Below are 123930 nucleotides of genomic sequence, written 5' to 3' on the forward strand. Positions count from 1 at the left end.
GTATGAAAGTAACTGAAATGTGATCCATGAAATAGTTACAATCACCAAAATAAGGAAGGCTTATTTTTCTATTTTACTTTAAAAGGAACAAATAAATTGGTCATCAGTCTTTGATAAGTTCTGGATTCGCCACCACCTCCAGAAACTGTACAAATGGATAGTTCTTTTGTTTTACTTATTTATAACATATATCACATAAGGCAAATTCACTTCATGCTTTACTTCAGTAAAACGGGAAAAAAAGCTTTCACTGAAATTGGCACTAAAGTTTTAAGTTCTTAATAGCAAGGAGAGATACATCCAACTATAAGCAGAATGAACATAGTCATAATACATATCAAATCAAAATTATTTCCTTTATATAATCAGCAATGAGTGAGTAACTCCAGAGGTAGTATGGCAGAAATGAGCATGGATCCTATCAGGTCACAACCAATGAAGAAATTAAATTTATTTTTTCCTATGGTTTTGACCATAAATTGCTTTACATATTTAGGACCTGAATAAAAACCACTCTCAGCAGAAATCTTGGCCCATTAATTCAACTGACATATCAATTTACAACTTTCAGGACTGCAGATATAAAAAATGTAAAGTATAAAATTATGTTAAGTTTGCAATGGTTTTAATTATATTCGTTAAAAATATTTACATTTCCCAGGACTTACTTGACAAAACCCCCTTGCAATATAATTCTACTCTAAATTTTTATTTATAAAATGAGGCTCATTTATGAGATTTCAATGACTAGTATACTGCAAATTGCTTACATTCTGTAAAATATTTTAAGAACTTTTCATATCAAAGGTAGTTTATATTGGATTATCTGAAACCCAATAGTGCCCACAGATGAGCTGCTTATATTCTTTCCATTAATGCTTAGAAAGCACTGTGAAAATGAAAAGTGCTGTTAAGTGCTATCATCTCCCTTAAATTTCCACTTATACTGTGTGCACATTGTGAAATAAACACATATGCAGCATGTCCATGTTTTGATATGTATTTTTTATTTCCCTGCAGTTTTCACTTATCAAGAACAAGTAACAGGGAAAGTTGTCTGAACTAGTGCATAAACAAACATTCTGAAACACCACTACACGTATCTAATTTACAAGAACCGTATAAAAAAAGTCACTAAAACACTACACTATGAAGGTGTCCAACGCTTACAGTCAGACTTTTTCCAACCCGTTACTTGCCTTGTTGCCACAGGAAAACTCTCCAAAATTGAAAAGACAATCTTGCCACAACCCTCCCCCCACCCCGCCCCAACACCTGGGATGGCTCGATATCTAAACTTCCAATAATTATTGCAATGATATAATGCAATACATACCTGGTAAAATATCTTTTATGTGGTGAGTTACAGTTTTAAAGCCAGTTAAAATATGCAGTCTTCAGATAAAATGTAATCCTTGAAAAATTTTCATATCTGCACAGTTTAAATGTGCTAGATGCATAATTTTTCCTAGTCCATTTTTTCTGTGTAATTATTTTTTATAAACTGGTATTATAAATAGAAATATACATTCAAAATACATGGAAAAGTGAAGTTACTACATTAAATTTGCATGTATCGATCCATCCCTTTCCCCTGCACGGTAATAGAAAATACTATTTTGCCTTGAACTTCATATTTGACAGTGAAATGCCACTAAAGTATTTACCAAAAAGTCCATCTAGTCAAATTGTGAAACAAAATGAACCAAGTGAAAACTTTACAGTTCCTTTAGAAAAAAATTACAAGAATTTCATTTCCTAGCTATGAATCTTTAACTTTTTAGACACAAAGTTGGATTTATTTTTACAAGATACAAAATGTAAACATGGCAAAATAAATAGTTAAAACAAGTGATGCAGGATCCCATTTCATGCTCATGATCCCATTAAAGAATTATTTTTAAAATCCATTCAGTTGCAAATTCAAGTGCAAAAGCATGATGATGAATATCTACTATTCAAGTAACAGAAATAATATTGATGATACAAATAAACTATTTTACAAGGTAGTGATTTTCCCAATTTTACAAAATATACATCATATATCGATTTAACATCCGATATACTATAGTCCATTTAGGTCCACTGTCACACTCTGTGATCCACAGAGTGTCACCTTTTGCATTCAGCTGGAATATGAATGACTGCATGTCATCAGCACAGGTCAAAGCCACATGTTTCAGGTTATGTCACTTCCATAGCTACTGTTGTCTCTGCTATTCCATTTAAACCCAATCTTTCTGGTTCATGGTTCTCTCTAAAATAAGGCAAAGAGTAAAAATAAACATTAATATTCTCTAGAATATGATACTATCGCTTAGGATTTACAAATATATTTTTATATAACTACAACTAAACATGACTTCACAAGAACATTTTCCATTTTTACCATTTCTAGACAGAAATGAGAAAAAGTTTTCTTCAGTTCAGAAATGCCATCAATTCCTAATTACTTGATTACAGCTATTACTTATGAAAGATAATAATTTAACATAGTATTTCAGTAGAAGCCAACATAAATTACTTATGAAATATATAACACAAGACAATCCAAGTTTTTTTATAATAGATAAAGGACATGCTCAAAAATAATCATCAGAAGCACAATATTACTTACTTTCCACTAGAATTTAATTTTACAGGCTTAAGGTCATATACTTATTATCCCATGCAAATCAATTTTTTCCTGATTCACTGTTCTTTTATAGTATCATAGACAGAAATATAAAATCATACTCTGCAATACATTATTATAGATTTCATTAATCCTAGAATATTCTCAATTTTAATGTATACATAGAATAATTTACTTTCCTTTTGTGTATAATACTGAAGAAAACACAAATTTTGATTTGAGACCTAAACTCTGGTATGGAATTAATAACAATAGCACTAATTTTCCACACTACCTAAACTACAAAAAAAAATTTTATATACACACACACACACACATAAAAGAGTAACTACGTTTCTAAAATAGACTGAAGTATTTGCCAATTTGATCATTTTTTCTTTTTCTAATTTTTTACAATTCTGGTTGACATTTAAGCATCCTACTAAGGACCTAAAACAAATAATCTAAGTCTCAGACCTTTATATTAAGCAGATTATCAGCACTTGTTGAAAAGCAAGACTGTCAACAGATACAAATTGCTGGAGCAGTGTTAAAAAAAAAAGCCTTTTTCCTCCCACAGCATAGCCAGAACCAAGGGAGAGAACGATACTTGAAACACATGAACACACAAACACACACCTTGCTATGCTGCTGATGGCACTGCTGGGAGTAACCTTTGGCACTCTGTCCATACTGGCAGCAACTGTGGCAAGTTTTAAGGCTGTTGGCGATGGTGCTGAAGTCCGTGTATTGATATGCACATTGACTGGAGAAACAACACTGACGTTATTGAGGTGCACTGCGTTTGTCAGGCAGGAATTGTTCATGGGAAGTGTTTGAGGACTGCTTGTGCACAATGCTGGGATTAAGTGGTTTGTAGTGGTGTGGCCAACTGTCCTTACAAGTTGTACTGCTGAAATCCCTGGGCTGGATGATAAAGCCATATTGGTGGAGTACAATGTTTTAGAGGTTCCTGAAAGAGAAGGAAAAAAAAAATCATTCAATTAGTGTCATGACATTAATAAAACTCTTTATCTTTAGGAGTTTAATTTAAAAAAACCCCAAACATTTGTTTTTGAATTAAATATCACTGAATTAAATAATGGTCTTTCCAAAGAAAGCTTCTGTTCAGTAAATACAATGTACTCACCTGTTAAAACCTCAAAGACACCCCTCTTTCTACTGGTCTGTGTAAAGGGGCTGTGTAAGAAGTATTCCACTGCCTTTGTGGAACTCTGGACACAGTATATACACACACACACATACACACACACACACACACACACACACAAAATGACAGTCGCATTTCCCTAAGAATTTGCAGATGCGTGAACATTAGTAAGAATGGACAATCAAGATTATGGTTATATGTAAAAGCAACTGGAAAATCCTTGAGTCTGAGAGGTGGCTGAAGGATGATAGGAATAGCAAGTCTTTGAGGACTCCAGGTACTAAGAAACAGATGAGGTTTCACAGCAATACTGTCTCATTCATTCATTCAGGATATTATGGGGGTACAGACATTTCGGTTACATGTAATGTTGTTTGCCCCCTCCAAACCAGGGCTACAAGCATGTCCCTCCCCCATACAGTGCATTCCACTTCCATTCGTTGTGAATTTACGCCCCTCAACCTCACCCCTACTGGCACCCAGTGAGTATTACTACCATCTGAACAACTTAGCGTTGGTCAGTTAATACCAATTTGACGGCGAGTACATGTGGTACATGTTTTTCCATCCTTGTGATACCCCACTTCAAAGGATGGGCTCAATTTCTATCCAGGATAACATAAGAGGTGCTAGATCACCACTGTTTTTTGTAGTTGAGTAGTAGTACTCCATGGTATACATATACCACATTTTATTAATCCACTCATGTATTGAAAGGCATTTGGGTTATTTCCACATCTTTCCAATTGTGAATTGTGCTGCTATAAACATTCGAGTGCAGATGTCTTTATTACAGAATGCCTTTTTTTCCTTTGGATAGATGCCTAGTAGTGGGATTGCTGGATCAAATGGTATTTCTATTTTTAGCTCTTTGAGGTATCCCCAAATTACTTTCCACAGGGGTTGTACTAGCAATACTGTCTCTTAAGGGGAAGAGTCAGAGAAAAATCTGCCTATGAGTACGTGAGAGTGGGAAGGTAAACCCAATTTCAAATTTATTACAGACTGTTCTGGATTATATTTCATCTTTTTATCAATGAATAGATGATTCAATGGTGATGGTTAGTATAATAATTAGCTTGATGGATTTCCTAAGATGTGAAGCAACTGACAGTAAGTGAATGAAACCAGGCAGGATGGAATGTTACTCAGGTAGGCACCCAGTCGGTGCAGAAGGAAACGAAGCAGGCTCCCTGAGAGTTCTAGAACACCCAGCTATTTCCCCCTGTCTTCCCAAAGAAATTCTGAAGAGTCCTGATTGATTTCTTATACACATTTTCTCCCTGGATATAAAAAAGAAAAACCATACCCCAAACCAGTGAGTTACAACTTCAAGCTAGTAAGGGCCACGTGAAAGCCCGGCCGTACCTGAAGGCTGGACAACACCGTTCATGTTGCTGTGGCCAGTATTCTGTTCCTTGGCTGCCTCGCTACGACTTGGAACAGGCGCACTGACCACTGCGGACGCAGCAAAGTGGGCGCTGGCTGAGTCAAGTGTTTTAGACATACAGTCAGAGGTGCCTGAGCCCTATAAAGTGAACAAAGTTAAACTTTGGTTTTTACATGTGATTTCATGAACATATTAAGGAACAACCCAAGACGCTGTTTCCTTTCTAACCTTGAACAGTTACAATTGTTTAGATTAAGAGATCTAGGACTCCAAAGACTATTTTTGGCATATGAAGCAGGGACGTGACTAAAAACTGGGAAGTGGTTATTTCTGAGAAAGATCTAGGGGATTAAAAAACCCAAACCTTTAATGTTCTATTAATTTTTCCTATAAATGTTAATGAATGCTTTTAAAAATGCTTGACAAGCTAGATACTATGGGTGAAATGAAATCACAGAGATGACTGACTAGTAGTCATTTTTGTCACACTGTAAAAAACTTGTCTTGGATTAACCCTGAAGTAGGCTAAAAATACTTTAGGGTGGTTACCAAGAGACACAGAAAAAGCAAACAAAGGCAAGCTAAATGGCCATTTCTCCTTGATTCTGTATAAAACTGGTTAACTGTTACCAAATCCAGTAGCCTTAATCTTTGAGCCAGCCCCAGATCCACCTGGGTGTCACAGGAGTAATGAGGAGTATCAGGGTCACTGAGATTTTCATGTTTTGGGAATCAGGATCTTCAAGGTCAGTGTCCTGACCCTTTTGAAATGGAGCTGAACCGCTATGGGCAGATCGTGCCCTGAGATCTCAGAGAATATAACCATGAGTTATTCTCAGATATTACTTCAGAGGTAGTTTTAGAATTATGGAGAAACAAAAACTTAATACCTAAATGTAAGGCTTGTTTTTTTTCTTATGTGGTTCAAATTTGAAATATATTTCTTAGTTTTGTTTTTAGTGACTTAAAATTTACTCTCTTAAAGTTCTAGAAACCAGAACTCTACAATTAGTCTGATGGGGTTAAAATCAAGGTGCTGGCAAGGCTAGTTCCTTCTCACAATTATGGTTTCATGAAGTATTTTTATTCTTATCCCTAGTGTCTTTATTTAATGATGTCTATGAACAACTTCTCCTAGTGGCATTTTTTTTCCTACAGGAAAATGTGATTCACAGAGGCAAGAGGCTGTGCTGTCTAAATTTATTGCACTATTCAAGCAAATTATTAATACCTCTCAGCTCATGGGGCACATCCACATGGCAAACACATAGTTTAGGAAGGGGTTAGCAAAGTTATATCCTTTTAGTGTGTTCAAACCAGGTTAAAAAAAAAGTTACATCCTTAAAAATTATCTTTTTTGGGGAAGTGGGGGATGATGGTTGTAAGAATGTATAGTTACTTCTACAAATTTTCAATAACCCTTCAAAGAAAAGAGTAATTAGTTCTTTCTTGGATTAAAAATACCCTGTTTGGCTCTAGTACTCTTCTCAAAATATTAAGAGACTAGTTTATAAACTAGTCACTTAAAATCATGTACATTAGGTGAAAAGAAATTCAGGTTAGACCCCCCAAATCAAGAGTGGCAAAATTGAGGTTAACTTCTGTGACTTGACTAAAACTAAACAAAGCTACATAATTATGAAAGAAAGAGGCATGATCGTTATTAAAAGATAGGTTTACCTGTGCTTTTGGATGTGTCTGTTGCGAGGAATGCTGAGATTGCTGTTTCTGCTGAAGCTGAGCAAGCTGCTGCCTTTGCATTTGAACTAACTGTTGTTGATGTGTCTGAAACTGCTCTTCTGTGATACCCCCTGTTACTGGTAAAGGACATTAATTTCAGAAATAAGTATGTTGTAAAGTATTTTCAATAACACTGAATATAAACTTAATCCACAATTAACATGAAAAGTGACTACAAATCACAATATGCATTATCAGAAAAGTACCTAAGAAAAATGACAAATCTTTCACCAAGTATGGCATATGCTTATACCCATGATTTTCTTAATATCGTATGTTAAAAAAGTTCTTATATGTAGTTTTCATTGCATAACATAGTTCTAATATGAGGATTTTACCATTTATTCATAGACTTAGTATCTTTAAGATCACTCTTAATTGTCTATATTATGGTGACCATGTAATGAGAGAAAGTTTGATTTATTAACACTAATAATAATGACTAAGTTATAGCCTTACTAAGAAACCAGGACCAAGGCAAGACTGTAAATGATACTTAATGCTGGTTTTCATACAAAATTGAAGTAAAAATACTTTTCTCTCTGATTATAAATCAGAATGGACAACAAACATGTTTATCTAATATAACCATAAACCACAGTTTAAAGCCAATAGGTTCAATGCCTAAAATAAATCCTATCTATAAAAATATGGGCTAGAATTCAGAGAGATGTTCAGAAATTTAAAGATACAATGTATCCTCAGATGTAAGGAATTATGTTGTGACCAAGTATGTTAAAGTTAGTGAGTTTCAAATAAAAACAAGGCATCTAAAACTTCTGCTTAAAAGATCAGCTAACAAAAGTTATAGAAATCATTTTTCAAAGAAATGTGAACAAAATTTCATTTATTGATATGTAAATAGATTCCTGATAAACTGATTTAGAAGACACAAAGTTATTTTCATGGAAGTTTGTACATTATTAGAATCAAGAAATATTACACTATATCAGAATACATGTACTTTAATTTTGCTCTATTTTTCTTTATTGCCTGTTTTCCTTTCTCCCAATTATTTCACTCAGTCAACAAGTATTTAATATTAACTACGCTGCAGAGTGCTGCATTAAGAGTTACAGTGAATACAGGGGAAAATAAATTAAGAAGAAGGTCCCTGTTATAACGTCCTACAGTAGAGTTGAGAAGAAAAAAAAGATACATATAAAGAAATATCAACTAATATGAAAGCAACCTTTACATGCAACTGACCAATCTAATCAATGTGACCTAAAGGAGTTTAGACAGGAGACTACACCCTCAACCTAGGTTACTTAACTTTCCTAAAGTTGTCTGCTTAGTAGGATCACAAATGAGAAATTAAAATTTTTGATAGTAAATTAGACATGTAACAAGTTATGCCCAGTACAGTCTATTTTCTATGAAAAGGGAGTTAGGCCTCAGAGATGGACAAAGCTTTCATTTCCATTCTACATTATTATTAAAATTTGTATTGAACTAGGATGAGGGGAAAACAGGTCTTAGATAGACATCAATTTTATTTTTAGAAGATTCAAAAAGTTGGGGCTACTATAGTGCTTACTTTAAAATTTTAATATTACCTGCATTTTTGAAGTACACATTAGTTATCTTACAGAATTACCAATAAAATCAAATGGCTTTCTTTGTATATGTTAAATTCACTGCAAGTGTTCTATTTTTAAATGAAAAAAAATTTTAATTCTAAATTTATAATCTTCAAAATGAAATGAAAATGTGAAATAGTCATGAATTTCCAGCTATTTGAAAATCTTGGGGAAAGAGAGGAAAAATAGTTTATTAGATATAAAGACAGGAAGAAAAATCTTAAATTAAACCCAAATATCTAAGTCCTCTGTGTATAAGACTGTGCCAATTCAAAAGAAATGGATTTAGAATCTAATTATTAGAACAATCCTTAAATCCAGTATTAAGTGTGTCATAAAACTGAGCTTTATATTCTGGTGAAAAAGTGGGAGTCACAGTGGTTAAGTTTAAGTGAGGAATAAACCAAATAAGGGAAATATAATTTAATGGCCATTTCAAAATTGAGCGAGAAAAGAGAATCTTTTCTCTTTCCAAAATCTTTTAAGTCAGTCAATGAAATCTTACTAATTCAGAATAAAGTATATGTCTAAATTAGTACAAAGAATAAATTGCTGTTTTCCAACCAAAAAAATAAAAACAAAAAAACTTTTGGAGCCAGGCATGGTGGCTCATGCCTGCAATCCTAGCACTTTGGGAGGCTGAGACAAGAGGATTGCTTATGGCCAGGAGTTTAAGACCAGCCTTTAGCAAGAGCAAGACCCCGTCTCTACAAAAATATAGAAAGATTAGCCAGGCGTGGTGGCAAGCTCCTGTAGTCCCAGCTACTCGGGAGGCCAAGGTAGGAAGATTGTTTGAGCCCGAGAGTTTGAGGTTGCAGGGAGCTATGATGACACCACAGTACTCTAGCAACAGAGTGAGACCCTGTCTCAAAAAAAGAAAAAAAACCGAAAAACCAAAGACAACAAAAACTTTTGGATTAGTAGTCCATGGCTAACAAAGTATTGCCAACTAGAGGTGTTGTATTTGCTTTTATGAACAGGTGATCATTTGTGTTTATATTAAAAATGGATGCAATAAATACTACTTGTTTTTCTAGATGTCTACATTTACTGCTCTGTCTTGTTGAGATCATTGATTTGCTCAGGAACCCCATCCTTTTCGCCTCAGAGGAAACTCATAAAATCCCAATCTAGTCTCAATCCAAATTATTCACATCAATGGAGTTTCTCAACCTTTCTAAACTTAGGCTGACTTGGATACCAAAAATCTTATCCCTGTTCTCATTTCTGATTGAGAATGAATGATACAGACATAATTTAATTCTATAATATAGATATGCTTAAAAATTACTTTTTCTTCTTCCTTACTTCAAGCTTACTGTTACATACATTCTTGACTTCTTTTTCTTTACTATTAAGATATTTTGTGCTTCAAACAAGCTGATGTTCCTCATTCAGAATTTTCTAGAGCATTGTTTATTATTACTTCAATTCTTCAGACAAAAATAGCAAATAGTAATCATGACACAAAATTGGAACACAGAGAACACACCCTTTCTAACTCATTTATCATTTTGGGATGGACAGAAAGTGGTAAGAAATATATGGTTGTAATGGCATGGGCACAATATTGAATTGCTGTACTCAGGGTCCTCACAGTTGACTTACTGGTAGGCAGGGGGTGGAAATTTGATTGAAAGCACTTTTTCTACTATTTTTTTCTTTCATAAGTCACTAAAACACGTCCATAAAAGATTTATTTCTTACATTGATTTGAGTCACCAAGAGGCATGCATTAAAATACATCAGAGAAAGCTCACAGTTACAGAGCGAACAAATCTGTTTAGGAATGAGATATAGGATAGGGACCCAGCTTTGGGTGAGGTGGTGGTGGTACAAAAAAGTGGGAATGTACAAAAGAGAAACCTCTGCTTTTCTTGCTTAGGGCCAAGATCTTTTTACTAGTTGATCTTAGGTTGCTAGCTTAAAAGTGAAATTCATGCTGGTCATAAATCTACCCTACTTCACGCCCCCAAGTCCTATCAATTTAAAAGTAACCATAAATCTGATTGTTTTGTGAAGGTGGCAATATTTCACTACTCCAGATAGATGGGATGTTCCATTTAGGATTCCCTTCCCTAAATGAGTTTTGCAAATCTTCCTGGGTAACATTCTAATACATTGGTTTATCTATTACAGATTTTTCCCTTTTATATATCCAAATATGTCATTCCATACACTAGTAACATACTTGCATTTCTGGACATCTTGTATAGATAACCAACAGTCTATTTTTGACAAAGGCCCCCCAGCTTTCTGGATATCTTCCATAAATCTGACTCATTGTCTATCTTGAATCAGTCTGTTTTTATTCCTCAGATGAATCCATGTATCTTTTCTTAAAACACTTATGGTTTCTATAAGGTTCTCTCCCTAGGGTGACCACTTAGCCCCATTCCCTCCCATATTCTCAGAGTGATCCGCCAAAAACATACTCTGGGCACCACCATGGTTTTTACACTAATATAATAATTATGAAGCTCTAGATCACTGTTTCTTAAGTTTGAGCTCACAGAGGTAATCCTGAGAATATGGGAATTCTTTATAAGTTTTTTTAACTTTGTACTGTTGTTTTCATTGATAATTTAAAAAGAAAAATCTAATAGAAACACACTCTGGACCCTCTGGATGATCATCCCACAACACAGTATGGTCACAGGATTTTTGTGCTTGTACCTACCTTTCTTTTTTGATAATCTTTTGACTTTTAATGTAGGGTATCTCAAACTGAGCTAAGATGATATATTCTTGGGAAGCTACGAATTTTTCAAATACTAACCTAGACCAAGTTTTCATAGTTTAATGAACAGTACCTAATGTGGTCATAAAGAGTATCTAAAAGTCAAAATGAATATATTATCTGGCATTTCTTCATCTATGAGGTAGGTCTTTGTTATGAGAGTTTTAATACATGCTTTATCAAAGCAATGCCGACTGTATGCAAATATTTTTGTTTTAAAGGACAAATTAGGGGCTGGACTAGGGGTAGAAAGAGGGATTCTATTTCAAATCTTCCAGGTCATAGTGGGGAGTCAGGTGAAAGTTCACACAAATCAATGGAGCTGCTCTGAGGACAAACCTAATCCAGGAACAATGATGTTACCTTTCCAGAACTACATACATCCTGTAAATGTCATTCTTACAGTTAAAGGAAAATGAATAAACTGTCAAACTTCAAGGGTGGGGAGTGAGAAAGTGGTGGGGTGGGGAATGAGGAACAAACATATGTACGAGGATAATGAAAATAGACTAAAAATTCATTTAAACTTCTGACACCCAAGCTACATAGTTATAGTTAAAACTTATTCCATTATTATTTCCTTTCACAGTCAAACTAAAATCTTTTAATTCCTTAGGTCTGAATCCATTTCTCACCTTTGGAAGTAACCCTAACCCAAAAAATAAATCCTCATGAATCACTAGCTGGTTGTTAAAGCACAGTATTACCCATCCTAAAACTTTCATGCCTGTAAACATTTTATGGCAATTTAAGAAGGAATGAAAAGAAAAACTGAATAAATTATTTAATAAAAATTTTAGGAATTTCACTTGGAAAACTGTAGAAACTGTTAATGATTTTACAAATCGGTTAATATTAAAATATTTAGCTGGTCAAAAAGGCTGTTAGTATCTATTAAGATAGGTGAGAAAAGCACAAAAAGCATGTTAACTTGCACCCATGCATTAGTGAAAACCAAGATTAAATGTAAATTAACCTGGCCCTTCAAGTATAAACCAGCAAAGCACTTCTGGATATGAAATATATTTTCTTGAGTTTTGGATTTAGGAGTATCATCTCAAAGAACAGTTAAATAATATTGCAGTTTCAAATGACTATCTTCTATTTATATGAAGAATGTAATTATTTGCCACGTGCTATCAGTTTCTTGAAGGTAAGGATTATTGTCTTGTAAAACTTTGTAACTTATAAACATTAGATGCAGTGGTTTACATATAACAGATCCTAAATAATTATGTATGAAATTAATTTTTCTTGGTTATTCACTTCTATGCTCAGTACAATCTATCTTCCCTTTCTCTCTCCTGCTTTAAATCTTTTTGAGAAGAGTTTTCCAATTCAGAAAACTATTTACATAATAGTTAACAAAACACATCTTTCTGCTTTAAAATGAAAAGTCTTTAGTTTTAGTTCTAATGTAACTAGGACACATTTCAATTTTGTCTTAGGTATATAAAAAATAACAAACAGGATATATCATGAATTGTGACTTTAAAAACATTAACCAGGGTTATTAACAACATAAAAGATAATTCTTTGCCACTAGCCTTTAAGTTTACATAAGATGTAGCCCTTTTTTTCTTTTTAAGAACTAAGGAACTTGTGATATAAATAAACATTATTGTCAAGCGCATCAGGCTTCTATTTCTGATTCAACTCTTCATTTGCTGGGAAGTCCAAGCCTTGAAACATAAAATTCAGTACTAATAATATATTTAGTTCAGTGATATTCTCTGCCAGGTAGAAATATGGTCCTGTGTTAGTTTTGGTACCCTTTTTTTTTTTTTGTCTTGTTAAAGACACACATGCTTTCATGACCAAGCCCACTAAGAACAAGCAGAAGGCAAAAGTGCTAAAGATACATAGATTAAAAGAAACCAAATACATAACGATCCATCAAAAGTAAAGATGCAGCTTTCTAAAAACTCCTACATTCCTCTCTTTAGGTAGATGAGGAAATTTCTATCAGTATTTACTGAACTGCAACTGAATTCACTTAAAACTATTTAACCAGAACTGAGAAAACTATTTAATGGATATAATTGATACAAATGGCACTAAAAATTATCACAGCTTTTTAATTATTTGCAAAAATGCTGTTAAAAGATTTTTTTCATTATTTGTTTATACTCCCATGCCTAATATTTTAAAACAAAAGAAATTTGTTGAAAACAAAAAACCCTGTGGCCCCAATGACTAGAAGGTCACAGTCAATAGAGAAGGAATACTTCAAACAAAATCCTTTAGCTTGGTAATAAATAATTAAATATGAAAGACTTGATTTCAAAATATTGACTTCTAATGTACCTTAGTTGTTACTTAAGCCATAAAATTTTTCAAGGGAAGAAAGAAATAGTATGTTGAGGGTATTAAAAAATATAAGACAGGAGACAATGGTGTTTTAGGATGGGTGGGTGGGGAAGAGGCTTTCCACGCACAGGCAGTAAGTTCAGTAAAGAGTTGACATGATAGCTGTGCGGTATTGTGAGTATGCCTTGCGGGGCGGAGGGTGGTGGTAAAAGATATATATATATATATATATATGACAGGAAAAATTACCCAGACCAAAAAAAACTATTCTATTTTTTTCTGATGATAAAGGAAAGGCAAGAATACAAAAATAATCCTGTCTATGATGTTAACACAGTACATTTGTGATTTAAGTTCGCTGAGAGATGCATGCATGCCTAAGATAATATTTTAAATGCTTATTTTATGTTGATGTATAGTAGTCATAGAATTATAGAGCTGATTATTATGGACTATTTAAGTTCTATTAAATTCTATGTTGGATCAATATGTATATATAGATGATAAAATAAATATACATTTTCTGAAAAAAAGTCAAGTTAACTGTAGAGTTTATCCGGAATGTATAGTAGAAAGCTGCAAATACCATGTTCAAGTTGTGAAGAAAGATATTAAAATCATTTTTTAAATATGGTATACACTGGCGGAGAAGAAATTCAGCCTGTAATCAAATGTAATTATAAATGCCCATATATGATATGTTTTTAACTTCATTTTTGGCAAAAATTATTATGAATAATGTTAGGTATGGGAATTCCCATATACTTCAATGATATGAACTTTGTCTTGGAGTTGGCTGAAAAAAGATTTGACCTAATAATGTCAACTTCCTACTATCTTTAGATTTCTAAGAACCCTGATATTGCAAATCATATTAGGTATTTATCCATTTTGGCTTCAAAAGCTCATTAAACTTCACAGACCCATGAACTTTATATAATGGGATGCCATTTTCCTTACCTAAGTTCATTTAGGAGAAAATTAACCCAACTAATTTGGAGAAATGATATGCCAACTTCCAATCATTCAAACAAATCCAATTTTCCATTATAACCTTTAAACAGATAAATGTCTAAGTCAAGCAGGAAAACAGTTCAGTAACTAAAAAAGGCTGAATACTACTGAGACCAAATTTTAAGCTAAAATGATTTAAAATTGCTTTAAAGAAGTTTAATATAATAATTTTGCATCCTAAAATGCACCATCCGGGAAGTAATTTAGAAACACATAAAAAACTGTTATCAATAGTGTTAAGTCAAGTCACATCTATTTCTGTTTCAGGATACCAGGCATTATCTGCAATGTATACACTGTAGGAGTATTTACAAATTATAATTTATAAATTGTAATTGTATACATGTGATAAAGAGAAGACTACCCACAGAAGAAAACAAAATTTGTATTTTAGATTCTCTAGATATTATACATTATTTGCAATGTACATATCATTAAAATATTACATTAATTTGAGCACAATGTCCCTTAAAATGAAAAAAACTTTCTGATCTCAAATAGAGAGGTAAACTATCAGACAAAATTTACCATTATTCATAAAGTCTCCTAAAAAATTACTTTTCAGAAACAAAGTTTTCAATGGTACTCTTGGGGAGCAATGGCTATGTTTAAGCAAAATTTATACCCAAAAATGAAAATTTTCTTTAACATAAGAAGCAGACAGTACTGTGCTATGATGATCTAGTGGCAGCTTACACGCAGTTTGCCCACAGGGAACTCTGTGTGCACTCTGCCCACACATTCAATATACCAAGCACACACAATGAAAAATACACGTCAGTGGTTTCACAGATACCAGTAAGGATATTCTGGTTAAAATGTGAACCGCAATAGCAGAGTTTTGTTTCTTAGATAGGAAAAATAAAATGCAATAGTTTAACATAAAATTTCTTTCCTAAGTGAGATTGGGAAAATAAATCTTCAAAATTTATCCTGAGAGTTTGTTTAGTGGATAATGAAAATTAGCAGAAACCGTAAGCAGGATTTACCCTTAACATAGTGACAGCTTACCTGATATGCCATTCTTGCTGGTGTTCAATAAAGCTACAGATGCTGCAGAAACTCTTTTATTGTTCACAGTCTGCCCTGGTTTTCTTGAGGTACATTCTTCATTATCACTGTCCTGTAAATTTAGTAGCCTTGGCTGGAAACACTGTAGTCGACATGATCTGATATTGCTTAATATTTCAGAAAGGGACAGTCTATTTTCACAATGTTTACTGGAAGCATTGGTCCGAGAGAAATTAGAAGAAAAGTCTATAGTTTGGGAAGAGCTTGAAAAACTATTCAGCATTTCAGGGTCTATCTGTTTCAGGACTGGGTCATGTTCTGTGGATATTCGGTCCATGATGACCCTGAAAAGCAACGTAAAACCAAACATTAAGTGGAAGAGCTTAACATTTTCTCTATACCTTCCCTTCTAGCTTGTAAACAACCACCAGGTCAAAACAAATAGCTTACCTTCCACCTCTGCCAATCCGCCTCCTTGCAAATCCTATACATCTTCTTGGGACTGTGAGTGTTGTAAGGCAATGCCTATATCTCAACTTATCCAAATCTGCCAAATCTGCCAATTCTGCATTTTCACACGAATGGTTAGCTTGGTCCAAACGAGGCTGCAAAATCAAACAAATAAACAAACAAAAAAACAAAATGCATGAAGTAAATCTAAAATGAAGAGAGGTTAAAACCACTATAAAAATAAGGTAGCTACAGCATTAGCAGACCAATTAAAATCTATCTTATGACTTAGATCTGATAAAAAAAAATCTAGACGTAAAACTGTAAAATTCGGGGCTCACATGAATATTAGCCAGGTTAAATTTTACAAAATTGAAAAAAAGTTCACTCACCAAAATTACTCATATTGAATTTAGTTTATAAATATAAATTCATTTAGGATATATTATATTTAAAAAGAAATATATCTTCAAAAAATAATATGGTTTTTAACACTTATGTACAAAGTAGAAATGATGAAATTATGTAGTAATTTACAGGCTTCCTACTGAGATACATCAGAAGGAATTTTTGTTGGGCTAAAAATTGCACTTCAAGCACACATGGGTCAAGGTGAAGCTTCCTCTTTACTTTTAAGAAACACATAGCCCGTTTCTATGCCTTTCCATTCCCTTCATCATTCTATTGTTCTGTGTCTTACCACTTTTATCCCCTTTCATAAAATTTCCCATTCTCTCATCAGCATAACCAGTAACCAAATCCCCACCTCTCCTACATTAAACATACACACCCTAAAAAGGTTGTCAGTGTCTATGTTTATCATTATACTACAAGACAAATGGTCTCCACAAGCCACATAAGAAAGCCAAAGCCATCCTTGTAGTGCTACAGTTGTTATACCTTATCTGAAAACCTGAGCATCGCAGAGCAATACAATGCTGCACCAAAACTTGACTTAATAGCACAAAGCAAGTTCTAATTGTGCCAAAAAGTTATGAATACACTTATTAGGCAAAATTATTACTTTGTTTGACACTTACTGGGTATATATGCACAGGATAGGCCTGCATAACAATAAATCTCAATAAACACTCGGCAGCCATTAAAGGTTCCAGAGCCAATTTAGAGATTCTGGGTTTACCTAATTCTAGCAATGACACATACACTGAGTAATTTTCATGACTGCTGAGGCTATAATTAAAGCCCAAAGTGAAACAAGATTTCTTAAATATGAGGCATTATCAATTTCCAAGTAGAAGACTCTGATATTCTTTGAAAGGACTCAGTACCTTTCAGTATCTTTTACCAGTATTCACATAAAGGATGTTAAATAAAAAGTGTTGATGCACTTCCCATTTTTAGATCAAGACTAAGTCACTTTGACATGAGTTATCTGTTAATTCCAGTTCACAAAATACAAAAAAAAAAAAAAAAGCTCTTACAGCATAATACTGGCATCCTGCCCGCCTTCTGAAAGCACAGGGACCATCAGGATCATTTTCTTCTTCGGGTTCTGATACTGGGGATGGTACCTAGACAAAATAGGCATTCCATTTAGGAGTTATCAAAAGCCAACAGATCAATGTTTGTAATGATCTAAAATTTAAATCTGATCACAAACAGTAAATCACTCCTATATTACATACAGCAAGGCAGTGAATTCCCCAAAACATTTATGACCAGTAAAAATTTTCTATGGTTCAAAATCATTGTTTTTAATGAATTAGTTCTTGCAGGTAAGCACACATGGTATTGCTTAATTGCTTCTGAACATGAAGTGCTACTGACTTAAAAAAGAATACATTTGATATATCCCATGATATTTTGTAAATAATGTATGTGGGCCATAAATATTTATTCATGACAGCTACATCTCACCTACAGGTAGGTGTGTTTTTATCCAATAACTTTTTCTCTCTGTAATAAAGCCAAAAACTAGGAAGTAAATAGGCTTATAAATAGCCAAAAACAAAAACAAACAAACAAAAAAAACCCAAAAAGATTTCATAAAGACCACAGATTTTACTTAAAGGGAAGTCTTTTATCTCTACAGGCCCCATTTTTAAAAAATCACTTTTTAAACTTAGCAGATCAGAGCAGAAAATTAGAAGAGGAAAGAAGACTTGTTAAAGGTAAGCAGATTGGTTGCTGAAATAAGCGATAAGCCCACAACCCTACAGCAAAAGAATAAAGATTTTCAAAACATATTAAAAAGCATTCTGCCCAGGCCATGTGATATCAGGCCAAAATATCCCTATGTAGTCTGAGTAAATCTCTAGGGTAGTACTGATCCATTATAGGACATTTTACAAATGTCATAAAAACAGATTCAATGATACATAAACAACCTCTGACATGGCAGGGAAATAATAGGTTTTACATAAATATCCACCAATCATGGTTAAAATAAAAAAAAAAGTTTTGGTACTTAAGTTTCAGTTGTCTCGCACTTTCGCTTTGTAGTACATCTCTTTTTTTCTGACAAACGCTGGCTCAACCATATTTACTTGCAAATTTTTGAACCTCACAAATCCCTCTCTTCCTATTTTGAGAGGAAAAATGTTTTCTCCACATTATTTCCAAACTGTGGTAATTACCACTGGGTAGGCTCATCCAGGGGAGAAAGGCATTTGTTTGAGGTTCCAATATACCTCCACCAACCCTAAGGGGGGAGACATAGAAACAGTGAGCTGGGGCTGATTCTTCTTCCTGGGGAACCAAGCCCCAAACCTGAAATTTGAAAGGAAATCCCAAATGTGAAATTTTACACTTTGGTTCCTTTGCAAATCATGTACCTCTTCTAAGATACATAAAGAAGTATCATAAAGTCTCAGAAATTCTTTGCATAAAGTATGTTACCCCTTCCTTCCGACTACCATTCCCCAAGGGTAGGTTCAGGGGACAAAGTCAGTCTGAGACATAGGAAGAGAGAGCTGATGTTAGGAGAATCAGAAGCATGATCAAGAAGAGGCAGGGGTTTTAGCTCTGCTATACTGCCAGTTGGGTTAAGTCTGGTTAAAATGTTCATTCTCTTAAGACTACCTATTCCCTCATTCCTCATTTATTGGACAAAGAAAAAGCATATGATTACTTTAATGATCTTGTTTGCAATAAAATCCTGATTTTAGAAGAGCTACATTCTCAATAGTTGCCTCACTGAATGATGCCCAACTACAGGTAAATACTTACTCTTTAGCTACATGAGGATATCATAAAATTAATGAGGGTTGTCTAAAATTTTCAAAATGCAATTTTCATGTGGCGATGGGGACTGGGGACTTTATGAATAAACAAGAATTTAGAGCAGAATTGAAGAACACTTAATGCACAAGGAACATATGACTAGTGATGTCGTGTGAGCTCTACTTTCAGATTGGATGGACTGATTCATTAGCTATGGATTTCATTAAATATGAAATGTCCGATTTTGAATCAAAAGTGCAGATTATAACTTAAACAAGAATCCATACAATTAGTCAAAGTATGGGCCTAAACTATCAACACAGTTTTGTCATCTTAACAGCAGCTTGTTTATGCCACCAGCAGCGAAGAAGCCTGGAGAGTAAGTGGTGATGAAATAGCAAAAGTCGTTTTCTACAGCTTGTTGAGAATTGAATATTTTTCCTTGCAAGAAGGGGTCCAAAGCCTGGAAGAAGTGGTAGTCAGTTAGAGCAAGGTCTGGTGAATACAGTGGATGACAGAGTTTCCAAGTCTAGCTTCTGTAGTTTGAACAGTGTTGTTTATGCGACACGTGGTCGAGCATTGTCTTGCGAGAGGATTGGCCTGTCTCGATATTGACAAATCTTGGCTGCTTAATCATCAACATCCTCATTTTGTCCAATTGGTTGCAGTAGACATCTGCTATAACTGATTGACCAGGTTTCATGAAGCTGTAGTGGATAATATCAGCGCTGCACCACCAAACACACCATTAGCTTTTTTGAAGAATATACGGTTTTGAACTGTGTTTCGGCACTTCATCTTTATCCAGCCATTGTGCCAAATGCTTGCAACTGTCAAAAAGAATCCATTTTTTATCACATGTAACAACATAGTGTAGAAATGGTTCACCGTTATGTTGTGATAGCAAAGCAAGACAAGCTTCAAGACGATTTCTCTGCTGACACTCATATAATTCATGCTGAACCCATCTATCCAGCTTCTTTTCCTTGCCAGCTTGTTTCAAATGGTCCAATACTGTTGGAATAGTAACGTCAAACCTTGCTGCTAATTCATGTGTAGGTTGTCATGGATTCACTTCCACTACAGCTTTCAGATCATCATTATCCACCTTGGTCTCAGGTCGCTCACATGGCTCATTTTCAAGATTAAAATTACCAAAATGGAACTTCTAAAACCATAGACGTATTGTGCATTCATTAGCCACATCCTTCCCAAACACTTCGTTGATATTTCGAGCTGTCTGGGCTGCATTGGTTCCACGATGAAACTCATATTTGAAAATAAGACGAATTTTTGACTTATCCATGGTTTCACAAAAATTGTTCTAAAAAAAAATTTGAAAGATAATCACAAGCCAAAACATGTGTTTGGAAGACTGAGGATGGAACTTCACAATAAAAATAAATCAAGAAGTGTCAAAATGAAATGTCAGAGATATCAATTATCAAACTTACTACTTCAGGAAATCGGACATTTCATATTTAATAACCTAACAGCAATAGGGATAAGTTTCTTACAGGCCACATATTCTTAAAAAAGGCTGGGAATGTACAGCAAAACTTTCTAGGGTCTCATTAGTATCACAAATATAAGGCTATTCTACATGTATTTATCTAACCATGTCATTTTCTTAACATTTTTAATAATTTCCCAGTATGCATAATGCAGATAGAGGCCATTGGCCATCTGGCTACTACTACAGGCATCATTCCTTTCACCTCCACCCCTTCTGTGTTCTATGCTCCAGCAACACTAGCAGTTTCCTCTAATACCACTGTACCTACAGCCCTTCCCTACACTTCCTATCTGCAAAACTACTATTTTTTAGGACACTATATTCCTCATTCCTTCAAATGGTCATATGATGAATGTCCCTTGGCTATTCAAAGCCCTGCCTCAAGCTAACTAGATGACAAAAGTAAAATATGGTTTTATTAAGTGTTTCTCAAGAGCATATGAAATTAAAGATATCTTTGCATATTTAATACCACGCATATAAATGCCAAAATATTTTCTGGGTTAGAAAAAGTAAATCAGTGAAAAAAAGAGTAAAAATAATATAATCTAGCTAAAGTGGACACAGTTTATGCAAACTCTAGATTTTAAACGATTACAGCAATAAAGGGCTTTATAAACAGTCTTGCTTCCAAAGATATCTGTGATACTGGTTTTTAAAAGAAAATTTTCTTCAAAGCAAGTAAGTCAAAATAGTTAAAATAAGGTAAAGCTGTTAGCAGGTCCAAGGTCTTTGTTATAGTATTCCCTTTAAATTTCCTATCCCATACAGAAAAAAAGAGTATTGCTAGACCAGGTGCTAAAGAGTACTATTTGCTGAAATAACTGATCTTTTAATATATAAAGTAAAAAGTCTTAATATTCACCAAAGAATTACTTTCAGAAGTTAAAACCTGAATTAGCTAAATCTTATTTAGACTCAATAAGCAAATTAATGTTGGCAAATATTTATAATTATATTAACTCTCTTAAAATGTTGATAATCTTTAGATACGAATTAGTAATTCCATTTCTAAAACTCTATTTTAAATACAGGGGGAAAGAATCTATGCTTATCTTTATAAAAGGGAAAAACTGAAAACCATCAAAATGTTACACAATAGAATAAATTCTATCCAACTGATGAAAAATAATAGAGAGTAAATACCATTTCAGTGGCTACACAAATAACGTAGAAAATGTTTATGCTATAACGATAGCAGAACAAAACAAGACTAAAACTCTAAGATGTCAATTATGTTTTAAAAATATAAAAATATAAAAGACTAGAAGGAAATGTCTTTAAAATAGTTTTAAAACAAGCACCTGTGGAAATTCATCTTCATCTGAGCTGTGAAAGTCATATTGCTTAATGTCACTCTTATTGATCACAGGCAATGTCTCAGGAGTGGGTTGCTGAGATGTTATCAAAGCCTCTGCTTTAGGCTTCTTTGGGTACTTCTTCTTTTGACGAACCACATCAGAAGCCTCTTCTTTCAAAGACAAATGATGAGGGTGCTGTTTACATGACGATTTTTCCCCCAAAAGGAAGAAATAAAAATCATTTTAGAAATCATGAAAAACTATACTGCTCTTTGAAAAACACACATTTTTACCCAGGAGATGATTTTATTTATTATTTTAAATATGCAAAAATTATTCTGTGATCATAAATTGAAACATGTTTTACTTTCTAAAAGTTATGATGAAAAATAATTATGGTATTTATATTTTCTTTTTATATTGTTAATACTTAAAACTAAGATGTCAGTGATTTTTATATTGTTCTAATAGTATGCAATCTAGCATTTAAGGTATTTAAATTCAACTATTTAAATCCTCTGTATTAATGATGAAAATTAATAACCATTTTAAAAATAATTTTAATTGGATCATGAATTCATTTCTATATTCACTTATTTCCAATTTTTAAAAATGTCTGTTCTGTGGGTAGTAATTTTTTGAGAAAAATAAGGTCATTAACTGAAAAAAACAAAAAACAAACAAACAAAAAAAAACACTTCACTTTTTAGAATGTATAATTACTTCCTCAACTGAACAATAATCAAACTGTTCTCAAGTACCTCAGGGTTTTATGGGGTTTTTGAGAGGCCATCTGGCAAAGGGACTGAGTGAAGGCGTAGGTTTCCAGCCCCCACTTCTCCTCGGCAGAGCAGCTCTGTTTATTTTAACATACTGACATGCCTTTTAATAAAAAAGGATCTACCACTTTGAAAAGTTAGAAATGACTGTTCCAAGCACCAAGGTACAAACTATAAAAGTGTAAAAATACTTAAGAAGTTATATATTCCCACATGTAGCCCAGATGTTAAAACTACTTTAGGGTCAAAAACAGTACACAAACTGAAAATGCTGGTTGAATGGCAAATTATGTTTAGTGAGATATAAACTGTTTCATACAATGGGGATAACTATTACAACAAAAGGAAAAACCTCAACTTCTTAGAAACTCCCTGTATTTTAAGGTGGGATGTGTGACAAAGGAAATATAGTTAACTATGTGTAACACAGTAGGACAACAATGGATGCAACCATATCTGTTAAAATTAGTATTTAAACAGGCTGAGTACTTCTTCTCAGAAGAGAGCTAAAATAAGAATCAATATATAATAAAGGCTGATTCTGTCAGCAATTATGGGTCAAGATTTTTAGATTTTAATGCCTAACAATCACATACTTAGGAAAAGCACTGATTAATATGAAATGGATTTTTAAAAATAACTTACAAAATGACATTTGCACTGATTAACTTTTTTTGTTTATAGAGGCAAGTATGATTTAAAGAGAATCAGCTAGGTGGGCTAGATGCCTGTGATTAATAAGAAAGAATTTCGGTGTTTGAATTGACATGAGCTGAATAAAGGAGAAGTCATCCTGCTTCACATTCTTTCTTGACCTTTAAGAATGAACCCATGAAAATGAGGACTGGGTACATTTTTAAAAGATGAATTTTCCACAAATACCCTAAGTCACTTTTTAAATCTTGCTACAGACAGTAACATTCTACTATCTAGATGCTTCAGTCAATACCTCAATTTTTTTTAGACAAGGTTTCGCTCTGTTGCCCAGGCCGGAGTGCAGTGGCAAGATAATAGTTTGCTGCAACCTCCAACTCCTAGGCTCAAGTGATTCTCCCACCCCAGCCTCCTGAGGAGCTAGTACTACAGGCACACACCACCATGCCTTGCTTTTTAAAAATGTTTTGTAGAGACAAGGTCTCTCCATTTTGTCCAGACTGGTCTTGAGCTTCTGGCCTCAAGCGATCCTCCCACCTTAGCCTCCCAAAGTGCTGGGACTACAGATATATACCACTGCAGCCAACTGAAACCTGTTTCGTATTTAAATCTATGCTCCTTAAAATTAAAGGTTTTATTAGCTTTTATATATCTCATTTAAATACTGAATCAATATAATTTCTTAGTCCAAGACACTAAAACAATCACTGAGTCTTGCTCTTATATTAGGAAGAAATTGTGATTTAGAAATTAAAGGACTTTCTCTACGTAGATAACAACTGATAAATGCTGGTTCTGGCAACGATGATGACAAGAATAACTTTCAATAGTCTCAATGAGGAAAGCTTTCGTTTAAGATGTTGATGCTTGCCACTACAATGCAGGGTTTGCTAAGGCTAGTTAGCAATAATAACGAGACTTTTATTACCCATATTCTCTAGAGAAGCAGAGAGCACACTGGAAATCAAAGGACTGTTAGATCTGGACTCAAACCTTGAATCTGCCACTTACGAGTTATGATCTAGAATCACACAGAGATAAAACCTACCTAAAGTGTTGTTATGAGGATTAATGGGTCAATGTGTATATAAAAACTCCTAGCAAAACGTTTGGCAAATGGTAAGAACTAAACTCATATTCATTACTTTTTTCCTTCATCAAACTATATTAAGACATGCAGAAATCAATAGTTATCTAATCAATATTACCATACATGCTTCTCTCCAAGGGATATTCACCTTAGTTTTACATTCTTGGACTTTATGATGATTTCCATTATGAAGAGTTGCTGGAGTGGCATATAAGTCTTTTTCTGATCTATTGATTTTCACTTCATTAAGGATTTCACCGCCATAGTCTCCCAAATGATACCTTAAAAAGGTAACAAAATATAAGAACACGTTGCATAGTTTAACAATAAAGAAAATAAATGATAGCTCAATTAATTAGAAGACAATCAAACAGAGCTAGTAATCAAATTATTTTCAAAAGAAAATTTAGAGGAATAAATAAACATGTTTTGACTTAAAAAAAACCCAAAACAAACCAAAAAACTGAAAAAAATACCTAAGATCATAGAAAACAAATTTCTTATATATTTTATATTATCAAGCACTGGGAAATGTTGTTTATAATGTTACTTCAGAAATCACACAAAACTTTGTTAGTTTTAGTTTAGTCCATTTAATTATGCAGGAAGATACCATTACATTGAACACATTTCCAAAAAGAGGTGCAACAAAAAATAAAATCAATTAAACATTCATTTCCCTCAGATCTTATTTAATAGAAACTTTAATACAGAGAGCTGAACAAAATGATTTCTAGGTTCTTTTCTAAATAAAATTCAATGATTCGGCCAAAAGAAAAAAAATTAAGTGCATTAGAGGAACTATACTATACACAAACCTCCCCTAAAATTTACAACACAAATTGGTAACTTAATTTGATTTCTTAAAAAAAATCTTGTAAAAATGTAAATTCTGTTAAAGAATCAATATCAACCATCATAAAGCTTAGAACCTCACCCCCCCAATCTTTTGGTTACATTTTACCCATTATTTGGCTAAAGCTGCCACTTGTTATTTAATAGTAGCAATGTTACCTTTTTTCCACAACTTCCAAGGTTAAGTGCAATAATTCTCGTTTTGTTTTCTCTCTTCTCTTAATCATTTCCAAAATTGTTATGGCTCTACTAAACTCTCGTCTCAGTTTCAACATCTTTTCATACGAAGCTTCATCATTCTTACGATTCTATTAAAAATAATATCAATTTTAGAAGAATAAACAATTAACCCAATTATCCACATTTCCAGCTTTGTGGAACAAAATATTATCAAGACCCAAATTTAACCCACAAAAGCAAAATGTTAAAAAATGTTGAAAAAAATCATCTAAACAGCAACTACATAAGAGAACCTATCTATTTAACTCTGAAAACAAAAGTATGAGCAAATACCTCTCAATAAATATTCACCAAAAAAATGTTCTTGGCTGCTGAAAAGATGGAATGGCATAGAAGAGATAACTTCAATGTAAACAAATTTAAAAAATGTCTGCCTGAAACAAAACCTAGTATATTAGAAAATGTAGTCTATTCATATCGTGGTAAGGTATTTTCCAATGACAGAGAGAAACTGTTCTATTCAGACCAACGTACCTAAAAATAGCCAAAATAAGTCTCTATCCATCCATCTAGCTCTGGGGGCTTGAAGGTTCAATACATGAATAATGACATGCAAAGCTTCACTTAGGAAACTCAGACAGAAAACCAAAAGTAGCACGTCAAGCATTTCAAAAGAGGGGGGTTTATCATGTCTCAATGTAATAACACCTCACTGCAGAGAGAATAAGATTTAGCAAAAATTCTGAATTTCACAATATTGTTAATTAATCCTTTAATTACAAAGTAAAAGCCCTGTTATATAACTAGAGAAGGCTCAGCATCTATTTGCATATAAAATTATTATTAATACAAGCTAGTTTGTTAAATCAAACATCCTGTTACTTAATAGGGACAAACTATTCATTTAAAAACAGACCACTACCAACCCTAAATCTATATAATCAGACTGAATTGTACTTAAGCAATCATTCCATCCTTGAGTTGAAAATTCAATGACATTGGAATGCTAGAGGTTTCATATTAGAGGATTAAAAAAGAAAATAACAATTGAGAAAATTTCAGTTATGTTTTTTCTTTTGTGTAGTTTCTTGCATTTGAAAAATAACCATCATCTATTAAAAATAACCTAAACTTAATCCCATTGTGGTACTGCATACAGAATATTAAAAAACTCTAAGTCAGTAAGTCATCCTTTCATCTAATAAAAAAATTTACCTTTTTTTCTTTCAGTACCATGTGACAAAAGGCAAAATAAAATCTAAAGCATAGTTTTAAGCTATTTTTTTTTTTTTTGGTAAACATGCAGCAATAATATCTTCCAATTAAAAAAAATTAACTTTATCAATAGCAAATATTAAATGCCTACTCACACAAGGTATTGCACATATCTCCTATCCTCAAAAGGCTTAAAATCTAGTAAGAATGACAGACATACAGAATCAAAAGACATAAAAATACAAAGTTACATTCCAGCTGGCAGCTGAATAATATTCAAAGGTGTTCCAGAATCTTCACAGTGCCCCCCTTCTTCAGTAAGTATTGCTCTTGGACTCTGTGCTTCTGCTCTGTCTCATTCATTTCCTGCACTCTTGGCCTAAATAACTACCCTTCCTAACTTTCCTTTCCCCAGTCCTGTCTTTTCTATTCTTTTTTTTTTTAAACTTTTCATTTTGAAATAATTTCAGGCTTATGAAAGTTGCAAAAATAGTATAAAGAACTCTCACATATAATATCTTCATCCAGAGTCCCTAATGGTTAATATTTCATATTTGCTTTCTCTCTTTGAATGTATATACATCTACATGTATGCATATAAACACATACATAATAAGCAGTATTTTTCAAAATTTTCAAGAAAAGTTGAAGACATGATGCCCTTTATCTCCAAACACTTTTAATATTAATATATATTTTCTAAAAATAATATTATATAACCACAGTACAATTATCAAAATCTGGAAATTAACATTAATATAATCCCATTATCTAATTTATTTATATAAAGAAACTATTCATATTTCACCAATTGCCCCACTTATATCCTTTGTGGCAATAAATGTAGTTACTGCTATAAAGGACATCAGTGAAACAGTAATATTTATTATTAAAATTTATCAATAATAATTTTTTTTCCAGGTCTAGGCTCTGACTCAGGATTAACAACTGCATTTAGTTGTCATGTCTCTTTAATCTCCTATAATTTAGAATAGTTCCTCTTTCTGTGGTGATCATGACCTTAACATTTTTGAGGAGCAGAGACCATTTATTTTTATAGAATGTTCCTCAATTTGGGTTTCATTACTGTTCTTCTATGATTAAATTCAAATTATGTATTTTGGGTACAACTACCACAGAAGTGATATTGTGTCCCTCTCATATTATATCAGGAGTTAATGATACTATTTGTCCCATTACTGCTGATAATAACTTTGATTAAGATGGTGTCTGCCAGTTTTCTCTAGTCAAATACTATTTTTCCTTTTTAATTAACAAGTATGTTGTAGGACTATATAAGTAGTATTTTGTTTCTTACCAAATTCTCCCCCATTAGTTTAGTACCCATGGATCCTAACTTTTATCTGAAACAATTATTATTATGGTGGTTGCCAAATTGTGATCTTCTAACTCTACCACCTTGCCAACATTTGTAAGTTTGGAAATCTACTGTAAGGAAGTGTTCCATTCTCTTTTATCTATCTATCTATCTATCTATCATCTATTTATGCACCCATCCATCCATATCACTATGGACTCATGGGTTATTCTATGGGTTATAGTCTATTACTCTCATTATCTATTTTGATATTCAAACTTTCCCAGCTCTAATCAGTAGAGTCCCACTTAAAGTTGGCTCCTGTGTACTTTTGACATGGCTTTGATATTCTTCAATCACATTCTTATTTTCTGGTATAGCAAAAGGTTTGTTCCAAGCTTATCTTTATATTTTCCCAGCCCCAGACCTGGAACCAATCATTTTCCTAAGGAGCCCTGCTTCCTTTTAATGGAAAACAGTGTTTAAAATCAAGATCTACATGCTAGGCATGCCTATTGTTACTCGGTGTCATTGCTTCTAGAGCGTCTCGGTGAATAAAGCTAGGAAATAAGTATATAATTATATGTATGTACATACACACAGATTTATACCTATTTCTAGCTATATCTACATTAAAAACCATAGATTCATACTGACATCTTTTCTATTCTAAGAAGGCCCTATTCCATGCATTCAAATCCACTTGTCCCCTTTACCTTGTCTCACAACTGTTTCTGCTTGAGGCCAACTCCTTTCTTCCTATTACAGTTATATATTACAGTTCTGTACTTACTTCCAAATCTCTAGGGAAGTGGTTCTCAAACTCCTGTACTTTAAAATAAATGGAAGATCTTTTTATAACCAAGGATGATTCACAGGTGACTACTATACAGCAGAATTCAGAACCATTACCCTGAGAATTCCCTCTCTTAATTGTCTATCTTACTTCTTTGGGCCACACAGAGGGAGGAGAGAAGGCACAGACACTAAGAGTTTTATCGGCCGGGCGCGGTGGCTCACGCCTGTAATCCTAGCACTCTGGGAGGCCGAGGTGGGTGGATCGTTTGAGCTCAGGAGTTTGAGACCAGCCTGAGCAAGAGCGAGACCCCATCTTTACTAAAAATAGAAAGAAATTATATGGACAGCTAAAAATATATATATAAAAAAAAAAAAATTAGCCGGGCATGGTGGTGCATGCCTGTAGTCCCAGCTACTCGGGAGGCTGAGACAGGAGGATCGCTTGAGCTCAGGAGTTTGAGGTTGCTGTGAGCTAGGCTGACGCCACGGCACTCACTCTAGCCTGGGCAACAGAGTGAGACTCTGTCTCAAAAAAAAAAAAAAAAGAGTTTTATCTATGTGGTTAAACATAATAAATGTATATACTAATTCAGGATTTCCCAGTGCATGCATTTAGACATGTTGGTGCCTTAAGACTATCTCATTTAAGAATGTCTTAAAGTACTTATGTACTCCCAAATTAAATATTAGTTTAGTGAATTAAAATTAAATTCTAGACTTTCAAACAAATATTTGAGAAGTTCTTTAAGCTTTGCATCAGCTAGACAAGTGTTTTTAAGTTTGTGGAAACAGAAAAGGAAACACAGAACCTTTGTCAGCTGTATTTGTCTTCGCATACTCCAATGCTTCCCCACCTCCTGAACAGCTAGGGGGTATTCATTATTTGTTGAGTGCTTTCCCATCTTTCTCATTTCAAAACACATAACATTTCTAACTAGCAACAGTGTGCACGACAGGGAATAGTCTTTGGTCCTATGACTGAAAACAATAGAAATAAAAAGTTAAGATCATTAGAAGAGAAAATGTACCTATCTGCAATAGAAGATGAAAAATAACTAACAAGGGAAAGGACAGGAATCAGAGTGTCAGGAAAAACTATTATTAGTGGTCAGACAATGGTGAAGTACCTAAACACAAAAACCAGTTACTAGCAATTCTCAATATATGGTGGCTACAAAAAAAAGGAAGAATAAAACAAAAAAATTTTTTTTTGAGATGGAGTCTTGCTCTGTCACCCAGGCTAAAGTGCGGTGGCATGATAATAGCTCATTGCAGCCTCAATCTCCTGGGCTCAAGGGATCCTTCTGCCTCAGGCTCTTGATGTTTTAACATTCAGAAAGTCTGTCCATAAATACTGCTAATCTTAAAGTATCCCATACTTATTCTCTAAAGAAGTCCAATAGTACTTTTCCTTCAAAGATGTTGTTAATGGTCTATGTTTTGCAATATATCTGAATTAATTATAGTCATGCATTGCTTAATAACAGGGATACTTTCTGAGAAATGTGTCGTTAGGTGATTTCCTTGTTGCACACGTGTCAGAGCGTACGAACATAAACCTAGATGGTATAGCCTATTGCTCCTAGGCTACAAACCTGTACAGCATGTTACTGTACTGAATACTGTAGGCAACTGCAACACAATGTTAAGTATTTGTATATCTAAACGTAAGAAAAGTACAGTAAAAATATGGTATTATTATCTTATGGGACCACTGTTGTATATGCAGCCCATTATCGACCAAAAAGTTGATACATGGCGCATGACTGTGTATTGCTTTTAAAATGCAACTGGCAGTTTATGTTTTTCAATGGCTCAGATAAATCTCTCTTTCCTCCCTTCTAGTAGTTCACATTTATAAAGTTTTACTGCATTTACAAACTTATCTTATTTTAGTCTTAGAATCCAAGCAAAGTGCTAAATCTTCATATTTTATTGTAGATTTCCTTAGCTAAGAACTAGAATGATAAATTGAAACTCAGCCCGGGTTAGGAAATGTCATCTATACTTAAGAAATCCATCCTCTGATGATTAAGAAAATCACATACAGAGAGTTACAGAAATTCTGGTTATTAACGATTAGAAAGTTTCTCCTAAAATATACTATCTTTGGCAGCTGTTATGCTTCACAGCTGTTATATTAGCAGCTGACAAGGACAAGCTTTCAATGTTAGGAGAAACAAGAATGCACAGAAAATGCTTTGCCTACAATTATAATTGCTCAAGGTTTTTACATTTATATGTTCCTGATACTTTGCAATGATAGAGAATGTTACCGTGTGGTGTTTACTGTTATGAGAAATGGAAGGCAATAATACCCCTCTGAAATATGCCTTCCTTTATACCGTAACACTCCATAGCATGAGATCTTGTTTCTCTTACTTAAAATTCTGCCTAATGCTGCTTCTGAAAGCCAGATGAGGATAAGTTCAACAATCTGCAATCTGACACAACTGACAACTCAGAAAAGGAGAAAAGATTCCACTGTTTCTTTTGACTGTTGACAGAAAATGAACCTTTCCTTACTTCCCACGACCCCGTAGTAGCTAGAGGTAGCAAGGTCCATTTTTACTTGCAAGAACTAGAATATGGTTTCAAAGGAACTGTAAGCTCTTAAGTGACCAACAAGAAAAAGTATTATTATTTCAAATTCTCAGCCTCCCAAACACAGGAGATTCGTGATAGAATATAGTTTACTGAAGAACTCAAAACTTCCGAGATGCGTTAAGTACACAAAATTCCTCATATCACTTCAACTGCAAGCCTAAAACAGTATCATCAGTAGATTTAGAAAGGGCATGGGTAGTAGATAAACACTGTAAACAACTGGCCAACAGAAGCTACTGAAAAGGAAGATCTCTAACAAAAAGCTCATCAATGTCACTAACTCCCATTATGTTCAAGTTATTCAAAATTATTCAAGTTATTAGAAAAAACTATTGGTCTTAAATACTAAGCTACATTCACTTAAATCTAATTTGCACATTACCTTTCGAGTTTGCATTTTCTCTGTTCTCCTCCGAAAGGCAACATAAGGGTCGTTGTTGGTAGAACCATCTCTTTTCTCTTGTTTTATCTGAGGAATAAGAGATGGTCCCCTGCAGTTTTTACGTTTTCTCACCCAGTAGTCATATACAGCTTTAATAAGGTAATCATCTTCGTTTAGCAGCAGTTTTGCTTCTTGAAGTGTTACAAGCTAAATGAAAAATACAAAATGTCATTGACTACAACGTCTGAAGAAGACAAAAGATTATAGCTACAGGGAAAAAAATGTGACCACTTCTAACACTTATGATTGGATATTACAATGGCAGGTGAAGACAAAATTCAATTCAATCTCACAAAGGACTCATTAATTAGATTTATCAAAAAATTGATATTGAGTTCCACCACTTAAAATATTTAAGAAGGCTAGATAAACAATACTTGGGAAGACTATAATAAATTTATGCTTCAGGGAAGATACCCACAATACCCACAGTCCTTCAAAATTCTGATATTCTATGATTCTGCACATGTGAATATTGACCAGTTTTCAAGTCTACTAGTTTCTGTTTGTTTTTAAATAGAAACTAAAAGATAGAGAAGGTTTCTCTTTACCTGCCTCTAAAATAAAAGATGAATATTTTCTACTATATTGCAACTTACTATAATATGCCTCTTTTGGAACTGATAAAGAACAAATTTATCATGTTTCCAGAAGTTTCGACATTATGCAATTTTGAATTCTTTGTACCAATGACATATAAAAGCAATCTCTTTAGCCAAGGGGTTGAGTACTAGACAATCCTTGTTCTTAACACTCATTCTACTAATGACATTGTCATGTCTGGGACTGTGGCCCTAAGATGGTCCCTTAGGAGCCCTGACATTGGTATCTTAGGGACCTACTTCTCCTTTATCAATGCAACCAGTATAATGCTGACATAGCTCAAACTAAGATTTATAAAAATTTGCTTGGTCACATCTGGTGCCGTGACCCTTGAATAGATGAGATAAGCCAATCAGCTTTAGTAGTATGGAATGGGCATTGCACATATCCATTTACAGTGAACTTTAGAAAAACATTATGTCATTTTAGCGCTGGAAAGCCTGGTGAAGTGAATCTATCCTGATCTTTTTACTTGTACCACTTTAGAGATGAAAACTCATTTTCATAACAAGTACAGATAGTTCCCAAGAAAGGTTTCCCTAGAACTTGGAAATAAAGGAAAACTTTTTCTCACCGAAATTATAAGACCAACATACACACTGATGTGTGTGTTGTGTAAAGTCTATTGAAGAAGGCATAACTCACCAAATAAATTTTTCATGATTTGACTTCTTGTATTGGCATAACTTCATGGACTGCAAGTGCCACGACGATGATTTCTATAGTCAGTTTCTTACTATAATTTGGCTGCCTACTTAGTTTGACCACAGGAAGAGAATACACTGACAATGTCAACTCAAGTATTCTAGTCCATGTGACAACTACATTTAGTGCAGTAAAATGATAAGTGGTCATTCTTTGGTTACCCAATCTCTCAGTAGAGGCAGCTCAAATGCACCTGAGAGGCTAACTTGGTCTTTAAACTGGAGGGCCAGAGCCTAGAATATGAGACCAAACCAAAAGAACCAATATTTCCAAACATTAGCTTTAAATGGATACCTTCCTACTGTTAGCTAAAGTTCTCCAGAATAGTGATGTAGACCCCCAGAGTCTATAAGGACAGAGGTAGAATAAAAATTAAGCTTTCTATATCTAAAAAAATTCTACCTCATCCTGACAGCATTACAGCATCACTGGCAGCGCTTATGTGTTCTGGAGGCCAAGGGAAACAATGCTGTGATATGTTACATGTACTTCAGCTGTTTGGCCATTATGCTTCTGATAAAATTTTTTTTGTAATCATCGCTAATTAAATCAAGAACTTAACCTTAAAGTGGGGAAGAGGGTAAAAGCTCTTTCCACCAGTCAGCAGAATAGTACTTAATACTATCAAGTTAACACTGCTTCCTATGCTCCTGCATGATGTGTGTCAGGAGATTAAAACACCCGCTCATGCCTTTAACATAAAAAAAAAAAAAAAAAAAAAAACACCCGCTCAGATTTTCTTCTCTGGCGCTTCTTGCTCCAGCTTGCAAAGTCTTTTTGCCTTGCTGTTAAGTACCCTCTTTATGTCACAGGTAATAAGAACTCAATATACAGTTTACAGTTAAACATTGCAATATTTCTTTCCAGTATTAACTGTGGTGTTTATATTGCTATACAGCAACTTCCTATTTATGAAATAATCTTGGTTTTAATTGTTCTGTAAAAATTATCTTTAGCTATTCTAAGGCAACTAGTATCACTGCATTTCTATTATGGTGATGGCATCAACTTGACTGGGCAAGAACTATTTATAGATAGTCACAAATTATGTCACATGATTAAAAATCCACAAAATCAGAACCCTACTATTTTTATATAGTACAGAAAAAGTTCTGTCATTTAGCATGTATATCATCTACTAGAAAGCAGTAAAAACTGATATTTTAACTGGTAGAAGGGTCTGTGAAAAATTCATTGTTTCCAAGGTATCTGTGAGTTGTTTGATTTATTTACTTATTATTTGGGGACTTAGGGATGAGGAGATAAAAAAAATTTTCCTACTATATGGGCTTTTCTTCTAGACTGTCACAAGCTCCATGAAAACTAGGACCATTTAGTTTGCCAATGGACAAAACCCATGGTATAGCAGTGTCAATAAATACATTTTCAATACACAAATGAATAACTTACATGTAAAAATTAATGTCCTTTAATTTATAAAATAGTCAAGCAATAAGTAATTAACAATTAACTGCTATCAGCACATCAATGAGTTTTAGGATATGGGGAAAACAAAGGAAAAGACTTTAAGATGAATTCTCTACCTAAAAACAGCTCACAATATGGCAATAAAGGTAGGACATAACCACAAATTAATCAATAAGAGAACAATGTAAAAATTTGGAACTGAGTATTAGTATAACAAACACAGAGCAGAGTAAGAAAAATCTCCATCTAGGAGTGCATGCATTTCTTTTCGGTGTTGGTAAGTAACCATCTCTTCACTACACACCTTCTTTTTTCACTTTGCTTCTTTCAAATCTGATTGTTTAGTATTTGTGCAATAGCCCAAATACTACCAAAGGCAGGTTTCCATATAACAATAAGCATTTGCATTAAATTCAAAAAGGATTAAATGATCATTTTTCACCTTATGCTAAGAATGAATCAGCACAGTTCAAAATCAACACAGAGAAATTGTGATATGACTCTAAACAGATAATATTAGAAATATTCTTATCAAATGATCCCTAATTTACATAATACTACAAAATTATAGAAAGACAATCTGAGGAGAAAACATCAGCATTCAATAAAATCAAAATATACGGTTTTACACATTTTGAGTATTCTATATACATTAAATTAATGAGTATGCATCATCTTCACCAAAGATCCAGAAAATGGAAAAGGTCTTCAACCATAGCAGCAAAGACTTGGTAGAATTATAAACTCCTCCTATCTTTGGGCAAGTGCCCAAACATAAACCAAGTACTATTTTTCAAGGAACGTATGCCCAAATCAAAAAAGAAAATATCTGTTTAATTTCTAAGACTGCTAATGCCATAGCTAAATAACACTTTTCTCTCTCATAGAAAAGTGATACTAACCTATTAAATTCATACTATTCCACTTATCTCCATGCTTGAGATGACTATTTTAGAAGGATCTCTTTATCAATTCATTTCTTCCTTCAAAGCTTCCACTGTAGTTTTCTGATTCTTAACACTGCTAACCCATGGTTGAACCAAAAATATCTCGGAATAATGAAATCATAATGATAAAATGATTAGGACAAAGGTCTATCCAATTCTATGAATAATCGTCTAAGGTCTTAGAAATTGTCAAAAATTCTGTTAATATGCCATTTAGGAGAAAATTCGTTTCTAACTATATACTGATAGATCACTGACATGTTGAAGCCAACCTTCTCGCAGTCACAGGAATGACCCCTGATATTTTAATAACATAAAGTTGAAAACAAATCTGGATAAGATTCAAATGAGGTGAAATGAAAATTAAATTCAAATTATTTGTGTAATTGGACTACTCTTTCATTAACTTTATGTAGCAAAATCATAATAAAATACCTGCACACACATATTACAGCATGGTGTGGTGGTTTTTGAAACTGTACTATGTGATAGAGTTCATTGAGACTGCTTCAAAAGCTCTAGATCAAATTTCATTTTTAATATACAAATATTTAGAAGTTATAGTAAAGAACATACCAAATTAAAAAACATAGGAGACCATGTAAAAGTGTACTTGTTCCTAGAGTACGTGAGAACCACATTTTCCTAACTACCACACTGATTTGGTGCATCTGCTTGGGAACTGCCCCAGCCAGAGCACAATTAATAATTCAATTTCAAGTAAACATTTAAGGTATTGTATGATGAAAAAATGAGTAATTTGATTATCATATTATATTGAGCTTTGGGCACTTCTGATATGTATACATACAATGAAGGTTGGGAGCATATACCAGTCACAGTTTCTATTTGTAACCAAGAGAAAGGAATTTATTAAAAATAAACTGGATTGCTCCACATCTTTAGAAGTGTTGGAGAATTAGGCTTGGAAGCTACAATGCCTAAAATCAGGCCACAAAACTGATTTAGTCGGGAAACCACTGCTGCCTGCACTATGAACACCACTGGCATGGACTGTAGCTGGGACAGCTGCCACTGCCACTGCCACTGCCACTGCGGTAACTCTAATCTTGCTGCCACTTCCATTACCACCAGAGATTTCTCTCCCTGCCTCTTTGCATTACTAGCTCTCAATTTAAATTCAGGGATTTTAATTGGCAGAGCCTAGGTCATGTGATAGTCTCCTAATTCAAAACAGGGCAATAGTGCCCTAGATGAAAAAGGGGTTTTGAAAGAGAGCAGTTAGGATTTCAGTTCTTATGGAGACTGGGAGGCAGGCTCTGCCTTGCACCAAGACTCATCAAGTGAAGGATTTTCCAAATACAGGATGGGGTCTTAGGCTGCAAAGAACAGCCCTAAGAGTATTAAGTGTTCATCTTTTTTAGCTATAATTATCAACGTAATATATCTTTCTTCTTAAAGGACTATTTAACTGTTTAGGAGCATTCCTAGGAAAAACCCATAGCTCTGGCTTCTACTTCCAGTCTCCAAGACTCTGGCAGGAATCTGGCTCTAGGAAATAGAAGTGCTACAGGCCATGGAACCTAAAATATGGAAATTGGCTGAGTGAAAGTAGGGTACAGGGTAATGAGAAACTTCTCTTTCAGCCTGGGAAAATAATGAACTTTGTTAGGTGACTGTGAAATATTTAGCAAAATCAACACCTTGGGATGCAGATGACATGTTTAACTAAGACCATAGTATTAGAAACGTAGGTCCAGGCATTCCAGGCAGAAGGGAAAACGTAGAGCCATAAAAGGACATGGTACATAGGGGACCAGAAAGAAGCCCAGTGTGGCTAGAGTCAGATAGAATATAGATTTTACTTTATAGACAGTGGAAGCTGTTTTTTTTTTTTTTTTTCTTAAGGAGACTAGCTTTTAATAATATAGCTGGTGGCAGAATAGCAGTGGTTCAGGTGAAAGGTAATAAAAATGAGGAAAGTAGGTACAGACAAATACAGGGTAAGCATCCTTAATCTGAAAATCCAAAATTCTCCAAAATCCAAAACTTTTTGAGCACTGACATGATGTCACAAGTGGAAACTTCCACACCAGACCTCCAATGACGGGTCACAGTCAAAATGTAGTCAAAACTTTGTTACAAAAAACTACAAAAAATGTTGTATAAAACTACCTTCAGGCTATGTGTATAAGCTGTATATGAAACATAAATGAATTTCATGTTTAGACTTGGGTCCCATTCTCAAAATACCCCATTTTCTATCTGTAAATATTCTAAAATCTGGAAAAAAAAATCTGAAATCTGAATCAGTTCTGGTCCCAAGCATTTTGGATAAGGGTTACTCAGCCTGTATCATATTTTGTAACAAAAAATTGGTTTGATTTAGTGACATTTTGATATATGAATGATTACAAAGGAGTCAAGCACTAAAGTGCAAATCTGATCAATTGAGTGTAAGATGATGATGCCATTAATGCAGAAAGAGAAAGCAAACCTGGGGGAGGTAAAGTAAATGGGGTTTGGAAATCTTGAATTTGAAATACTTGCTCATATGGAGACATTCAATAAGAAACAGCTCTGGAGCTTAGTGGGGAAAGCCATGGATTTGGGAACCAGCAAAAAACTGTTAGTAAAGAATAAATAAATGCTCAGGACAGATACCAAAGGAAGCACGAACACATAAAATATAGAGGAACAATGAAAGAGGAGATGAAAAGAAAAAAAGAATAAGGAAAATGTGTTTGTCAACATCATCCAGCACTACAGGGATATTAAATAGGATACAGGTTGAAAAGCGGTTCTTGGATGACAGTTAGGAGGTCACTGGTAACCTTAAATAGTGTAATTTCAGCAAACTGAAATGGATTGTGATGTGAATAAAAGGTAAACACAGGTAGAACAGCAACTCAAAGTACTGTTAAAAAAAAAAAAGGTAAACATAAGAAGCACCAAGTATAGTTCAACTTCTGAAAATTTAGCTATGACAAAAAAAGAAAAGACACAGGGTTGTAGTTCACTGACAAAGATGGGGTCAAATGAAACGGTTCTCTTAGAAATAGGGACCCTTGGGCAACTTTTTGGACAGAGAAAGCCTGAAGAAATGAGAGAAAAGATGACTGAAAAAAAACATTTATTTCTTGGAAAGTGTTTTATTAAAGTATTTATTTTAGAAGAAATCCTATGAAAGAGAATGCCATTTAAGGTGGCTTGTGATTTAAAAATTATCTAAAATAAACAGAAAATTTGCAAGAATAAAATATTTCAAAGAATACCTGTATAACCTTTAGATTTGGACTCACTATTAGCTTTTATATCTATTTGTTTCAACACTTGTGCACACGCACTCTCTCTAAACTCTTTCTCTCACACACATATACACTCTTTTTTCTGATCCATCTGAGGGTAAGTTACATATATCATGGCTCGTTATCCCTAAATACTTAAGTGTATATTTATAAAGAACAGTGATATCCTCTTCCATAACCACAGTAATCAACTTCAGTAAATTCAACATTGGTATTTTATCTAATCTACTATCCATATTCCAATTTCGTCAATTGACTCAAAAATAATCTGTAGCATTTTCTCCCCTTCCAGTATAAGATTCAGTCTCAGGTCAGGTCTTGCAATTAGTTGCCATGTCTGAAAGAAGATTATTAAGATTAAATCTAAGAATTTGATAACTAGTTGAATTTAGGGATTGAAATAAAAGGATAAAGAAAATAGGTAATTCTGAGTTCTGGAAGTCACTGGAGAGCTCTGGAATACAAAATCATCTAGGATAAGACAGTAAGTTCAGTTTTGGAAAGGTTAAACTTGAGAGGACTAAAGACCATCTAGGTGGAGATAAGCAGAACCAAAGAAAGAAAAAAATCCTGGAGCTTGAGAAAGAGGTCAAGGCCAAAGGTATATGGATTATTATAGCCACAAAATTGTGCTATTACCCAAAAATATATAGGATAAGAATACCAAGAACAGAAATTCAGGATACCTGATGTTTACAGGAGTTGAATAAAAAGGAGCCAACAAAATAAGGTTAGAAGGAATGGTCATGAGAAATAATAAAACCAGAAGGGAATAAATTGTATTTAAAAAAACCCACAAATGTGCAGACAGTTTCAAAATATAAAGACAATACAAATAAAATAAACTGAGACGGAAAATAATTACAGCATTTGGCAACAAATGCTTTCAATAATGACTTCATTGAAGTAGTCTTGTAGAATGATGGACGCAGAAGGTTTACCTCAGTCTATCTTTTATGTCTTTTTCTACCAACCTAATAAATATCAGTTTAACTACAAATTTGATTCCTTGTCCTGGGATCCGGTAGTATGCCAACCCCCAAAAAGGAAAAATAAAGGGATACATGAATTGACCAATCAAGGACTTGGAATGAAGACAGCCCTTTGGTTTAATCCTAGGTTCTAATAACAGAACCATTATCTTATTCCAATGACTAAATTTCCACTTCTATCTGCACTGCTGAAAGTAAATGCTATCATGCTCTGTGCCTAGCCAATCTTTGTTTTGGGGCCTAGAAGCTTGTCTCTGGGCAAAGAGAACTAAAATAGGAGGACAATGCCGATTTTATGTACATAGTTAACCGCACTGTTTACATGCTTTTTTGATTATACTGCCCACTTCGACAATAAGCTCCACAAAGGCAGAACTTTTGTCAACTGTCTTGTTCAGTGCTCTCACCTGTCATGTTCACCTGGGCACTAAATAAATATTACTGACTGAATGAAACAAAGCAAAGTACAGAACAGAGAGTTGAAGGCTTTTGATAATATAATTTTAGACACCATGAGTAAGTTCTGAGCAATCATGGGAAATAGTAAAAATACCAAAAGACTGATCCAGCCTAGGAATGCTAGGAAAATTTACATCTAAAGAAAAAACTGGTATCGTCTGATACCAGTGATCAAAATCCCTGGAAAACTATAAGCACTAATTATAATGAATATCAACTTGATAATTTAAAAAAATCCCCCCCCCCCAAAAAACAAGACAGACAATCAATCTCTCAAAAACCAATAAACTAAATTTTACAAAATTCAATTTTCAAAGTATACTTCTTTGGATAGTATTGCTGGATATTACTTTCCATCATAATGGGGAGAAAAAACTGTAAGAAAGGCCAAATATGCAGCAAAGTCATTTTCTAATGAAAAAATTTGGGAAATGCTCTGAAGAGCTGGTAATGCCTCAGAGATTTAAAAGACTTAAGCAGTAAAGGAAAATAATGAATTTGTATCAGTAAACTGGTGAAAAGCTTTAATGATCTACCGTAAAAAGTTTATTTACAACTTTATTATGTCCGTAATTCTAGTATATTAACAATTCGCATATTAATACACCACACAGGTATACCAAAAATTATTTTAAAAATAGCTTATTTTTAAAATCTAATAACATTATCAACAACGCTCATTATAGCAAATCTGGAAAACACAGAAAAATAAAGAACATAAAAATCACTAATAATTCTAGCACCCAAATACAACCATTGTTGGCATTTTGTTGTACTTTCTTGCTCTTTTTCTACACATGTGTATACATATAAATGCTGTAAACAAACCTCAGAGTTTTCCACATAAATAATTCTGTATCCTGTTTTTTAGATCTAATATCGTGTAACAATTTCCTATAGCACTAGACATCCTTCAAAATCATAATTTTTAATGGCTGTATTATATTCCACCCTACAGACAACTTGTAGTTTATTCTGAACATCCCTGTTCTAATTATCTTTCTTTAGAACAATTCCTAGAGATGGGATTACCAAATCAAAATGTATAAACATATTAAGGCTTTATTATTTATTGCTATTAATTGCTTTCCAGAAAGACAGTACCATTTTAAATCCCCTGTGCCATATATATAAATATCTCTCTGTCTCACTAAAAATTCTTTACTACCTTGTGAGTAATTTTTTCCTCACTTAAATATTTTGATATTAAATAATTAAAACTAAAACCCATTTAAAATGATGAATATCTTAATATAAATCTGGGCAACTGAGCAAGATTTGATATAAGATACTGCCTTAGAGATCCAACCAAGCAAATTTAGTTACTGAAGCACCAAAAAGACAGTCATTAGGAAAGAGTCAAGAAGATGTTATAACACTGTAACAAGTATTATTTTTATCCAAACAGGAAAAGAGTCAGAACAGAACTTCATACTCATATTGAAGGAAATTATGCTTAAGTATTCCATTCAAAAACTATTGTAAATAAAAATTCTAGGATGTCAGGAAAAAAAATTAAAGAGATAGTAAAATGCAACACATTCAGGTTTTAAAGAAAATGCAAAATAAAGGTGCTAACTGGGTTAACTGTAAGATAACAGACATTTTTACATGGTACAGTACCTGATTAGAACTGGCTTTTTCAAGTCTGTCAATCATAATTTCAAATTGCAAAGGCTTAATTTCCATCTTTCTGTTAAGTCTATTTAATAAGGTCTCATCTTCTGAATCCATATCATAATCTGGTTGCTCGTTGTCTAGATTAAAAGCTAGGAAGGAAAAGAAAAATTATTCAAACTGAGCAGAAATTATGAAGTTACATGGTGTTATCATTATTTGACCACACACTACTTCTAAATTTTAATGCAATGACCAAAGAGGAGCTCATGAGCAGATATTTAAAAATTGGTTTCAGAGACTAAATGCACAATGGAAGAAAAAATAAAATTTTGCTTTATAAAGGATTTAAAGGTTAATAGAACAGTAAAAACCAAGAAATTTCTTATTTTAAAGTATCACAGATACATGTCAAAATACAAAATAAACACAGCAATTATAAAAAAGATGAAATATATTATGAACGTGGTAGTTGGGTGGCAAAATGGGAAACTATGGCATAAAATTAAGAATCCAGAAATAAATTCAGGTATATAGTGTATGATATAAATGGTGTGTCAAATCAGTGAGGATAAGATGGATTGTTTAAAGAAGAAAAGGTGCTGGCATAACAGACTAGTTATCTAAAAATAATTACTAAATTCCTTCCTCACGCCAAACAACAATAAATGACATATTCAACAAAATTTTATAGTAAAAAAGAAAACACTAGAAGAAAACACAGGGGGAAAAACGTATGGACTACAAACTCAGAAACCATAAAACTGATTAAAAATAGACTGGACTATATAAAATTAAAAATTTTCCACGTGGAAAATTTAATAAATTAAGTCAAAAGACAAAGAACAAACTGAAAAAAGTGGTAACTTATAAATATTAAAGATTTTTTACAAATTATTAAGAATTGGTAACAACAAAAACTGGCAAAGGATGTGAATTGGTATAGTAGAGAATAAATATAAATGACTTAAACATAAAAAAAGCTTAACTTCATTTGTAATTAAATAGATGTAAAGAATATATTAATAGGTTTCACTCATCAAACTAAGATCTAAAACTTAACAATATGCTATTTGGGAATGAATAGGGGGAAAGAGCCCCCTCAAACACTGTGAGGAGAAAATTATAAACAGGTATTTAGTTCAATTAAAACTGTACCCTCTTGGACTTGGCAATTCTATTTCTAGGAATTTATCCTATATATAAACCTACACAGGAACAAAGATATATATATATACACATATACAGGGGATTAGCTATAACATTATAAGAAGTAAAAAATGCAAAACAAAAAACCAACGTAGGATTACATAAATAAAAGACAGTTTATACATACATGGAATATAGACTGAAGCCCTGAGGAAAAAATGACACTGACCTATGTATACTGATATGGAATGAACTGATCTTCACGGACATTAAGTGAAAAAAGCTAAGATATGTGCTTGAAAAAGGGCAAGGATGGATATATATGCATATGTTTGTAAATGCACAGAATATTTTTGAAAGGATATCTAAGAAATTGATAATAGCTCTCCATCTCTGAGTAAGGGAACTGTGGGAGTACGGCGGAGAGAATTAAAATGTTCTTTGTTCCCTTTTGTACTAACATTTTAAGTATGTACATGTATTAATTATTAAAATATGAAGGGAAAAAAACGCTAAGATGCCACATATTATGTGTTGAATTTACATGACAAGACTTAGAGTAAGACAATAAAAGAGATACCAATTGCCAACAATTTGCTTAAAGGCTGTCTGCACATCAATGTGTAAATAAATACCCTACATTCATACCATGTGAAATGTCCTGGCATTCTCAGATCAGAATGACATTCTTAAAGGTTCATAATACAGTAATAGGAACAGATGTGTACATTTATATAATTTTAGTAAAATCAGCCTCCTACTACAGATAATACTAATGAACTTAAAGGCATTTGTTTTATACTCAGTAAATGACTGTATCTCAGAAGTCTGAACCCTAGTACATTGCTTAAAAAAAGTATACCACTGGATAACAACAAAAACAAAAATAAATGTTAGCTAATACTTATAAACTTATATAGCACTTACTATGGGCCAGGCAGTGCTCAAAGTCCTTTATACGTACTAAATTGTCACAACCCCCAATGTGGTAGGTAGTATTTTATCTTTCAATGAGTCTTACATTCCAAAATTTAAAAACGTTATTGTATTTAACTTGTATCAGATACTATACAAAATTAATAAATCAGAGGAGACAGTTATTGACAAATTAATGACACAGATTATTTTGTATGATTCATTTAAAATATTCTTGAGAAGAAAATGTACTTTTTCCTTATATTTTATGTAAGGTTTATCTTTATTACATGATTATCAATAATCTAAAAGTATGCTTGTAAAAAGTCAATCCAATCTGCATCATACTCAATGGCAGATGATATATATCTCACAAACTGTAGAGATTATTAAAAATTATTCTTCCTTCCACAAAGGGATGTTGTACTTCTAAATGCACATAATCAAAGTCCAATGATCTGCCTTTAGTCCACAGACTAACAACAAATAGTCAATAAAATCAGGTAGTTGACACAAATAGAAGACATTTTAAAGAAAGATTTTAAAAAATATTGAGCAAAGTTAATCCAATATACTGAAATTCTAAGTTAAACAGAAGTTTTCAAAAGTTCAAGGAAAAGGGTATATATACAAATTGTGCATGACCATCTTTTACACACCTACCTAATCTTACTCACCTTTTGTTCCTCCACCTCCTATCTGCTCTATCTTCTTATTCTATTCTTACAAAAGCCATCGCCCCAGCTTGTGAGGCGGGGGAAGGGACAAGAAAAGCTGGGAAATAGTTTAGAAAAATTAATAGTGAGAATTGATAGGAGATCTGACAATGCGTTAAATCAGAACCAGGGCAAAGACTTGCACTAGCACTCTAAGTATTCTATACTAACATTTCTCTCTTCATTCAAAAACTATAATCATTATTGATTTAGGTACTCTGTTGCTTCCAAACCAGGTACAAAGTGTTTGCCTGTACCTCTCTTTACTTGATTTTATATTGATTATCTCTTCTATCAGACAAAAAGATAAACACTTTAAAAGCAGTGATTACTAAAGCTGTTGAATAAAAATAGCATTTCTTTAATATATAAATATTAAGAAGAGGTTCTTTTAAACTACAAGCAGAATATCTTTTTCTTCTTCTTCTTCCCCTTTTTTTTTTTTTTTTTTGAGACAGGGTCTCATTCTGTTGCCCAGGCTGGAGTGCAGTGGTACAATCATAGCTCATTGTAACCTAGATAGAATTCCTGGACTCAAGACATCCTCTCACCGCAGCCTCCTCATAGCTGGGACTACAGGTGCACACCACTATGCCTGGCTAATTTTTAACATTTCTTTTTGCTAGAGATGGGGTCTCGCTATGTTGCCCAGGCTGGTCTGGAATTCCTGGCCTCCTGCCTCAGCCTCTCAAAGTGCTGGATTATAGGCATGAGACACCGTGCTTGACCTCAGGCTGAATATTTTCAGTAAGCTTACTGACACTTTGTTTTTTGAAACCTAGGAAGCTTTTTCTTGCTAAAAAAATAAATCTTACAAATAGTTAGTGTCACAGGCCAGTCAATTAAACAAAACAGGTAAAATAATGCCAACTTCCCCAAAATAAAGAAGGGGAGAAAGGTAGGAGGTTTGAAAATTTCGTAATGCAGATCAACAGAAATAAGACATGAACAAGGCTAACAAGGGCATGTGTCTTTGTGTGAAGACTTCTGTGGTGAGGTTAACTGAGCAGTAAACCACAAAAAAAGAAAAATGAAGGAATTTAAGAGTGTGCATAACTATGAAAAGGAGAAGGGAACAAAACACAGAGATATTAAGATATTTAATGATAAGAAAGAAGTGAAAAGATGCCTTTATTATAATACGGGCCATGGAAGGCCTAGCTCTGAAGTACTAGAAAGTAGAAGGAAAAAAGTAAAATGTTAAGAATTCTATTAAATAGTTCCAGTTCACAGGTGTTAAGAATCTGTGCAGTAAGTCCAACTTTTTTTTGCTTTAGTTATCTGAGTGGTCCCCACCCTTGCAATCAAAAGCACTGATTTAAATACTTCACCCTTTGCAAAAAAATAGATTTCCCTGAATTTAATTATTTCAAGTTTCAAAGTTTATTTCAAGGTTCTAAGCCAGAACTTTAGTTTTTCTTTGATTTGTTTGTAGCCCTAAACATTTCCAGTTAGTTTTAAATAGTTTATTAAAAACATAATTCAGTTGTTGCTTATAAGTACTGTAAATTAAAGTTATTCAGAATAATGGTTGCCACTGAGTTAATTCCTTATTTCTAAATGTACACTTCTACATAAATTTTCTTTAAGCCTCACAAAATTCTGAAAGGTATTTGTTTCTTTGTTTTGCATACACTGAAATTGAAAATTTAAAGGTGTTTTAATTAATTAGTTTGTACCAAGTCACATAGAATTTGAATCCAAGTCTGTTGAATTCTGAAGGCTATGCTGTTTTCCTTTTACTCCATCTTGCCTAAAAGGAGGACATTTACATCTTCTCCCAGTGCACGGTTTGTTTTTATGTCTTTTATTGTACAGAAATTTTAAATTTTAATATACTAGAATTTATCAGCCTTTCCCTTTACAGTCTCTGTTCTTTGCCTTGAGAATTACCTTTAGGTCATAAAGGTATCCTTGCATATTTTCCTCTAAAAATTTTGCTTTTCATATTTATTCTTTTTTTTTTTTTTTTTTTGAGACAGAGTGTCGCTTTGTTGCCCAGGCTAGAGTGAGTGCCGTGGCGTCAGCCTAGCTCACAGCGACCTCAAACGCCTGGGCTTAAGCAATCCTACTGCCTCAGCCTCCCGAGTAGCTGGGACTACAGGCATGCGCCACCATGCCCGGCTAATTTTTTTTTTTTTTTCTATATATATTTTAGTTGGCCAGATAATTTCTTTCTATTTTTAGTAGAGACGAGGTCTCGCTCATTGCTCAAGCTGGTCTCGAACTCCTGACCTTGAGCGATCCACCCGCCTCGGCCTCCCAGAGTGCTAGGATTACAGGCGTGAGCCACCGCGCCCGGCCCATATTTATTCTTTATCTTTATTTTTTCCCATATGGGAAACAAACTGTCCCAGCACTACTCATCTAATATTTCCATCCTCTCCCCCCGCTGATTTGTAATGCCACTTCAGTCATACATGAAATTTCCACATATGTGTGGGTGTGTTTCTAATCTCTTTTCTCTTTCCATTGTCTACTTATCAATCATTGAACAAAAGATTAACATCACAAGGCATAATATTTTAAGAAAGGGTTAATTATGGGAGAAAGAACAGAAGAGAGGAGGCTAAGGATAGCAGCTGGACTTCTAATATACCTTGTTTTATAGATATGACTTTCTGAACCATATAAATATTTCACATAGCTATAAAACAAAATGAAATCTTGGGGGAAAAAAATCCCTAAAATTAAAAATTAAATGGAACAAGTAAGCCTAATTGTCATTTGGGTTCTACTGCAAGTATCTTTGAAGATACAATAAAGTGACTATATATTTCTAGTCTAAAAGCAAAAACCAATCAACCAACAAACAAAAACTTGAAACTGTTTTCGGTAATTATATTCTTGGTGGAAGAGTTAGCATTATTATTCTGAGACTGTCGTGCTGTCCTGTGGGAAACATGGGGGATTATGAGGATGTACTTAGGTATTAGTATAAATTCATGATGCATTTAAGCTTTAAAAAATTTTAAGGTATATTTCCCAGGTTAGATCCACTAAAAAATCTTAAGAGACAATGGTCAACACAGTAGCAATGAGCACCCCTAGTGCCCAGCTTTTAGCATCCAAATATAATTTCCCACCAAAAGGAATAAGAACACCCTGCAGGAAATACACGAGGTGAGTCTAGCACATCTTAGCTTTCTTGCTTCCTGATATAGTAGAGTCATGTCAAAAAGACTCAGGAGCTAACCTGAATAGGTTCCTACTGACCAAAACCAGGTGACTATGAGTATTGATTGATAAGGATAATAAATTCAGTAGATTGAAACATAATCAAAATGCATAAATCTACGATCTGTAATGATTATAAAACAAACATCTTCATAATGACTTTCAGAGAGTACTAAGAAATCAATCACCATCAGGAAGTATGTAATTTTTGGTTGTCTCTCCTACTGTGATGTCAGAAACTATTAATGACCATTGCCTTGATCCATTAATTCATTAGAGGTTGCAAAATAGTGACATTCTATTATTCCTCCTTGATTTACTTTAGCTGGAATACGTCTATCAAGAGAAACTTCCCCTTTCTCAACTATTTAGAGATCCTGAGATACAGTTCACAGAAAAGGCAGGATAAATGCTTTATACCTGATTTAAAGAGTCTTAAGAGACTGATTAACCAGTTATAGCACATGGAAGTTCTCTTGACCTCAATTCAAAAGAATTCTAAATTCTTTTGTATAGTTAAATTGCCCTACAAATTTCTGGATCTCAACTTAAAAGGATCAACTTTAAAAAATGGGAGATAAATGAGAGAGAGATAAATCTATAGGACAGGCAAGAAACATGCACACTAAATATTTGATGATATTAAGAAAATGCTGGGTTTAAGGGGTGGTGTGATATTACTATTGTAATAGTATTATTACATATTAATATTAGTATACAGTTAGATAATAATGCTGTGATTATGTTTCAATATTCCCAAATGAAATAATGTTGGGATGGCTATAAAATCATGGGGGTGGAGGAAAAGGTATAAATATACAGGAACAGTACTGGCCAAGTTAAATGATGAGTACTTGGCAGTTCATTATTATTATTTTTTCTACTTTTGAATATGTTGAAAATATTCCATAATTAAAGTTTTTAAAAAGATAAACATAGAGAATACATATTTAAGAATATAAGAAGCCCTTTTAAAATTCAATAAGAAAATTATCAAAAAATTTGAAGAGGTAATCTACATAAAAAGATGTTTAACCTCACTTGTCATCTGTGAAAGGCAAATTTAAACCAACAAATAGCAATTCAAACCCATAAAATTGAAAAAGATTTTAAAATTTGACAAGTGTTGATTAAAAAGAACTCACATATACTACTGGAGAAAACATAAACTGGCGTGACCAGTTTAGAGAGCAATTCTGCAATATCTAAAGTTAAATATACACTTTCTATATGACCCAGAAATTCCACTTTTGGGCCTATATCCTAGAGAAGCTCTCATAAATGTGGACAAACGGACATGTACAAGGCCATTCATTATATCATTAATCACAGAAGCATAACATTAGAAAAATAAATGCCCAACAATAGAAACAGATAAACTGAGATATATTTATGCAAAATCTTATTTATGAAGTGAAAACTATGCTCACGCAAAAACATGCACACAAAAAGGTTCATAGCAATTTTAGTCATAATAGCTGAAAATTGGAAACCCCAAATGTCACTCAATGGCAAAGCATTAAACAAACTGTAGAACATGGAATTATACCAGCAATAAATAAGGTCAAACTACTGGTACATGCAACAACTTGGAAAATCAGAGTAAACTAAAAGGCAATCTCAAAAGGTTATATACTGTAAAGTCCATTTATATACATTCTTGCAATGACAAAATTATAAAGATGGGTAACAGATTATTGGCTGTAAAACAAGGCCAATAAATGTACCTACTTCAAAAGATTCTTATAAAAATTAAATGAAATACTTTGTGCATATCATAGTGCCACATACAGAGTAAATGTTCAAAAAGGACATTCTATAATAAAGACATCTGCACTCGAATGTTTATGGCAGCACAATTCACAATTGCAAAGATGTGGAAACAACTGAAGTGCCCATCAATACATGAGTGGATGAATAAAATGTGGTATATGTATACCATGGACTACTACTCAACTACAAAAAACAATGGTGAACTATCACCTCTTACATTATCCTGGATAGAGCTTGAGCCCATTCTTCGAAGTGAGGTATCAAGAAAGGAAAAACAAGCAACACTTGTACTCACCATCAAATTGGTACTAACTGATCAACACTAAGGTGCTCAAATGGTGGTAATATTCATTGGGTGATGGTCAGGTGGGAGGGTGTGGGGGTGGGTAAACTCACAACAAATGGAGGCAGAGCGTACTGTAATGGGAGAAGGGCATGCTTGTAGTCCTGGCTTGGGCAAGGAAAAGGCATTACATATAACCAAAATGTTTTTCCCCCATAATATTCTGGGAAAAAAAAATATTAAGCTGAATGCTTGACACTAAAAGTGAAAAATAAAAAGGTAGACTGCTATTATTACTGAACCCTACTCCATTAATAGATCAAGACTATCCTCTTAATTTAGCAGAAGTGAAAGTAAAGTACAACACAATTTTATAGGTCTTTTTAATATTAATGCTCTTAATAACTGAATAATTGGTGTATACATAAGTCATGGTTTTTAAATACTTTAAGTCTCAACTATGAGTAACTGGAAACTGTAACACTGTATTGCAAAAAAAAAAAAAAAAAAGTACTACTTCCTGCCTCTCTGAAGGCCAACACCTCCCATGTATGAGCTGCTACATCTATTTCTTTGGCTTATTTTAAGACTAATTTGCACCCAATGAGCTTTTAATTTATAAAACTTAAAGTCAGAAAGGTTTCATTGGGGAAACATTTGAAATTAATTCATAGTAAAAAGAAGGAGGGGGACAATAACCATCTATCCAGTCAAGGTTACATGTAGGAATAATTTTTTCTATTATTCTCAATCCATATATGTAAACTTCTAATTTAAAGCAAAAAAGAAAAGTAACAAATGACCAGGAGTAACAACGGTGATGTCATGAATGATTTCTTTTCCTATGTCTTCCCTTTTCTGGGACAAGAAAAGTGATTCTAAGGAAGTCATCAGAGGATTCTAATTATTTCTTTAGTTAAAACAGTCAATATCAAGGAATGACAAACTGTGATCTATGGACCAAATCCAGCCTGCAGCCAGTATTTGGCAAGGCTGTGAAAATGTAAAAAACAGATTTTACATTTATAAAGAATAATTTAAAAAATAATTAAGAGTAGGAGGAGAAAGGAAGAGGAAAAACAATATGTGTTAGAGATCAACTGGGGCCCCCCAACCCCCCCCCCCCCCCACCCAAAACATTTACTATCTGGTCTTTTATAGAAAAAATTTGCTAACCCTTGGTTTAGGTCAGTAAGGAAAAAAGAATCATTTCTGAAAAACTGGGAATATGAAAGATGAGAAAAGACTGCTAGGGAAGTACAATTTTCAAAATTTCACTCTTTGGTGCACGGTTTCTTCTCTTGGCTATCTCCTGGGATTCATCATCCGTCAACAAAGAAAACAATCTTATGGCAGGTTATCAAAGAGATACTGTCTGAAATACTCAGGAATGTGAGGTAACAGCAAGAAATCTATTATTGTGTAAAAAATGAAATCATCCTTAAGGATTATCTAGCTCTGAAAAGTTCAGGTCTCAATTTGGCCAGATAAGATACCTTCTTGTTTTTATGAACCGACACAGAACAAGAGCTATTGACCAATATTCAGAACTGACCATAATAATTTAATTTACATTATTAAAATGTACAGATATGTCTGCTGTAACATGATACAAGTTCCTAAAAAAATTCTTTATATGTAAAATTGTGCACAAAAATACAAGTTTATGGAAAATCTATATAATTTTATTATCAGAGTCCAAACAAACTGTAAATGCTATATCATATGGGTGTGTAAGCCACTCAGCATGGCCGCCTACTATCTCAAGGGATACTAAAAATGGACAAAAATAATAGAATGGAATTGCTGGCCTGTGGGTGCTGAGACAAAACAGAATGGAATGGAACACTGTTGGGGTTCTAGGAGAAAATGTAACCTGTCACTAGCTAAGAGCTTTGCAGAACTGAGGTTGTGCCTCTGTGGTAAAGGAACCCTAGGTGCAGGTAGTCATCTTTAATTTTCTTAATATAGAGTTGAATGGGCCCTTATATATGGAGCAACCAAATTAAAGCCTTTGCCCCTCCTCACTGAAGATTTTAATTCATTTCCTGCTATTTCAACTTCCCTTGGTGAGGAAAAATCATAAAAGAACCAGGACAAATTCCATGTAGTACTGATATCATTCCCCCTTTTCCCAATTTTTACATGGGACTGTGTAACAAACCTGTATGACCGAGGACAAAAGGAATAATTTCATTTGGATCACCTGTTCTGATATTGTTTTTCTTATTAAAGATCTTAAACGATACAAATTCTCTATGTTATAGCTTTTTGGGGAAATAAAGAAACATTGTTTATAATTCTTACCAATCAGTAGTGAATTAAATGAGGGAAATGTATATAAAATATTTCATAGGCAATCATCTACATTATTATATAACATCTATATTACTATTCATGCCCAATTTGCCCCCAGTGTGTTTTGGGGAAGGGGAGAGCAAGAAAGGTTATTTTAATTTATTGTGGTAAAATACACATAAAATTTACCATTTTAAAGTGTATAATTTAATGGTACTAAGTACATTCACTATGCTGCAACCATCCAGAAGTACCTAAGGGTTTTATTCCATAATTTCCTACTACCATTTCTTGTTATGCTGTAAAAAATATGGAGACACTTAGTATTGTCCAGAAATAATATCCATTTCCTACAACATGTATTACAGGAATAGTTTACAAAGTGAATCAAAAGATGTGTGAATTTAGTGGTAATTCAATTTTATGAAGTGCTCAGGTAGAGAGCTAGGTGCAGATCAAAGAGGAATTCCTGTCCTAGAAGTCTCATAGTCTCTCATTTTGAGGATGATAGTATTGACCTTTACTTGTAAACACACATACCTTGTGTTTAATTAGGTTTACAACATCATTTTTTCATCTTCCAACAAATTGTTATACTGTATCTTTTTGAATTACATGACTATATCCAGTTTAGGTTTCTTCTGTTCCAGGATTTAGAGGAACAGCCTGTCTATGTCACCTTCCTTTTGGTTACTTGCAGTATAGAGGTTAATTTGGGTACCTATTTCTAAATTTTAGTTCTTTGCAGGGACTTGCCTCACTGCAGGATACTGTATGCTATTAAGGAGCACAATTCAATTTCCCTTCAAAAAGGAACAAACCCTTTTAAAATAAGTCTGGCAAGAATCCCTCATATTCTGCCTTTCCTACCAGGTCAGTCCCAGGCAGAATGACAGCAAAGAGAAAGAAAAAGAAAAGCTTTCTGCCATCAGAAAAACAGTGACTAGAGAATACACTATCAATATTCACAGACATATACATGGATCATGTACATTAATTCACTAGGAAGGAGATGGAAACACTGAATGTATACACTGATAGGCCCAAAAAAGATGTCTGAACTAAAGGAATAAGAACACACCAGGCCATCGGTATATTTGTTCAGAAAATATAATTTATATGAAGATTTTCCAAAGAAGTTCTATACACTGGTCACCTATGTGCATATCCTCACTTTTGAAGCCTTGCAGGACAGCAGTTTATAAATCTGAAGACCAAGGACAAGGCTTTGCATTTCTTTTTTCCACCCAGTGTAGAGTGGCAGACATCTTTCAAAACTATGGGTAAAACTAGCGTCATCAGTGTGGTCTATAATGCATCTAGTAATAAGCTGGTCTGTATCAAGATCCTAAAGAGAAGCTGCACTGTGCTCATGAACAGCACATGATACCTAGCAATGGTACAAGCCCCACTCCACACTACCCATGAGTCACAAGGGACAAAGCTGACTCCTGAGTAAGAAGAAATTTTAAACAAAACGCAGTCAAAAAATTCAAAAGAAATATGATTTAAGAATAAAAATGTCTGGAGGAGTAGTTCCTCATCTTGAGTAAAGAAATCTTAAGAGCATTGCTTCAAAGTCTGGCCAGTGTGACCAAGTGTCCGGGCAGACAGCTATGTTCTAGAGAGCAAGAAGCTGGGGTTCCATATAAGGAAGACCAAGGCCCAGAGAGGCAGACCCTGTTTCCTCCCATCTTAGTTCATGTAATAAACTTGTAAAAACAAACAAAAACCCAACACAGTCAACATGATAAAAACTGTTCCAAAATAATGAAGTTATAAAACGGGGTGGATGGGAATGGCTGGCAAATCCAGCTTGAATATTTCTAGTGAAGGAGGCAGACAGATGTATTGTTTGACAGCTGTTTCTTACACTGAGTCAAAATATTCTGTATAGACTTCTCTCACATCTCTTAACAAATGGATAAAGTGATATAAACAAGAAAATAGTAATTTCTGATTTTAAATGTTTTTTAAATCACCAAAATTACTCCATTTTTATTAGGGAACATTTTTTACCTAGAGTTGCTTGTCTTCTGGATAGGAATAAAAGAAAATAAATAGGCTGTTAACACTAAAGGCAGGAAGAATCCCTTATGAGCTTATTTTTTTCTGAAGAAAATTACTGAAGGTCTATAATATACTAGATACTGGCAATAAAAAGAAGGAAAGGGGATGCCCAGAGTAAGTGCTTCCTGAGTCCTAAAATTTTTTAATCTATGTGCAACTTGTCAAGAGGAAAACTGGAATAAACGAAGATATACTAGGAGACCCAGACTCCAATTAGCTTTGCCCCAATTACACAGTAGTTACTCTTCCCTAGTAAACAGGGGGTAAAAATCTTAAAAATTAATAGTTCCTAAGGGTAGTCACAGACCAGAACTCAGATGTTCAATTAATCATATAATTCCCTTTCCTCATACTGGTGGAAAAACACGGGGGGTGGGGGTGGGGGTGGAATTATATAACTAAATATGATCACTCAGGCAATATTTAGTAAAGCAAAGATCTTGGTGCCATAAAATAAAATTTGTATACTGCTCATTTTCAGAATGTTTTTTCTCATTCCTGGAATCCATTTTGGATTTTCTCCCTCTTTCAAATCCCCCACTGTGCTCCTCCCTCCTACCTTTTCTCCTTCTAGTATACTGAAGGGTAATAGAATATGTTACCCCATAATATGCCACTTTGGCATAAAGATTATTTTGAGATAAAGACATTTAAAAAACAGGAGGTGCAAGAAGGGCACACTGACCTCCCTCCTCTTTTCTTCCTGAAGGCAGGAATAAAATTCTCATGTGAAAGATGCTTTACCCACATCAGGGAGGGAAAAAAACCATTCTTATCACCAGAAATGGGGAGTTGGGGCAAAGAGAAATTGGTACAGACTTTGCTAAAATAACTTTTATCTTTCTTTAGTCTCCCCATATAATTTAGTTACTTTTCCACAATTGTTACTTTGTTCTAGTCTACCAGTACTTGGGCCCATATAATTTTTGGGGTCTTCATTTCCTATGGGGTAGATATAAAAATCTGTATGCTTTTCTCCTGTTAATCTGTCTTATGTCAATTTAATTCTCAGGCCCAGCCAGAGATCCTAAGAGGGTAGCAGTAAAGCTTTGCTACACTACTACTAGTGGGGTATTATTAAAAAAAGAAAAATGTTAAGGTGAAGATCAGACCACACTAGTTAATGTACATGTTAATAAGTATGATCAAAAGTTACATAATTTAGAGCCGGAAACACTTTATCGTACAGATCAGAAAATGGAAAGGTTAAGAACCTCGCCAAGCTGAGCACAGGTTTCAGGGTCTTGACTCATAGAGCTCAGTACTTTTCCCACCGCACCACACAGAAGCTAAATTAAACCCTTCTAATCATAACAGCAGTAATGAAAAATTATTTGGGCTGTCAAAAGCAGCAGATATAGATAAATCAAAAAATTGAATCTTTATATTTCTTAAATGTTTATTTCTGGAAACTATCTGTCAATATCTAATCCCTTTAATTGTAGGCAACTAAATAAGACAGAAGCACAAATATACCTTGTTTGTAAAGGCTATTCACTCTTCTAAGAGTGTCATTCACTTAAAAACTCACTGGTATATCTCCTCTTCCTACTCTGTATTTCCTTTCTCATATAATTTTTGAAAACTATGTTTGCTACTACAGTGAATTCAGTAACAATCAACATTGTGCCTCCCCAAGTGCTAGAATTATAGGCAGGAGCCACCACACCTGGCCCCAAATCCACTTTCAAACAGAACAAACATTCAGAACCATATAAAGTTATAAGCACATATATAAAATGCACATTTAAAAACACAGAGTTGAACAGTTTAGTAAGTCTAGAATCAATGTTATTACATATTATAACTCTCAGTTAAATGGAACCTAATGTACACTAAAATGGGCTCACAGTAGGCAGACCTATGAACTATGAAGCAGTGCAAATAAAACATCTTCCTGTGAGCCCATATACTTCTCAACCCTAAGGAGGTCAACAGATCTGACAAAGACTCAGAAGTCTCTTCTTGACAGGAGTATCACCAAAGCTTTTAAACCAGTGTTTCTTAAACTTTGGCATTCACCAGAATCATCTGGAGGGCTTGTTAAAACACAGATTGCTGGGTGTGATCACCAGTTTCTGATACAGAATTAGAGTGGGGCTTATGAATTTGCTTTTCTAAGAAGTTCCCAAGTGATACTGGACCACATTTAGAGAACCACTGCTCTAAACCCACAGTCTTTGCTCTAAAAGATTACTTGTGCCTAATGTGAAATACATTGAACTTTAAAGGTCCTCAGGCTTCAAATAATTTGCAAAGATAGCCGATGAAAAGCAAGTGTATCTCTGAGTTCAGATCAACCCAAGCACGATTGCCTCATCTGCCTGGAGCTCTCCAAGGTTCTGACTTAGCCTCCAAGATTAGCTAAGAGACTTACCAAGAAATCCTCAATGTTGATAACTAGAACTCTTCATTTTGATTCTCTCAGACTTCCTAGATCTATAAAATGTGGCCAGAGGTCATATTCACAACCCCCACCTCCACCAATTTACAAATAAAGTGCAGAAAAATTCAAAGCCATTTTTACAAGGTAGTGTAGTGATCCTACCATATAATCAGGATTATTCCTAGTCTTTTTACCAACTAGCCTGCGAACTACACTCCTCTTTCACTTTGAAAAACTCACATTTATATAAATAACAAATACTACTGGCCAAAATTAGTTGTAATGACAGCTATAACAATCATGGGCCATGAGAATGAGCAAGTGAATATTCTGAATCTTTCAGGTAAGGGATTTTCATCATTACAGAGGGAACAAAGCCTAATGACATTAGACAGGACCCAGGTAATAAAATAATGATTAAGAATGATTTAAAAAGTCATATGTGTAAAGATAAGGATCATTTCATTCTCCCTCTAATTATGCTTTTTCTTAGTCTTTTCTCTTTCAGATTCTAACCCCACCCCCACCCCGCCAACCCCCACCCCATTTTGCTTTCTAATAAGCCAGTAGAAAACTGGGTGAAGGACAGTAACAGTCCAGAAGATAGAAATGCAAATGGCTCCTAAACATACGAAAAGATACTCAACCTTGCTTTAAATAAGAAATCCAAATTGAAACAATACTGAAAGAAATCAGAATAATGTCTGGGGTTTAGTTAATAATAATGTACCAACATTATTTCTTAATTTTGACAAAGGCACCACAGTAATGCAAAGTGATAACATTAGAGGAAACTAAAGCTGGATGAGAGGTATATAGGAAATGTCCATACTACCTTTGCCAACTCTTCCATAAATCTAGAATCTTTACAAAATAAAAAGGTTATTAAACACACACACACACACACACACACACTACACTGAGGTATATTATTTCTCACCTATCAGACTAGCAAAATTCCAAAAAATAAAAGCAGTCTTATGATCAGGGTATAGGGAAACAGGTACTCTCTCACACTGCTAGCAGAAGTACAAAATGGTATAATTCCTATAAAGTGCTATTTGGCGACTTCTGTAACAGATATAACCATGCTTTGACGAAATTGTTTGTTCATGGTTATTCCCTAAAGCACTATTTGAAATAACAAAAGACTGAAAACAACCCATTTGCTTTGTATAAGAAACTGGAAGATAACCTAGCACACTCAAACAATGGACTATTATGCGGTAGTAGAACGAGGACATGCTGTACATGCCAATATAGGATAATTTCCAGGCTATATTCTTATGCACACAAAAAAGCAAAGTGCCAAAAAGTGCATATAGTATGCTAACTTTTGTGTAAGTTAAAGTATAAAAATACAAATTCCTATGTGCTTAAATTTGCATAATGAAACCCTAAAAGAACAAATGAATTAATGGTTACTTATAAGGGAAGGATGGCTGCAGTGAAGGGTGGACAGGGATGAGTTTGTTTTCATATAATTTTTATTTTGGAATCATTTGAATGCATTATCTATTTTTAAAAAAAATAATGTTCTTTTGTTAATCTAAAAACAATTCTGTGTTTAAAAAAAAAATTCTGGGTCAGTAATCCCTATGTACCATCTGAGATTCTCCCACATTTTCTGTTCAAACCTAGTATCTTTCTTGTTCACTCTCAACAAGTATGAATGAGGGCAAAATTTTTTATTTAGATATTTGTATTCAGGAAATACCTAGCTTAACCAGTATAAACTAATTTTAAAATAGTACATATACAGGAAAAGAAACTCTATTAAGAATATCTAATAGTACAAAATAATGTCACAGAAAGAGAAAGGTATCTCCACAGACCACTAAATGAATAACAGTATTTTTTTTTCAACAAATTTGTTTTACTGTTAGCAAGGTATTGAATAGAAAAGGATATAAATTCAGTATGCAGAAGGTATCAGAAAGATTTGAAATAGTTTCAAAAGAGCTGAAAAATTCAAGCTTATAAAACAAAAGTTGGAGGGCAATGAACAATTTCCTTTACTAAAGAGACTCTCTGCTAAAGATTTCACTAAAAGTTCTTTTCAAAAACCAGCTGTCAGAGATATAAAACAACTCACTTAAAAACACACAGATTTTAAAACATATTTACAAAAGTACAGTGATCAAAATGGTACAGTACCAGCATAAAGACAGACATACAGACCAATGGAACAGAATAGAGAGCCCAGAAATAAACCCTCAGGTTAAGGTCAAATGACTGGCAAAGGTGCCAACACGGGAAAAGATAGTCCCTTCACCAAATGATGCTGGGAAAACTGAATATCCTCATGCAAAAGAATGAAGTTGGATGCTTACCTTACACCATATATAAAAAAATCAACATGGATTAAAGACCTAAACATAAGACTTGAAATTATAAAACTCCTAGAAGAAAACACAGTAAGAAAGATTCATGACATTGGATTTGACAGTGATTTTTTTTTTTTTTGGATATGATACCAAAGCACAGGTAACAAAGGAAAAACAGACAAATGATACTACATCAAATTTTAAAACTTTTGTAGAGCAAAGGAAACAACATCAAAAAGGCAACCTAAGGAATGGGAAAAATATTCACAAACCATGTATCAAACAGCAGATTAATATCCAGGATACATAAAGAACTCCTAAAACTCAGGAACAAAAAACCAAATAAGCCAACATAAAAGATGAGCAAAGGATCTGAAGAGTCATTTCTTCAAAGAAGATATACAAATGGCCAGCATATGAAAAGATACTTGACATCAGTAGTTATCAGGGAAATGCAAATCAAAACCACAAAGAGGTATCATCTCTTACCTGTTAGGATGGTCACTATCAAACAAACAGAAAATTACACATGTTGGCAAGGATGTGGAAAAAATGGAACTCTTATGCACTATTGGTGGGAATATAAAATTGTATAGCCCTTATGAACAACAGGATAACAATTTCTCAAAAAATTAAAGATAGAACTACCATATGATCCAGCAATCCCACTTCAGGGTATATATCCAAAAGAAATGAAAACAGGATTTTGAAAAAAATGGGCACACCCATGTTCATTGCAGCATTATTCACAATAGCCAAGAGGTGAAAGTAACCCGAATGTCATGGACAGATGAATGGATTAAGAAAATATGACACATGCATACAATGAAATATTATCAGTCTTAAAAAAGAAGGAAATCCTGTTATATGCTACAACATGGATAAGTCTTGAGGATGTTACACTAAATGAAATAAGCCAGCTACAAAAAGACAAATACAGCATATTTCCACTGATATGAGGTATCTAAAGTAGTCAACTCTTAAAAACGAAAAGTAGAATGGTAGTTGCCAGGGGTGGGAGCTGTTGTTCAATGGGTACATAGAGTTTCAGTTTTATGAGACGAAAAAATTCTAGAGATGTTACATAACAATGTACATATAGCTAACAATACTGTAAGGTGTACTTAAAATTTGTTAAAAGGGTAAATTTATTTTTGTATTCCAAAAATGTCAGCAGCATGAAGCACAAAAAGACTCAGAAGTAATTATGACTGAAAGAGAGAAAGAAGATATAAAGAGAGAGAAAACAATTATTATTAAATGTTAACATATAGTGAATCAAAGGTGTATACAGAATATTTATACTATTCTTGCAATTTTTCCATAAACCAGAAATTAGGCCACATTTTAAAAATTTAATTAAAATCGTGGCAAAAAAAAATGTTTAAACACAACTTTCTCAGAACCTATCTCTTGTATTCTTATATAAATCTAAGCCAGTTCTAACACACAGATATCAAATATAGCTGTTCTTAAAGATTAAATTTTATATTCCAGAAAATTAGAAAATTCATGAATATTCCAATGTTCAATTTGTTTAACACTATATACCAGGTACTACTACAATAAGGTCAGATGAAGTAACCAAAGATGTGAAAAATATTTCCTGCCCCCAACTATTTAATGAAATAACATAGTTAATTATAATATAAAATGATTAAGTACCTCAGGAAGAAGAGGTAGATTTGCAGCTAGGGTCCCACTCATTAAATTATAATCTTATTCTCCCATTCCCATCTTCTCTTCAAAACAATCTGACATTATAATTCTAGATCCTTCAGAAATGGTTCCACTAGTCAGTGATAAGATTCCTGAATTCCCAACATAACATCTTGGCCAACAGTTCTGCTTCAATATTGTCACTGCCTAAAAATTCACTACTGTAGGACTTCAGGTTTCCAGGGCAGCATACAAGGAACTCAAAAGTTGCCTCTGTCTTAATAACATGTAAAAAGCTGAACAAACTGAAAAGTTAACACTTAGATCTGTCTTAGAAGTAAGGTCTTACAGGGTAAACCACTGCCCCCAAAACTGGAGAGACAGGTGAATACAGAGAATCACAATTTACTGGAGCAGAAATCTCTATGAGAACCAATGGGGGAGGAGAAGGAGGGTTGGAAAACCTTAACTGTAACTGACTCAGTATGGAGAAGTCTAAGAGAGAAAAATGTCAGGCATCCCAGTCACTGAACAACCCTCGGCCCTCACACTTCTATGAGTTTTACCTTTAAGGAGCTCCACCAGGTTCTCACAATGAATACAGGGGGGAAAAAAAATCTCATTGTGCTTTAGAGAGGAGAAGAGGAAAGGTAAGCAAGCAACTTGAAATGTGCCAGAGCAGTCTGTTCTTAATAAAGCCTGCACTCCACAGAAAATATCTTGCCAGAGCCCAACCTGCTGGGGTTTCAGCAGAACCTACCAGACCCAGGGGAAGGGAAAATGCAACTCCATCTGTCTCTAGTCTTCCATGTGGGGAAATTCCGGCTACCTCTAGCATCCTGTCCCACCCAAGCGTGGGAGTGACTAAGAAGCACTGGTCAAGTTCACAGTCCCAAGACACAGGCTCACCAAAGACAAACCTAACCATCGGACTATAAAACACTCTTCCTCCTCACACCATACTGCTACATCATTAAAGTTCTATTTACGTTGCTCCTTTTACCAAGTAAACCATATCTACCTTATAAGGCATGCTAAGAGGCAAATAACAGTCTAAAGAACCAGAGTCAGATAAGACAGGAATGTTGTAGTACTTTTCCAACCAGGAATTTCAAGAAACTATAATTAATATGGTTAAGACTTTAATGGGAAAAGTAGACAGCATGCAAGAACAGATGAATAATGTAGGCAGAGAGATGGCAATTCTATAAAGTAAAAATAAAAAAGAGATGATAGAGATCTAAATTACTATAATAGAAATGTCTTTGAAGGGCTCATTAGTAGACTGGATACAGCTTAATCTCTGGTCTTGAGGATATAACATCAGGAACTTCCAAAACTGAAAAGCAAAGAGAAAAAACCTGGAAAAGAAACAATATCCAAGAACTGTGGGACAACTCTAAAAATTATAAACATGCATAATGAGAATATCAGGAGAAGAAAAAGAGAAAGAAATAGAAGCAATATTTGAAGCAACAATAACTGAGAATTTCCCCAAATTAATGTCAGACACCAAATCACAGATTCAGGAAGCTCGAAGAACAACCAGCAAGATAGAAGCCAAAAAAACTATACCTAGGCGTTTCATCTTTAAACATCAGAAAATCAAAGATAAAGAAAAAATCTTGAAAAAAGTCAGAGGAAAAAAATACCTTACCTACGAAAGAGCAAAGATAAGAGGTTACATCAGATTTTCCTCAGAAATTATGCAAGCAATACGACAGTGCAGGGAAATATTTAAAGTATTGAGAGGAAAAAAACCTACCAACCTAAAATTCTGTACCCTGTGAAATTATCCTTCACAAGTGTACAAGAAATAAAAACTTTCTCAGACAAACAAAAATTGAGGGAGTTTGTTGCCAGCAGACCTGTGTTACAAGAAATTATAAAGGTACTTCTTTAGAGAGAGGGTCAGAAATTCAGATCTAAAAAAATAAAAACAAAAAAAATTCAGGTCTACCTCAAAGAAAGGAAGAGTATGTGGAGAATAAATTAGTGAAGGTAAAATTAAAAATTTTATTTTTCTTATTCTTAATTATCTAACAGATAACTGTTTAATAGCACCAATGTATTCAATTGTGTATGCTTATGCATAGCATTTTACTTACACAGAAGCATATATATAAATATAGTCATGCATTGCTTAATGACAGTGAAACGTTCTAAGAAATGCACTGTAGGCTACACTAAATGTAAAAAATATATTTTCTTTCTTTGATAATAAGTTAACCTTAGCTTACTGTACCTTTTTTACTTTATAAATTTTTGGACTCTTTTGTAATAACACTTAGCTTAAAACATAATGTACAGCTATACAAAATATTTTCTTTATATTCTTATAAGCTTTTTCCTGTTTTTAAAAAAAAATTTTTTTTTTTTTTGCTTTTTAATCTTTTTTGTCAAAAACTAAGACACAAACACACATAGTCCACTGTGCCTACACAGGGTCAGGATCAGTATCTTCCACTTCCGTATCTTATCCCACCAGAAAGTATACAGGGGCAATAGTACATGGAATAGCATGGAATTACCATATCCTATGATAACAATACCTTCCTCTGGAATACTTTCCAAAAGACCTGGCTGAGGCTGTTTTACAGCTAACTTTTTTTTTTTTTTAAATAAGAGGACACTCTAAAATAACTAAATACACAAACCAGTAACATAGTCATTTATCAAGTATTATGTACTATACATAATTATTTGTGTTATACTTTTATACAACTGGGAGCATAGATTTGTTTACACCAGATCACCACAAACATGTGAGTAATGTATTGCATTACAACATTCTGATGGCTACAATGTCACTAGGCAATAGGAATTTTTCAGTTCCACTATAATCTTATGGGACCAGCATTGTATATGCAGTCCATTGTTGACCAAAATGTCATTAAGTAGAGCATGACTGTGTGTGTGCGTGTACACGTGTGTATGTATATATAAAATGAATGGCAGCAATGATACAAGGAATGGGAGGAAGGAATTAGGAACATTTTGTTATTACAAGGTATTTGTATGACCTATGTATGAAGCAATATAGAGTAATCTGCAAGTGGACTTGGATTAACTGTGAATGTATAGTGCAAACTCTATGGCAGCCAGTATACAAAAACAAAAAAAGAAGTATAATTGATATGCTAAGAGAGGAAATGGAATCATAAAATTCTCAAAACCACAAAGAGTAGAAAAAGTGTAGAAAACAGAAACAAAGAACAACGGCAACAAATAGAAAACATTAACAGGCATGGCAAACATTAATCATAAGTATTAATCCAACTATTAATATATCAATAATCACTTTAAATGTCAATGGACTAAATATCCTAATTAAAACACAGTGATTTTCAGAGTGGAACAAAAATAAGACCCAACTTGTTGTCTACAAGAAACCCACTCTAAATATAACGACAACACATACACATTAAAGTAAAGAGACAGAGAAAGATGTACCATGTTAATACCAATCAAAACAAAGCCAGAGTAGCTATAATCACTTCAGACAGTGTAGACTTCACAGTAAGGAAAGTTATCAGCGATAAAGAGGTACATTACATAATGATAAAAGAATCAATACTCCAAGAAGACATAACAATCTTTGATGTGTATGTGCCTAAATATAGAGCAATAAACTATGTGAGGCAAAAACTGACAGAATTGCAAGGAAAAATAGATGAGTTCACTATCATATTTGGAGACTTTTATATCCCACTGTCCGAAATGGACAGATTCAGCAAGCAGAAATCAGTAAGGACTGACTTAAACTGAACAGTACCAGTCAACTGATCTAATTGACATTTATAGAATAGTGCATACAACAAGAGCAGAATATCCATTTTCTCAAGCTCCTGGAACATTCACCACGACAGACTATCTTCTGGGTCATAAATACACCATAATTTGAGAAACTTAAAAATATTGTGAACTAAATGAAAATGAAAATATAACTTATCCAAATTTATAGGATGCAAAAAAAGCAGCACTTAGAAGAAAATTTATAGTACTGAGTGCATATATTAGGAAGGAATAAAATCTAAAATCAATAATTTAAGCTTTCATTTTAGGAAACTACAAAAAGAAAATTAAATCCAATGTAAGCAGATGAGAAGAAATAAAAATTAGAGGAGAAATCAATAAAAGTGAAAATAGGAAATCAATACTAAAAGAAAAAAGAAATAGAAACCAAAAGATGGTTCTTTGAAAAGACCAATAAAATCGATAAGCCTCTAGCCAGGCTAAGACAAAAAGAGAGAGACTGAGTGAAACACAGGGTATGGGATGTTGACAATGAGGGAGGTTGTGCGTGCGTATATGTGTTCATATGTATGAGCAGACAAAAGATACACAGGAACTCTAATTTCTGCTTAATTTTGCTAAGAACCTAAAACTGCTCCAAAAAATAAAGCTTATTACTTTTAAAAAACTATATATACACATTGATTATAACTGTAAATAAACACCTTTGGGCTAGAAATGTATAGTCTCTCATGAAAATTATCAGTTTAAATGAAATATATTAAAATTACAGTTTTTCAAATTTAGAAGACAAAAATCCTTTTCCAAGCCTCTAATCTTTTAAATTAAAAAAATTATATTTCCATAATGAATAAAAGCTAAAAGGAAAAAAATTCTATCTAAAACTTGGTAATTATGTATCTTCCAAAGATACTACTTCTACAATACCATTCAGCTCAGAATCCCAGTGATATTACTTTGAAAGAAACACTTACCTGAACATCTGGGAAATGTCTCCTAAAAAATCAGTTATGAAATCTCATTGCTCACCATGATAACGTAAGTTCTTTAATGGTCTTTAATGCATTGTGCTGTGATTTTACTCCAAGTCACTATAAATCTCTCTCTTTTCTTAATAGTGGGCATAAGTAAATGCACGTAGGCTGAAGGGGAACTCTCCTTTCACTCAGACCTCTTTCATCTCTCCACCTCAGACTACCAAATGATTACTTTGCCTTTTCACAAAATACCTGGCATTAATTTAACGCCTAATATCTTTAAGGTCTGGAGGCCCCTCCTTCTCCATGGATTAGTAACTACCCAGATACTGCTCTACCATTTCAGCCCAGGACCCACACTTACAATTTTGCCCAAGGATAGGAGATGGTTACAACTTCTGCACCATGTGAGGGGAAGATCTTTAGAGCCAGCTGATCTGAATGTGGGCTGCCTTCAGGGCCTGGCCTTGTCCACTGTCCCTGTAATCATCCCTCTCATCACCTCAACTGGGGATCCAGAATATGTTCTTCATAAACCTGATACAATCTGCTTCTATACTTGTGGTACTGTTTTCCCAGTACTTAACTTACTGCAATGTCTGATGTCACTTTGTGGAATTTGTGCTCAATTTTATTTCTTAATACACACTCAGTGGCATTTTCACAAGACAATTATGTTCCTAGAATGCATCCTTATCATTAAGAAGTTTTACTATATAAACAAAACAATACTCATCATTTGTTCTGGATCCTTTCCAACTCTTTCCAATCAAAACATGTTTGCTCTGACTGAGCAAAAGGCCAATTATAATTTCTGTTTAATGGAGAGAATACCAAAGGACATTCCAAGGATAATGAGACTAAAGTTGGATGTTAGGCCAGTATCTAGTTCATTGTCGCTGAAAACCTAGTGGAATATACAGGTCCACTTGACACTGTTAACTATAATTTTTTTCTCTTTTCTAACGTAGACTTGACAACAGTCAGTTTTATCAGACTGAGAAGGAGCCAGCTTACAGCGTACTAATGTGTACAGCAGTATCCACAAACAGATAAGTACCTTCCCAGGGCTTAAGATATTGAAACCAGGCTGGGCGCAGTGGCTCACGCCTGTAATCCTAGCACTCTGGGAGGCCGAGGAGGGTGGATCATTTGAGCTCAGGAGTTCGAGACCAGCCTGAGCAAGAGCGAGACCCCATCTCTACTAAAAATAGAAAGAAATTATATGGACAGCTAAAAATATATATAGAAAAAATTAGCCGGGCATGGTGGCGCATGCCTGTAGTCCCAGCTATTCGGGAGGCTGAGGCAGAAGGCTCGCTTGAGCCCAGAAGTTTCAGGTTGCTGTGAGCTTGGCCGACGCCACAGCACTCTAGCCCAGGCAACAGAGTGAGACCCTGTCTCAAAAAATAAATAAATAAATAAATAAATCATCTTGAAAACAGACACAAACAGAATTCCCTTTCTGTGAGATCCTCTCCCCGCCTGACAGATTAACAAGTTACCCCAACTACCCTTTCCTCTGAACTCTCCTTTCTTTCAGTTCAGCAGGTGAGATGGTCTACTGATCTGTATTTGCAGGTGTAATGCAGTGAGAAGGGGAAGTAAACCTTCATTTCAAAACAAGAAACAAGAGTTCTGCCACCAGGAACCATTTAACTGAGTTCAAAACTGACACAAATTAACTTCAGAATACTTATAAAACAGTATCTCAAGTTGCTTCATGCTCTAAAATTGAGATACTTAATGTCAACTGTAAAATATTATCATATTAAATAAAAGGGGTAATGGGAGATCAAATAAATAACGTATTAAAATGTAAACAAAGTTGTTTCCCTAAGAAGAAAAGTTTGGTTCCTGAAGTTATTGAACTACAAAAGGAATGAAAAAACATCTGGGTTGAGGTATCTAAAGTAAATGTGTTATAACATAAAATAGGTAGTATTTTTCTCTGCATGTGGTACACAAATGACTAGTGTGTAGAATCGGTACAAATGAGGAAGAGTCTGAATGTCTTGGGTCATCAAAGACTATGGTGCCTTCAAGATGCTTCTAACCTGGTGAGAACACCCCAATGTGCTGTGATTAAATTTAAAGCCCCCCAGAATAGCAATATGGGTGACTATGGAGAATTGGCAGTGTAAGGCTGTAGTCCCCAACCCCCAGAGCAGTCCCAGTCCGTGGCCTATTAGGAGCTGGGCTGCACAGCAGGAGGTGAGTGACCAGAAAAGGAAGCTTCATCTGTATTCACAGCCGCTCCCCATCACTTGCATCGCAGCCTGAGCTCCGCCTCTTATCAGATCAGCGTCAGCATTCAGATTCCCATAGGAGAGCAAACCCCACTATAAACTGTGCATGCGAGGGATCTAGGCTGCACACTCCTTAGGAGTATCTAATGCCTAATGATCTGAGGTGGAGCTGAGGCAGTGACGGGGAGCAGCTGCAAATACAGATTATCATTAGCAGAGAGGTCTGACTGCACAGAGATCATAATAAATCAATTGCTTGCAGACTTGTTTCAAATTCCTAACAGTGAGTGGCAAGTGACAATGTAATAATAATAGAAATGAAGTGCACAATAAATGTAATGTGTTTGAATCACCCTGAAACAACATTTCCCCCCTCAACCCCCAGCTGTGGAAAAATTGTCTTCCATGAAACTGGTCCCTGGTGTCAAAAAAGGTTGGGGACTGCTGCTGTAAGGGACAGGAAGGAATAAGAATGTTTATCCCATACCCATACCACACTGGAGTCATTCATTCCCAACTCTTTCTTAGCACTTTTTGCCCTAAAATGACATAGTTGGTGAATAACAGAACTCACCTTTTAATTTCTAACTTGATATTAGATGCCACACAACAGGTCTCTCAGTTTTACTATATGCACTAATAATTTTAGCTTTCTATTTGAGTCTGTGTACAATTTTGAGACCTATAATACTGATGTCTTAAAAATGCCATAGAGTATATGCTTTTATCTTCAACCATCAGTTCATTCACTCTTTTATTTATTGAACAAATATTTAATTGCATACCTAACAAACTAGGCAGTAAAATCCAAAGGAAAAAAAGTCCCTGCTCTTAATGAACTTTATAGCTTAGTGAGGCAACAAAGGACAAATAATCACAACTGAAGGTGGTCACTGCCACAATAAAGGTGACACAAGAGGGTTTGATATAAACAATGCCAAGAATAATGCTGAAGGAAGTTGGAAAAAGCTCCCGAAAGTAATCTTAGAGGCAAACTGTATTTTAACAAGTGGAGAATAAAAAGGGCTTTGTGAATACATGAGAAAATAAGGCATAAGTCAAAGAGTTGCAAGGAGTTTGTTACTGTAGCTTAAAGCATGAAGGGTTAGAGAAATTAGGGGGGAAAAGTATATTGAGACTATAGTTTGGGACTGTACTGGGTAATTCACTAAAGTGAATGAGATGGAGTCTCTGCTCCAGAGAAGCTTATAGTCTAGAGGAGGAAAAAGATCCTCAAATAGTTCATTTCAATAAGGTTGGTGTCATAATGGAAGAACACACAGGAAAATGTGGCTGGGCAGGCACAAAGAAGGGCCTTATACATCATAAAAAGATCTTAAAATTTTGTCCTGTGGGCAACAAAGAGTCATTGAAAAATTTTGAAATGGGTAGTAATCATAATAGCAGCAGTATGGATGATGGATTGGAAGGTATCAAGACTAAAGCAATAAGGAGATTTCTGCCAAAGCCCAGGCAATGTGATGAGCCTCAATTAGGCCACCCTATTATGGCAATTAAACAATTTTTTTTTCCAAGCCAGGCAAATGGGGATTCTTTCAAATTTATCAGTAAAAGAAGAAAAGAAAAAATCTAGAGTGATATTTTCTGAAATTCCTTCTATCCAACGGCTTAGCAAGAAATTATGTAAAAAAGATTTTAAGTCTTCCTTGAAAAAAGTCAATAATATCATGAATTTACAATTTAGCACAGATAACCTTTAGTCCAGTAATAGGCATGTAAGTGAGGAAATTTTAGAATATCAATATGATAGAAAATTATATATATACATAAAAATGACAGGCTATAAAAACCCGAGAAACAAAATATGAATAGAGAAAACAGAACAGAAAATTTTAAGTACAGTATGATATTGTATGGTACACTATGTAGTATATGCTGACAGACTAAGAGAAAAAAATGAAAGTTAAAATAATTTTCTATTATTTTTATTCCATTTTTTATAATAACTGAATAAAATGAAATGAAAGAACCAACACAAAAATAACGGTTATTGTATTCAATGGGCCTGATCCAGCTGAGTTACACCCAATTTTTGGTTCTTGACTTCCAAGAACGGTTTTTACAAATGGTCCTGCTGTCTAGCTCCACCATTATTAAAATACAAAACAATTGATACTTTGGCTTAAGAGGGATCCATAAACAGCTGTCCCCTTCCTAACTGATACAAGGTAAACTGATACAAGCAAACTTAACAAGCTAAACGGACTCAAAGTCAAAGAACACAGAGGAAACATCACATAAATAATTTTTGCATGTGTGTTTTTCTGGAATGCTTCATAGAAAAGAAGCTCTAGAAAATGGTTCTACCAAAGTGCTTTTTAAAAGCCATTTTAAAACAATTCAGTCAATAAACATGTCATTTATTGAGCATATGACAAGCCAACCACTTTACTCTGAAGATACAAAAGAAAACATACCTCCTACCCTCAAGGAGCTCACAGTCTAAAAGAAGAGAAAGAATGGTTACAAATAATTACAATAGAATATGGCGAGTCCTCTAATAGAGGTATGCTCAAGACACTATCATTAGCAAAGAAGAGAGGTAGAATGAGGTAGGATAAACTTCACAAGAGAGTTGGGTCTTAAATAAGCTACAGGAAAGGAAAGACTTCAATAGCACATGCAAGAAGTGTGAAATAAGGCAAATGTGGGTAATTTTCAGAGAGTGAAGGGAAGAGCAAAAGGAAATGAGATTAAAAGAGAAGGCAGGGAACAAATCACAAGGGGCCCTACATCCATACTAGAGAAACTGACTATTATTGAATTCTATCAAATTGAAACTGCCATCAATTACAAGATGCACCAATACTACACAAGAAAGAAAAAACTTTACACTTGGGTCTTAATATAAGTTTAATAGAACAGAACACTCTTGCACAAAGCTACATTACAAAGGGCTATACTCTCAGTATACGATTAAAGAAATAAACTAGCATGCAGAAAAGAACTTTATATTTCTCAACTTGCTCTTTGGTAGAAGGGGAGAAAAAAATCTCCCCCTGGGATTTAAATCCCAAGCAGATCAATAGCCTGAATTAAAGCTAACTAATACTGTGGTTCAAAAACAAACAAAACAAACAAACAAAAAGCAAAGACTAAGGTGGTCTCAGGTTGGCAGTGTCCTCAAATGCTTGGCAGAAACATGCAAAATTCTCTTTAGCAGAACAAGATTTCGGTCTCGCACAACAGCAATTTAAGATGCAATTTCATTTCAAAGATGAAAAAGGTGCATCTAAGAATCAATGAAAAAGTCTATGTTATAGTCAGTCTTAAACTGATGATGTTTCAAAATTACTTGAGGAAATTTTAAAAAATACACACCACCAGACTGTACACCAAGAGATTCTCAGACAGGCAGGTACTTCAGGTAGGACAGAAATTGAGCCCTGGAATCTCTATTTTAATAAGCTACCCAGTATTTTTTTTATATACCAGACAAGACACCAAGACATTAGTATCTGTCTGCAGAATCAGCTGAAAATTCCTACTGTAGACAATAAAGAACAGTAGGATTTTAATCAAGAGCATAATTTGATCAGATTGACTATTTAGGAAAACTAATCCAGTGCTGACTGACTTTGTGGAGAGAAGACAGATTAGAAGATCTAAGGATGAGACTTAAGAGGGCAGTAAATGCAACAGGAGATTACTGAAACAATTTTAAGGCTAGAGATGGTGATCATTTAAACAGTAACAGTGGGAGGAAAACAGAATATTAAAGAGACAGAATTAGACAAAATTTTATAAAAGCTAGACGAAGATAGAGGAGTAGGATCTAATTCTGAAAAATTTCAGATGTTTCATCTCTACTGCTAGGCATTAGGGCCACTGGGCCTTTAAAAGTAAATCTCATTTGGGTATGGAAATTCACCACCTTTTAGCTGTGTAATAAAGTGTTAAGTGCTATACAAAATCCTATACTACATAAACATCAAGTGTTCCAAATGCTACTAAAACTCAAAATGATCTCTAAGTTCAGATGTAAGCATAGAGAGATTTTATTCTTTAATGTTTAACATTTCTATTCATCGGTGGGTATGAACTGAAAAATCAAAATCTCTTTGGGCAAAAGAAAAGATTTTCACTGGTTGATCAATTTAAAATTACAAACAGAAAACAATAAATTAACAAACTTACGCTGAATATGAATGAACTGTTTTGGCTGTTTAAACTCTCCTTTGTACAAGCGATTGTAATAGTTGACGTTGCTCTCTGCCTCAGGAACAGGAATGACCATGCTCTCTTTTTTTTCTCTAAACACTTGCTGTGCTGAAATAGCTCGCTGTAAATGATGTTCCTGGAAAATGTAAAGTAGGCAACATAAGTTGTTTTAATAATATTAATCAATGCATAATTCTATTTAAAAGTAATACTTTGTTTAATAATTGCAAAGTGCTTTTAGAATCAATTATAAATAGTTTCTTTGCTGAAGACCTATAGAAATACTGCCATCACTCTCCTTTAATACTTGTGGCTCATACTGATATCATCTTAGATTATTACAATTTTCATCAGTGGAATTTTTAAGAGTAAGCATATACATACTCACAAATTAGAATTTAAAATTTCAATTACAAGAAAATTGATCCCTTGTTTGCTAAATTAATTGAGGCGTTTGCCATTACCTGCTTAAGGAAAAATATGCAAACCACAAGAAATGAATTTGTATCACAAATTTAAGTATATCTGCATTTATATATTTGAAACTTAGTACAAAATTCTGAATAACTCAAAAAAAAAGATAAGATTATGTCCAACAAATTATATTACTATCAAGGCAGAAAATATTTTTTAATAAAGGTTAAAAGTTCCCATAAAATACACCCAGGTTCTAATCACTTTTCATTATTTTCATGACTTATTGCAATAGCCTCCTAAATGTTTTCCCTACTGTCCTCCCTTGCCTCACAATGGCCCATTCCCAACAATGGAGCTTTAACTTTTGGAAGGTAAATTAGGTCATGTCACTACCCCAAAGGATCCACATCATATTCAGAGCAAAGGTTAAAATCACTTAATGAACTACGAGACCCTGTATCTTTCTGACCTCATCTCCTACCTCTCCCATCCTTTACTCTAGCCACACTGCTTCCCCTTGCTGTTCCTAAATATACAAATGGCCTGCTTTCAAAAGTCTCATCATAGCAGAATGGCCGTTCATGACTTCCTTATTAAGAGAATACTCATTCTCCAGCACTCCTTCCCTGCTTTATTTTTCTCCATACCACTTTGCAACATCTGACGTACTGAAGATCTCATTTTTTATCTTCCTCCCCCAAGCATAAAGTAAGCTCCAAGAGAGCAATGATTTTTGTTTCTTCTAATTTTGGTGCCTAGTACAATGGCCAACACATAGAAGTTGCTCAATACTTACTAACTGAATAAATAAATACAATCTTTACTGGATTCCTACTGTATGTGAGGCCACGCAATATACCTACACATAAACTGAGGCATAAAGATATTTAGTAAGTTGTTCAAGGTCAAACAACTCTAAGTGACAAAACAGATATGAATTGAGAATATATGTATGCAAAGCCAAAATTCTTAATTCTATAATATTACACCAATATTTTCCTGAAGTTCTACAGAGTCTAAGAAATTAGAAGATCTTAATTTCATTCAAGCCTTCAGGGGATGTAGAAAGTTACTATACAAAAAGAATTAGTGCAATGATCCAAAAAGAAATGTTTTCATGCAGCAGGATACAAATAAAATTAAACTGAAGGTCTACTGCATGCAGAAGCACACAGATTAGTTTGGTTAAAAGCAATCCTTTAAAAGGAAGGTAGGATGATGGAGGAGGATAGAGACCAAATAATGACAATAAAAGAATTATATTAATTTCATGATCTTCTGCCATTCATTATTAGTAAATCAAGCAGAGAGGTGGAGGACATAAAAACAAAAGAGAAAGAAAAGAAATACAATAGGAGGAAGGGGAAAAACAAGCTTCTATACTACAGACGAGTGAACAGTAAACAGGGACAGCTACTTGCTCTCACAAACAGCATCAAGTTTTATCAGATCCAAGCAAGTCATACCTGCTTATCCCCAAATAATCATCTATACTACACCATAGTCAGCATCTCTTTAGCGTTTTGTCAGACTAATTTAAATAAAGAAAGCACAAGCATATTTAAGAAAAATGCCTTGAAATTTAAATGGAAGAATAGAAGTTTCGGAATAATTAAGTAAACTTTTTTTTAAAAAGCATACAAGGTAGCATGAGAAGGAAGAGGGACTTGCCTACCAAAAATTACAAAATATTCATAAAGCCAGAGTAATAAAAAAGTGTATCAAAAGAACAAATAGTTTACACTTATGTATTTTAAAAACACTATATAAAAATTACTGTTGTATAACAAGCACTTTAAAAATCTTTTTTTTTTTTTTTTTTTGAGACAGAGTCTCACTCTGTTGCCCAGGCTAGAGTGAGTGCCGTGGCGTCAGCCTAGCTCACAGCAACCTCAAACTCCTGGGCTTAAGCGATCCTCCTGTCTCAGCCTCCCGAGTAGCTGGGACTACAGGCATGCGCCACCATGCCCGGCTAATTTTTTCTATATATATTTTTAGCTGTCCATATAATTTCTTTCTATTTTTGGTAGAGGTGGGGTCTCGCTCTTGCTCAGGCTGGTCTCGAACTCCTGAGCTCAAACGATCCGCCCACCTCGGCCTCCCAGAGTGCTAGGATTACAGGCGTGAGCCACCGCGCCCGGCCTTAAAAATCTTAATTTATTTAAACTTCATAACAACATCGTGGGGTAAGCAGCATTATTTCCATTTTACAAATGAAGACACTGAGGTACAAAGAGGTTAAGTGACTTACGCAAGATCACTTAGCTAATAAATAGTAGAGCCAAAGTTGAAGCTCTTAACAAATAAACTGTGCTGCCTCTCATAAATCAATGTAACAAAAGAGCTCTAAGACAGATCCATATATGAATAGGAACTTAAGACAGGATAAAGATAGTACCATACAATGGACAAACTGCTCAAGACATAAAGAAAAATCAAACGAAATACCACCTTATGCCCACATACAAATGGAAGTTCCAGGTGAATTACAGGCACAGCTAACTTTATTGTGCTTTGCTCTGTCTGTGTGTGTGTGTGTTTGTGTTTAGAGTCAGGGTCTCGCTCTGTTGCCCAGGATCAAGTGCAGTGGTACAGTCACAGCTTATGGCAACCTCAAACTCTTTGGCTAAAGCAGTCCTCCTGCCTCAGCCTCTCAAGAAGCTGAAACTATAGGCATGTGCCACCATACCCAGTTAATTGTTTTAATTTTTTTTTTTATAAGGATGGGATCTCTCTGTATGTTGCCCAGGCTTGTCTCATACTCCTGGCCTCAAGTGATCCTCTTGCCTTAGCCTCCCAAAGTTCTGGGATTACAGGCATGAGCCACCCCGCCCAGCCCTGCTTCACTTTATTAAGAACTTTGCAGATGCTGCATTTTTTAAAAATTAAAGGTTTGTGGCAATCATATGTTGAGCAAATCTATCAGTGCCATTTTTCCAACAGGATGTACTCACTTCATATCTTTTTGTCATGTTTTGGGAATTCTCCCAATATTTCAAACTTTTTCATTATTATCATTATTATCTGTTACGGTGATCTATGACCTTTGATGTTACTACTGTAATCATTACATAGGCCATGAACCGTGCCTATGTAAGATGGCAAACTTAATTGATAAATGTTGTGTATGTTCTGACTGCTCCACCAACCAGCCATTCCCCATCTCTCTCCATCTCCTCTGGAATCTCTATTCCTTAAGACACAACAATATTGAAACTAGGGCAATTAATAACCCTACAATGGTCTCTAAGTGTTCAAGTGAAAAGAAGAGTCACGCATCTCTCACTTCCAATGAAAAGCTAGATAGAAATGATTAAGCTTAGTGAGGAAGGAAGCCGAGACAGGTTGAAAGCTATGTCTCTTTCACCAAACAGCCAAGTTTCCTTCAGTTCTTGAAGGAAATCCAAAGTGCTATACCAGTGAACACACAAACAATAAGAAAGTGATACAGCCTTATTGCTGATACGGACAAAGTTCTAGCAGTCTGGATAGAAGATCAAACCAGCCACAACATTCCCTTAAGTCAAAGCCTGATCCAGGGCAAGGCCCTAACTCTCTTTAAGGCTGAGAAAGGTGAAGAACCTGCAGAAGAAAAGTTAGAAGCTAGCGGAAACTGGTTCATGAGGTTGAAGAAGCTGTCTCCGTAAGATAAAAGTGAAAGGTGAAGAAGCAAGTGCTGACAGAGAAGCTGCTGCAAGTTATCCAGAAGATCTAGCTGAGATAAGCGATGATGATGGCTGCCCTAAACAAAAGATTTTCAATGTAGACAAAACAGCCTTATATTGAAAGAAGATGCCATCTAGCACTTTCATAGCTAGAGAGAAGTCAAGGCCTGCCTTCAAAGCTTCAAAGGACAGACTGACTCTCTTGTTCGGGGCTAAAGCAGCTGGTGACTTTAAACTGAAACCAAGACTCTTTACTAATCCCAGAATCCTAGGGCCGTTAAGAATTATGCTAAATCTACTCTGCCTGTGCTCTATACATGGAAGAACAAAGCCTGGATGACAGCACATATGTTCACAGCATGGTTTAATGAATATTTTAAGCCAACTTTTGAGACCTACTGCTCAGAAGAGATTCCTTTCAAAATATCACTGCTTACTGACAATGTATCTGGTCACCCAAGAGCTCTGATGGAGACATATAAAGAGATTAATGTTGCTTTCATGACTGCTAACACAACATCCATTCTGCCGTCCATCGATCAAGGAGTAATTCTAACTTTCAAGTCTTTAAGAAATATACTTTGTAAGGCTATAGCTGCCATAGATAGGGATTTCTCTGATAGATCTGGGTAAAGTAAACTGAAAACCTTTTGGAGAGGATTCATCATTCTAGATGCCACTAAGAACATTTGTGATTCATGGGAGGAGATCAAAATGTCAACATTAACAGGAGTTTGGAAGAATTTGATTCCACTCCTCATGGATGACTTTGAGGGCTTCAAGACTTCAGTAGAGGAAGTAACTACAGACATAGTGGAAACAGCAAAAGAACTAGAATTAGAAGTGGAGTCAATTGCTGCAATTTCCTAAAACTTGAACAGATGAGTTGTTTCTTACAGGTGAATAAAGTAGGTAGTTTTTTGAGATGGAATCTACTGCTGGTGAAAATTCTGTGAACATTGTTGAGATGACCACAAAGGATTTAGAATTTTACATAAACTTAGTTGATAAAGCAGCATCAGGGTTTGAGAGGACTGACTCCAATTTTGAAAGAAGTTCTACTGTGGGGAGAATGCTATCAAACGGCATTGCATGCTACAGATAAATCTTCTGTGAACGAAAGAGTCAATTGATGCAGCAAACTTCACTAATGTCTTATTTTAAGAAACTACCACAGCCATCCTAACCTTCAGCAACCACCACCCTGATCAGTCAGCAGCCATCAACACCAAGGCAAGACTTCCAGTAAAAAGATTACAACTGGGTGAAAGCTTGGATGATCTTTAGCACTTTTCAGCAATAGAGTTTTTTTTTTTAACTGAAAATGCAAAACAAGAGTATTTTTTAATTAAGGTATGTACATTTTTTAGACATAGTGCTATTATACACTTAATAGACTATAGTATAGTGTAAACATAACTTTTATATGTACTAGGAAACCAAAAAATTCATGTGACTTGCTTTATTGTGATATTTGCTTTGCTGTGGTGCCTGGAACCAAACCCACAGTATCTCCGAGGTATGTCTGTATATATCTAATCATGTCAGGTAAAACTGTAAAGTTAACAGAAGAAAACAAAGGAAAATATCTTTCTGCTGTAGGAGCAGAAAAGAACTTCTTAAAATTTCAAAAGTACAAGGCAAAAAACTGATGACATTTATTGTATTAAAAGACTTTTGTTCAATGAAGGACACCATGGACAAAGTAAATATATTTATGATAAAATGGCAGAAATTATCTTTAATGTCTAAAACCTATAGTGATTACTACCCAGTATAAAAAAACTCCTGCAAATCAACAAGGATAGCAACCCTGAAAGAAAAAATAAAAAACATAAACAGGCAATTTATAGACAAGAAAACCCAAAAAACCTAACAAGTACATGAAGAGATGCTCAAATTCATTAGTAATCAGAGAAATGCAAATTAAAATGAGATAATTTATACCTCTTAGGCTGGCAAAAATCAGAAGTTACAGTAATGCCAAGTGTTGGCAAGGATGTAAGGACACAAATTCCCGCACACATGACTGTGGCAGCATAGACTGTTGCTACGGTTCTAGACAGCAATGAGACAATACTTACTCAAATTAAATCTGCATACTCTATGACCTGGCAATTCCTGTCTTGAATATACACCCCAAGAAAATCTCGCACAGGTTTATAAGTAGACATATTCAGTGAAATGGTATCTGTTGTGGAGGGAAGTTTGAAGCAATGTAGGTATCTATGACTGGGAGAATAAAGAAGTAAACTGTGGTAGATGCTCACCCTGAATAGTATATAGCAGTTGGTATCAACAGTCCAGAGGTACATACAATTTGATGGATCTTAAAAGCTGTGTTAAGTGAAGAAAACTGATAAGAAACAGTAAGATATAACATGTAATTTATATAAATTAAAAATAAATGCATATAAAACAGTACACATTTTGCAAGAAGAGACACATTAAACATATTAGTTGGCTACCTGAGGGGGCAGAGAAGAGAATGGGAGTGGAAAGAGGGATAAAACAGAATAAAAAAATGAAACTAGACAGGGGTCTTACAATTTCCTTTAAAATTGGGCTATTTATAGTGTTACAATTGGGGACTATAGTGTCAGAGTTGAAACAAGATCGGCCACGTTAATAAATATAGAAGATGATGAATACACAGGGGCTTGTTAGATTATTTTCTCTACTTTTGTGTATGTTAGACAATTGAATAATAAAAATTAAAATATAGAGTGAGACAAGGGGAAGAGACAAAAAGAGAAGGCCCTTGTAAAGACCAATGATAATGATGTACCATAAAACTGAGGCATATGAATAACTCTCTGCAACTGAGTTTCCTACTTAAAAAAACAAAAACATCTCTATACAGTAACATTATGTATTATAGAGTTTCCAAAGCATATTGAGTTTAAAATTGAACAAGGATTGTTTACACATACACTCAATGTACCTCCAAAAACCACAGATCAGAAACACAACTCACTAATCAGTGGAAGCTTATAAATACTGGTAATGATTATAAACGTAAAATGACAAAAGATGGGAAGTAACCCAACAGGTTATTTAATCCCATGTTTTTCAAACTGCAAGTCACCACCCACTAGTAAGTCACAGTTGACAATTTTCAAAATGAAAGGAAAAAAACATAAAAAATTTCAGAAAGCACTGGAAGCAGAAAGGATAAATGTTGTTTTACAAACATTTACTTCGGTCATATATGTGTGTAAAGTGTATCCTTTATTGTTGGTCACAGTTAAAACTTTTAAAAACTCTAATACACTCAAACTCCTCATTTGATGTGTGTTGATAAGTTTTCACTGCCTGTAACAAAATTAAACAAATGTAGCCTTCAAGAGATTTGTAAACTCCTTGAAATAGTAACAGGAATTGCTATTCCTCCTACCTGTCACTCTCCACAAACCCCTGAATAATCAATCCCCTACTTCTCCTAGGTATATATTGGCCTTTAGGTACACATTAAAATGTCACTTCTTCAGTGAAACCTGACCATCCTAAGTAAAAAAATTCCTTTTATCCGTTCTCAGAACCACATACCTTTCTAATGTAAGCTTCTCAGACTTGTAGGTTTTTATATTCGTTTTTGTAATCATTGATGCCTTCTTCCTCCACTGGACTTCCAGGCAAAGAACCCTTGTCTGTTTTGCATCCACCACCCTATCCCCAATTCCTGGCACAAAGTAAGCTCACAGAGCTGCTACATCAGACCAGAGTAAAGAAAAGCAGGTTGCCCATCATCTATAGCTGCAGTCCCCAACCCCTGGGCTGCAGACCAGTACTGGTCCATGGCCTGTTAGGAACCTGGCTGCATAGCAGGAGGTGAGCCATGGACGGGCAAGCAAAGCTTCACTGGTATTTACAGCTGCTCCCCATCACCGGCAAGACTGCATAAGCTCTACCTCCTGTCAGATCAGCGGCAGCATTAGATTCTCATAGGCAGGGGAACCCTACTGTAAACTGAGCAATGCCTGGGATCTAGGTTATGTGCTCCTTATGCAAATATAGATTATTGTTAGCAGAGAAGTTTGACTGCACAGTAAATGCAATGTGTTTGAATCATCCCGAAACCATCCCCACCGTGCTCCCCAGTCCGTGGAAAAATTGTCTTCCATGAAACTGGTCCCTGCTGCCAAAAAGGTTGGGGACCACACTGATCTACAGGATAAAGTCTCATTGTTTAAGCTTTACAAACATGTCTCTCCTCAACTAGTCCAACCTATCCTTTTAGCACCATACCTCTCCCAAGCACCCTTCTCTTGAATTACAACAAACTTCTTGCTATTGCCATATAACGGCATACTTTTTACAACTTCTTCCTATTTCTGAGTTTACACTCATCTTCCCACTCACTATGCCTGTCTGTAAACCTCATGAAAATCTCTAGCTTCTCAACCTTTTCTGTTTAATTTATCAAATGTCTTCATTCTTTACCCAGGTTTAGTATATGGCTGATATACCCCATCATCTCTCCACTGCCCTCAATTCCCATGTCAATTTCAAACTACTTTTATAGTGATCGATTTAGCTCAACAAATAGTTCAGGTCCTTAAGCACCATGGAGGTTTTCTAAGTAGACATTTATACACCTTCAGAAGAAATAAATATTTGGCCTCTCAACATACAGAAGTGCACTACAGTAAAACAAAGAATGGCTGCATATGCTCCAACACATAAATTAAAAATTATTTATCAGTAGTCATCCTTTCAACACATTTTGAAGCATCTATTAAACACCAGATATTATCCTGTCACTGAGAATTGTAACAGTGAATGAGAGACAGTCTCTGCCATTAAGGAACTTACCTAGTGGAAAAGAGTTATGAAAGTATACAATCATGTCTGAACTTAACAAATAAGCATGTCTCTTCTCAATTAGTCAAACCACTCTTATTGGGAGAATAGGGAAAGATGCCCAAGGAAAGAAAAATCTCAACTGAGACTTTTAGGATCAATAGGGATTTAGCAAGGCAAAAGAGAAAAAGTAGTAATAATCCCAGAGAAAAAAGGATGTCCAAAATGGACAAAAGCCCAGAGATGCTCAAAAAAGGGCTAATATTAATAGTTGAGGAAAAAAGCTTAGCTTTGAGTTTTCTCCCTTTCAGTGCCAAACAGAACTAAGTTTTTTTTAATAAGGGTAGGCTTCCAAGTTGGAACACCAGTTTTCCCACACAACTATTACTATAAATTTAGCTAGAATCTATTGGTAGTAAAAACTTTTGAGCTAAGAAATTGTGTGGATCACAAACATACAACACACAAACAACATCAAGAAACTAGGAAGCCAGCCACTGAATGAGTAATTATTTAAACCCATGCTTTCCTATTACCGTGCTAATATCTCACCTTGCTGGTCCCAGAAAGTGACGAAATACACAATGTCACCTTGCAGTTATGTGATGTTTTACAGTTCCCAGAGTACATCCACAATCAGGTGCTTATTAGCTCCTCACAATCTTGGGACACACGGCTAGACATTTATCCCATTTTGTAAATGAGACTCAAGAAACAAGTGATTTGCTCTTAGTTAAGATATAATTATATGAGAATCAAATTTAAGGATTCTGATTCCCAGGTTCCTTGACTTTTCCACCCTTACTAGAGAAAAGTGTTTGTAAAAGTAAAGATGAAAAATCATGTTCTTGTAATGCTGATGATCTACAGACACGAATAACAAGAAGATACTGAGCTAACTGGCAGCATATTTTTGATTTAAAGAGATTCTTTTGATATGTATTTCACTTCCCCCCAAGTATGCAACATTTTTAGGTATTGTCCAATTATCAAAACATATCTTTAATATATGAGGGTTTAATACTAATTTTATAAATGAGAAAATTTAAAAACAGATCATAGATGACTCTCTTCTCATTAACAAAGCTGGCCTATGACAAACCTGCAGCCAGAGATTAAAGAGCCAGACCATGATAACCTCCCCCATTATAACTTACTGACCAAATTTAGCTCTAAAATAAATCTCACCTATCATTTCCTTCACCAGATTATGAGACAGTCTCTCAATCCCCCAAATCAGAAGAAAACACAATCATGCAGTTTCTTGATGATATAGTTTCTTCATATAATAGTGATAACCAGTTGGAAACATACAGAATCTTAGAGATAGGTACCAGAGTTTTGGTTTGTCTTTCATGGGGAGAGGGGTAGGCAAGTGTAATGTCAATTCCTTGTTACATGCTGCACTATACTTTGGTGGGTCACTTGGTTGTTAAAAATAACTAAAAATGATGCACTACCTGATTTTCTTTCCTTTAAAAAGACATTCCTTTGATCCACACACTCTACTTATGGTATTCATCCAAAGAAAACAAATGGGCAACAATGATTATATAAAAATGTTCATCATGGCATTGTTTATAATAATAAGACTCCACTCCACCAGAAAAAAGAGAGCCTAAATTGTCAATAAAATAGGGGATTACTTATATAAATCATGCTACATACATAAGATTGAACTCTTAATTAGACAACAGTAAGAAAACAACATGTAGAGCTCTACTTACTTGAAAAACTTGTTTGGATATTAAGTATAAAATAACATGAATATAAATACATATGTATGTAGAGAAAAGAGCCTGCAAGAACAGAATATACCATAAGATGCTAACTATTGAGGTGATTCTTATTGCCTTCTGTGTGCCCTTTTTTATCTTCTGAATTTTCTGTAGTAAATCTGTATTATTGTTGTAAATTTTAAAAATGTTATAAAGATGGGATGTGGTGGCTCACACCTGTAATCCCAGTACTTTGGGAGGCCAAGATGGGAGGATTCCTTGAGCCCAGGAATTTGACATTGCAAGTGAACTGTCATGATGCCACTGCACTCTAGCCCTGACAACACAGCAAGACTCTGTCTCAAAAAAAAAAAAAAAAAAGTTTTAAAAATAATACATTTTGGGCCAGGCATGGTGGCTCCCACTTGTAATCCTAGCAATTTGGGAGGCCGAGGTAGAGGGATTGCTTGAGCCCAGCAGTTCAAGACCAGCCTACACAACATAGCAAGACTCTGTCTCCACAAAAAATAGAAAAATTAGCCAGGTGTGGTGGTGTGCACCTGTAGTCCCAGCTACTTGGGAGGCTGAGACAGGAGGATCACTTGACCCCAGGAATTCTGAGGTTGCAGTGAGCTATGATGACACCACTCCACTCTAACCTGGCAACAGAATGAGACCCTGCCTCAAAAAAAAAAAAAAAAAAAAAAGGCATTTTAAATGAAGGCACCCTTCACTAAAAAATTACTTCTTATGGCTACTTTGACATTCCAAAATATCCTTTAAAAACCTACTATAATTATACCTAGGCATTTTCTGCATGTATTCATAAAGATATTATATATTCTCTTTATATTTTCCCTAGTAAAACAGGAAATTATATGGTAAACCATTAAAGCAGACTAAGAAAAAAAAAACCTAAATGAATAGGTTTATGTCTTTTAGTCATATACAGTAAGTAGCAAGAAAATTTGTTTTTTCCTTTGCAGATGAGTAAACTAAGGTTCTATGGCCACACTGGTAGAAATCAACAAGGCTGAAATTTGAATCCTTACTTGTCTGGCTCATTTCCATTTTACCAAACTTATGCTTTCAGAATTTGTCCATTGAGTCAGGCTACATACACAAGTCAAAGATCATCCACTGGTATTTAAAAGTTCACATGCAAAACTCCCAACTAAAGATAGCTGACCAAATGCCTATATTAATTTACTCTACCTCCCTATTAAACTTAATAGGAAAGGACTGAAAACCTTACACAGCCACAAAGACAAGAAAGAAATGAGGAGCCATCAGCACAAGGAGAGTGCAGCAAAATTCTGGGAAACTAAAATCAAAAGGGAGAGTGGAGAGGGTAAAAACTGAGTACATTCATCCCCCCACAGAAAACCAAGATTGTGGGGATTTAGAAATGCTAGAAAGAGCTAGAATGAGAAAAGCCCTTCCCTGCCTATTCCTCAAAAGCCAATCACTCTACATGGACAGAAGAGGATGCCACTGAACTAGGAATGTTGTGAACCACCCCAAATCTACAAAAATGAACAAAAGAAAATATAATAAACGTATTCAATTATTTAAAAAGGAGAAGATAAGAAACAACTATATCTCTGCTGCTGAACTCCCTTCACTCTGGGGCTAGGGAGAGAAGAAAACTTTAAGAAAAATGTTCCAAACTTAAATATACTCAAAAGCAGCATCTGGGGATATAAAAAATCACCTTGAATCATTAACTCAAAAAATAAGAAGACAAGGTTGCAAGTGGGGGAGGAGACTCAGAAATGTGAAGACTTGATTAAACTCAGGAAAGGAAAAAGGAAAAGAAAAAATTACCTCAGAGATGAAGACTAAAATTATTAGAAGTGTGATGAAAAATATACTAAAAAAAACCCAAGTTAAGTGTGCTGCATTAAGTTGGTCAAATAACCAGCTGAATGAAAATGAGATAAAAAGAGAAGTAAAATAAGTAAGAAAAAAGGTGATAAGTAGAATGTAAAATAGGCAAGGAAGGAATGACATTCATATAATTGGAGTCCCTAAAGAAAACAAAACAATGCAAAAGAACAAATATTTAAAACTATATTCAAGAAAACCTGGGAATAAAAGATAATATGAAATTATACACCAAAGAAGCCCATCAGGGCGCAAGATGGAGGCATAGTAAGCCCAAGACCTCATCTCCCCACATACACACTGACTTCAGAATACATAGTCCAAAAAGCCTTAAGAAATCCAGAAACAAGTTCAGAAGTTGTAGTACTCCGGGCAAGCTCAGTCATTGAAATGGGTAAGAAAAGCCATTTCAATCATGGTAGTCTTTCCACTAAGCCAGCACACATCAGCACAGTTGGGAAGAAAAGCACAACTCATGGCTTCTCCCTCAGGAGAAGAGTGGAATGTATTTCAAATATACATTCTGTGTTTAGGGGGGTCTGCCTGAAGGACTGATACACTTTGGATACTTTGGGTCCACCGAGAACTTTTGAGAGCTCAGCAGCTTTTCAGCATTGCAGACAGAAGCTGGCACAACTTGGTATGATGAGGAAAAAGTGCCCAGTTAACAGCTTCTCCTTTTGGAAGGAAATGGATGAGTGGAACATGCACCCAACATTCCCACCATCTGGTGGAGTGGCCAAGGGACTGATTCTGCCTTGCCTGACTTTGAGTACTGATTCACACAATATACTTTGGATATCTGGGAGCTGCACAGAATGAAAGAGCTCACCAGCTTGTTGCAGCAACAGAGAACCTGCAGTACCACAAAACAGATACCAAAGGGAACAAGATTACAAGCACCTGAAAAAGAAAGCAAATCTCTCTAACCAGGAAATCACACACACATGTACAAAGAACATGCCTCTCCAGAAAAGATCTGAGAGGCCCTCTTTTTTTTTCTTTTAACCTTTTTTTTTTTTTTTTTTTTTGAGACACAGTCTCGCTCTGTTGCCCGGGCTAGAGTGAGTGCCGTGGCGTCAGCCTAGCTCACAGCAACCTCAAACTCCTGGGCTTAAGTGATCCTACTGCCTTAGCCTCCCGGGTAGCTGGGACTACAGGCATGTGCCACCATGCCCGGCTAATGTTTTCTATATATATTTTAGTTGGCCAGATAATTTCTTTCTATTTTTAGTAGAGACGGGGTCTCGCTCTTGCTCAGGCTGGTCTCGAACTCCTGACCTCGAGCTATCCACCCGCCTCAGCCTCCCAGAGTGCTAGGATTACAGGCGTGAGCCACCGTGCCCGGCCTGAGAGACCCTCAGAATCTCTAGCTGGGCTGATCGGTGAAGGTGTTCCCTCATAGAAAACCAGTTTATAAAGACTGGGAGAGGTACCTGTTTTTTCAAGTGCACAAATCACAGCAAAAAATAAGAAAACACACAAAGAAGCAGGGAAGCATGGTCCGGCAAAGGAAGAAAATAAGTCTCCAGAAAACAACCCTAAAAAAACAGCAATGCCTGAATTATCTAACAAAGAATGCAAAATAATAGTCTTAAAGGAGACCAAGGGACTACAAGAGGACACCAATAGACGAGTAAATGAAATCAGGAGAACAATGCATGTGCAAGATGACAATAAACAAAAAGAAATTATTTTTAAAAAGATCCAATAGGATTTCTAAAGCTGAGGAATGAAATAAAGTGAATTGGAAACTTCATTACAGAGGTTCAAGAGCAGATTTGATCAAGCAGAATAGAAAATTAGCAATCTCAAAGATAGATTGGTCATTTGAAATTAATTGAGTCAGAGAAACATAAACAGAAAAGGATGAAGAAAAGTGAAGAAAGCATAAAGGACTTATGGGATATAATCAAGTGGATCAACATACACGTTATGGGAGTTTAAGAAGGAAGTTAGAGAGAGAAAAGGGCAGAGAGCTTATTTAAAGAAATAATGGCCCAAAACTTCCCAAATCTGATAAAGGAAATGGACATTCAAATTCAAAAAGCTGGAAGAACTCCAACTGTGATGAACGCAAAGATACCCACACTGAGACAAAAATTAAACTGTCAAAAGTCAAAAACAAAGTGAATCCTGAAAGTAAGAGAAAAACAACTAGTAATGTAAAAGGAGATCCTGTAAGATTAATGGATTTCTCGACAGAAACATTAAAGGTCAGAAAAAAGTAGGATAATATAGTCAAAAGGGCTGAGAGAAAAAGCTGCCAAACAAGAGTAATCTATCTGGCAAAATGTTCTTCAAAAATGAAAGACAAATAAAGACCTACCCAGATAAATAAAAACTGAGGGAGTTCATCACAACTGAACCTGCCTTACAAGAAATGCTAAAGGGAGTCCTTTAAGTTGAAACAAAAGGATGATAGACAACAAGAAAGCATACAAAAATCCAAAGCTTAGGTAAAGGTAAATATATAGACAAATACAGAATCCAATACTACTGTAGTGATAGTGTGCAAATCATTTTTAATTCTGGTATACAACTTAAAAGACAAACACATTTAAAAAAAACTATAAAACCTTGTTAATCCTTACAAAAATATTAAAAAATATAATTTTGACCTTCATAACAAAGTGGTGGTATGGGGAAGTAGTTTTTGTATAACTGAAATTAAGTTATAAGATTTTAGACTGTTACAACTGTAAGATGTTTTATGGAATCCCCATGATAATTACACAAGAAATACCTATAGAAGTTGTACAAATTTTTTTTTAAAAATGAAAATATGTCAGTACACAAAAAAAAAAAATCAATGAAACACAGAGGAAGGCAGCAAGAGAGGAAAAAGAGGAAAAATCAACTACAAGACATAAAAAAACAAATAACAAAATGACAATACTGTCTTTCTCTATCAGTAATCACTCTGAATGTAAATGGATTAAACTTCCCAATCAAAAGACTTAAAGTAGATGAGATAAAAAAACTTCAACCACGTGCTAACTTTAAGAGACTCACTTTAGACAAAAGAGGACATATATAGGCTGAAAATAAAAATACGGAAAAAGATATTTTACGTAAGTGGTAACCAAAAGAAAGCAGGGATGTCCATACTTCTATCAGACAAAATAGACTTTTAAGTCAAAAACCACCAAAAAAGAAAAAGAATGGCATTACATAATGATAAATTAGTTCACCAGAAAGCTATAAAAAAATTACAAAGAAACATGCACTAAACACGCCCAATTACATGAAGCAAATGTGGAAAGAATTGAGGAGGCATAGATAGTAACACGATAGTATTAAAAATAGGGGATTTCAATACCACACAATCAATAATGATCAATCAGACAGAAGACGAATGAAAAGAGAGGACCTGAACAACATTATAGACCAACTGGATGGAACAGACATATACAGAATACTCCAACCAACATAGCAGAATACACATTCTTCTCGAGCCCAAATGGAACATTCTCTAGGATAGAGCACATGTTAAGCCACCAAAAGGTCTTAACAAAATTTAAGATTGAAATCATATCATGTATTTTTTTCTGACCACAACAAAATGAAACTAGAAATCAACAGAAGAAAACTGGAAAATTCACAAATATGTGAAAATTAAACAACACTCTTGAACAGCCAATGGGTCAAAGAAATCACAGGGAAATTAGAAAATGTCTTGAGGAAAATGAAAACAGAACATACCAAAACTCACAGATGCAGCAAAGCAGTGCTAAGAGGAAAGTTTATAGTGGTAAATGCCTACATTAAAAAAAAAAAATTCAAACCAACTACCTAACCATACACCTCAAGAAACTAGAAAAAGAAGAACTAAACACAAATATGGAAGGAAATAACAAAGATTAGAGCAGAAGTAAATGAAATAGAAAATAGGGGAAAAAATGAACAAAACTAAGAGTTGGATTTTTCTTTGAAAAGATGAACAAAATTGATAAACCCTTGCCTAGACTGAGAAAAAAAAAGAGAAAAGACTAAAAAAGAATCAGAAAGAAAGACACTACCATTGATGCCATGAAATAAAAAGGATCGTAAGAAATTAGCATGAATAATTATATACCAACAAATTAGATAACCTAGAAAAATGGATAAATTTCAAGAAACACACAACTTACCAAGACTGAATCATGAAAAATAGCAAATCTGAACACACTTATAACTAGTAAGGAGACTAAATCAGTAATCAAAAACCTCCCAAAAAAGAAAAGCCCAGGACCAGATGGCTTCAGTGGAGAATTCTGCTAAATACAAAGAATGAACACCAATCCTTCTAAAACTTTTCTAAAAAACTGAAGAGGAAAGAACACTTCCAACATCATTTTATGAGACCAGCCTTACCTTGATACCAAAATCAAGGATACTATAAGAAAACTACACACTAATAATATTTCCAGTGAATAGTGATACAAAAATTCTCAAGAAAATACTAGCAAACCAAATCCAACAACATATTAAAAGGATCACACACCATAACCAAGTAGGATATACTCTTGGAATGCAAGGTTGGTTTGACATAGGAAAACCAATCACTGTAATACATTACATTAACAGAACAAAGGACAAAAATCACATGATAATCTCAATTGATTCAGAAAAAGCATTTGACAAAATTCAACAACTTTTCACGATAGAAACACTCAAAAAATTAGGAATAGAAGGAAATTATCTCAACATAAACAATAAAAGCCATATATGAAAAGCCCACAGCTAACATCATACTCAAAAAAACTGAAAGTTTTCCCTCTGACATCAGGAACAAGGCAAATGAGCTCACTCTCACTACTCCCATTCAATATAGTAAGAAATGCATGTAAATTTGAAAGGAAAAAATAAAATTATCTATGTCCATAGATGACATGTACAAAACCCTAAAGATTACACACACACACACACACACACACACACACAAAACCTGTTAGAACTAATAAATGAATTCAGCAAAGATGCAGGGTATAATATGAACACAAAAATCAATTGCCTTTTTATACACTAACAATGAATAGTCTGAAAAGGAAATTAAGAAAATCCTATTACAAAATAGCAAAAAAAAGAATAGAATACTTAAGAATACACTTAACCACAGAAGCAAAAAACTTGTACACTGAAAACTAGAACTCACTGCTGAAAGAAATGAAAGATGACACATAAACAGAAAGTCAACCCATGAACTTAACATTGTTAAAATGTCCATACTACCCAAAGTAATCTACAAATTCAATGCAATCTCTATCAAAATCCCAATGGCATTTTTGCAGAAATACAAAAAAGTATTCTAATAGTCATATGGCATCTTGAAGGTCTACAAATGGCCAAAACAATCTTAAGAAAGAAAATCAAAGCTGGAGGTCTCAAATTTCCTGATTCAAAGCATATTACAAAGTAACAGTAATCAAACAGTATGGTACTGGCATAAAACACAGACATATGTAGGCCAACAGAACAGACCAGAGAGCCCAGAGATAAACTATCACATATATGGTCAAATGATCTTCAATAAGGGTGCCAACACCACACAACGAGGCAAGGATAGTTTCTTCAACAAATGGTGCCAGGAAAACTAAGTGTCCACATGCAAAATAATAAAGTTCCCCAGAGTAAAGTTAAAATGGATTAAAGACCTAAACCTAAGGCCTGAAACTGTAAAATTCCCAAGAGAAAACACAGGGAGAAAGATTCAAGACAATGGATTTGACAACGATTTCTTGAATATGACAGCAAAAGCACAGGTAACAAAAGCAAAAACAGACAGACGGGACTGCATCAAATTTTAAAACTTCTACAGAGCAAAGGAAACAATCAATAGAGTGAACAGGCAACCTACAGAATTAGAAAAAAAAACTGCAAACCATATATGTGATAAGGGGCTAAAATCCACAATATATAAAGAACTAAAACTCAAGAAAACAACAACAATAAAAAAAAAATCTCAATTTAAAAATGAGCAAAGGATCTGAATAGCCTTTTCTCTAAAAAAGTTATACGATGGCCAAGAAGCATACAAAAAGATGCTCAACATCACAACACAGGAAAATGCACAGGGAAATGCAAATCAAAACCTCAATGAAATCTCACCTCCACTATCAAACAAACAGAAAATTACACATGTTGGCAAGGATGTGGACAAAGTAGCACTCTTATACACTGTTAGTAGGAATATAATGTGGTGCAGCTGCTATGGAAAACAGTACAGAAGTTCCTTAAAAAATTAAAAATAGAACTGCCATATGATCCAGCAACCCCACTTATATGTCCAAAAAGAATTTGAAAACAGGATCTTGAAGAGAGATGTGCACAGCCATGTCCACTGCAGCATTATTCCACATAGTCAAGATGTGGAAGCAACCCAAATGTCCATGGACTATGAATGGATAAAGGAAATGTGGTACATGCATACCATGGAATATTATCCAGCCTTCAAAAAGAGGGAAATCCTGTCTACAGGATCTTGAGTACAACACAGATGAATCTTGAGGGCATTATGATAAGCAACATAAGCCATCCACAAAAGACAAATACTGCACAATGCCATTTATGAGGTATCTAAAGTAATCAAACTCATAGAAACAAACAGAATGGTGGCTTTCAGGGCCTGGGGGACAGTAATGGAGAGTTGTTATTCAATGGCACAGAGTTTCAGCTTTGCAAGACGAAAAAGTTCTACAGACCTGTTGTACAACAATGTACATATAGTTAACACCACTGTACTGTATACTTAAAAATGATTAAGATGGCAAATTTTGTTTTACAGTGTGTGTTTTCTACCCACCACCCCCACACACAAAACCCAACAAACATCTGACAAAGATACCCAGAACAACCAACAGTAAGACACATTTGGATAAAACTATTTCAAAATAATGTAAAAAATCCTCAAGGCCTTCAACTAAACAATAATAGTAACATCAACAATATCTATTATTATAAATGAATATATGACAGTGGTATATGTTATCATATTTAAAATAACTTACAGGGCCAAAAGAATCATACTTCAAAAACAACATATAAAGTAAAAAAGTATCAATGAAGCCCTTCCAGAATCATTGATGAAATTAAAGTATCTAGCCAGGATTTCAAATCCAGCTAAGTTGTTTGTCCTTCAAATATCAAGGGTAGCGAAAGAACTTAGAGAATTCTGAACGGGACTCTACTAGTAGGAATCTACTAGAACAGCACTGTTCAACAGAAATATAATGTATGCCATAGATGTGAGCCACATATTTAATGTTAGATTTTCTAGTAGCTATTTTAAAAAGTAAAAAGAAATAGGTGAAATTTTAATAATATATTTTATTTAACCCAATGTACATACCCAAAACATTATGCTTTCAATATAAAAATATATGTAATCAACATATTGAGATATTTTACATTCTTTTTTCCATACCAAGTCTATAAAATTGCGTGTGTGTTCTGCATGTACAAAACATTTCAATTTTGGACTATTCATATTTTAAGTGCTCAATAGCCACAAGTGACTAGTGGCTACATATTGGACAGTGTAGTCCATCTGCATCTTGGCTTCATTCAACCAAGAGATGATGAAAACTTCAGCAAAATTATACACATCTTAAAGATGGGGGAAAAGGTAGGAGACTAATATACAAATGTCTGTACACTAAAGTGAAAATAATGCAACTAAAAATGAGAGAAGGAAGAGGGAAAAAGGAAAATACAATAAGCTCATTGCTGTATAGCAGCAGCAGCTGTTGTATGGGAAGTTAAAATATGCCATTAAAAACTGACAAAACAGGTAATATACAATTAAGTAAAAAAACAGAGAATTAAAGGCATAAAAAAGAGGTATAAGTACAAAGGTAACCACAACAACAAAAATGCAAACCCTTCCAAAGAACAAAAATAATCCTTTTAAAGAGCAACATACTGTATAAAGAGAAACATAGCAAATACAATGTAATACATAAAATTATAAAATGTTATGAAAGAGTTAAGAACAAACATATTCAGTCATATCAATAAATGTGAATGGACTTAACTCACCTACTAAAACAAAGATTTTCAATTTGGCTTGTAAATCAAGGCTCAAGTATATGTTGTATACAAGAAACATAAACCCCCAAAGTGAAAATAATACAACTAAAAATGTGAGAAGGAAGACGGAAAAAGAAAAATAGAATAAGCTCATTGTTGTGAACTTATTCAAAGTGGTTCAGAAAGGCAAAAATAAAAGGATGGACAAAACTTTATCAGGTAAATGGAGACAATAAGAAATACAAGCAAATCCAAATACCAGACAAGTAGAAGTCAAGCCAAAAAGCATTAAACAACATGACCATAAAAAAGAGCACATTTTAATGCTAAAAACAACAATTAATAACTAAGATTTAGCATTTATGGCTATTTGTACATCAAATAACATAATAATCATTTTATGAAGAAAAAGCTACAGGCTATGCAAGGACCAATAGACAAAAACACACTAATAATAGCAAACTTTAATACACACTGTAAGTATAAAACAAATCAAGTGGACAAAAAACAAGGACCTAAGCAACTTAATAAAACAGATCTTACAGCTACATATATCAAACATTACACCCAATGCCACTCCTTCCCAAGTGCCCATGGAACATTCATAAAAACTGTTAGTGTACTAGTTAAGAATTAGAAAGAATAGGGTATTGGCAATGAAGTGGAAAGAATAAGAAAGTGAAATTCTCTAAGCATACCGGCACCCAATAAAGTAAAATTCAACAGAGACAAAAAGAGAATCATAAAAAACACTCAATCCAAAAGGCAGAAAAACAATAAACAGAAAAAAGGAACAACTAGTAAGATAACAGAGTCAAACTAACCATATCAAAAATTGTATTATATGTAAACGGTCAAAACACCACAATTTAGAACCAAAGATTACCAAATTGGATTTTAAAAACCCAATTATATCTATAAGAAATACACTTTAAATATAAAGGCATAAGGACAAATACGGTAAAGGTAAATATATATATATATAAAACGATATACCATGCTAACTCTAGTCCAAAGACAGAGTTAGAGTGACCATATTTTACATCAAACATAGATTTCAGAGCAAAGAATATCACCAGGGATAAGGAAGTTTATTTCATAATGCTTAAAGGAGTCAATTAAGAGGACATAACAATCTTATATATTTATACCAGTTTCAAAATATATAAAGTAAAAATTAATATAATTTCAAAGAGGAATAAGAAAAATCCATGATTACAGTCAGAAATGTTAATACCATGCTCTCAATAATAGAACAAGTAGACAGAAAATAAGCAAGGATATTGTAGACTTTAACAACTCTACCAACTATCCTGACCTAACTTTTATAGAATGTTCTACTGATCAAAACCAGTATACAACTTCTTTTCAAGTACACACAAGCATTTATAAAGACAGAATATTTTCTAAACCATATTACAAGTTTAAATAAGGATTTACAAGAATTCAAGTCACACAAAGTATGTTTGCAAACACAATGGAATTAAACTAGAAATGGTAACAGTAAGATTTCTGTGAAACCACTAAGTATTTGGAAACCAAATAACACACTTCTAAACAACCCATGGATCAAAGAAGAAATCAAAAGGGAAATTGGAAAGTATTTTGAATTAAAATAAAAATGCAACAGGTTGTAAGATGCCAATAAAGCTACTCTGGAAGAAACTTGTAGCACTCAACACCTATATTAAAATAAAAGGTCTTAAATCAATGACCTTACCATCTACTTTAAAAAACTAGAAAAAGAGTAAATTAAATCCAAAGAAAGCTGAAGAAAGGAAATAAGACCAAAGCGGAAATCACTAAAATAGAAGGCAGAAAAATCAATAGAGAGAAAAAAAAAAAATCAATGAAACCAAAAGCTAATTCTTTAACAAAATCCATAAAATTCATAAACCTCTAGCCAAGTTGATCAGAGGAAAAAAGTGAGAAGACACAAATTACCAATATCAGAAAAAAGGGAGGTAACATCACCCCAGAGAGTATTAGGAACAAACTTCATGATAATCTGAATAAATTTGACAGCTAGTTGAAAAGGACACATCCCTTGAAAGAAACCAACTACCAAAACTCACTCAGCAAGAAACAGATAACCTAACCTTGTACTTATTAAAGAAACTGAACTGTACTTTAAAACCTCACAAAGAAAACTCCAAGGACAGATGGCTTCACTGGTGAACTTTACCAAATATTTAAACAATACCAACTCTACACAAATTGTTCCAGAATACTGAAGAGGAAGGAATACTTTCCAACTCATTCTATGAGGCCAGTATTACTGAAATCCTAAAACCAGAAAAAGACACTAGAAGAAAAGAAAATTACAAATAGCCCTTGTGAACAAAGATGTAATCACTTTATTTAGCAAAAATTTAGCAAATAGACTCTAACAATAGAATAACAGGATAATACATGACCAAGTGGGGTTTATCCAGTAATGCAGGCAGGATTGGCTTACATCCTAAATCACTGTAACTCACTATATTAATACATTTCTTTAAAAGAAAAATGGTACGATCACTTCTATAGATACAGAAAAAGCATCTGACGAAACCCAACTTCCATTCCAAAAATTTTCAGAAAACCAGAAATAAAAGAGAATTTCTTCAATCTGATAAAGGGTATCTATAAAAAACTACAACTAACATCACACTTAAGTGAAATACTGAATACTTTTTTCCTAATACTATTAACTGGAACAAGGGATATCCGCTCTCAATATTTCTATTCAATGTTGTATTACTGGAGGTTCTAGTCAATGAAATCATCAGACAGAAGGAAGTGGGGGGACAGGCAAAAAGACAGAGAGTGAGCAAACATCCATATTGGGGAAGGAAGAAGTAAAACTGCCTTTATTCGCAAACCACATGATCCTCTATGCAGAAAATCCAATGGAATCCACCAAAAAAAAAAAGACTATTAGCATAAGTGAGTTTAGCAATATTAAAAGATACAAAGTCAATATACAAAAGATCAATTGCATTTCTATGTACTAGTTACAAACAATAGGACACTGAAGTGAAAACAGGATAGAGATGATCTCTGAAAGGATGCCATTTCAATCTCCAGTGGTTTGAAATGTAACAGTGTACTAGCTCCTTTTAATATGTACTGATACAATCTGCCACACATCCAACTCAGAACCATCTGATTGAGTTGCTATGCAGCCCTGAGGTCTTATAACTACAGAGTTCTGACCAGAGAAGTCTTCATTCATTTAGGCAAGAGCAAAGTCAGGCTTCTCAACTCTATCAACAGAATTTTAATTATGTGACCCACAATCCTCATACGAAAAAACCAGAATCTTCCTTTTCATTTAGCACATATTTTCAACCATATCAATACTGAATTAGACATAGTATTTCCTATCTAAAAATCTGTGGCAGATTTAAGTTTATAACCAACCATACTTTCAGTCTTTCATTTACATAGTTGGCACTCAGAGAGAGAGTTTAGACTAAGAGTGCTGTCCAGTTCCTACTCAAAAAGCCCAGATAACCAGCGTTTTAGAATTAAAGTCTAACAGTGGCTCTCAAACTTTAGTGTGCTTCAGAACCACCTGTAGGTCATATTGAAAAACACTGCTGGGCCCAACACTAGAATTTCTGACTTAGTACATCTGGGATGGAACCAAACAATTTGCACTTCCATCAAGTTTCCATGGGATGATGCTGGGGGTTTGGAACTACTCTTTCAGATCCACTAGTTTAAGAACCACCAGCTTAAGGCAGTGCTACTCAGACTGTGATCCTCTGGAAGTACAGAGATTTAGATTTAGAGTAAGCATTTAGAAACTTTTAAAGCAATTTCACAGAATAATTTTATTTGTTTAAACTAATGATTAAAAATTGTGGACTTTTTTTTTTTTTTTAAAGACAGGATCTCGCTTTTTTGCTCAAGCTGGTCTTGAACTCCTGGCCTCAAGCTATCCTCCTGCCTTGGCCTCCCAAAGTGCTAGGATTACAGGTGTGAGCCACTGTGCCTGGCCCTGGACTTGTATTTTCTACATCTTTATTGAATTGTTTTAGTAATGTGTTTTCATTGTACTTGACAAATATATTAGTATGCAGTGAATTAAAATTAAAAAAAAAAAAAAAAAAACCTGGCCTTTCACCCCAATTTGGAGAACGTTGGCCTAAAGAACATGCTATCTAGCCATTTCTCTAGTATTCTAAATACTCTTTTGTAGGCAACATTACATATATTTCATTAACTTTGCCTCCCAAAGAAACACATCATGTTTAGCTAAAAAAAAAAATCAATAAACAGTCACATTATTATGGTTTCTGTTTCGTCTGTAAAACTATATTTAAAGACATTTATCACCTAAACAGATAAGTGTCCATTTGCAATAAATTCCTTTTAGAATTTAATAACAGGGTAAAGATTTTTCTCTCTTGAGAAACAGCTGTGTTAAACTTTAAATGAAACACTCAGTTTCTCTTTCTGTCTTAACTACCTGTGAGGGGTCTGAAGGGCTGGGGATAGGGAGCTTTAATACACTGACTAACTGGTATCTTAAACGGAAATGTAAAAGTGAAAGTAATCTTACTGTGTAGAAATATTTCATCATACGCTTTATAATTCTAGAATATCTGATTTACAAATCAACTTTTGGAAAACTCAATTATAACCAACAAATGTTTTCTTTTCTGCTCTCATATCTAATTGTCGGGTTTTTTAAAATCTTGTTTTAAATCAAGAATTTCCTAATGCTGATTAGGAAAATTTCGTAATGCTGATTAGGAAAATTAGACTATGATGCTCAACACCAACACTAATTTAGAAAGGTGACACTAACATTAATGCAGCTTACTCTTAAATATGCACCCAAGAATGGAAACGAACAGTATAGTAGAGAAAATTCAAAACAGCAGGCAAATACATTATTGATATTTGGCTTTAAAAAGCATTATTTAATATTCAGTTATTTCAACTATTGATTTACAAAGTCATTTCTAAAATTATTGTGCATGCCTTGAATACTAAGATTGGACAGATAACCATACAGATAATTTCAAGATACCTATACATGGAAATAACCAAGAATTAGATCACTGGTTGTGAAAAAGACAGATTAAGAACATTAAAAAAGTTATGGCTAGCAAACTGACTCATTCACCGGGAAATAACACAAAAAGAAAATGAGAATCTCTTAACCACAAGAAATCATTTGTGTCAGCTTAGACAATGTTATTAATACATCTGAAAAATGCCTGAGAAGCAATGTTCCTGAACTACCAAACCTGAAATGGGCAAAGCCAAAACACTTCACAGTCGTAACTAAATCATTATGAAGCAGTCATCAAGGGAGGCAGAACACTCTGTATTTATCAATATTATCTGTTAAAATTTTTAAAAACCAACCTGCATCTCCTAAATCCCATTTGAGAATTTCACAGAAATGTGTCAAAGGCCTCAAGTAATGGTACAGCAGAAAAAAGACTGAGTACTACTGCTCTCAACCAGCATTTCTCAAATTCAAACATGCATTTGAACCAGTTAGGGATCTTTTTAAAAATTCACATTTTTATTCCATAGGTCTAGGATGGGGTCTGAGGTTCAGCATTTTAACAAGCTCTCAGGTAACGCCAAACCTGCAGACCAAACTTTGAATAGCAAGGTTCTCTTTATGGTAGAACCACTCTGGAAAACAGTTTGACAGTTTTTTGAAAAGCTAAACCTTTTAAATGCAACTAACGTATGATCAAGCCATTTCACTCTCAGCTATTTATTGACCCCAAAGGAAAGTAGGTATCTACAAACAAATGTTCATAGCAGCTTTATTTATAACAGCCAAGCCAAAAATCACTCAACAGGTAAATGGATAAACTGTGATGCAGACATAAATGGAATAATATTCAGCAATAAAACGGGAATGAATTATTGATACATGCTACAGTATGTATGAATCTAAAAAAAAAAATTATGCTGAAAGAAGCCAAAGCAAAAAAGAGTATACATTTTGATCCCATTTATATTAAATTCTAGAAAATTCAAACCACTGAGCTACAATGACATAAAGCAGATCAGTGTTTGCCTGAAGACCAAGGAGGTAGAGTGGGTAGGTGATGAGACGTGTTCATTATCTGTAGTAACAGTTTCACAGGTGTACACAAATATCAATAAATCAAATTGCACACTTTAAATATGTGCAGTTTGTGTGTCAATCATACCTCAATAAATTTATCTTTTAAAGATATCTTTCAAATACAAAATTCTGGCTAAAATAAATGTCATTATATGTAAGTTCTAATTCTTTGAAAAATCCACATAGTACACAATAGTATGCCTATACTAAGAGTAAGAGCCTCCTCTTTTGGAGGACTGAAGGTGGCAGGTGATTCAGAGAGTCTTTTAGGATCTTTCTTAGTTCCAAGTAACCACAGAACATGTACTGTAGACCACAGGGGTCCCCAACCTATAGTGAGTTGTATAATTATTTCATTATATATTACAATGTAATAATAATAGAAATAAAGTGTACAATAAATGTAATGAGCTTGAATCATCCTGAAACCACCCCTTCCCTCTCCCATCTGTGGAAAATCTATCTTCCATGAAAACAGTCCCTGGTGCCAAAAAGGTTGGGGACCACTGCTGTAGAGTGAATAAGAAAGCCAGTGGTGATCAGTGACAAAATGCTACTTATCAAAAAAATCTGTACAGTAAAACTGGAATTTTGATAGCTATAGCTATAAACATTTTATTGTAAAATACAAAATAGCAGTAAATACCTTTTGACGTGTCCATCCCATTACCAACTCTCTAAACTACCATTCTTTCCCACAGAAGTGTGCTGGTAAATCACCTCCCCCTACCTGCAGCCACAGTTAACTGGACCAGACTAGATATCCAACCTGAACTAGGCCAATTATATTCCATCTCCAGGAAATTTAGAAAGGAGACTAAATCATTACTTTCAGCCATAGCTGGCTGCTAAATAGAAAGATAAAATGAGAAGCTATGGGGTGGCTGCCTTTGGCCAAGAAGATGCCAAAGCTCTTGTAAGTCTCTTTACAGGAAAGCAAATAATAAAACCAAAGACATTTTTAAAAAGAGTAATACCTCATTACCAAATGGGGTTGATTCCAGGAAAGCTAGGATGGTTCAATATTACAATATTCATCAACAATGAATACACCTAAGGGGAAAAATCATATGGTAATCTCCACAGATGCCAAAAAAGCATCTGAGGATATTTAACATTTTTAACCATTACATTATTTAACATTTAAAAACTGGAGACTTTTTATATATGTATGCATTTTTATGCATTACATATAGTCTATCATAAATATGTATATTACTTGTTTTCTCTATAAATCATCACAAAATAATCTACATGTTATTTAATGGAAAAATACTAGAAGCAATCACATTAAAGTCAAAAACAAAAAAAAGATGCCCTTTATCTCCACTACTATTTAATATGGGGTTGGAAGTACTGTATTTGCCAACAGAATTAAATAGGGAAAGGCAATTAAAGGCATGCTATTTGGAAATGCAAAGCTAAAATATGTTTATATGATATGTAACTCAATAACCCAAGAGAACCAATGCAAAAAGTAGTACAATTAGATATTTTAGTAAAGTTGCAAGATATAAAATTAACACACAGAAATCAATAGCTTTCTTAAATACAAGCAATAACCAGTTATACGGTATAATGGGAGAGAAGATGTCATTTACAATAGCAATCAAATAGGTAAAAGTCCTAAAAACAAGCTTAAAAAATGCACAGGCTGGGCAAGGTGGCTCACCCCTGTAACCCTAGCACTCTGGGAGGCCAAGGTGGGAGGATCGCTTGAGGTCAGGAGTTTGAGACCAGCCTGAGCAAGAGACCCCCATCTCTACTAAAAATAGAAAAAATTAGCTGGGCAACTAAAAAATAGAAAAATTTAGCTGGGCGTGGTGGTGTGCGTCCATAATCCCAGCTACTCGGGAGGCTGAGGCAGGATTGCTTGAACCTAAGAGTTTGAGGTTGCTGAGCCAGGCTGACCCCAGGGCACTCTAGCCCAGGTGATAGAGCGAGACTCTGTCTCAAAAAATGATAAAAATTAAAATTAAAAAAACAAAAATGCACAAAACCAGTGAAAGAAAAACACTCGTGAAGGATATACATAAGTGGATTTAAACAAATGAAGAGACAAACCATATTCTTAGATAGGAAGTGAACACCATAAAGATGTCAATTCTCTATAAGCTAATTTATAAATGAATACATTAATATAAATTATAAATACATAATATAAATTAATGACCATATCTATGCTTTAAATTTCCCTCATTTGTGGGAACCACTATTCCTTCCTCTCAAGCTCTCTTTAGACCAATCATCCAAATGCAAGCTGCCATTCTCAGATACCACCCACGTCCCAAGATACAGTGAATAGGACTAATCCAAAACTTGACAAGATGACTCAAGCTAAGCCACAGAGATTCTGTCCTCAGATTTTTCAATCTGACAGGAATAGGTCAGAAAACAACTCACACTCTTTCTCTGACACACACACACACACACACACACACAGACACACATCTCATATATAAATACAAAGAAAAAAAGCAAGGAAGGATGTACAGTCACCCACAAGTCAACCATGGATATCTCATAGTAGAACTATAAGAGATCTGTTTTCATCTTCATACTTTTCCTGCATATATAGAATTTTTTATAAATGAATATATATGATACTGTTATAATGGAGGGGTGGGTACTTCCAAAAACAGAATAAAATAAGCTGGATGTTTTGAGGTTTCATTTTTCCAACTTACAGAGAAATTAACCATCTCAAGATATGCTCAGGTGGCTGAGTACATTCCCAGTGACAACTGTGTACTGCTTTACCATCCTAGAGAACGAATACCTTCATGTGCCATGTTAATGATGTCCTAACAGTAAATAAAAGGAAGAATAAGTCAGGTAACTTTAATTATGCCACTGTTTCCAAACACAATTCCACTGTAATACAGGCAAACAATATCTAGATTTATTTACTTTAGTACTTAAAAGCAATAATATTTCTTTTATTCAATATATTTGTATTTCTTCAGTGATGTGTTTCCATGTAAAAACAAAGAATTAGTAAGTAGAATTCTGCATTTCACAACAGTGTAAACTCAGTCTAAAGCTTTAAATACCTCCTCCTCCTTAGACTTCTCAGAAAATGTACAACTGTGATGCATATGCAATGAAGATTAACAATATAATAAAGCAATGTGATTCTTAACCTCCTCTAGGTCATTTACTCCATGGGAAATGAGTCCTCATGGTCATTTACTCTAGGTCTGATGATTCTCTGGGAAGAACTGGGAAAACATGAAACTATGGTTAGCAAAAATAAATAAATAAATAAATAAATAAATCCAGGAGGTTCATAGAACCCTTTAAGTCCATCTGGGTATCAGAAACCTCAGTTAAGAAACCCCAACATAAAATGAAGACTTAAATAAAATCCCTTAATCCACAAGGTGTCCAAAATTGTCTTTACTCTGTCATAGACTTGCTGAAAATACATAGCTAGAAATCACATTTCTAGTACACCTGTAACTGGCTTTATCTCTAGCCTTGCCACTACCACCACCCATGTATTGCCTACACAATCCACCCAATAGTGATCTATTACAAATACAAACTTGAGAATGTACCCTATAAAACCCTATCTCCCCATCATCAAGATTAAATCTTATATTTACTAAATGAAGAGAAAAAGTTATATACACATACACATAGTTTAATATCATTGCTTCTCATTGCATAAGCAGTTAATATATAACCCATGTTGCTGAATTATCCAGAGAAGTGTTTTTCAAACTGTGGTTTGAACCACTAGTGAATCATGAAATCTATCTAGTAGTTCATGACCAAAATTATTTTTAACAAAACAGAACTGAAAAGGGAAAAAAATATATGCATACAGCTAATCTTCATTACTTGCAAAGTCCCATATTTGTAAATTCACCTACTTGCTGAATTTTACTCGTGACACCAAATTTAATACTTGCACACTTTCTCAGTCATTCATAGACATGTGCAGAGCAGTGAAATATTTGAGTCACCTGCCTGCCATACATTCCCAGCTGAGTTCAAACAAGGTGACACTCTGACTTCTTGTTTCAACTTTCATACTGTAAACAAGTGTCCTTTTCATGTTTTACTTAGTGCCATGTTTTTCACATTTTTGTGCTTTTTGTGGGTGATTTCACTGTTTAAAGGGACCCCAAGTGTAGTGCTGAAGTTGCAGTCTAGCGTTCTTAAGCACAAGAAAACTGTGATGTGTCTTACGGAGAAAATACATGTGTTACATAAGCTTCATTCAGACATGAGTTACGGTGCTGTTGGCTGTGAGTTCAATGTAAATGAATAAACAATATATATTAAGTAAGATATTTTTAAACAGAAACACACATAAAACAAAATAATGCATTGATCAGTTGATAAAACTATTGTGACCAGAGGCTCACAGGAGCCTAACCCTGTATTTCCCCTAGGAGCAGTGGTTCAGTATTCAATAATCTGTGCCCATGGTAACTTAATAGAATATAACTATCTCAAATTATGAAAATCTACTGTATTACTGGATGCATATAATGTGTGTCTCTCAAAGTGCACTTATTTCAGTTACACATACACACACAACGAGTCACCATCAAGAAAGTTTGAAAGCCAATGAATTAAATAGACTACAAGGAAAGAAATTCTAAAAGGAATGGTAAAATGGTAAGGCAGAAGACACAGATCATGGGCACACATGCCTATTCCTTTTTTCTTGCTAGACAAATCAATTCTACTGAATCCAGAATCACCTATAAATTGAGATTTGCTTGGCAAATCTAGGATAAAGTCTACACATGTATTTTATAAAAGTATCCCAGATATTGTGATGTGTGGCCAGGATAGGAACCGCCATTTTACCTCTTAAACTGATGGTTCTCAAAGTTGGGTCCTTAAACAAGCAACATCAAGATCATCTGGGAACTTTTAAAAAATGCAAATTCCCAGGTCCCATCCTAGACCTACTGAATCAGACACTACGGGGATGAGACCCAGTGATCTGTGTTTTAACAAGCCCTCTGGGTGATTCTGATGCATGCTAAAGTTTGAGAATCACTGACCTAAATCTTTTGATATTTCTCTTGGGGGTATTCTGAAGGCTTTGATGAATTCTAAGGTGGCTGTACTATTTGAAATAAAGCTGAAGGGTTAACTCCTAAATGTACAAGCAATCTTCTTCTAAGCATTTTCTTTATGGAAAGTAACCCCTGTGCTGTAAACCAAAATAAGTGAAATCTATGCATTACTTGTATAATGATCAAGCAGCACTGTTTCTTTAGGCCTCCATAACACAGTTTCTTTTCCTCAGAATTCATTAATAGGCACTATTTTCAATTCAATTTTGCCTCTTCTAAAAGGTGAGTCTAACCCAGACCATAAAAATTGTTTCAATCCTCTAACAACTCTACTGGGTATCACATACTTCCCTATATAAAATTAACAATATGCACCAAAAAAACTCATGGCATTCTGGCATACACAAATCATTTCAAGACTAATTTGTCAAAATTAATTCAATAGTATATTATAGTCAATTGGCTATTACATGAATTTATATATTCATCTTTCATATTTACACATTAAACCTCATATGGAGTTATCTGAATACAACTCTTTTTCCTCCTACTGGACGTATAAGCTGCTTACACAAAGGTACCACATCTTATTCTTTTCTGTGTTTAAAGCACATAATAGGTGCTTTTCATTCAGTTAACAAAAGTGAACAACTACCATATACTACCACCTATATCAGATGACAGGGGATACAAAGGTAATACAGACAAGGACTCTGTGTTCATGGGGCTAGTCACTGAATGAATAAACATCACCAACTACAATGAAAGTATAAGAGTGTACAGTCTGTATGAAATACCCCTGGCTTTCCAGCATGATACCTGAAATAGGATAGCAATACCTGTGACTAGTGATACCAAGAGAAATCATGTATCTTTTCATGTCATATTACCATGGATATACTTGTCAAAATACTGTTTAAACTCATCACTACTTCAAATTTAAGATAACTCGATCCAACTCTAGGTCTTGTTCTTAGTGTGTTAATAAAATATATTTAAAACTATTTTAATATTTTGATATAACTATATTTGAATATAATTGGTTTATTTGATTTTGTTTTATGCGCTTAAGACATTATTCTGAGGAGTTTCACCAAAATGCCAAAAAAAGGCACAGCACAAAAAAAAGTTAAGCCCTGGATAATGATTCTCAAATCAGGTATAACAGCCCTCATTTGGAAATTGAGGGAGGAAGCATTTTGGAGTTATCCCAACTGGAATGTTCCAGAAATTAACGGGCAGGAGATAGAGGTAATAAACTTCCTGTTTTGCCCATGACAGTCTGATACAACCAACTATAAACAGAATGCTAGTAGTGTCCCAGTTGAGAAACATCTCAAGAATCAAATAAATGGCATGACTACCCTCACCGATACCACACTTTCTAAAGTTTCCAAACATAAGTGTTCATCTCAGAGTTCACTGGTATATAAGAATGCCTCTCTTCATTCACTTCTCTGGTGTACACCACCCACTGAACAGATTTTCATCACTAAAATCTATTTTTTCCCCCGTGACTAATTAATCTATCTAAAAAAAATCTATTCTGAAAAACAAATACAATATTTAATTATCACTTATTCGGGGCCCAATTATTATTTTACGGATTAGCTGAAGATTTAGTTCTCGTAGCCACTAATTTTCAAGGTCTTTAATTTTTTTTAATCAATTTGATTGTTAACCGCTTTGCCAGGAAACAGACAAGGAGAAAAATACACATATTAATTTGCTAATGTTTGACAGCTATAAAAATATATTTAATTTGCAAGAGAAAAAATGTGAAGCTTTATCACAGAATAATGTATGGGGATACTCTATGTATTTATTTTACTCTTCCATACACCTTCATATCTGTTACCCTGTGTAACTGAAAATTGTTAATAAAAAAATTGTTGCCTGTATAGGGCACTAACTTAAGTCTTTAGAAAAAAATTAACATTTAGAACTACCCTTGGAAATACATGTCATTAAACGGATGAAGAAATGGGGCTTAATGAGGCTAAGTAATTTACTTTGCCCACAGGGAAAGTGGCAGAGGCCAGGAATGGAGCATAAATCACAATTTCAAAGCTCCAACATCATCGAAGAACTGAGTGCTGCCTGTCAACTCCCCACCCAACAGCCTCATACCCTTTGCACATAAAAAAAAAAAAAAAGTCAACCTGGTAAGTAAAGATATGAGTTAGAGAGCTAGCAGACAGGCTGGCTCTTCCACTCTACATTTCTTTAACTTCACAGCAATACTAGCTGACAGGCAAAAAGAAACCTAAGAGCAGACAGATACAAGGAAATGATGCTGAGCAGAGTCTAGAAGTGACTGCCATCTTCTTCCACAGTATTAATCCCATAAGAAACAGTCCTGCATCATGAACAGGTAAATTTGAAGTTCTGTTCCATTTAAATAGTATAGACAAGGCAAATAATCAAAAATCAACTTTAGGTTAAAATCAAATAATCATAATGGACCTTCTGCTATCTACATTGGTCTCTTTCCTAGGCTTACTCCTATTCCCCTTTCCTCCTCATGCTGTCCCTGTGTATCCATTACTGTTTTTCTATTTTAACTTTAATTATAAAACTAAATGAAGATGCAGAGCTGTGTGTTTAAGTGATATAACCAAACTCAACACAAGTGGCCAGCATCATGGTCAATGCCTGTATTACAAACTTTCTATCACTGAAGATAGCAAGTGATGGAAGAGCCTGGGTTGCTATCCTCCTATCTTCCAGGCTTATTTAGGTACAGAATAGAACAAAGACATGATACCTTCCTTAAGGCATTTAGTCTAGTTGGGAAAAAAAGTGTCTACTCTCTCTCATGCATGCACACTCTCATACATACATAACATTCACACACACATCCCCTTACACATACAATCAAGTGAGAAACATGAGATATTAGAAAATTAAAATACACTCAAATGGTAAGGACCAAAAGTACCACCAAACTTCAGAACATTTACAGCAATGAGTAAGAGTAGTAAAGATAGTGAAAAAAATTTTCATAAAAGCAAGGGAAATGATCAAATCCAAAACATACAGAGTGGATTGCTCTAGTGAGCTCTAGGAAAAATTAGTATTAGATAGTGGATAAATGTAATTGAACCTCATAAAAAAAAAAAGAACTATAAGCCAAACTGATGGCATCTCAGTAGTGCTAAAAAGTTAAACTGTATGTATTAATATCTTCCTAGTACTTAATGGCACATTTGTGGTTCTTTTCATCTAATAATTAGCATTCTGGACAATATGCCCAGTAGACAGACATGTGAATTCACAGATGCAAGTAATTTTTAGAGCCAAAGGTACTTTAAAGATCGCTGGCCGGGCGCGGTGGCTCACGCCTGTAATCCTAGCACTCTGGGAGGCCGAGGCGGGTGGATCGCTCGAGGTCAGGAGTTCGAGACCAGCCTGAGCAAGAGTGAGACCCCGTCTCTACTAAAAATAGAAAGAAATTATTTGGCCAACTAAAATATATACATACAAAAAATTAGCCGGGCATGGTGGCACATGCCTGTAGTCCCAGCTACTCGGGAGGCTGAGGCAGTAGGATCGCTTAAGCCCAGGAGTCTGAGGTTGCTGTGAGCTAGACTGACGCCACGGCACTCACTCTAGCCCGGGCAACAGAGCGAGACTCTGTCTCAAAAAAAAAAAAAAAAAAAAAAAGATCGCTCAGTCCAATTCTATTTCACAAATGAGAAAACCAAGGGCCAGGAAGGTTAAATAATTTCTACGAGGTCACAAAACTTATCCCTTACAACTTTGAAAATTAATAAGTGTGAAGGGTTTCGCTTTCCTTAAAAGGACTTTGGAGACTTCTTTTATAGTCCTTAATTCAAATTTCTTTTTAAAATGTAACACATACAAAATATTCTAACCACATTAAAACACCTTACAAATTTATGGTTTGTAAAAATACACAAAGTATACGAAATTCACCTTGGGACAAACCCTGGATTAAAACAATTTAACAATTTAACTTCCTAACTTTTGATCATGTTACATACGTATCAGTAGTAGATCTCTTAGGGCAGCTCCCTTGCTGGGAGGGTAACCCTTACCAACACATGTATACTAACTTGCCCTGCTCCTTGACTGGAAGACTTAGAGGCAGATACTTGATGCAGGCCAGACCAATAAAGCTCTCTATCACAGGAACCTGGAATTTTGCATCAGGGAAATGCAAATTAAATCACAATGAGATACCACCTTACTCCTGTCAGAATGGCCATTATTAAAAAATCAAAAAACAATAGATGTTGGCACAGATAGGGTGAAAAGGGAACTCTCATACACTGTAATGTGGGAATGTAAATTAGTACAACCTCTATGGAAAACAGTATGGAGATTCCCCAAAGAACTAAAAATATATCTACCATTTGATCCAGCAATCCCATAGGAAAAGAAGTCATTATATCAAAAAGACACCTGCTCTTGTATGTTTATCACAGCACAATTCACAACTGCAAAGATATGGAATCAACCTGCCTGCCCATCAAATGATGAGTAAATAAAAAAAATGTAGTATATATATACACAATGGAATACTACCCAGCCATAGAAAGGAATGAGACAATGTCCTCTGCAGCAACTTGGATGGAACTGGAGGCCATTATCCTACGTGAAGTAACTCAGGAACAGAAACCGAAATACCACTACAAGTGGCAGCTAAGCTATGGGTATACATGGTCACACAGAGTGATATATAATGGACATTGGAGATTCAGAAGGGGGAGGATGGGAGGTGCAATGGGGCATGAAAAATTACCTATTAGGTAAAATCTATACTACTGGGTGACAGGTACTCTAAAAGCCCAGACTTCACCACAATATAATTCATATTCATATACCAAAAAACCATTTATACCCCCTAAATCTACTGAAATTAATTTTAAAAATTAAAAAAAGGAATCTGGAATTTTGAACTGATAGCAATGTAACAATGGTGATAATAACAGCTAATATACTACATGCACAAACCATTCCAAGCACACTATAATTCATCTTCCAACAACCCCATAAGATTTTATAAATAACATTAACCTACCCAAGGACTCAAACCTACATGTTCTGATTCCAGAACATACGTACTTAACCATTCCCCTATATTGCCTCCCAAAAGATTGGGAATTGTTAAAGCTGAGTAATACTAATACTAAGATCACTTGCTGTGAAGGGCTTACAGCCTTTCAAAGACTTGACTACTCAGCCCTTCCTTGGAATCTGAGATAACCCCCAGAATCCTTAAAGTAACCAGATTTGTTTTCTGTTACTTGAAACCAATCTAAACATCCCACTTGTCAAATATTCATAAGGCCTCATTTTTAGGGAACTGATACAGATGAAGTCTAAACTTACAACACAGATAAATCATCTCTTTTATATCTTTTTAAAGGAATGTATTTACAAAGGGGATTTATAAGTTTCTTTCATAATATCATTCCCTTAGGCAAAAACTTATAATGACTTCTCTATGCCTATGGGATGATAAATGATAGTACAGTAAAGCTGTAATGGACCTTAGATATCATCTAGTTCTCAACCCATTCATTTTACAGATGAAGCAGTATAATGGTGAAGCTAGAGCCCTGGAGTCAATCAGCCTGAGTTCATATCCTGGCTCTACCATGTTCTATTTTAGGTAGGTGATCTTGGGCAAATTACTTAATTTCTAAAGTTTCAGTTTCTTTTTCTGAAAAAGAGGCAATAACAGCACCTACACACCCAACTGTTATAATGAGCTCTAAACCAGCAGTCCTCAACCTTTTTGGCACCAGGGACTGGTTTCATGGAATACAATTTTTCCAGGGTGGGATGCTCTGCAGCCCAATCCCTAACAGGCCGCAGACCAGAACGGGCCCAAGGGCCAGGAGTTGAGGACCGCAGCTCTAAACTGTCTACTGAGTTTAATAAAGTGCCGGGCATGTGCTCAACACACCCAATAACACATGCTCAATGAATGTCAGCTGTCATCGTAGTGATTAACAACCTGAGGCTCAAAAAATGTGAGCAACTTCCCAAATTATATGGCCATTTAATGACAGAATCAGTACTAGAAACAAAACCACCAGAGTCACAGGTCAATGATCTTTCTTCTATACCACCCTACAAACCCCTAGACCTAACATTCAAAACTATCTATAATCTGACAAAATTCTACCTTTTTTCCCCAACCTAATTCCCACCCCAATTTTTATTCATTCATTCACCAAATATTTACCGAGTACCTTCTATGTTTTAAAGAGTTTCTAGTGCTGAAGATATAGCAGGAAAACAAAGGAAAGGGAAGAAAAGAAGTAAAAGATGTCTGACGTCTGAATGAAGAGTTAGGAGGATGGTATCGTTAACAATGACAGAGCGCTACCTTCCTGAAGTTCCTATTAGCAGAGAAAGAAGGACAGGTAAGGACAGAAAACATGTAACATGGAAAAACCTCCCTTTAGTCTACTTAACATTCATAGAACTTGCTTTAAATATTCCTGTGTTTAAGTATTTACTTCAACAGACAACCTAAAACAAAACCTGAAAGCCCAAATTGTTATACCTATCCCCAAGAAGCCTTCTCTACAACACTGCAGTTTCCTCTCACTCCTCTTAACTACACTGACATTTAACTTTTTCTAATGCTCTTTTGATGTCTATCAGGTTGACCTAAGTCAGTAGTTTTTGCTAACTTTCCAGATACATGTTTTTGACCTCAATGACTCATTTAAGTTCCATGAAATCAAGGTTTGTATCTTCTTTTAATCCTAACATTTTAGCACAAAGCCTTATACTTTTCATACACAGACCACTTTTAACAGTTTTCCTGTATCTTATTTAGATAACACCTGGCATTTCAATAATATCTGGTACATCATTTGCTTTTGTTGAAAGACATGCTTCATGATTTTAAAGTATCAATTTACAAAACTGATTTTAAAGTATCAATTTACAGAACATTTTATATCCTCTCTAGAACCCATTATGAAACATTATCTTAGTGTCAAAGTAATTTTGCAAAGGTATTAAGAATGAACATATTCCTACCCTATCATTCAAAATATCACTTAAAATATTAAGATAATGGCAAAAATTAGGCAGCACATGAGAGAAGAAATGGCAATTCAAATCAGTCATGATCTTTTTCTTTAAAAAATAGGGTGAATCACATGATTCATGTAGACTTTGGTTCATTCTGGTATAAAGAAATATCTCACACATATCTATATACAACTATGAGAGAGTTAACTAACACAAGATAAAGACTAACACTGCAACCATACCCTATGTATAAAAAAATTACATTTAAAGAAGCTCTGACTCAAGAAGAAAACTAGATTTAATATTTAGGTATATACAGCACCAAAATAAGCAACCAAAGAGAATTCCTGGAAGAACTTATCAAATTCTGTTAATGAAATCTTTTATGTACATACATACATATACATACGGGGGAAGGAGGGAGAAAACACAGAAACATAGCTTCTGGTATAGAAAAAGAAACAGAAGCTCATTCAACACTCAACAAACATCTTTCAAGCATATACTATGTGCTAGGCACAGTCTCAGGCACTTGGAATATATCAATGAACAAAATAAGCAAAGATTTTTGCCCTTACAGAAATTATACTCTGCCAGGAGAAAAATCTAAATAATAAAATAGCATAGTTTCCCAGAAATTTCTTATATTCTTAAGATAACATACACTCAGATAAATATAACGATGCCAATACAAGGAGAAGCAAAGTTAATAGACTGCTAAAAAGAAAAAAAAAGAACATCTGTAAATCTAAGTGCAAAAGTCACACAAAGAGATAAAAAATTATACTTAATTTAAGTCTGACCAAATCATCATCTTTTAAATTTCCCAAAGTTGTTATAACAAGTAAAATATTATTTACAAAAACAATAATGAACTTAATAGTACAGATAATAATTCTAGGTTATCTAAGAACCCTAAATATGCAGCACAAGCCTTTGTGACATCAAAGGGAAGGGTCTGAATTCCAGCCTTGCCCATTTAGTAGCAGTAACACCTTTAAGTTTTTTCATCTATAAAAAAGAAATGGTAATACCTTATATGGCTTTTACCAGGATTAAATGATAAACAAAAACTGGAAACAACTCAAATATCAAACAACAGACAGATGGATAAATAAAGTATATCAATTCACTGGAACACTACGCAGCAATAAAAAGGAACAGACTGATATAACACGAGGATGAATCTTAAATGCATCCTGCTGAGCAAAAGAAGCTAGATGCAAAAAAGTATGTGTGTTTCCATTTATATGAAATTCTACAAAAGACAAAACTAATCTATAGTGAAAGAAAACAAATCAGCACTTGCTTGGAACTAGGGGTAGGGAGGAACTGACTACAAAGGAGCACAAGAGAACTTTTTCTGATGCTGAAAATGTTCTATATCTTGTTTCCATGGGTATACATCTCTCAAAATTTATCAAACTCTATGCTATAAATAAGGTACATTTTACTGTATGCAAATTATACCTCAAAAAAGCTGATTTTAGAAAAGGATTAAATGAACTAATATATGTAACGTTCTTAACACAGTATCTGGGACATAAGTATTCAATAAATGATAAATATTATTAAAAATGTCAACTACCACTACACAACATCCATGGGAAGTGGCAGAATCACTGATGACCTGATTTTCCTGGTTTAAATTCTAAATAAACATAACTTATACAGTATCTAACCTAGACCAAGTGCCATGAGCACTAGAGAGACCAAATTAAAGGAGAATGCCAACTGGCAGACCTTAGGCAAAAGACAGTGAAAATAAGGAAGGGGGAGAAATGAAGTAAAAGATGACCGCATGTCCAAAAAAATCGAAAAGGCTGAAAATGATACAGTCATCAATGACAGAGTGTTGCCAATACCAAAGAACACCTAGATCACCTCATGTAGGCATTGTCAGAATGTAGCTCAAAACTGAGTCAATGACATAAAGTCTAATGATAGTACAATAGCTACACAGAGGAGATAGGTCCTAATTTTATTTGGGGAGGAGGAGCTGGCAGGGGTGGATGGGGAGGCAGGGAGAGCCATCCATGAAGGCTTCCAAATGAAGTCAAGGGATTTCTGTCAATCAAGCAGGAAAAGACAGTTTAGAAGCACTAAGCAACAATCATAAATCCATAAGCCAAGGTTTGTTTTCTTTAAACAAGCCTACGTGATTTAAAAAAAACTTATAATAAAGATACCTAATTAGGACATCTAGATATTAGAAGTTAAATTAAAATACAATTCAAGTAAAACACAAAACATTTGTGAAATGTATTGCTATTTTACTGCTGCTTAGAAATTGTTTATCAAGGCAGAATCTTTTCTTAAAATACATAATTCTGCTCAATAGCAAAAGTCCTGCAAATAAGACTGGAAGAATTGAACTGGCTGTCACTCAAGAAAGCGCAAGTGTTCTGAATATACTTGTATATGTTAATTTAAAAAAAGAAAATCTAACACCCCAATTGGACATTCTGGGAAAAGTAAAAGACTTTAGATTCCATCTTAAAGCGTTAGGGTTTGTTTAGTTTTGTTTTGATTTTAAGAACCTCCACTTTTAACATAAAAGAGGCAGAAAGGACAGGACAAAGTCAGAACCTCCGGGTTTCAACTCTAGTTCTATCAGAATTTGGATTTCCTCTTCCTTAAAACTGGGCAGTTGAAGCAGGCTACTGAGAAGAACCCAAGTTTAGCACTTATACTCTAGACTGAAAATCACAAGTTTTACTGAAAAGTTAATAGTACAAAATTGTGACAAGGGTTAAGCACCTATTTTGAATACAACATAAAAAAAAACTAACGTGCAAATTTTCTTCCTAAATCAAGACAAAATACCAAAACACATGTTGCAAGCTAAAGACCAATTATATTACTGATTGCAAAGAGTAATATATCATCCAGGGGTTAACTGTTCATTCTAGAACAGATTTCTTGAGGAGTTCTAAAATAACAGAATCCAAGTAATTACATACAATACTGATAGTTCTAAGATTCATAAGTCACCTTTCTTTTGGGGTCAAAATCCATAACAGAAATTTCCAATGTCATGTTTTCTAAAGTTCAGTGCAATTAATTCTTGTACATCCTGTAATTTCCTTAACTATCCTTCCCACAGAAAACTGAGCCAAGTTAGAAACAAATTTTATTTAAAAAAAAAAAACAAAAAACAAAAAGAATGCTCACATATGTATCAGCTCTAAACCTTAGGCACAAATGTTGGGTTTTGATCTTACGCATATTTTAAAAAATTGAATGTTCATCCTGATGCTATGGCCATATTAATTTTCTACTGAAAATATAAAACTTTCAAGCAATCAAACACGAAAGAGAAATGTGATTAAATCACAGCAGAAAGTAGTAATGACAGGGTGACATAATGAGGTCAGAACTCAACCAGCCAATCAAAGACATTTCCTGCAATATTAATAGTCAAAAGAGAAAGCCAATCACGGAAACCTCGAGCTTTCTTTTGACAGCCACAGAAGCAAGAGAACCAATCCACACACACCCGAGGTTGACAATAAGGCGGGACCGTAGGTTCATTGAAGAAATTCTTGAGGGTGCAGTTACTATGAACTTCGCACACAAGTAACACCACTCCAGAGCCATAAACACTCTCTGTCAAGCCAGATGAAATTCAACCATATGCAAAAATTGAACCCATGGGGGGTAAGGTGGGAAGCAACATTTTTGCCAAAAGGCACTGTATTATCAAAAATACAATTATCAATTTAGATGCACAAGATCCTCAACTTCTAAAGGACCACCCTCCCATGACAATTCTCGAGGACCCGGCCCGGGGGCAGCGCAGCCCCGGCGGCTCGCTCCGGAGCATCCCCGGTTCCTTTCGAATGCTGCGCACTGAGCGGGGGCCGTCCCGGTGAGGTCGGCAGAGCCCGCCCGCCCCGCGCCCGGCGCCCGGCTGGGGGCAGCTGAGCAGACAGTAGACGGCTCCCTAACGCTGCGTCCCGCTCGGTAGTCACGGCCCCCGCCCTCCCCCGCCGCAGTGCTGCACCGCCTCATCCCGCTGCACCATCTCGAGCGGGGGAGCGAGAATGAGTCCCTTGCTAGGAGGAAGATGTTTGTTTTGAAAGTGCTCTACCTTCCATAGTCATTTCAAAGAAAACCCAATGCAAAACCAAATTTAAAAGCGGGGATGATCTTTCCTAGCCAACGAGTCCCTCGCCATCAATTAATCCCGCGCCAAGAAGGAGGGGTGGAAAAAAGGTAAACAGAGGCCATACGCCAAGTGCGGGCAGCACATCCCCTGCGCCATTCCCGGCCGCCGCTTACGGCAAGGCCCCCTTACGGCAGCGTAAGCAGCGCTGCGAGCTAATCACAACACTGGGACGCAACAACATGGCGGCCGCGGGCGGGCGCTACGCCGGCCAAGAGAGCTTACGCTACTCCGCCGGCGTAGAGTCCCATGCGTTGGAGCGGCAGCGGCGCCCTCCAGCGAGCGTAGAGCGCTCTGTGAATGGCGAGGCCCGACTGACAAAGGGGAGGGGGGAGGAGGGAAGGGGGGGTAATAAACACTCGAGTCCCTACCGATTCCTCCTCCTTCTCCATCCCGGTGGGCATCTGGGGCACGGCCCGGTTGATGGAGACGCAGTCGTTGAGATCAGGCATGTCCTTGCCGCGGTAGATGGGCAGCGGTTTGGCGGCGTCCAGCGCCCGCGCTCGGAAGGAGAGTTTACTCATTGTCTCCCCGCCTTACAGGAACAGCCCGGGCGGCGGCGGCGGGGCGGGCGGGGAGGGGGGGAGGACTCCCGCCGCCTCCTCCACCTCCTTCCTCAGTGCAGCGCGGCCGGCCCGCTCCTCCTCCTCCTCACTGCCCCCGGCCACAGCATGGGCGCCCACCCCGCCCGAAAACAGCCCCCCGCCGCCCGCGGCCGCTTCCACACACTAGATCCGCCGCTCGCCCGCCCGATCCGCTCCCTGCGCCATGGCCAACATGGCGGACATTACCACAGCGGCGGCGAGCGATCCCGGCAGCCCGCGCGAGAGCGCGCCCCCGCCGCGGGGACGCGCCTCGCCCTCTCCCTCCCTCCCTCCTTCCTCTCCCTTCCCCTCCCTCGCCTGCCCACCCACTCTCTCCGCGGCGCTGCCGGCCCGCGGGAGCGTGCTCGGCCTCGGGCCGCTCCGGGGAGAGGGGGTGACGGCGGCGGCGCCCCTCCGCTCGCCGGCCGGTGCTCTCTCCATGTGGCAGGTGCCAGAGCGCAAATTCACCCGCGCCCCGGAGTGTGCGCCTTTGCCTCCGCTGCCCAGTCACCGCTCGCGGGGCGCCCCGGAGGAAGGCGCCGGGCAAAAGACGGCCGCGCCGAGCCGCGCGTGTGTGCAGGAGTCAATGAACGGGAAGAGAAGATGTCGACCGGGGCCCCAGCAGACACAACCCAAGCCTGTACTTATAAAGCGCTTATCTCCAGGGCGCCCCGAGCGCAGGCTAATTCGCATCCTCCGCTTCGCACGTCCCAGGAGGTGCGAGAGGTCCCTTCCGTCTGCCCACTCCCGGTCTCGCCCGCCCCGAAAGCGCTCAGGCGGTCCCAGCCCTCCTGCCCGCATCGTCTCTTCAGTACCTGTCCGAAAGAGCTCTCCAAGGTAAAGCATCCTCGCTCATCCTCGCCTTCACGGGAGGATGGCGGCAGTGAGGGTTAGTGGTTTGAGGCTGATGGATGCAACAAGTGAACTTGAACCTGTCACCCAAACTTCGGTAGAGTTTGTTAGTGGATGGTAGATAATTTCTCTGATTTCAAAAATACCAGAGTTCTTAAAAGTTCAACGTATAAAATTTGACCAAGGCACCCCACATTCTGAAGTAGCAGATGTGTGTAAAATGTTGGGTGCTCTGGGAAACGGAAAGAAGTCTGAGAAAAAGTTCTTGCTTTCATGGAGCTTTCACGTTAATGGGCTGCCTGGATGGTTGGAAAGAGGAACAGTGAGAGATGTAAATAGGTGAAGAAAAAGGCAGCTGAAAAGATAAATGACAGCCCCCCAAAAGCATAAATATGTGAATGAAACAATATAGAAGATGACACAGGCAGTAAGTAGTGCATGATTAATTACCAAATGAGATCTACAGGCAATCATTACTGTGAGAGTTCAGAGAAGGGAGACATCACTTTATCCTGAACCGGTTAGAGAAAATTCTAAAGAGGAGGGAAAATCAAATTGGCTCAAATAAGTAGCAGCTATTGTTGACATCAACCTTGTTTAGCCAAGAGTTCCCTCGTTAGTCTTTAAGCATTACAGATTTCTTACAAAATCCCTACAAAGAGTGTAACACATTTTATCGTTTTCTAATAATTGATAAATATTCTGCCTACCTCACAGAAAGGTAGATGGTTTGCTAAATTCCACCAGTGAAAAAATTGATTCATACTGTCATTTCTATATGAATCAAAACTATATCTCTTCGTCTATTACCTCCACTTCCTCCCCTCCCCCTTTTTCCTCCTCTTTCTCTTTTCTTTCCACCTCTTCCTCCTTAGAAGGAAGAATGGTGGATACGGACTTAGTGATAGTTGTCTAAATAGTCTAACCAGTTTGTGCCAGCAAGACTTGGAGCATTGTTTAGTGGGGCTTGAGTGTTTTCCATCCACTTTGTTGTTGGAAACAATGGAGATGCTGTGACTCACTTTTTGTAAGCAATACCTTCCTCAAACTTAAGGGTACTTCCTGCCTTGAGTGCTGCCCTCTGGAACAGTTCCAGTCCTCTGCAAGGAAGAATAAGAAGTTCTTGGGAGGTGGTCAGTGCTGGGTTCAAGCTGGAAAGAAGGGAAAAAAAGAAATGGGTCATCCAGGGCTCTAATCTGGATGCCCAGCAATTCTCAGGTTCAGAAAGGAGAGCTTTCTTCTAGTCGGTATATTTATTGTTAATCTTTCTCAGGAAAGGAAATACTGAGTATCTACACTATACCAGCCATTATAGTGGTATAGTTGAATTAGTTGAATTCCACTTAATTCTTATAATCCTATGAAAAAAATTATAATGTTACCAGTAAGGAAGCAGAGCCTCAGATAATTTGCCAAGTTTCAATTCTAATAATTTGCAGAACTGGGTTCAAATCCAGATCTAACCTGACTCTAAAACTCTTGTTTTCTCAGTGGTGCTACCCTGTTATCCAAGCTCTTCAGCTTATTGACCACTCAACATTCTAAAGTTGCTGCTTCAAAGTTAATTACTGAGACAGACCTTCCAACCAATGGCTAATAGAGTGCATAACCCAGAGCCTAAAGATGCACTAGCCCCAAGGTGGGCAGGAACAACATCTGCTCTATTAATCATTATATTCGCAGTTTCATGCCTCACATATAGCAGCCATCTAAGATATATTTATTGACTGATATGCCACGAAGGAATTTAGTGATCCTGACCCCATTCCACTCTAGCTTGGAATTCACATACCTTACTGGCCTGTCACCTGACCTGGCCATTGCTGCCAATATTTGCTCTTATCATGGCCTACCCTGTTCTCCAGCTTCCTACCTTTGGGCATAGGAATTTTAGAACCAATTAACACTCTACTAAAAATAGAAAAATAAGCCGGTGTTGTGGCACAAGCCTGTAGTCCTAGCTACTTGGGAGGTTGAGGGAGGCTAAGGCAAGAGGATCGTTTGAGTCCAGGAGTTTGAGGTTGCAGTGAGCTAAGATAACACCACTGCACTCCACCCTACTCGGGGCAACAAAGCGAGGCTCTGTCTCAAAAAATAAAAATTAAAAAAAAAGTCTTTGTCAAGACCCGCTCCAAATGACTGAGCAGCCTAATATCCTATTTTAATTTCCACGTACAATGCACTGAGTACAGTCATTCGAAAATCGGTCCACTTCAAATGTGCTCTGGACCAATTCCAAATGACATGCATTTAGCCCAGCAAGTGTAATACGTAAGTATCTAAGAATTAGAACCAGTTTTAAAGCTGTATCAAAAATAAAACCAGTCTAAATGTAGTCTAAATTAAAATAAATGTCAAGTAACTGTAAGAAATGGGATTATATTCCAGTTTCCATTTCCCAGTACTACAATCAAGGCACACAGCTTCCAGATAATAGACAAATTACTTTTTGAAAGGAATCTTAAAACTAGTAAACACAGTTGCCATTCAACTATTTCAGAATTTTGTAAATGTCACGTTCTTTTTAATTGGCTCCTGGTTTCAGCAAACCCAATTGAAAGTTAATTGGGTTGGTGTGTGAACTCCATCTCCACCCCTCCCCCTTGTGTTCCCAGGAATGAGCCTAGCACCAATAAAGCGTCGTTGTTTTCCATATGTAATCTGAATGTGGGGTCTGCATTCATAACAATCAACTGGAATCAGTCCTGTGGTTCCAGTGCCCTTTACTGAGGCAGCTCTGCGTCTTTGAGACACAAGGACAGACTGCACTGAGAGGTGATAAGCCAAACATCTACATCTACCTCTACATTTGCCACAGTGGGAATACCAGATGGTAAATAAAAAATTGTGGCTGTGGCTCAGTCTCTTAGCAGCATCGCTCCTCTCAGACCTGGTTGGAATCACAGGGTGCCACCTTGTGTATAAGCTGACGATTTACTTCCCATTTCCACAAAGGATCCAGATAGACTAAAAAATAATCGGCCTGAAAGCTCTGTTTTTTATTAACTAAGAAAAAAATGAAACAGATGTAATTGAAGGAAACAGATTTGAAAACACAGCTCCAGAGGGTCCGCAACACTCAATTTTGAATCCCACCGACAGCCTGTCTCATTTGTTGCCCCACCCCTGACTGAAAAACACATCCAATGCTCCACACTTGGATGAGACTAATGCCACTCACTCAGGCTTTTGGATGGGGATACCAAAAACAAGTACAGCTCTTGTGACGAAGCTAATGAATCTGATTTGGAAGTTATCTGCATCCAAACAGCAAGTGAGCTGCGTAGATTTAATTTCAGAATTTTGGATTTCTGAGAGGCACTAGGTTCCACTGAGCTAATAAATAGGATCCTACTTATTTTGGTAAAGTACATGGTAGTGAGGCTTAAAAAAATGGCTGAGTTTGAAACAGGGAAATACAATTGTTGGAGCAAGGCTAGGGGAGATAAAATAGGATCCTTTCCAATCCAGCTACCTTGCCCTTGAAAAATTCCATACTTGGAGGAAACCTGCTCTAAATTCAGCACAGCTGAAGCCACGGTTACATTCATGGAACTAGCTAGACCTTTCATATTATTTTCAAGAGGAAGTTGGAATAGAGACCTTGCTGGTGGTGGGGGAAGGGGTCACAGGTACCCACCCACTGTTGTTTCAGGGCTCCTGAAATGTTTATTCTTCTCAGCTGCCTCCTCCACTGGCGCATCCTTTTTTCAAGCATGTCTGAAAGGTAACTTGGAAGGTTGTTTCTGTCCCCATGAAGTCAGTTTAGTCTTACTGACTTGCTGGCGCATCTCAAACAACAAGCAGACTCACAGAATCAAGCTCACTGGGGGCCACAGTGTTAGCTGAGAGGAGTCCATTGTTAGGAAACCTGGGTTGCTATCTCATTGTGGGTCCTCCCACCTATTTTTTTTTTAATCTCTCCTTCCAACAAAGGACTCATGTTTATAAGCACAGATTTGTGAATGGAGTTTGCAGCTAGAATCCTGAATTAAAGAAAGTGAGTGATTTGATTTAGTAACAACCATGTCTTATTGATCTTACCTTTGTTGTCCCCTAGAACAAAAACAGCCTGTTTCCTGAGAAAAGTTTCTGGTATTAGCATATTGAGAGCCACCTAAATTCCAAAGTGACTTGTCAGGAGGCAGAAAGGAAAGCAACTTTGTTTCTCCAAATCAGAAGACAGGTTTACTTGTCTTTCCTCAGCTACTAAAGGTGAGGCAAGAGGAAGAAACAGAAACTATTGAAATATAATAAAACACACTACCACGACTGGCTCACCCACACCCCTCACCTTGTTTCAGAAAGGATTTCAGGTGGCTTTGGAGAGTTCCTAAAATATGCTAGGATAGCATTTGGGCTCTAAAATTTTTAGTAACATGAAATTAGGAAACGTTCTCATCTTCACAGTTCACAATGTCCTTTAGATAAAATGATTGTTCAGGAGATTTACAATTGCCTGGTCCTAATAGCAATGTTCAAGGGTCTTCACAAGTAGAGCAACTAGGTGGTATAACAGGTCGCTCAACAGTATCCTTACACAAAAGAGTCATCCTAGGGCTGTTTCATATAGTGACCCTCCACATAAACCGATGGCATGACGGCATTATATGCAGTTGAGCGCAAAGGATTCTACAGAGATTAATGAGCCCCACCCCATGCAGATCCAGGAATATGAATAGACACCATGGCCTTCAGGCAATCCTCCCTCAATAGTGTTTTTCTCCCTATGTCTCCTGATAAACTGTGCTGCCAAGAGCTTAAACTTGTGTTCTATTACAATTGCTTGAAGTGTAGTTCTTCTAAATGTCCAATTAAGAGCAGGCCCATATGCCTTAAATGACTGTGCTGTAGACCTTCGGTTCCCAATCCCCCAGTCCGTGGCCTGTTAGGAAATGGGGTCCCGCATCACTGCCTGAGCGCCACCCCCTACCCCCATCCCCACCCCACAGTCCATGGAAAAATTGTCTTCCATGAAACCGGTTTCTGGTGCCAAAAAGGTTGAGGACCACTGTTGTAGAGGATAGAGTTAACATTCTTTTCTGGAAAGAAAGGAGCTTAACAAGAACCAATGCCTGAATAGAAAGCTGTCCCTCCTGCTCTAGCAGTAAGCTAAAGGTGTATCCACTGGCAAGGCCAAGAGGTAATTTGACCTTTGTATAAATAAGGTGTGCATTGCTATCTCAGGTTAGATGGCATTGGGGGGTGGGGAGAGTAAAGAAAGGGTGTTCTCATACTCTGCATCCACATGAAGGTTTTCCTCCAGTTGACGGCAATAGGTGTTGTTTGCCCGCTTTGTTGTCTAGCTGTGACTGTGCTGCCAGTGTTATGTTGTGCTTTACTTACACAGAGGGTAGCGCTGTCTCTAACTGCTGCCATGGGCAGCTTTGGTAGCCCAGCAGGCTGTGTCAAGGCTGGTTTTGAAGGAAATTGAGTTTCAGCATGTCCTCTTTTAAAGGAGGACGTTAGCTCTTCCTCCTCAGAGCCATACAGGGGACACTTGTGTATCAAGTTCCCATCTTCCACACTTACCCGGTCCCACAGTCCTCCTAGCATTCGGCGTTCCCCTCTAGGGCTGGTACACAGGACTGAACCTAAAGATGACCCAGACCTGCCATATAGGGTAATTTAAAGGGATCTACGTGGACAAAAGGACTCCAAAAGTGGATGTCACTTTGAGGACCAATTTCCACCACCACATTCATGCCCTCTGCTAGGTTTGGGGGCAGCTATAGCTTGTTCTGGAGCTTGCTGCTTGAAGGCCCTAGTGACTTTTATGGTCTTTTCTCCTACTACTTCTCTATTTCATGGGGATGAAATGGCCTAAATAGTATGTTTCAGCTCATGTATGAAATAGCTCCAGTCATTAAAATGTGCCTGAGTGAATAACAAAGAAAACAACATTTGAAACCTATTTTAAGCATAGAGATAAGTTTGGAGTATTATACCAAAATATTCCCCTTAGTGAGGGAAATGAGATTGCAGGGAAAGGATGGTGATAAAGAGAAATACTACTTTTCACTTTATAAACCTCTCTGTATTGGTTAAATAGTATAATTATTATTCTAGATAGATGGTTTAAAAATTCATTTTGAAGAATTAAAGTCCAGTAATAGATCAAACATGGGCTTTGGAGAGAGTCAAAGCTGGTCTCAGCATATTCTATGACCCTTGTTAAATTGCTTAACCTCTATGAACCTCTGTGACTTTATGAAATGGACATAATGTGTCTATCTCACAGACGCCTTATGAGAAGTCAAAGAAATAACATGATACAAATTGGTTAACACAATAGTAGTATAGCAAATAGTAGAGGCCCAATCAACATTAAAACTATTGTTTCTTTTCCTTCCCTCTGCCTTTTTAGGTGCATGACTTGAGCTGATTAAAATTAGAACTATGGTACATGTAAGGTGAAATCTTCAGCTTCTACTTTGGTTTATGGTTCATTTTAAATTCTTTCATTTAAAACTAAACTAAACATACCCACTCCCTGTCCCCTACCAGTTAACAGCTCATTCCCTGGCCCTGTAAGATCTCATCAACTACCCAGGCAGGTAGAAGAACTATCTGCCAAAGATATGTTAGATCCTTCAAAATGGGGAAGTTCATATCTTTTTTAAGCAGAGACACATTTTTATCTAAATAAAATAGCTTAATACATATCAATTAACATATAATTAATATGTTTAATCAGACTCTCTGAAAAGTCAGATTTGTTTCACATTTTACAGAAGTTCTCTGAATCACATGACCTCAAGACCAGATTTGAGGAGAGGGATCCTGCCTTTCCTTCCTTCTTTCTTCTCACCTTTTTCTTCCCTTCCTCCACTCTCCTCTCATTTTAGGAAATTCTGAAGCTAATTTTGAAAGTTCAAGTTTCTGTCTGAACAGCAGCTGTTCAAAATCAGAAAGAGATTGGCTACTTACCCATGAACAATCCCATCATAATCTGTGGACGGGCTGTGTCTGAGTTTACGTACACCTGTAAAATAAGGCTACCATGTTCACAAGTGATACCATAAGTGATATTAGCCAGAGTCATCATATAACATCTGTAACATACTGGGACAGGTTCCAAAAGAATTTGCAAATGGTGTTTGAAAATGTCTGGTTGTTTTCAACAAATCTGTCAGGATATATCCACCCTAATGCGTCTCCTTCTACACATCCACCTTGGTTCTGTAAAGAGCCAGACATCCCTCAGAGTCAAGCCTGGTGACTAAAATGAGTGAGACATTTGAGTAGATAGTCTCCTTTTGGGGGGGTCGTAAAGGAAGGAGGTGTTAACACTGATTTGCTTGTGTAATTTGTAAACTAACTCCGAAAGCCATTACAAAAGAAAAGTTCCCAAAATACGGTAAACTGGCCCAAGTCTCCAGCTTGAAGGATCACACTGATTTGGATGTGTGTATATTGGTGTGCTGGTTAGACCAGGCCCATTACTAACTGACCTTCTCCCTTCTTTACTATCCATTGATATAATTTCATTAAAAGGGAAAATATTGGAATATAAGCCTGGTAGCCTTGGTTTTAACAACGTTTCCTGACTCCTGAAAGGTGAGAAAATTCTCCAAACAAGAGTTTAGCCAGAAAAGAACAGTAAACGTCCCACCTGGCTCTGTGTTCCCTGACAAGATATTTTATTCTTTATTATTTTTATGAATTTATGAACAGCTCTGAAAGTATTCTGTTTGAGTAAGCTTGAATCAAGCTTGATTTCATGTTACTTTTAATATAGCCTTTAAGTCTATATAGATTTTTATTACTTT

General features: G+C 35.4%; 1 protein-coding gene across 1 annotated transcript; it reads right to left on the minus strand.

Moving 5' to 3' along the window:
• Positions 1–986: 986 nt before the first annotated feature.
• EPC2 (enhancer of polycomb homolog 2) lies at positions 987–115514 on the minus strand. The gene is made up of 14 exons (XM_069472902.1): positions 115094–115514; positions 71875–72034; positions 41988–42133; positions 31902–32108; positions 25561–25709; positions 24695–24827; positions 22027–22218; positions 17466–17555; positions 16024–16178; positions 15574–15917; positions 6856–6992; positions 5154–5313; positions 3254–3587; positions 987–2257 (listed from the first exon to the last, which is right to left on the minus strand). Exons 1-14 carry the CDS (start codon positions 115244–115246, stop codon positions 2185–2187), a joined length of 2433 nt encoding a protein of 810 aa, XP_069329003.1. The 5' UTR covers positions 115247–115514; the 3' UTR covers positions 987–2184.
• Positions 115515–123930: the final 8416 nt, after the last annotated feature.

Source organism: Eulemur rufifrons, chromosome 1 (assembly GCF_041146395.1).
Source record: "Eulemur rufifrons isolate Redbay chromosome 1, OSU_ERuf_1, whole genome shotgun sequence".
Classification (NCBI taxonomy): Eukaryota; Metazoa; Chordata; class Mammalia; order Primates; family Lemuridae; genus Eulemur; species Eulemur rufifrons.

What these genes read in the sequence shown, in the direction of transcription:
- EPC2 (XM_069472902.1), bottom strand. Translation starts at nt 115,246, where the DNA reads ATGAGTAAACTCTCCTTCCGAGCGCGGGCGCTGGACGCCGCCAAACCG. An exon ending in TTGGAAGTTGTGGAAAAAAG is followed by an intron (nt 24,828 to 25,560) that starts GTAACATTGCTA and finishes TACCTTTTTAAG; the next exon opens with GTATCATTTGGGAGACTATG. An exon ending in CGGATTGGCAGAGGTGGAAG is followed by an intron (nt 15,918 to 16,023) that starts GTAAGCTATTTG and finishes GTTGCTTTTCAG; the next exon opens with GGTCATCATGGACCGAATAT.